Source organism: Hippichthys cyanospilos, chromosome 1 (assembly GCF_059441005.1).
Source record: "Hippichthys cyanospilos isolate Australia breed blue-spotted pipefish chromosome 1, RoL_Hcya_1.0, whole genome shotgun sequence".
Classification (NCBI taxonomy): domain Eukaryota; kingdom Metazoa; phylum Chordata; class Actinopteri; order Syngnathiformes; family Syngnathidae; genus Hippichthys; species Hippichthys cyanospilos.
The window spans coordinates 28,258,960-28,367,611 of record NC_142369.1 but is presented as its reverse complement, the minus strand read 5'-3'; the positions used below and the strand labels follow the sequence as shown (position 1 = coordinate 28,367,611).

Genomic DNA, 108,652 nt, shown 5'->3' with positions numbered 1-108,652 from the left:
ACGAAAAGGCTCTGCTCACCCGTGACAGATATCTAATGCACCTGCACGCTTGTTTCATTAGAAAACTGATTTATTTATTTTTTATGATTCTGTTTTTGAATTCGATTTTTTTAAATGCAAGTTTCAAGCCATGGATTTTTGTGCAAGAAACGTGCACAAGATTCGTCAGTGCTTGAACATTAGTTTAAAAAGTCGCTAAATTGGAATTGAAAAGAATAATTTACACAAAACAAAACTATTAGTATCTACGTGTCTGCGGAGAGTGTTGCACTCACTGCACAGAAATCAAAACATACTAACGTGAATAAAAAAAAATAAAGTAAATGAAAAACGTGAACTATAAGGTGACATTTTTTGAAAAAAGATTTTGTCTTAAATCATGAGCCAATTCCTAAAATTAAATACGGTTAAGGAAACTATTTGGAGTACACAACGAAGCAAAGCAGACATTGTGGAATTTAAATCGCAGGGGAAATTGATACTTTGATTTTTAAGACAACTTTGTTTGAGATTGTGACACGCAAACATGCTTCAGTTGGTTTTGATATGTTTTTCTAAAGACAGAAATGATTACAATGTATATAGGCAGATATTTTGATTATATTTACTGAATATTCATTTTAAAAAAAATAGGTCCTTTCAGCTGTTTTCTAAGTCGTTTTGAGTCATTCCTCGAACTGTGGAGGCTCCCACTTTTCTTATCTGGTACTCTATCAGCGCTAATGCCTATTGGACGATTGCAAGGGGGTCATTTTTGACGAATCAGCTGTAATTGGATCAGTCTTTCATTGAACAACTCGGAAGGAACACAATTTCAGCCAGACGCAAAAAGCGGTTCTTCCAAACTGGGCCCATGTAGGCCACACGGATCCTCGGTTCTCTTAGCTGCGGTTTTGATCGGCGGAGGAAAATTTTTTGGATAGAGTTGATCAAAAACCATGTAGACATTTTTTAATATTATAAATAACCAACCCGTCAAGAGGCAAGAAAAAAGATGCAGCTTGTGTCCCCTTTTAAATCATGCAGTTCTGTCTTTCTTTCTCCATCATGGTTCTCAATAATGACCCCTGCCCGCGGATTAGGCAAAATCACCGCCAACCAACAATTCTATTGATGATCAACTGGATTTTCAAAACAAGTACACCTGCACCGTGTTTCTGACAGATGCCGCGACTAGAATCCTGAATTGAAGTGAGCTTGCCTTGCAATTCCGACATTTTTTTAACCAGTTTGTCGTCAAGTGGGCTGATATTAAAACGCGTAATGGGATGTTGTCATCATTTTCGTTCACAAACGGCTATTAAAATGTTAAAGCCAGACATGCCAACATGCATTTAAATTGAAATGGATGCTTGTAACCACATTTGTGTTGGTATCGTTATAAGGAATACAAGTATAATCTAAAGTATGAACTAAAAAAATACACTACATTAGGCGTAATTAGTATGTGTTCTTTTTTTTTTTTTACGGGGAACGCGGTGAATCTGATTTCTGGAGAGAGATGACAGTAACTGCCTCAACTACTTTGATTTGACAACATTATCTAGCCATCCATATTCGTATTGGCTTACATTTGAAGCCGATAACCTTCTGTGTGAACTACAACATTGCCTTCTGCTGGGCCACAACGAATACTACAACACTTTGTGCTTGTGAAACATGGAAAAGGCTGCGCTAGTTTAATATTGTCAAAACTAAAGATGGACTATAAAACAATGGAAAAACCTACGTCAGGTACATATTATGAACATTTTAAAATTTAGTTTGCATTAGTTTGCATTTAGTTTGCATTCCCTTGTCACTCGCTCGTGCAGTTTATTAGGACACAACGTTGGTGATTTCTAAAGGGCAATTGAAAAATAAACTTGAAAAATGAGACCAATAAAGGTCTGAAAATAATAAATCCCTTGCATTTCAAAATGTTCTGAGTTGACATGACAATATGGTGCATGCAAAAGTTGAAATGCTTATCAAATGTCTTCATGTTCACTATATGTTGCATGCACACATTAAGATAATGTTCAACTCACTTATCAAAGTAAGCGGTCATTGCTTTCAAAACGTATTAATGATAAGTAATTTCATTTTGTTGTTATGCAGCAAAACATATTTGACGTTGTCATTTAAATCAATTAAAAACAGTCAAGACACGTCCTAAAAAAATCTAATAAAGCAATTATTTTGCCGTTTGAGTGTTATTTATGTAAACAATTTCCCATGCCGAAATTTAAGGCTAGATTATTCTCTTCTTTTTGGCCGTGATAGTAAACACGGTCCAAATATAGATACATTGCATTCCACTCTAAATGTATGGCGTCTTGAACTTGTACCGTAAGTTAAAAAAAAAAAAAAAAACATTCACAAACAACGCCTATCGGCTGAAAAGTTTCCACAATATTGTTCATCGAAACAAAAGCATAGGAATTGATAGTGTCATGTATTCCTCTTAAAGATGAAAGTGACTATAGACATAAACAGATTCATAAGAACCATCTGAGTTCTACAATTTACATACTCTGCTGGTACGTGCATAAATAAGCCCAATTACTCATTTGAAATAATGAAACTAGAGTATAACTCCTGTCTATGTACATTTGTAAAAAGAATTAAAGTCATCTACTGTAATTGTTGTGACACTTTCACAAACTTAAACAAGCCTAAAAGGAAAACAAACAAACAAAAAACTCTAAAATTCGTGCTGTCTGCTATTCTGCGAGAGTAAAATGGCTGACACATTTTAACACGTCATACCACTTATTAGAGAAGTCTTTCAAGAGTATTGTAACAGCATAATGATGCTCCCTCCAGTGGCAATAAAGGTAAAGACAGCTTGAGAAACGCTCAAGAATCATTTCTCAAAGAAAGAATGAAAAAAAACGTTAAAGGCACTATAATGCATTAGTACTAATTTTCATGAAAAGGGCATATGGTGGAGATATTTTGCCATCAAAAGATTAAAACACATTATTTTGGTAATTATTGCCTTTTGGATCATAACAACTGACAATCATTGATATAACTTTCACATTATTGCATGTAAAATGTCATTCATGAAATTATAGAAAGCTGAACAAATTATGGAAATTATTTATATACTGTACATACAGTAAGTTGTCTCAAAAGCAGCTAATCATTTTGTTGGTTATTGCAAAGGGAACATATCAGTGATGAAAACCTAAATTAGCATATTTTAGATTTCTAAAGTAACATATTTAACTTATCTTTTGTGGCAATCAAGGCACAGTTTTACGCATGCCTGAACCAACATTTGACAACATTTTGGGAGTTGATGAAGCTTTCGTGTCTCGCATGACTTCTTCAAGCATTAACTTCATGTAAGCCCCATATATATATATATATATATATATATATATATATATATATATATATATATATATATATATATATATATATATATATATATATATATATATATATATATATATATATATATATAATAAAACATAAAAACACAATGTACATTGTGTGACATCAAGTGAACTGGGAGCCCATTCCACTGGACCACATCAAACTATTCACCAATTTGGGAACCAACCATCCATTAATCGGGCCCCAAGCTGTCAGCTGCAGCTTTGAGGCAGAAAATCATTTTCCAACAAAATGACACCCCGAAACAATCGCACGCACAATATCCGAACAAGCCTATATCTGGACACACAAAGAAATACTTGCAGTTGGATAATTTCTGATAAAATGGACCCAGGGGCTCCAAATGTCTCCAAGATACACACACCCACATGTAATTTGACTTTCTCTGACTGTTGATGAGTGCCTTAAGAATCTTAAATCTCTCTATAACAATATGCACCACTGAGGTGTTAAGTGGAAAGGCCACACTGGAACATGGCAAGACAGTTCAATGCTCATAGGAAAGTACTAAACAAAGACCATAACACAGCCTTCTGTGAGAAAATTAGCACACATTAGTCCACAACCGGTGGCAAAATAATTAATTATACACGAAGAATCGTTTAATTCTCAAAATAGGTTTACTGCTAAAATGCCAAAAGAAGTCTGGCATCCCTTGAACAAAAATGCTCATTGGCAAGACATATACTGCATTCTTTTGGCAAATTATAACTGAATGCAAAGGCCACAACAGCTCTAAAATGTATCGAGCTCCAATGTCAAATCTCTTTGAAAAAATTGAGTGCTGTTTTGTTGCCAAGAGTACTTTAAAATGAAGAATGTTACTTTTCTAAATACATGTTTAAGTGTGAGAGGGGTGTAGTTCCAGACACGCTCTATATGTTCTTGTAGAAACACAGAGCCTTAAGACACATTTTGCTTGGATATGGCACTATTTAAATGAAACCAAAGTTAAGTAAGTACCCCAAATATGAATTCACCATGCTACATGACTAGATACGCAACCCATAACAATACACAAATACTTTTGATACAACCTTTGAATTGTATGTCAGGAGATAACGTTATCTCTCATGTTGTGGCAGTGTGGAATGGAATGCAAAGTTGATTCTATGACAAACACATAATGTGTTTGGAAAAGGAATTATTGCCATATATGGATTAAAATAGTCAAAAATCTTTTATGGATTTTTTTTGCGGGGACAAAAGAGGACATTCACAATAGTTAGCGTCAATCGACAGGGTAGATGTTGTGCATGGAAGGGGACATAAGCATTGCTATGAATGCGCGTCTGTCTTAAGAAGTTTGAAATCTTCCAGATGTTTTGCAGCTGCATGTATCTGATTGTGAAGATCTAGACAGCGTCTGTCACAAGCTCAGACCATTTCTTATCTGTCCGGAACATTAGGCAGAGAGTACTAAAAACCCATCACGGGCTGAGAGTGCCGCTCAGCTCGCAATGTGCTCGCCACCGGCTCGGCTGGCTTCGAGTGCAAAATTAAAGGCGAACGAGAGAAGAGAAGTATCGAGCCGCGCCTTCCAGATAGGATTATTTTAAACACACATTTTCTCTCTTAAACCCTTACGAGCGGCGTGAGGGTGATGGCTTTAAGAGAGAGAGAGAGAGAGAGAGAGGCGGAAAACAAAGGCGAAGTGAAGTTATGAGGGCAGGGCGCCTCAGGCAAAAGACTGCAGCTTTGAACTAGAGGTCCAACACAGCTTATTGAGGTCAAGAGCTGGCAAACGCCAAACAGAACTAACATCACTATAATCTGGACACAAACAACATTTAGAGCCTTGAGTATTTTATGAAATGACTTCTCCTTTCTATGAAATATTGCCATTGTATGTATCTAAATGTGGTCTCCAGAGAAATTGGTAGAAATAAACAGTGTGCGAAGGTTAGCATGACATAGCATTAGAGTCGGAACTGGAATGTTCTCCAGAGTAAGTATCGCGTTCATGCACAGTAACTAAGGTTGCAAAAACAAGCAACGATTCACACAATTTTCAAAGCACATTGTAACAAATAGGACATACATTTTGGGAGCTTTTATAAGTAGCGTCCCTCCCTACATAGAACGCTACTAGCAATGAGATCATTATCATTAAATAACATGCATTGAAATGCATGTTTTAAGAGCAAAATGCCATAGAGGGGAAAAAACAAATCTCAGATCCCTATTTTGCCATGGCTGCTGCCAAAATTCGCAAATTTCAATTAACACAGCGGTGACACGGCCGCATCTCCGAGATGTGTTTAGCTAACGCTCTAAGTTTAGGAATGTCGCTGGAGTTTTCCCTTCCTGGGTTCATGCGCCTAGTTACCAGCCGGTCAACCTTGTGGCCTCGTGAACTGACCCTGTCCTCCCTGCGCGGTTTGGAAGGAAAAGAAAACCAACTCTCAGGGGAGAGTTCCGACTAACAAGAAAACCGCTGGCCCGAATCTCTCAGAAGTGCTGTGTTTTCCCACTGGACCACTTTCAGCTTAATAAACATCTTAACTAGCCAGAGGTCTCGCGGGAGCTGCTGGGAAATCCTCTGGGCAGCCAGAGCTCAGGAGCTGGGCCTTTATTGCATCCAGGTGGCCGTTAAAAAACGCCGGCCTGCCATTAATGTCAAATAAAATGCAAGTGGCACCTTTGAGGGTGGACAGGGTCAGCGCACCTGTCTATGGACGAAAGCTACACTGGCACCTCCGCCCCGCGTCCAAACAGATTGATGTCACACTCTTGCTATTGTTTGTCACGGCAAGTCCAGTGCCGAATGCAAGTAAATGTACTCGTTGTCCTTGGCGCATTTTGTTCTGCCTCTGCCTAGCACCTGGCAGTTTAATCAAGGGACGTTACTCGAAACAGTCCTACATTAGAGAACTTCCTGTTTGTTTCTGCTCCTTCCTGTATGTGCACAGTGGCCGATCCAGACTGGTGCAAAGAAAGCTAATTGTCCCGCAGGTTGCGGATAGACCGGCGAGGTGATTTAGCGCTTTGATCAGACTTGAAAGGAGTTAATTGATTTCTGTGTTGGAGGCGGGTCAAAAGATGCTTGCCGGTCATTTGACAAATATCTTCGAGGGGGATGCAGGGAGGGATGAAGAGAGAGATCGCCTCACACCCGACTGCATCCCCACTCAATTATACTAATTTGACTCACATGTGGTGGCCGCAGCATGGCAGGGAGAGTGCGGAGGCCGTGTTGGGAGGAGGGGATCCGTCTGCTGGGAGATCACTCATGTAACCTCACATTTGATGTCCCGTTGGAGTGCAGCCAGGAGGCTTGCCGAGGTGGCGGCGGAGCGACGACCACACCGCTAACCTCTCACTTGAAGTCGCTGTGGGACAGGCTGACGGTGGATGATGTCAGAATGCGAATACGTCTCTGACACAAATGCCTTACGGGCTATTGGGCACATCACAACGTGTTCTACCATATTTGTTATGTGAATGCTGAGATTTTTTTGGAACATTTTCTCAGCCTAAACAATTTGATTTCTGAAATCTCTCTTTTTTTATTGACTGAAAAGCATCGACCCAGCAACATTTCCATCAAGTCATGTCAGAGCATTTGGATGCGTCCATTGAGCTTACGTGCCCTCAGCTACCACTAGGAGGCATAATTACGTGGAAGCTGGTGGCGGAACCTTTCAGTTTAATGCGTTCTGTGACAACACTTTTTGCTGAGTTTCTATTTTTCTGTCAGTTTCTGTTATTCTGCTTAATCTAGTTCAACATCCCTATAAAAACACAACATTTTTCCTTAGTTAAAAAAAAAAAGTTTGAGTAAAAACAAAACAAAAGAACTTTTTCTCACTATAAACTAAAACCATACATTGTGTATGTAACACACCTAACCAGTGGATTTTTTAACAAATTAGGCTAACTTTACCCGAGATTGGGTAAATCATTTTGATCCAGCAAATTAGGTTGAACAGCCAATGTTGTACTGAAGTTGAAACACCACAATTTTAAAGTTACGTTCTTTGAACATGCAAAAGGGGTGACACGTGGGACGCACCAACACAGTGATTGGGATTTAAATTCTGGACAGGGTGAATGGCTCAAACGTGGAAAATCATTGCATCGGGAAGCATTCGGTGGAAAAACTGTGTCAGCGCAGGTCTAAACATTTCGGGTTGGCAAATTCATTTGAACGTACTTGCAAGTATGTTCAAGTGCACTTAAACACAATCAAACATATTTCCAAGTATGTTTCAAAGCATTTACAAGTATATTCGAATGTATTTACACGTAAGTTTGGACATATTTTCAAATATGTTGTGTTGTATTTTCAAATACATACAAACATATATGTAGGCTAAATACTATAAAGATAGCATTTGCTATCACAAAAACACAAAACATTAACTCAATTAATAATAATTGTTTGTCCACAAAAACATCAACATAAAGTGTCAGACTTGTTCTCAAAAAGAGCTCATCTATAAAAAAATATATTTTTCCAAAGAAAAGTATTAAACATAAAGCATCCTGTTTTGGAATTACAGACGAGATCTGTTCACAAAAATATATCATTACCTTAATTATTAATAAATGTTTGTCCACAAAACAATAATCTGAAAAGTGTCTGACCTGTTATCGAAAAGAAATAGTTATAAATAAATAGTTGTCCACAGAAAAATATTACACATAAAGCGCCCTGTTTTAGAATTACAGTAGAGATCTGTTCACAAAACAAGATCATTAACTTAATTATTAATAAATATTTTTCCACCAAAAAATCAATACTGTGTAAAGTGTCAGTCATATCCTCAAAAAGAAAAAATGTATATATTAATATTTATCCACAGAGAAATATTCAACCTAATGTCTGCCCTTTTGGGATTACAGGTACAGTAGAGATCTGTTTGCAAAAAATAAAACATGAACTTGAAGGATTTTTGCGTGTTTGTTTGTTTTCTTCAAAATCTCTAGTACCCCCTGGAGTTCTTTCAAGGACCCCCAAGGGTACCAGTACCCCCCTTTGAGAACCACTGTTTGAATCTATTAAAATACATGTTCAAACATATACCAAACATATCACACGAGTGAATGTCAGCGGTGATTGTTGACAGGGGAATTTTGCTTCTTTTCATAAACATTTGTATTACAATTTAAATTTGTTTAAAACCACAGCTATACTGATAGCAAAGTAACCCGTTTTTTTTTAACTGATCCATATGAGTAATCGTTTACCCCATTTTGGATTGAAATCTTGACAAAGTGCTGTAGATCAAGTGGTTTAATTGCTTTTTGGACCCAAGGCTGGGTGAGCTAATTCAACCAATTTGGGCTATTTTTGACCTAGTTTTGTTTGCATGATAATATTAGGATAAAAAGATTTATAGTATAAAGTATGAAGTAATCAAGCAATCTGAAAGTCACACTCATGCTTGCCTCTAAGGGGAATGGGCTCAGCTTCGACAAACGGTCAACCACGTCTTTGACATCCATGTGATTTTCTGCGTCACCTGCTTGCGAGTTTGTCAGTTGTGGGTCCAGGTCTGGTAAGACCCTGTTTTGACAGGCGTTCTGCCTTTCCTCCTTTCCCTCTATCTGTCTCCGGTCACCCGTGCGCAGGGGGAAACAGGGCCGTCATAGGGTGAGTGGCAGGCTAAGCCCGTCTTAACACGGTATCGCAAACCACCTCATAAATACGGGCTTCCTTTTCCAATTTCCAAGCAGCCCATCCACCCTTGTCTACAGGCTTGCACACCGCTCCGTGTCATGCACTCGGGTGTGAGTGTAAAAATGACCATGGGACATCTGGCAAGCTCACAGAGGGTGGAGCTTTGATGTGCTGCACACCAGTTCAGCTCGGCTTCAATGAGCCACACCCTGTAAATAAAACACTCTAGCCAATTGAGCCACCAGTAGGCTTATAGGCCAGAAGTTGCAAAAAACCTTTGTGGTACATGTGAGACTTCAGTGGGGGCTAAACCCGATGTAAAAAACGCACGCCTGTGCCATTTACCTCATAACGCGCAGGTCAGACAAAAATATGATCAAATAACATCTTGTTAGATATAATTCTACAATTGTTTCTATGCTTTTGTAGTGACACATATTTGACATGACAAGACAAAGAGACTGGAGTCTGAAAAATTCTTACTTCCATTTATAACATGCCAACTTTGGTGACACGACGGTTTAGGGACAAAGTCGATTGCTCAACGTTGTGGTGTAGGTGGAGTATGATGATTTTGGTTTTGGTGTTTTCCAATGAACTTGCCTGCTACTTTGTTCTGACAATTCACATCTTTATGCAAATTATTACTTTTAACGGCTGCTTACTAAATAGCTAAATGGGCTGTCCTAGCTAGTTCATATGTTGTTTTATTTTAAGGTATATTTAGTATGACGGTAGTCAAGTTGTCTCTATGGCAGAGATGCGTCCCACCAATTTAGCACTGTGCTCAATAAACTATATAAACTGGTGAATCACGTTTTTTCAGGATACTTATTGCATTTTAATTACACATATTTCCAATATCTCTTATCTGTTATGATTTGCTGTTTTTCCAGTTTACACAAGGGAGGAAAGGAAGGAAATGGCTGAGTAAATATTGACATTATAAATCTGTTTAAAGCTCTTCACTTTTAATATACACCAGTGGTGGAATAGACTGCATGCAACTCTCCCAGTCTTTAATATGCACTGTATGCACATCGGGAAAGAAGGCTTTAGTAGCCTGTCATTTTACTTTAGGGAATCATGACACGAACTTCATCTCAATACAGATGCGTGAAAACTGTTCCCTCTGCCGAAGAAGAATCCTACTGTCATGGCTACTCCAGCAGCAGAACTGGACATGTAATGCAAAACTTTGTCAAGTGGGTCACAAAAGTTGAATGGAGGCAGCTGAACTCTTCTTACTTAACCCAGTTGTTGATTCAACTTGTGTGAATTACTATGGCCAGGATGACTGAAACACAACACAGACACTTATCAAGGGCTGACATCATCAAGCGTCACCAGGGAATCTGTCAGGAAAGCCAGATCAAGTCCAACTTCTCATCTTCTCATCAAGGAGGTCAAGTGAAAAACTACCATAATATGATCTAAGTAGCAGTAGTGGTCGATAGACAACATTCTGATTACTATTGATTTTGTGGAATAGAGGACCAAAATCCAAAGTTTCATATGTCTAATCCATGCACTAATCTGCCTTATCACCTGTCACTTTACCACATGCATGCATGCACCTTAAAAATCCTGCACTGTGCAGGAAAGCTGCTGAATACATCATATTTTGCACTCCCATCCTCTTATCTATACAGTTTCTGCCACTCCATCTACTCCATAATATGCTCAGAATGTAAGTCTTTTAATATATTAGTGGTTCATTACTACTGCCCTGATTGCTCTATTACTGTTTTATTTATTGCCTACTTTATTATTTGCTCAATTGTGGAAAATAGTAACAGTGAACAGAATAAGAATTTTATTGTGTAGCGCTACTATGCATATGACAATAAAATTCTTGAACCTTGAATGTCAGTGGGCTGCCATTTTGCCACTTGCCGTTGACTGTAAATGACCTCACCGTTGCTCAGGTAACGGCCGATCATGACTCATCTTACAAATGTCTCATGACTAACCCATGAAAAAGGGCCATGTACATATTGTTAAGAAAATGCAGGACTTGACGTCCCTATTAAACTAGATTCAAGGTTGTAGTGCGATGCTGTAATTAAAATAAAAGCAACCAAGTAAAGCCTTCTCAAACACATTTGCTTAATATGCTCCTAACTATTACACCCTTCTTCAGAATTTATCTCATATATGAACTTTTTGCTTCACGATTGAAGGTGTAAACGTGATACCTGTGCAGCTTCAGGGAGAAGCTTAAAAGCACTGTAGCCACATAAAATGAAATCTGCACTGTGCAGTTATTACATATCGTCAGTTTAATGAGATAAATGGGACACAGCTGGTAAGTAAGGAGCACAGTAACCGACAAAAGAAGCCAATGAAATGCAACAAGGAACACAAATACACAAATGAAGGCAATCTATTGATACTCGTCATCCTTAGTGTTGTCGGTGAGCTAAAGCCAAGAGGTGCTGAACAGCCTGGACTGATAGACAGCCATTTGCAGGGCTTATACAGTATTGCCCCCCCAAAATTCTAATCGTAATTCATTATCATAGTGAATAGTTTTGATGTTGCATTTTTCCACAATGAGTATGTCACATAACACAATTCATTTAGAGGAAAGTGCTAAGAAATCAGGTGACTCATTTGTAACCACTGGCTCAGGACAAATAATTTGTCATTATATTAGAAAAGGTTTTGTTGCAAATGCCAAATACTTTCTCCATTTCAAAACATATAATAGTAATGCATTATAGTAGCGCATAATAACATAATAGTGATACATTAATTAACGCGTTTAAGAAAAAAAATGAATGGATACGCCACTTACCATCTGTATGTAGGTGGTTAGCACATCTGCCTCACAATTCAGAACACGAGTTCAAATCCACTCCGCTCCGGCCTTTCAGTGTGGAGTTTGCACGTTCTCCCCGAGCCTGTGTGGGTTCTCTCCAACACTCCCACACCCCAAAAAACATGCATGCCAAGTGTATTGGACGTACTTAATTGTCCTTAAGCGTGAATGGGTATGTGAATAGGTGTTGATCTCTGTGTGTTCTGCGATTGGCTGGCAACCAGTTCAGGGTGTCCCTTGCGTACTGCCCAAAGTCAGTTGGGATAGGCACCAGCAAGCCCGTGATGATAAGCGGCTATAGAAAATGGACGGATTGTTGTTCCATACTCTAAGTTAGAACACAAACGCAACAATGGAAACGAGCTGCTGGGACAGATCTCATAAACGGTTCCACCTCTTTTTGTTACATTACTTAGATGTGCTTACACTTTTAAAATCACAGTAGCAAGGGTTCAAAACCAGTCATGACATTGCAAGCATATTTATGTGTTATCTTACCCACTTGTGGGTTTTGCATTGATGGATTATTTCAAATGCACAATAGTAACTTGTAGTTGTTGTTTTGAAACTTGGAGCCACAAACCATGCATTTGGGCTGTGCTCTTTTTGCGAACTTCATTAACATACTCAAATTAGGGTGCCTTCATTGCTTTTTATACTCAGCGTAGCCACTTCACAAAAACAAGTGCACGGCAATGCTGACTGAGCTGCCAAATTGGCACGGAACAAACCCTAATTTGAATCAACTAATTTTTTCTTTTTATTCCCTAAAAGGGCAATATGTTAAAATGAAGATTCCAAACAAGGTGATTTGTCAAGTCATGTCATTGTTATGAGTTAAGACAAGTCAGTTAGGTACCAATTACGTATTGATTCAAGCTGAGTCATGACCAAATTTTTGCCAAGCAAGTGTCAAGTCACCCATATCTGCACCTAACATGCATATTCTTGGAAAGTGTGAGGAAACCCAAGCACAGGGAAATGCTAGCTCTGCACATTTTGAAAACCAACCTCAAAATTTTGAGGATGATTAATCATAAATTGAAAATATCATAAATCATCATGAATTGAAAATATTAAATGATATGCTACCCATTTAATCCAAGTTTTTTAAAGCATTGGTGCAAAGATAAAATTCTATAAAAACAAACATACCAATTCAGTCCCAACATTTTGTCAGATTAAAAAACAAACAAACAAACAGAAGCTATACCATTTCCATTCACATTTGTTTGTGATTCGGAGCTTTACATGCGATGAAAAAGATTTTTTTATATGACTCAGGGTGTTCTGTAAATTATGATAACTGTCATTGGTGGCCTTTTTTTTATTAAGAGCTTAACACTTTCTGTGTGATTGTAGGAAAAGACATGCTATGCATCAGAACTGACATGTTATAATATTTGAATGATTTGCTTTAAGAGCTGACTCAGTTGACGTGTCATTGCAGTGAAGTATGGGTGTCTTGGGTAAAGGCTCAGTGGCTCAGCTCTGCTTACTCGTTCTGCACACTGCATGATGAACTTTGTGATGGAAATATATTTCTGCTTGAACATGCAGATCCGCAAGATCAGTTTGTCATGAAATTTCGTCCCACTGAGACAACCACATGTTGTTAAACATCAAAGGCACTGCCAACTTCAAAATACACATATTAATTGGATTTATTTTTAGCATTTCATTTTTACACTGCATTCAAAGTGTTTCACAAAGTCCCTTTGTCAATTCTAATTGAATTTGGACATCTTGGACGCTGTACAAACTCTCCATGCTTCCTCTCTCATGTTTTGTTTTGTATCATTCGGTATACAGTAGATCACTTATGTCCATCCATGTAGTCCATCACGTTGAAGGAGTTCCGTGGGATGTTAGACAATGATGCTTCGTTCTGTGCTGAAGTTGTAGTTAAACTGAATGAGGGGGACAAATGCGCTATTAGTGAACACGTTGCTGCAAAGAGAACAGCTTGAATGTGCATTTGACGCAAAAAAAAAACAAAAAACAAAAAAACAAACAAAAAAAAAACAACAACAAGATATTGTGGTAGAAACATATCTGGGCTATTTTCATTATTTCCTTTTCTTTTTTTATGTTTCAATTGGGACGAACAAAGTTCGTACCAATGCAGATTTTTTGTACTGCACATTTAAAAATGCAGTATTCCGGATAGCATTGGTGTGGAAAAAAACGATATACTGCCTCCCTCTGGTGACTGCATGACCTTACTGAGATAAGGCCCATACTACAGCATCGGATTTCCATAGGAAAAATATCACGAAAGACTAAAAGAGGGTTAAGGCTCTCTTCTCGATTTACTTCCAATTTATCCACTCAAAGCTAACGGCAGGCTAGAGTGGCCAGAAGTCACTCATAGTATCATTGCACAGCAACAGTAACACAAATGGAAGATCATTTACTTGTTCTGCCAGTCACTGTGAGGCATTTTCGTAGATAACTGAAAAAAACATACATTATTTACAGTAAATACCGAATAATGGAGGCCCAATCGAATATTTTCCAAATGCATGCAAAAATGTATCTCATGTCACAACACAATGGCTGTGGCGCTCATAGTTGACATAAGTGTAGTACTTCAAGTCAATTTAGGACTACTTTAAATAAATGCCACGTTGTTTCTATATTCCAAGCCAAAACTACTGAGAAAAAATATATGCACGTTGCTGTGTTGCTGATTGAACGTTGCTGTGCTCCGGTTGTTGTCTAAACAGTTGTACTACTGCAACAAAACACTGGAGGGGGCTGTAAGATCACTGGAATAAATTTTCCTGCTCACTAACAAAAGCAAATTTGCACATTATGTCAGTGAATAGCTGGGTCTCTCAGTCTAAACACCTTGCATACATAGTTTTTTTTATCGACTTGACGGAATACCGAAACCTGTCACATGTCACAATCCTGTTAGTGGGGTCACTCGGGTCCTCACCACATGAGAATTCAGTTTCAACGGTTGGCACACAACAGAAATAAAGCCAGTAAGTATATATGTGCATGTATATACGTATGTATGTAAGTATGTATGAATGCATGCATGTAGCCCGTGCATTCAGATGTGGGTGAGTGTGTGGATGATGGATGGGGGAATGGGGTGTTATCGGGGCGAGCATGTATCAATGTCTGCCAGTTTTACACACGGGCTGACAGGACAGTGACACACTAGAACATGGGCGGCAGTCGCCCAGACGAGCCCAGCTTCATTTCCTGTTCCTGCTCCAATGCCAAAAATATGTGACATGTTGTCTTCATTAATTCAACCTCTATTTGGAGCTCTCCTTCTCACACCATGCACACACTGTGTTCCTCAGTGCCTCTTCTATGCAACCGCACTGGAAGAAAAGTACACAAACACGAACGCATATACCCAAAGCTATGCTGAAAGGCCATCATGCATAGGTGCTAATGAAAACCCTGTCATGTGTGCACACACACTTGTCCATCTCCACGCACTCCCTAAACTAAAAATCATTAAGCCACCCTCAAACATCTTTCAGCGGAGCAAACCACATAAAGACGTCACTTTAAATTGTGTACTAATTAACACTTAAAAAGACACAAATTAGATATGCGTGGCTAAAAGCAATTATAATATCCGCAAGTTTTGCGAGTCATTTGGGAAATGAAAAGAATGCCTAATTGCTGGAACCAGCATCATAGCTGAAGTGATGCCTGTTAGAAAATGGTCTTATTTAGAACTGAGGCTACAATTTCCCATATGAAGTCAGAAAGCACATCACTTTCAAGCATCCATTTTTTCAATGGGTTTGAAATCTGGGAGATAGAGGCACTTGTTTTAAGGGGCATCATGCACAGTTTACCAGTGGATGAAAAAAGAGGACTGGACATTCTGAACCTGTCGCAGTGGTTTGCTTAGTCAAAAAATGTTATTTTCTTCAAGAGTCATGACAAACTGTAAAATGTACTTTAGTGGAAATGAAGAAAATGCACATGACCATTTGATAGTTAACACAATTAACTCCACCTAGAGGTTTGGCTCAGTGTTCTTTGCCGAGACGCAGGATTAATATGCAGAGAAATAGTTTGCCAATTTTCATGATATTTGTTGGCGAGAAAGAGAATTGGTCAAGGGATGTACAGCAACATTTTGATCTATCTCCCATTGTTCCAACTAGGGAATTTTGAAATAATTTATTAAATGTTATTGTGAATAATGGATGCATGTTATTAAAACATATCACATTTGAATTTTGAAAGCGCTTATCGAAAGAAACATTGTTTGGCCTTGGTGGAGGTCCACCCCCCTCTGATGTTATTCCAGTTGCCTATGAAAAGCACCACTTGTATTATATTCCGTAAAAGTCTCCCTAATTATATTCCTCTCCTGCTTCTGTAGATATCATCCTGGGATAATAACAAGAGCGAGAAGTAAAAATAACACAATTGTGAGGGATGCTTCCACTTGCAAACTAATTATCAAGCTAAGCTGCGACTTCATCCTCATCAGGCAGGCCCCGCCATTAATCTTGTGCTGTCGTCCACTTCACTAAATCCAGCATGTTACACTATCTCACATTTACTTCATCAGCTCCAGTGCGGCTGTAATTAATGATTTCTCATGCCCTTCCCTTCCCCAGCTCAGCTCACCATGTGTCCGCCTGCTAATCACACCCGCTGAATAGAAAAGAAGGAGGTGAGGGAACGATGAGCAGTGGAGGTAGAGGGGAGAGCGGATAGGATGAGCAGCCAGGTTGGGCACGCACGCACGCACGCACGGCACGCACGCACGGTTAATGCCTGCTTTGACAGTGAGCTTCAATCAGATGACCGTCTGACAGCACGGCGACTGTGTGATTTGGATAGTTTGTGACAGAAGACAGAGGCAGAGTGCAGAACAGACACCTGCTTTGATGAGGGAGCGTTTGCTCCGTAACACATCTCAAACCCAACAGCACCTGTTCTTTTACAGTGGTCTGTCACTTTCTGGCACTTCAGACACCATGGTACCGTGCTAATGAGAAAGAAAGGGGAGGGGGGCGGTGTTCCTCAATTTAAAGCATGACCATATACTGCGCAATAGGGACTTAATTCCTGCTGGCTACAGTGTGGGGAAGAAATTGAGCATGATCTCCGTGCGAGCTGATGGGTGCCGAAGAGGAACTAAATAAAGATCAAAACATCAAGAACCCGCAACATTCCGAGAGATGTCTGATTGAACTGTTTGGGAGAGGAATTGGGGAATAAAAGTCAAGGGCTTTGGAACAGCAGACAAAGCTTTTAAGAGGGAACGGCTGCCTAGCCAGGGCATGCTTTTATTCAATTGGGGCTTAGTGGAGCCAACAGGGTCTCGCTGTCTCAGACACTTAATTACAAGCCCAAGACTGTTTGCTTTGCATTCTGGGCCAGCGGCGGCAGCTGCAGCCGAGCGTTGCAGCCTCTACTCACTTCCTCCTCGATCTCTGCCAGGGATTTGATCGTAATGCCCATTAAATTGACTTGCTGCATCTGAAATCAAAAGCATGGAGAGGAGGGAGAAGGGAAGAAGAAAAAAAACACAAGGAACATGGCGGTTAGGCTCATGGCTAAGTAAGCATGCTTAAAATCTTTAATCCTCTCCCTCTGTGTCAATACGAACCGGCTATGGTGACAACCGCCGCCAGCCAGCCAAATGGACTGCATTGAGCCAGCGCTGCCTGAGTGCATGCATTCATCACTCAGAGTGAGGGAAAGGAAAGGATGGCAGATAAAGGGATAAGCAGATGAAGAAAGGAATGGGAAAAGGGGGTATGGAAGAGAAGAATTGAAAGGTCCGCGGAGAAACGAGGGAGGAGAAGAAAAAGCAAAGAGAAAAGTCACGTCAAAATTTCGTGGCAAAGAAAGCTGAGGCAAGTACAAAGCAGGAATGGAAAGGCTGGCGAGTCCACTGGAAAATTGAGGGAGTTCAGTAAAAGAGATTAAAGAAATAAAACAAACGTGTTGTAAATTCAGTTGGATTGCATGGAAAGAGGTCCATTCGTTTTGAAAAAAAATTCTAGTCCAACATGACCGCTGTTGCTATAAGTTCTCCAAGGAATTGAGAGTTGGGTGTATACTGTATGTATACTGTATGTAATATGAATAGACAGAGAGTTGCGGGCGGCTGTGCCGCGGCGTGAAGAGTACTTTCAACCTGTATCAATATTACCATGACATGCCACCTGGCTCCTACTGATAGATCCAAGAAATAAATGTATGGATTTCAAGATAAATAAAGTTGCAGTCAAACTTTATTTCTGCTTCAATCACTTCAATTCCTGATCATTGCAAATAAAAGGGCCGGTTAATTAAAAAATCTCAATGCTATTACAATTATACATGCTCCTGGGACTTAAGACCTCGCCTTGGCGATGGCTGCTGTTATGATATCCTTAATAATCCGTATAAAAATGCTTTCCACCAAAGTTTCGAGTGTGGTTTTACCTCTTTTGATGTTTCATAGAATCGCTGCGCGATCCCAAAGGGCACATCATCCATGGCTGTAAGAAAAAAAGGAAGAAAATCATGTTTAAAACGTGACTGGCGGTAACAAAAATGACCATTTCTCCCACCCTTTATTTTCAAATTGAACAAAAATACATGTGGCATAATGAAACAACAAAGCTATCACCGTCTCCACCCCCCACCCCTGGCCCCACACACACCTCCCCTCCCACCCATCTATGGAGACAAGATGAAAGCCTTTTCTTATTCTTCGCTTCTCTCCTCCAAGCCAGCCCTCCCCAAACCTCTTCCACTTTAATTACTCTTGATTATTCCTGATTTTGTCTTGTCAGAGATGTTCACCTCACAAACAAAGACACACTTACGCTCAACACGGAAGAAAAAAAACGAAAGAAGAAAGACAAAACGCCGGATATCAAATTTGCATGAAAATAAGCCACGGCGTTCAGCCCACAAAAAAGGTAGATTGAAATGAGGACTTGCCAAAAGCGCGGTGGTATAATTAGCATTTGACCAAACAAACGAGCTTCAACAGAGCTATAATTAAGCAGGTCCGTAATTAAGTGTATGCCCTTTATCATAATGATCGTGGTTAAAATGGTGTGATGGCTGCCAGTTGATTATTAATGGTGTAACCCAGTACTGCCTCGATCCTGCACTGGAATCAAGGTGTCACCACTGTCAGGCTAGAGTGCAGGTCTTTGTTTATCGAAAACATTAGGGCACAAATTAACACAAGTTGACGAGAGAAACAAAGCTTCTAGGTTCTGGCTGAAAGAAAAACTGCAGCTGCTTGGACTCATTAAAAAAAAAAAAATCTGGAGCTCTGACACTTGCCACAAAGTGCTTTGACAGGCCCAAAATATCAGGGGGCTGAGCTCCCAACTAGTGTTCTTCAGGCGCCGGGCACAGGAAAATACATTTAGAAGTGTAAACCCAACCCGCTTCTGATTTATGGTTTTGGAGGAAATTCATAATTCTGACACTCTTTGAAACTTAAATCATTTGCATTGCTTCTTGGGTCATGGAACTTTGTCATCTTTGTCATCTAAGAATGACTCCAGGCTGCCTGGGCATGGGTAAGATTGTTTTTATTTTTGACGCCGCAATAGTACTGAAAAAAATATCTAGAATGGCAAGCAGCGCTTAAACCTGATAGTGGTAATAATTGGTAGATTACAGTTATATAATGTAGTAGGAATATTGGTGAGCTGTTTTTTCCACAACTGTTAAAAGTTGATTGAATTTGTTGACTGCTAATGTCCCACATTGTAGACTGTTATTTTAATGACTATAATTGACATATTTTTTTTTTTTTTATTATTAAAAAAGGGAAATAAAACTACCAGTGGAGTATTTGCTTTTTGGGAATCACTTGTTTGCTTCTCTGACAATTCTTCTCATCAGTTTCTTTCATATCGCACATGTGTAATGACGTTATGTGCAAAAATGGGATATTTCCTCTGAAATGTTCCAAAACGGTGCTAATTTAAATTGCTATTCTGTTGTAAAGGGTTTCGTCATAACTCTTTCCAGGCATGACCAATCGACCCAAAATGAATCTGTCCTAAGAGTTGGATTGAGAGTGAATCAATTAGTCATGCCTGGAGTGTAGAGTGAGGGAATGACATGCTAAAAAGATGACTGTTTACTGTTACGCTTGCCACTTGTGAGCTTAATTGATGAAAGTACATTGTTTTTGCGTAAGAGAAGCCAGCTTGTGCTGTGCAAAAGTACGTTGGCCAGACCTCACTCCTAAAGAGTACGGTAGTCAGCACTATCACACATGTACTTGAATATAGAATGAGGATTTGTATAATGAGTGACTTTAGACAGGCTACACTAACACTGTAGGTTGAATCTTTTTGTAACTGCAGCGAGGCAACATTGTTCCTATTTTTTATTTTTATGGCACTGCAGCATGAAGCATTTTACTAAACGCTTCACTACAATGTACAAAACAACATTCCATAAAAACTGGTTGTCCAGTTGGTTTTGTAAAGGAAATTTTCATTGGCTGTTTGTGTTTTATTTATTTTACCGTTTAATTCGGGGGTCACCAATGTAGTGCCCTCGGACACCAGGTAGCCCTCAAAGATCACATGAGTAACCTGCAGGCCTGCTCTGCAAATAGCATACACGAGATAGAACATTGGTGATTTTCTATGAATTTTACAAACAATTATACATGGATTACATTATCATTACTTATTATACTTGATTTGCATATTCACTACAGTTGTTCCTTAATTATTGTGAACAATGGTAAACATAATCTGTGTCTTCACATACGGCAAACTAGTAGCCCTTCGTATTACTCAGTACCAAAGAAGTAGCCCTCAGTTTCAAAAAGGTTGGTGACCCCTGGTTTAATTGTTTTACTTTTTGAAATATAGCCGAATACATTTTTTTAAAATATATTTTTGTCAATACCACACAGTACTATATGATAATATTTACTTTATTAGTATCATCTACTCTAATCCAATAGGATGTGTATGTGTACATACATATATATATATATATATATATATATATATATATATATATATATATATATATATATATATATATATATATATATATATATATATATATATATATACCTATTTGTGTGAATACACATATAATTCCAGAGGTATATTATGTTCACTTTACTGAAATCATTTTGTTGTGTTTTTATGTATTACAGTGTGTCATAGATTGAACAATAATGTCCAGTAGTTGTCATGCTATTTATGGGTAACCATGAAATATCTGAAGGAGAAAAAAAAAAATCTCAGGAAATGATCAGTATCAGTGTTGATGTCAAAATCGCAAAAGTACATGTATGTACGGTATCTGATGCAAAAGTTGTGGGATCTGTGTATGTGGCGCACGATGACTTGTTTAAATTGTTTAAAAAAAACAAAAAAAGTAGAGAAAGAGAATGTACTTGCACCACTTCTACTGGGAGCAGAGAGAGGTTGAGAATACATTTGAATCAATAGGTGGCCATGGAGTACTGAGATTGCAGTGGCTGATGGATCTGTGTGGCGTGGACAGATGGCTGCGCAGCACTGAAGGCCAGGGACTTTCCTTATTGCATTTAAACCGGGCCTCACTTTGTATTCTACCACCATCCATACTAGAGGGGCTATCTTACATCCAGATGAATGGAAAGGTGCTGAAGATGACTTGGTGTTAAGAAATGGATATCTGCACGACGGTAGAGTCTAACACAAAGGGCAAAAGTAATGTAAATACAATCTTCTGGCCAGGAACTCCATTATAAAGCATGTTGGAGGCGCTGGAATGGCCGGGCTACGCTCCATTACCCCACGTGTACGGCGGCGTGGAGGCTTGGGGTAGTTACCTGACATGTGGAGTATGCGGGAGCAGTCAATAGGAAAACGTCAGCTCAGATTTTTGGTGCGGTGACTGTGATGATGGTGATGATCATGGCGGTGAGCACAGAGGTTGCGTTAAGTAAGGGGGACCCCGTGGCTTGAGTGATTGTAGTGTAAAGAACGGAGTCAGCACAGGCCCCGTGTGGATCATTGCCTTATTAATGGCTCCGTCAGGTGCGATGAGCAATGGCTGCATTGTCATCTCCAATCCCTGGGCACAGATGAATGGCTGTTTCAGGGCGGGAAGGGCTCCCTCGTATGCCGGCTTGAGCACCAATCCCTCACCCTTCCGTTGTTGGATGCGCTGTCGCCCAGGACTTAAGCAGCGCCATACATTGCCTCTCCAATAAACGCGACCGTGCGCACTCACACGCGCGCGCGCGCACTTCGTAGTGTTATAGCCGGACACTGACTGATGGGAAAATATGTGTGCTTGATCGAGCATGACCCATATTACCTGCACCGCATCTTACCCGCAAAGCTTTAGGAACGTTGATGAACTTTCTTTTTACGCTTTACTAATCTAGCACAGCTGCATTGATCTCTGTCTCGTCATGTTTCTGGGGTGATTCTGACTTGATTAGATAAAAAAGTAAGTGAAAGTTGCGGGTTTTTTTTTGTTTGTTTTTATACTGCACAACTCGAGTTTGCCCGTTGTTGTGCAACACATGGAAGTGTGCTCCCGAAACGTATGTTTTTTTCTTCAATTCAAAACCAAAAACAAAAATATAACATTTCTGTTTATTTGCAGGTTATACTTGTTCTCACGCCCAATTTTTGAGGTTAGCTTGTATTTACTGTTTTTCATTGATTTTTTTTTAAAATTATTTTTAAAAATGTTTACTAAAAATACATATAAGATAAATAAAATAAAATCCCAAATGCATTTCAGTGGTCGTCAGCTAGATGTGGCCTTTCATTATTTGTGGGCCTTTGAGCCTTGCATATTCTGCTACTTGCTGTTTGTTGTGAAATGATTTGGGTCACCTGCCACCACATAGCACTACCATAAGTGATGGGCATAACAGTTCCTGTGCACGTTATTAGGATCAGTAAAAAGAACAAATAAATAATAATTCTACAGATTTGTCTGCCATGGTGGACATTGGACACAGATGTCACATATGCTCACCACATTTTTATTCAATTTCTTCATTCATTTATTCAATTTATTCAAATGTATTATTATTATTATTATTCAAAATCATCCCTTACATTGTTTATGAGATCACGTTTACTATACCGTATTTTTCGGACTATAAGCCACGACTTTTTCCTCATGATTTGAGACCTGCGGCTAATAGTCCTGTGTGGCTTATCTGTAGTTGTTGTTGTTGTTGTTGTTTTTCTTTTTTTTGCTAGCCACCAGCAAGCAAATGTGTGTATCCGTTCGAGGTTTCACTTTACGGCACAACTATGAAATAGATACTGAAAAGATGTGAATAAATTGTTGTGCTCAAAGAATTTTGAAAATATAGTATTAAAAAATATACATGTCTAAATTGAATAATTGAATGTATACAATTTTGGGTAAATTTGTGATAAATACATTTTATATACTGTACACAGTATATATGATTTTATTTATGTATTTATGATTGTATATATGAAGGATGTGCAATGTGTTTTTATGTTCACTAAAATAATCCATCAAACAAAGGGAATAAAAAAAAAACATACTATTGAAGTATTGATTTCGATTTTGAACTGGTATTTAACAAACAGTATTCTGTTAGTGTTGAAAATATCCATCTATTCATTTTCTATAAATATGTTGGGACTAAACATGCAGGCATGTTCAGTCTGTTAAAGAGAGGATGTTGTTGTTGGCAGACAATTACAAAATAATTAATAACAAAAAAAACAAAAAAAAAACTTCCATGTACCATCTTTTTGCATGAATATCTTATGTTATTAGCTTCGGTTTATAGTCCAGTGCGGCTTATCCATGACAAAAATATATATATTTTTGCTCATATTTTATTGCTGCATCTTATGTACCGGTGCGGCTTATAGTCTAGAAAATACGGTAAATCTTTATCAAAATATCCAGGATGTGCTTATTTTAATGTGTTTTCCATCAACTCTTAGCTTAGATAAACAGAGGCCACTGAAAGGGCATCCCATCCTTTCAAGTGTTGATTCTCTTATTGATAACATTGTGGTACCTTCCTTGACGAGACAAAAACGACTCACGTTCATTACTGAACCGGTAATGGCAGTACGTTCACGCACTGATTTGTTCGCAAGATGCAAACGTATCAAAAAACAGCAGTAAATTCACTCCTTGATTCGTTCTGAACAAGAAAAAACGTACATTCTCTCAACGATTCGTCCATGAACACCAATCGAACGGGAGTACATTCAGTAATGCCTCTCCCCTGCCTGACGATGGCAGTTGATTGGTCGTAACTGAGGGAAGGACAAATCTCTTCGGGGAGTGGCCCGTTCGCTCAGGTTCACTTCCGGCACAACACTAGCTAGCATGACAATCGACAACCTGTATTTTGGTCAACTGGAAAATTGGGTCATTCATATCACAAAGCATTCATCAGAATGAAAACAGAATGAAACAGAAAATATTGTTGGCCTACTAGTTATAGTACTGTGTTATACATAGGCCTGTAAGTTTGGAGAAAAGTCTCACAAGTAAAAGAAAAAAGTTTCAAAGTCCAAAGGAGAGTCCTATAAAATGTTAGGTTGACATGCATGTTACATGAGAGGAATTTACAAGTAAAGCTACTCAGAAAATACACTATTTTATTCAAACAATCTCTCAGCCTGCTCCGTGTGTAGCCCGGCTAGACAATGCACTACCTCTCATGTCACTGTGACTCTCAAGTTGAGGGGGATTCTTTATGCAGACCATGAAAATGCTATTCTAGTTGCAGAGCCAGCTCTCTGTCACCTCTGCAGATAATGGTGAGTAGAAGCAAAGTAAGCTGGAAGAGGACCCCCTATGCCCACTCACAGCCCTTAGCCGCACTCTGACATGAGAAATAGTGCCCAGGCCTGACAGCATCTCGGAGACATATTGTAGTTTATTTTGTCGCCCGGGCATGCCATCTGTGCCATTCCAATGGAGGGTGTGGGCACAGCCTGCTGAGAGAGGGAGAGGGTGCCAGGCTGCGGGTCCCCTCAGTAGCTCCGCAGCCACAGCAGGTCATTAGTCAAATTGCCTAATGAGAGAGAATACAAATGGCCCTCTCCTCTGACAGGAGGAATTTTGGAGGTGTCAGAGCTCCTGACCCAAACTACGAGAACAGATGATAGCCGGTTGCTATTTTCAGATTCTTTTAATGACTCTATGGGGCTCCATGCAATCCATTCTTTTTTATTGTATCCTTCCGCTGTTTTATTCTCGACAAAAAAGTGGGATATTTCAATGAATAAAAACTTTCTTTCAAAATTGGCGTTTGAGCGACTGAACAGATTATTCATTCATTTTAATCATGATACTTAATATAGTAACTGTCCAAATACTGTTTTTTTTAAGATTTTTTAATGAAAAGTCATGTGTGAAAATGACGTCTTCAGGACGCCTGCCTCACAGTTCAGAGGTCCTGGGTTCAATTCCAGCTCACTCCGGCCTTTCCTTTCCTTTCACTAGGGCCACATTCCAAAAAGATGCATGCAAGGTATATTGGACACTCTGAACTCTCCTTTGGTTTGATTGTGGGTGCAAACGGTTGTTTGTCTTTGTGTGCTCTGCAATCGCCTGGCTACTTCTTCAGGGTGTGCCCCTCCAACTGCCTGAAGACGGCTGGGATAGGCACCAGCATGGCAGCGACCCTAGTGAGGATAAGCGTTTGTAGAAAATGGATCCATGAATGTTTTTAAGAGGCTATAGGTTTCTAGTCTTGTCTTCACACAATGCTACACTTGAAGTGTTGATGAAGAGAAACATTTTTTTTGGCATAAACCGTATTGTATAACATTACCCACTGCTATACTATAAATCACATTTATTCAATTATTTGAACGTACTATTATATTTAGGAGTATGTGTTGTGAGGCATAAAGGCACATGTGCATGCACACAGCACTTAAGTTCCACATTCAAATTCCTAAATTAAAATTCAACTTGCTACTTGAGAAACACCAAGAGAAATCCTATGTAGAATGACCCACTTACCTCTCCATCTGAGACACACATATCTAAAAATCGGGATGTAGGAAGGGAGCCAGGAGGCAGTCCCGGTTGGACTCTATCCCATCAATCTTCCAGAAAGTGGGCAGAGCCAGTAATACCTATGGTGAGTTTAATGCTCAAGGCTCAGAGGAAATAGTAAGTTGGGAAACTCAAAAACTGTAGCACTAATTAAGCTTCAATGACCAGAAGAGCGGAAAAAAATCAAAAGTAAACCTTTTTAACCATTTTCCAATATGGGTCATCCCCTGTCCCTTGCTCGATGTTGCAAAATTAAACGGACTACCAGACTTTAATCAGCAATCAGCAGCACTGTGTCTTTTCCGACACTACCGTGGCACCGCACCGATCTCCAGCTGTGGCTGCTGGTAAATGTGCAGCTGAATGTCTGTATAAATGGGCAGCGCCTCTCTGGACAAGTGTAAAAGCTGGCAGAGGGCTGACAGTAAATTGCACGTACCGGATGGGACACAGCAGAAGGCACAATTACACAAATCCCCTCTTAATTAGCAGTTCCGGGGGCAAACTAACAAGTAATGTTGCAAGGAATGTGGCAAGCTCCAGAAAGCCCAACAAGAAAGGCCTACCTAAGCTGAACGCTTGCTCGTGTGGGTTCTGGCTCCCCTGAATTAGTGACTGATGTGTGAGCCCTTCTGATCGGTGCAGAAGCCTTCCTTGGCCTGGTCTCCATAACCCTGAGCCCTCAGTAAGCAACTCGCCCTCTGTACTGTGGAACAGCGGGACCCGCATGCTTGTGGTTGGCATTATTAAGTTCTCCATGCTCATAGTACCAGGCAATGTAAAGTGGCATCTCATGCAGTGAGTAATGAACGGTGCCAGAGTGGAAGCGGGAGTGATGACAGCTAAAGAGGCCTCCTTGGCAGCCACTAACCTGGGCACGCACCAATTTATCTTCCATTACAACCGATCCACCAACGCAGTGCTGCCATTTGTCATTAATTGTGCGAATAGGAACATGATTTTTCTCCAGAATAGACCGTTAAGACAAAATGCAACAGTATACACGTACAGGCATTGCGGTGCCTTTTGAGTATGAATGGAAACGTGTTCTTCCGTGGATTTCTGAACAACATACTTTGATACCAGCTAAAGAACTTTTCACTCTCAGTTGCCAATTTTTTTCTTGAGCGACTTATTCCTTTTATGCTCTCATTGTGCTTCCGAAATCGCACCCAAGTATGTAGTAGAAAGGCATTCATTACAAACTTAACAAGTCAGCAGAGCCATTAAAAGATCTTTAAGGCATATTTGATCATAAATCTCCTTAAACTATATTTAATGACTGGACTTTGTGAAATATTTTTATCAAGTTCTAATTAGACGTATGTTAACAAACCCTGCTGTACATGAGCCAAATGAGAGAGCCGTGACAGGCCCATCCATTGAGGCTGTCCACATATGGACACCGGAACTAATGGAGCTCTGCTTCTATCTCGGGGATGGATAGAAAGCAATGAGGGATGAGGCTCTGGAGTCCAGTAAGGTCTGCAAACCTTGAAGGTTTTTAAAAGTCTGCAATTTGACTATAAAACAGAACCAAAATTCTTGAACCCATAATCCATTACAAACGAATGACAAAAAACAAATACGGACGTATAGAAATCAATCAGGTTTCGCGCATGATTGGCACACTAATTCTTATCGGCACCATCAAACTCGCATCGGTCAGGTTGTTCATTAAACAAAGTTGAAACTCATTTTGAGATTTTATTTCAGTGTTGTTCACACATTTTCAAGAATTCCAATTGTTTAAGCTATGAGGTACTAAAGTATTTGGTAATAATATAAATGTTATAATATACTAGGCAAAAATGCAAAATAGTAAAACACAAAACAGCTATTAATTACAAAGTAATTCATGCACATATTTTGCTTTCATACTTACATGTAAATGAATGAAAATATTGATAATATTGATAATGCTCCCGATATGCTCATATGGATGGATGGATGAACAATCTGGCACAGGTTTCCTACTTTGTACATACTCTCAATTTAAATGCTCCATAGAAAAAGTTTATTTTCATTTCTCATTTGTCAAACATGAAATATCAGTATTTTTTATTTTGGGCAACAGTTTTTCCACATAATATTTTGGTACTGCAATTTAATAGGAAATGAGAATGTATCTTGTTCTACCTTTGTTTAAATTTTCATTTAATATTGTTTGCTATTATAAAAGCTATACAATTTATAGCTGGATTCAAAGAATAGCAGTTGTTCATGTTTTTTATTTTTTTGGCCGGTTTCTTAAGTAAAAAAAAAAAAAAAGGCAGTTTCCCTTTGTTATTCTGTCTTGCAAAGAATGCTGAAGTTGTATGATAATTCTTTGCACATCTGTAGATTGAAGGAAAAATCAGTTTGGATTGAATCGGACCAAGTAAACAGTATATAAGTAGTATATAAGTAAATAGTATTGAGTTACCTTTTTAACACTTGATAATACACACACACACACACACACACACATGCACACAAACACCTACTTGGAGTTGAAGTTGTGATGATGAAATAAAGTTGAGTAATAGAGACTCATTAAAACGAATGCTTCAAGCAACCAAAAATTAGACACTTTAATAATAATCTATGATTCTATCAATGTTGTGTGTAAATATCCATTAGATGCAATTCCTATCGTCCTACTGAACGTCTCTGTTTTGCCTTTTGCTAACCAGGGAAATTAAGAGGCAAAACTAGGATTTTAAGAGTGTTCTTTTCATGTCTTGATGTTAGCTCTGGCATGACTTCAGACATGAAGATTGGTTTCATCGAAATTCCATTCCATCCAAATGAAAAGCGTAGCAGTAAATCTGCCTATACCTCCCCCATAACACTTCCATAAATGATTCATTCAGTTCAGTTTAACTGATGCAAAACAGAATGTCAGTGAACTGTGGCTGCCTGAGTCCTACTACAAGTGGAGAAGAATCCCGTGCAGAGAAAAGAATGACCAAAGACACCCCAAAAAAAATGACTTTACTAATTTACTAATAAGTGGTTTGTGGCATTAGCCAGGAGTTGTATTTTTTAACCCCTAAGATTTCATAACTACATATATTCTATACTCTATACATTCTAGTATATATGAAGTTATTGGCTAGGCAGTAGAGAAACTGTTGAAATCCATCACAGACTGAGAAAAGGCTAAAAATGACCCCAGCCCCCATAACGCTTGGCTTAGAAACACACTGCAAAAAATAAGATGGAACTTTTGTTTGAAACCTGATGAGAAACCTCTTAGTGAAAGTACGACGCCAAACATAATCTTTTTTTTTCTCCTCTCAATCAAGCAATGATGTAGTTTGGGGGAAAAGGAGAGAAAGGAAGTAATTTTGTGTAATCAGTGAACACCATCTGGAACAATTAACCAAATTCCACAGAACTCAGAGGATCAGTCATATTGACTTATTAAAGATCCAGAATTATGCAAGTTATAAATCCTTGGAAAAACTAAGCGTACGCCTGCCTGTCATGACTATTTTAACTTCAAATACAGTGGAATGCTAGATAAGGCTGAAAAGAGGAGATTAATATATGCAAATTATGTTGAGCATTTAAAAGCCCCCCCAACAACTGTCTTGCTTTTTTCCCGTCTCTTATTACAGGGCTTTATGTTTTATTCATACACCAACTTACCTGTCATTTCATAAGCTGTAATATTACGAGGGTATTATTAAACGGCATAAAGTGGGACTTTAATTGGAAAGCGCCATTGCATTTTCCAATTATTTGCTGCAAAGTCAATGAAGATGCACACAGTTTAATAAGGACTCTAATATGGTTTCTTGAGAATCAAAAATCACTGTCATCCTGTCAAGATATTTTGCAAACCCAAGTTAATTTTGAGATTTCTATTTTTTCTCCTCCTCATGATGTGAAGGATGAATTGTCTTATGTCTGTTAATTGAACTTCCTCTAATGGATTGGGAAATAATTGCACTCCATATTACTCTAGATGAGGGCCAATGTCAGGATTTTTTTTTTTTTTTTTTTATTAATGGGACAGATATGCAAATGTATGACTTTTCACTTCATTCACGTTTTTATCCGGTGGATGTTTGCTGAATAATTTGCAGGGGACATTCTATTATTATCTGTTATTCAAACGTTCTACTTTTTTTTTGGCTGTATGAATATTTGTCATTTCTCGAGCATGCTGGTTGGATTGGTTTATTATATATAATTTTCCATCATAGCAGACTTAATTGAAAAGGCAGGGATCAAAGTGATGCCTGCACAGAAAAGCATACGATGGCTATGAAAACTTGATAACTCCTCAAATGAACTTCAACTGTCAAGTGAAAGGAGGTAAAAAAAAAAAATGTGAATAGGTTTTAATATTTTGGTAATAAATGTCAACGTGCCTGCACATCACATCTCTGTACATAATGTGACTGCTGATGACACATTTCCCAGACATGTTCCCTCTCCTCCCCTCAGCTTGCTTTTCTTTCTTGTGCAGGGTTTTTTGTTTAGTTGGGAAGTGACGGAGGGTTTAATCAAGAAAGCAGGCAATTCATCAATCCTAAAGAAGGCGCTTGTTCGAGCCTGACAGAGCGCACATGGTTTTAGAGCAACTCGAACCTGGCCAGCTGTCAGCCTGCACACGCAGACTCCCACGTGCGTGCATACGCACACACACGCGCGCTCACACAGGCGCGTAGCAGAGCTACCATCACACTAACATTTAACAATTAAATAGGTTGTTGTCTCGAAGGTCACACAAGGCAAGGCAGCCAATCACATAGTTAATGAAGGAAAGTTTATTTCAGTCACATTTTGATGCTATGAGACAAGCACAAGATGTACTTCTTTTTTGTCGGAAAAATGATGATTGTTGTAAAGAGTATGTACAATTTATGCTTCTTCTTCACTGTCACGCATATATCCCTTTACAGTTCAATCTTTTTTAAAATCATTCTGGAGCCTCAATTTTATTTTATTTTTTAGACGTGCATATACATATCATGACTTTGTTCTGAAGTAATTTTATACTCAATTAAAACATGTTTTTCAGCCTCTCCATGAAGCGCAAAACAACGGTTTTAAAACTGATAAATGTGTGGTACTGAATTAATCAATTTAACTTTTGCATGCCAGTATGTTATTTATTAAAATATTTGAATGAAGTTTGCTATAGCCACCTCTAGCACGGGTGTGTCTTTGCTTGAGCAGCAGCAGGAGGAATCCTCACCACATGGTGTCTCTCTCCAGCTAGATAACAAACCTGCCTGTTCCTTTCACTCGTGCTCAACACAAACTTACAAGTTAGTGCTCTGATTCCATTCGAGGTATTCGTATAGCCATAGGTAAAACTCTGCATCTAAAATGTAATAGCTTCACCTTGGTTTCAGTCCAGGTGTCTATTTGCCAAATAACCAAAAGCAAGAATACGAAAAAGATAATATATAAAGTGACAATAAGTAAGGTTTAGACCGTTTTCCATTAAAAATGAATGAATTCAATTATTATAAATGTCAAAAACATGCAAAAAATGTGTGCTTAATGCCCAATAATATGTTTTAAATTTAAGCTTAGGACTATTTATCATTAAATTATATTACATGGGGGGTGGCACTCCTCCAGAGGTTGCCATGTCTGTTATAGCTACCACAGCCTGTGGGGGAGTGTGTATTTCTGCACTTACCGTAATGCGCCTAAAGCTCCCATAGGTCCATGTGAAAAATTACACATACTCCCTTTAAAAGAGGGATATGTGCCAGCAGCACTTTTTATAGCGGTACATGCAAATTTTGGATTCTTTTTCTACTATATATATATATATATATATATATATATATATATATATATATATATATATATATATATATATATATATATATATATATATATATATATGGCTTCTGTTTGATGTCGTACCGTAGTGTCACGTTTTGGGGTTTAATAGTTGCTTCATTCACATTTATAACTCATTGGTGAAATGATGTTTCAGACAAGGGAATTCGGTTTGTTTGTTGAAAGGTCCACATTTATAACTCATTGGTGAAATGACATTTGAGACAAGGGAATCCGGTTTGTTTGTTGAAAGGTTCACTGAAATGTCCATAGCGAGGCTATGGCACGTTTACTAATCTCCATATATACTGTATAAGGTAATATTGGATCCCCAAGACTCGCGATACTAAAAAACGATAGGTCCCAACCAAAATGTTTGGGGTCCCAAAAATTGCACAGTAAAAAGGACAAAGTAATTTCAAGATTCAAACTCTACAAGCCGTGAGCAAAACCATTAACATATATTAACAAATGTCACTGTAAAGTTTTTTTTTGTTTTACTTAGAATGAACTTACATGTAGCATTCGTCATGATCTTCTTCATATCCCAACAACAGATATAACATTCCATTCTGGTAGAAAAGTCAGCTTTTTACTGTGAGTGTTTGTTTGTTTAGTTTCAACATACTGTTTTTTTTCTATTCTTGAACTTCTGAAGCATTTTGTTTTCGCTTCTTTACTTTCTGGCTCATTGTTACCTGATTGTGAATTTGACTTGTCACTGATACAATAAATACATACAAATTCCGAATTTACTTTGATTTGGGCCCACAGATAGCACTATTTTAGAAGGGGGTGTACAAAAAAAAAAAATATATATATATATATATATATATATATATATATATATATATATATCCTGGAATCTTTGTAAGGACAAACAAGGAGACGGTGTAAATTTGGTTAACTTGACACAAGGAATAACGTTAGCAAACTTAGCATGAACTTCAGACCGACATACATTAACTAGCTAGCTAGGACTTCATTTAGCTATATGATATTCATTCCTGCTGCAGGCAAATAATTTTCTGATATCCAACTTGGAGTTACACTTTAAGTCAATTCAAAATAATATTTTTAATACGTTGCTGTCAGCTGAACTTACTGACGTGTTGCAGTGATTCTCGTCACCTGCTTCTTTCTCGCACGTTCACAGAAGTGATATCAGCTACACGTGAATAAATTGCCATATAATTAGCCATGTGCGCATTGTTCATGTGGAGTGAATAAAGTAGCAATAAATTACTGTACTAACTAGTATGTGGTATGGGCACTCTGAAGTGAATTCGTTTTTACCAGTGAAATTATTACTAGAGCACTGCAGATCAGTACTTTAGCTTGTGGCCCAGTGAAATCTGTCCGCTAAAGCGGCTGGTTGTAATGGAAGCCAGGCACTGGTTCAAAATAAAATGTCAATTATCAAGTAATGTAGGAAAAAAAAAAAAAAACAATATGAGCAGAGTGTGTGAGTATATATATATATATATATATATATATATATATATATATATATATATATATATATATATATATATATATATATATATATATATATATTTATTTATTTTTTTTCTTCTTCTTCTTAAGAAATGTTTGTCGCCTGCACTATCATAATGAAACTGTTAGAAACATGCTTGTGCGCAAAGGTAACATGGTAAAGCCTAGGTAGGTTGTGAACATGTACAGTATTACATTAAAAACATCTGGTCCTGTTTCTTTTTTGCACCGGTAAGATATTCCCATACCTGCTACAAAACACAATTTGCAATTGTTTTCCCTTTGTAACCCTTAAAATCATTAAGTGTTGTTTGCTGCTAGTTCAAGTCTCCATAAAAAATTCATTGTTGACTACAGTGACAGTCAAATAACTTATGCGTTTCGGTCTGAAGTGTGAGAGAGGCTATACCTGTCACGGTATAGCTGCCACTGCTCCGGTGCTCACAGTCCGGCCTGCTGATCATCCTGCTGCTGTCAGACAGGAAGAAATAATACAACGTCAGTCCATCAAACACTACTTCAATGAGTGCCATATTAAATGGAAGGTTGGCATGTGAGTGAAATTTATATTCCTATGTCGTTTATCGGCACATGTTTTATATGTAGCAAAGGCGCATAGTGTCTGCAGAAACATGAAAGTGTCTCCCTCTTCAAGACAGACCAAAGCTGCAAAATCAAAGTTTGAGTCTAAACGGAGAAAATAAGGCAAAAGTTAAACCCGCACCAGTCGCCTGCGGGCTAGAGCAGACCTTCAGCAGGGCTTTAGAGCAGGATCTTGTTAAGTTTGTAGGAGCCATGGGATTCCATTATTCAAGGGAAGTCTGCTTTTACCATTTCATGGCCTTGTATTACAGAAAACAGCACTGAATGCACTTTGTGGGCAGTTGAAGTTAACAAACCATATAAGATTGAAATCCTCATCAATCACGCTATCACAAATTACACCCCCTGCTTTGCCCCTACGGATCGATAAATCCACAGCTAGTGAGGAGGGGAAAAACTGCTTCAAGAGAGCTGCAAAACATGACGTGCCCGGGAGGTAGCTAAAGAATACAGCAGCCGTAAAATAAACAATCTCTTAATGATGACGCAAAGTAGTCAGTAATATCATTAAAATGGGGAATGCTATGATTAGAACGCACAGACATTACACCTTATACAAGATGGGGTAAGCCAGATTCCGGAGGAGTCACTGTTGTGCTATAAAAAAAGGCAGATTGTCAAGGCAAATGAGAAGCGATGGTTTGATTCTTTATTAATCTTCTATATATGTTAAGTGTGTATAGTGCATATTTTCTATTTGTGGATAGAAATCTTATGATGGTTGGGAGGGATATAAAATTTTAATTTGTTGAAACGTAGAGGTTATACACAAATTACACCTTTGGAAGACTTTTCCGAGGAGAAAAGTAAATAGAATAATTTTACCAAGGGCAATAAAACAAGATTTCTTTTCAATGAAAGGGTGGACTTTTCCCCTTCTGCATTTACATTAACATTTGGCCATGTTGAATGCAGACCAACAGTGAATTTTTAAAAGGTTGGCATCAATCTTGTGTCGTTGATCGCCATCTTCCTTGCAGATTTCTTTACCTTGCAAAGGTTGATTCCGCAGCCGAGACGAAAGCTGCAATCTGTCAAATCGCACAGACATCCAGCACCCTGATGAAGTAAGTGTTGGTGAAAGGTATAAATGTCTTTTTTAAGTGTCACCGTTTGATTTGATCAATACCCAGACGCCATCAGACATAAAAAAAGGAGTGGGAAAAAGTCGGCAGTTCTAGGTTTGCATTTGGAAAGAAAGACATTATGCTCACCGTGGACACATTCATGTGTTCACATGGAGCTTTTCGGAAACAGTCCTCGAGGGTTGCTTTTGCCATCTGCTCGCGTCGTACGCCCGTCTCACTCCAAATTGGGATTTTCTAAATACAATTTCAGGTGCATTGGAGAGGCCGACATATGGCAAATCAATTAGACAACTAATGCCCAAAACAAAAACATGGCAAGTGCATTTGCTAATCAACAGCAGTGTCGGGACTTGTATTATGCTAGTCCCTGGGATTTTGACAACGGCCATATTGACACATATTCCCAATTAATTTGAACATTGAATTATAGTTTACTTCCTCATCAAATTACGGTAAAACTGGGAACACAGCCTGGAAGATTTACACAATTACAGCGCCGATCAGGAGACTACAGCTCCCACCAAATATGTCCAAGTTCAAATCAGATTAGCCCTACAAAGCATACCGCAGCTGTTATGTTCACTTCGGTGTTTTTGCCTTTCACATCTTTTGGTCACTGTTCTTTGCCGTGCTGAATTGTCGATGTCAGATGCAAAAGGAAGTAACTATGAGATAGTGGTCAGAGTAGTCGCAGTGGGCACAAAGGCAAGACGATGAGGAAAGTGGTATCAGTGAAAACCCGGAGTTATCACACAGAAAGCGGGAAGCTCTTGTTTTGACACACATCCAGCCTCTGCCGTGACAACACGTCTACACCTTCCACTATGTGCTGACAGTGCTGCTTCATAGACGCCACTGTCTTAGCCATCATTATCCTCCTTTAAGCTCAGTGTCAAAGACTGAAAAGAGGCACTCTCAAAACCTGGTGGCAAACCGGTAAATAGTATGAGATCATCAGATCTCCGCCCATTATTCAATCGTCCCTGGCACCATTCAGTCATCACGGCATTGAGCCGAGCCATTTCTCGCAACTTTACTGAATTTAAAAAAGTAAAGTGAAAAATTAAATAGGACTGGATTTCAACACCTTTGATAGAAAGTCTGTCAGGAAGGAACCACACACAGACACACGGTCAGTGTGTCTTTCTCTCTCAACAGTGAGGTGTATTGTAACCAGCATGCAACACATTCTGATAGAATCTCCTGCGAGGTGCTTCAGCGTGAGTGTCACAGCCAGGCGGCAGTTAGATCCACAATGTACAGTATTGAAATGCCAATTCTGACATGGACGACTCTTTAGGTGTCATGCGTAACAAAGTCAGCTTCGCGATGGAAAGAAAGGAATATCCAGCCTTGACAACTTGATCACACTAAAATTTGATTTAAAACATGCCTCTGTGTACATTGGGCTAAAATTATAATAGAAATGTCAAAACTGTGATCCGAGTGAAGCGGAATCAATGGTAATATTAGGACAGGGCTAATTTACGCTAGCAGTCACTTGAGGGGTCAGATACCAGCTTTACCAATGACAGTTTTATCAGGATAACAAGTTGGAATGTGGCCATAAGAAAGGGGATGGAGGGTGTCTTTACTGGACGGTTTTCAAGGTTGCTTGCATAGTGCTGACAGTGGTTGAAGGTCATGATTTTTACAACAGTTGCTAAATTTGTGGCAGAAAAAATATGAATGTGAGACAATATTTCAAGTCCTCGCCGTATACCGATCACACTCAGGATGGTTATGGGGCAATAAGAGAATCATTTTTAAGCCTAGAGACACCAGTCTTTATTGTTAAATAAAGACTTGATTTTATTTAATTTTGCTTTTATTTCAGTCATTCGGTCCACAAGTGTTATTTTGTTTTTGTCTTTTTTTGTCTTACAAAAACCTGTTTTTACATTTTATTTAACTGTTCTCACGTTAAGAAGTTTGATCAATTACAATAAGTGATTACTAGGCCTACGATTAAATCTAAAACATGTAAATGTGATGGAATACATTTATTTGCATATTATTCAAATTCATCATGTTTTTTTTTTGTTTTTTAATGAACAACTCACTAAATTGTACATACTGCACCTTAAAAGATAAACTTACATTGCATTGTTGCCAACAATAGAATCCTGGTTATGTTTTTTAACCAGTCTGCCGTGGCACAGTGGTTGGCAATATAAATATAATCAAAGTCACGGTTCCTTAAAACTCTCCAAATCTAAATCAGAACCAGTAAGTTTTTTTGCCGTTAAGACTATGGTTTAAGGCCACCTTTGCTGATTGAAAGCAACTGCAGTGTGCAGCAGGAGCATCCTCTCTTTGTGTATCATATATGAGTCCTCTTCTGCTGTCACAGCAAATCGCATTGTCCATTTCCTGCTTTTCTTGCTTTAATATTAAAAAAAATAACGAAAAGAATATTTAATATCTGTAATTAATGAATTAATTAATTAATTAATCTCAACTAAAAGCATTCTGAATAAATAAATAATTCTGAAAAATACCCTCAACCAGTGTTATGATGGAAGAGTCACAAACTGTTGTTGAGACGAAGGAGATGATGCATGCTATTTGGACAAAACAACTTTCAAACCAGATGCACAAATCAATCAATCTGTCATATTTAAAATTACAGAAATCCATTGATTTAAGTTACAAAATATATTATATATAAGGTTACCAGATTTTATTTTTTTCCCAACCAGCCAGTGTTAAACTATTGTCTGACCTTTTACTTAAAAACAATTAATTATTTAAACTACTTATATTTTAGTTGCTGTATTATAGAAAATGTTTGCCAATAATTTATCATATTGTCCATTAGTCTTGAAGAGAAAAGTGCAATCAATTTTGTTAATAGGCAACAATATACATGGGAATAATCAGACTGGTTTGGAAGTTTAATGTCTTCAGTAGAAATAAATAACTTCATCAATTCATTTTAGATTAACTCAATACTTATTCAACAAATATGCAATTTATCAAGATTGATGTACAAGCACTGAAAAAAAGCACTGAAAAAAAGCATGAAAAAAAATAACATTTTAACTCACTTGTGAATCCTACGAAAAATTATATTGCTCCTGCATTTATACAGCAATACGCTCAACATCTTTGCATCCTAAACATTTTAGTGGCTCAATATGGTGTAACAGCCTGCGCCAATAAGAACTAACTGTTGCAGTTTATCCTTCATTTTACTCCAGCTTCCTGTACCAATTAGTGTGATATAAAATATCACTACAAATGGAATAATCCAGCAGTGGTGCATACAACGTCCTGGCAAAGCTTTGCGCTACTAAAACATAATTGATAGCTTACATCCAGACAAAGATCCCAGGCTGGAGCAGATTAATATTTGAGGGGCATGATCGCACCATATATACACACACATACACACGCATGCACACACACCCACACCGTATTTTCCGGACTATAAGGCTCACCGGTATATAAGCCGCAGCAGCAAAAAAACATCTTTTGCATATTTAGTCCAAACATTTTATTTATAGAAAATGGATGGATGGATTACCAGCAGAATACTGCAGAGTTAAATAGCAGTTCAAACTTAAAATCAATACTTTGATAGCATTGTGTCTTCCGCTGTTTGTTTTGTTTGTCTGGTCCTATATAGAAGGACAAAAACTATCAAGAAAAATAGTGAGGTAAGCCTGCAATAGAAATGACCCTAAATAAATATCCATGAAGTAGAAAGTTATTTTAACAAATAACATTGCTATTGTTTGGGCTGATTTAACTTAAAAAGAAGAAAGGAATGCAAGAAAAATAATGTAAACCTGCAATCGAGAAATATATGATCATAAATGAAAATCCTGAATAGAGTCAAGCCAAAATAACCAAACCACAGTGTAGCAAAGTAAGGAAGGGATTTTGGATAGAATCGCTCTCAAAAGAAGACCAGGAAGTGCGGTATGAATTTGAATGTTAATCCAAAACCAACAGCCTGTGATCTCAGCAGGCGTCGGCAGGGGTGCGAGTTGCCTCGACGTTGAATTCATCCCAACCAACTTGAAAGTGTTCTTCAAAAGAACAGAAAATCACAGGTAAGCGTTGTAAAGGCGCACACATCCCTGCTCATGGGCTCTGAATTTGTGGCCTTTTATTCAACGTATTTATTTCTTCTCATCTAAATATATGAGCATGTGCACAGTCTCTGACGCGTGAAGCTTTTATGTGGCTTTTACTCGGCTCAGCAAATGACGGCAAAGCGAAAAGCCCCGTTTTTTGGCAAATGTTCCAGGATTCTCTGCCAAGCTCAGTGTGACAATGTCTCAGCTGTTTATTTACAATTTGCAGTGGAAATCCCCAGGTCTTCATTGCCATAAATAATTGAGCTCATCTGCCTTGGAGCTGACTGTGAGGCCTGAGGCATAGGATGCTGCAGAAGCAGAGAGCGGACACGCACACTCCAGCGTGCCAAAGATCTCGGAGCGCTCCTCCCTTCCTCTGCAGCTGTTGCTTCTTCTCCAGGCTACTTCTCCTGCTGTTTGTGTGCAGAGCCCTGCTTTTGTCCAAGTCAGAAAGTGCCATGTGTCTGCCTTAAACACTTGGTGCTGAGCCTCATTGAACTAGTGTTACCCTTCTTTAAGATGCCTCTCACGACAATTGTATCCAGCCACCTTTCCAATGAATTGCTCAGGTGAGATTATCCAACTGTGTATGTACGGTACGGTGCAATGTATCGTAATGTGATGACAACTACAACAATAATGAACATGAAATGAGAACTTAACGGGACTACATGGAGCCTTTAAGAAAGTTTTACCTCTCAGTGTCAGTGGGAGTATAACTGGTAATTCTGACGGATCGCTGTTGAGATGACTGCAGGCGAGAAAGCTCTCCCATTCGATACCATATCCCCATGTTATTAATCTCACTGTAAAACAAAAAGGAAACTATGTTCAGAGCCTGTTCACAAATCACAAAGGTACAGTGTGATAAGATGAGCGCAAGCCACAAAATACATTCATTCGTGACGTGGACGAACGTTTATGTTGTAAATGTAGCACTATTGCATTTTCAGGATGCACCCGTGTCAAGTTTCTATCATAGTGACAGTAAGAACGAATTTAGAATGGACAACAGTGGTGTTGAATTTGGGAAAAAAGAAACACAATCAAATTTGTGGTTATAGAAATAGTTTAATAGACCACCTTGAGGTTATTCATCTTCAACCAGTTAACATGACCACAGCACTGCTTTTCTGTGAATATAGCAGCTATGACTTCATGAACATGTTGATATTCAAATGATTCCATTGTGTATTCCTTTAGAGATCATAGAAGCAAGAGGCAGACACTGTGAGATTAAATCTACAGTATGCGTAATATCTGTTATCTCTGGTCGCACAATGGTTTCATCCTTCATCATTTCTCCTGTTTCACTGTCACATGTACGACCACCATTTTCAAGCTAAAGTACCTTGGTCAAATTTTCCCATGACATGGACAGCTAAGTTGAGCAGACTTGATTCATTTCTTCTGCACACAAGGCGTGCTGAGATGAGGGCGGCCAACATAGTGACAAACAACAAATCTTGCAGTTAAATTCATTTTGAACTCACTACAGCCCCAAACAGGAGAAAGTGCTGGCATTGGACCAAAACCTTGTAACTTAAAAATAGGCACTTTTCTGGTAACCCCCAAAACAGCATATTTGTCCAACCATTATCTTTGCATCATCAGAGCAAGTGATTTTCACCCCATTAAATTGGTCAATAATTTGTTAAAAAAAAGACTGACGCGTGTGAACCAACTGATTTTTGAAACAAATATGAAATTTACCAAAGCATATCATGTCATATCATATATGAGGTTTTGGCTCAACCCGAGCAAAAAAATAAACTGCAGGGCCTTTTAGTCAATGAATAAGAAAACTAAAATAAAGTCATCAACGCTCCCCTTGCAGGCATTTAACATTTTCATGCTGGTCATTAGCCATGATGCTTTCATGCATGCTGTTTTTTTGTTGTTTATTTTTTAGTCGTGAGGACTTCATTTTGTAAACTGTGACGCTTTATTTATTTTACCTCTTTTTATTGCGGTCAGCAACTTACCCCATGCTGGTGTAATGAACAAGATGATGCTTGGATTTGGCAATAATCTGAAAGTCAAATATAGCCCTCTCCGCAGCTTCACGTGGGCACATTTTCACACAAAGCCTCCGCTTTCTCATGGCAGGCTCCTCTGTTCAGAGGGAGGAAGGTATCAGGCAGCAGTTGTCACCATGTTTTTTTTTTCCGATACAAAAATCTACTTTGCCTCAAAACTCCATTTGTGCTAAATAGCTTACGTTTGGCCATTTGTCGTTGAATGACAAAGGCGTGAAATAAGAAATTTCACAATCAAGCCGATGTAAGTGGACTTTACTATCAGTTTGTGTTGAGAAAACAAACAAAACAAACGGAAAGCGTCATATCCATATGTGCTGCGATCGTATGTGTTGTATCGGAGGCGAGATCTCCTTTAACATGTTTGCACAAAAGGGTTTAATCCCATTTTGTTTGATTGGAAACTTATACGTTATGCCATGCGTATAGTACATTAAACGTAGATCCACATGAAGTAATTACATATTAAATTATACTGTAGACAAAAAGAACATAACGTCTTCTTTCTCACAAAAAGCGGCATCCTTCCGTATATTGAGTTTGTGCTTTTTCTCATTTATTTCCCCAGCAAAACTGTGAGTGCAGCATAAATGGAATGATAATAAAAATAATATACAAGCTGTCCTAGCACCACACACCAAAATATTATTACATTTCCAAGGCATGGATGGTGAAGGGGAAATACATAGCACTCAAAAAGCACTAAAGCATTGGGGAATGCATTTCATTAATATTAGATAACCCCCATCCACTCGTCCTCTTCCCAAATAAATACATAAATAAATAAGACCCTCATAAAGAAAAGAACAGCTCCGGCTTAGATAAACAATGACTCATGATTCTCTTGTGCTATACCTCTGGGGCAAAATGTTTATTTTATTCCCACAGTCCTCTATAAACTAAGCTAACCTGCACCCATAAAACATTCACAATCTCAAGCAAAGCTGCCCCCTCCCTTTTAACTGGTCAGGGAGTAAAAAAAGGGCAAACCAAGCTGGAGTTTTGTCAGAGCGTTGCCTGTTTTCCTACTTGTGTCCATTGTTTCTTGTAGTGCAATGAAGCCCTCTGGCAGTGCATCTTTACCGTCAGTCAACTTAACATCCACGACAACATCAGGGCCCTATAATAGAAGAAGCAGAAGTTACTGATGCAAAGTCGGCTTGCAGGACAATGAATTGAAAAGGTTGCTTTATTACAGACAGAAAGTGTCAGATAGAATCAATGGTATTTTAAGAAAAAAAATCCCTCATAGCTTTGAGGTGAGTACTGACAATATACAGTAGTTGAAATAATTACTACGGGTTTAACAATAAATATTTACAGTTGCTTAGCATTCTTTTCACATCAAGGACCCGCCACCCCCCATTAAAAAAAAAAAAAAAAAAAACTAAACCAAACCAATGTGAATGCGTGAAAGGAATACCGTACCTAGGATAATAGGCAGTTCAGATTAAGCTTTTTTTTTTTTTTTTTTGCGAGAGAATCAGGGAGTCATTTATTATTAATGTGTAGTGATAAATGTCAAACACATTCATTTCCTCTGTTCTCGTTCCTTCTATTGTTTCATCTTTAAGGGGGAGAAGCACTCCCCCGCCACGGTTGAACGGTAGCATTTTATTTATGTATTTTTTTTTCATTTTTAATACATTTTTGTAGTTTTATTTCGTTCATATTTAAATAATGGTAAATTATTAAAATGATGTTCTTATATTAAACTGTATTTGCCTTCTCTTGGTGGACTCAAAACTTTGTTGACAAATAAATTTAAATTCCCTTTTATTTTACATTTTTGACAGTATCACATTTCGTGATAAGTTTTAAATGCTGATGTGGGGTATTTGTGTTCAAATGCTCAGGAAAATAGCCTCACTCATTTCAAAAAGGCGGAATGTCAACGCTTTGTTCTATCGTGAGTGGTTACAAAACCGTATTTATAGTCCATTTTACTGCTTAATTTAAAGTTGAAAGGGTTACCCATGGGTCCCAAGATTGCTAGTTATGTTAAAGCGAGAACTAAGAAAATGATTTACATGGAAACGACGCTGGAGATAATCAAGAAATACGAAGCTAGCCTGGGTTACCCTTACTAGGGAATATGGGCATTAAAAGCACCGCTCAAAGGTAAATAAATCCTTTCTATATTTTTTATTTATGATGTTTTCTGATTGAATACATGTATATTATATATACATAGCACTTAGTATACTTTTTTGGTACCACCTTTTAATATGCATGCACAATGTTTTACCTGGGGTTCTAAACACATTCGCTATTTAACATAGGTTTGCATTGCCCGCCGCGGAACGGATTAATCTCGTAACACGGGTCCCACTGTGTGTGTACATACATATATTTATATATATATATATATATATATATATATATATATATATATATATATATATATATATATATATATATAGGTTGAGCACAGCAGTCTATGAAAAGGTGCTGACTCTTGCATGACTCTTTAACATTTTCATTTTGGGGCATAATAAATTGCAATAATACAACATCTCAGAAAAGGAAGGTGGGCTGAACCAGGCGTGACGAGATGCTGGATTCCTCTGGTGTAGTTGCCTGACAGTCATCGCCATTAGAGATATTTTTATTCATAGATTTTACACAGGCTTAAGAAGGAATATGGATGAATGTTATTACTATGCATGGGAGCTTTTTTTTTTCTTTTTTTGTATTTGCCTTTTTTGCCATGATCCACCCCCCAATCAGGATGTTACGAAGGGGCTTCATCTTGTTTGAAACAGAGTATGATAAATCACAAACTATTTACTTCCCACTCATATAATTCAAGGGATAATTTTACAGAATCTGTTTTTGTCTTAGACAATTACAGTGGGGGCTCCTTTGACTGGCAGACAAAATAGCCTTGTTGATAACTCTGTCGTGTTTTATTTGTGTCAAAGTCTTTAAAACAACGGAGACACACATTTTACGATAATAAACGGGAACAAGGGTAGGGCCATTTGTATGCTATCCACTATCCAGCAGTCCAGATTGAACTTGGGCATGTGGCAGCTGTTGCAACGTAGTCTCGATGGTAGAGGACATTGTGTCAATAAAACAATCCCGTCCAAACAGTACATATGCAGATTTTGCAGAAAGTGTGTCATACTTTGGAAATTCAACACAACAATACCCAATAGCAGTGACCTCTCAAGTTACCAAATAAAACATTTTTTAGGTCGTGTTCAGCAAAAACATGAATATAAAAGTAATCTATGTCAAATGGGTTTGTGCCTGCAAAAATAAAAAAATAAAAAAAGATATAATGGACGGACTACAGAACATCGACTACACCATAGAAGTCGAACAACATTGAAATAATAAAAAATGAAATACTTTAAGCATGTATTATTTATTTTTGGATTATTAGTCTTACTTCACTGATGTCTAATTTTCCTATATTAAAACAAAAAGTGCGTTCAGTAATTACACGTGCCATTTTGTCTCCTTTGTACATCTTCAAATGAATACTGATGGATGAATACAATATCATTGTTGTGTCATCAATAAGCAAAAAAACTCAGGATGACCAATAGCAAGAAAAATATTGCAATGAGATATTGCACTCTTTGAATGTGCATACCATCCATTTTATGTTAACAAAACAAAAAAAAACCTCAAAAATGGACTGCCTGCATTGGGCTTTTAAAAATATTACGAATAAGAAGGCGGTGTTATCAAATCATCTGCATAGTGAACTCTCCTGAAGAAACAGACAAACAAAATGTAGGAGGAAAGTGATACTTTACATTGCAACACTTACAGGTTTTCTGGTGAAACAGAGGTAGCGTGTGACCTTGGATTTGAATAAGCCGTCCTTCCACAGGTCGGCATCAGAGCCATCTGTTGTTTGTGCTACCTACATAGAAAAAAAAAAACAAAAAAAAAAACAAAGCGAGAGAAAAAAATCAGGAGGTGGGATAAAGTTAATGTATGTATGCCATGAGCATGTTGCCATTGTCTCTTCCTTGCATATGCTCCTTAATTAATGCTTGCCTACGCTAGCGCTCCATCTCATTAGAGCTCTGCATGGGTAAAGGAGTCTTAGCCTCCAAAAAGCAAGCTAAAAATATCATCCCTTGGGAGATGGCTGATTAAAGATGCCCTGACAACAATCCGCACTAACAAGGAAACCATACTTCTGTGTGCTTCCATGGCAAAATAAAAAAAAAAAATATAATCTCCATATACATACATATATATACATATATACATACAGTATATGTATGTAGACGTTGTAGGATGAGCAAACTGCACCTTGAAGTTTGACTGCTCTGCATCCTAGTATTTAATGAGACAAATATTCGAACAGTAAACTGCTGAGGATGGAATGCAGTTTAACAAGCGTGCAGAAATGAGGCTACACCCCAATAAAGGAGCATCTTGTCCTTGTATAATAGGCTCATTCATAGTTATAAAAAGATTGACGCATGCAGTAAGAATAATAGATTGCATCATATTGACAGCATTTGGGTTCCACAAGTCAAGCTCAAGGTCCTAAATAACATTGCTGCATGTTGTGCAGAATAAAATATAAGCTGCAGACTCCTCTATCGGTGTAGCAAATATGCTTGGTTGAGGCGTCATGTTCCATTGGTTACAATGTGAGAATCACCTAAATAACTGCCAGGGTTATTTTCTAAAGGGATCCTTTACAAAGAAGAGTCAATCTAATGAGGTTCATTCAAATGAAGAAGTCATAGATCTCTGCACCCACCCACTCGCATTACCCCCCTTGACAATAATGATGAATGACCCCGGTGACTGGGTGGGGGAAACATGGCACAGGGAGATTCATGCAAAACCACCACAGACAAGATGGGATGGGGGTGGGGGGGCGACTTGATGCAGGGGGGTGAGAAAGACAGAGCAAGCATTAGATGAGCAGCAAGCTCTTCCCTGGCTGAGCGTCACCAACAGCACTTCAACTAAAAGTCCCAGAAGGAGCCTATACATCACAGACCCTTCCTCTTCTTTACAAGACAAGCCGCCTCGGCCGCTTTTTCCAGGTCAGTAGTCACAGCGTTCTGTCAGCATAAGCAAAGGTCTAGTTTTGTGAAACCCAAAGTCAAGTTGAAGAGTAATGAGGGCATGGTCCTCTTAGGAGACACCTCAGGCATCATCCTGCCAAAGGCGGGGGCAGCTCCAAAACCACGCAGCTTGAATGTGAAAGGCCAAATGCTTAGCAATGGCGCAAACAATGCGTAGTGGTTTTCCGACGCTTTCCTCCAACTGCTTCTTGTACTTACAAAGAGCCCAGTCAAAGTGAGAGCGTCAAAAAATGGCAAAGCTCTGTCATCGAAGTTTCTTGATTGAAAAGGAAATGATAGTTTCAAATGCTATATCCCCAAAATGTCGAGACCTCAGATGAGACATGTAAACAGGTGTTGAATTTTCTAATGAAAGATCTCAGGAGACTGACAGAGACAGCACATATATGCACAGCTGTATATAAATGGTACTCAGGAGACAGTTACCACACAGGGGGATACGCAGAAGAAACAACGTCAAAACTTATTCAAGTCTTGATTCTTTTTAAAGTTGAGAACAGAAGCCATGACAAAAAAAAAATCGAATTTGGAACATTGGCAAATTGCATACCTGAATAGACTCACATTGTATCAGTCTGTTTTCTATCATGCTTGATGCGACTCACACATCCCATTAGGCCGTTTTTTTTCAAATAGTGGGGTGCGCCCCCTGGGGGGTGCGATGCGATGCCAGGGGGGCGCCAGGGAGCAGGCTTTGCTTTTGCCGAGTGAAAATGTAACTGCACATCCATCCGACCAAGTTGTGCAGTGACAATTATAAAAAAGTCTGTGTGGGAGTTACAAACTTTTTAAAATGTTAACTTTTTTTTTTTTTTTTTTTTTTTACCCAACCCAAATCATATTTTATGATGAATAATGTGATTCTGAAAAAAAAACCACACATTGTTGCATATTTTTTTCCCTCCAGGTTAATATATTTAAGATAATCATGTTCTGTGTTAACATTCCAGATCATTCCGGATTTATTATTAATTATTATTATTTTTTTTTTAACATCCAGTGGTTAAGTTGGTTAAAAAAAGTACCTAGTTTAAATATGGGTTGACATACTTTTTTATAATTTCAGGGACTTGAATGCACTAAATATATATTTTTTTCTGTTTCAGACTAACCTGTAACTTGTTTAAATCATATAAAAAGTAAAGTCAACATTTGTTGAAATTTGATTTATGTATCCATTTTCTTTTGTTAGTCTTAAAAAGGATGCATATTTAAGTATACTTATTCAACTCTTCTCCACGATGATCTTATTTATAGGGACCGCGGGGGGTGATCACACAATGATTTCTCTTTCCTGGGGGGAATTGAGAAGCACTATCCAGTGTGCATCCTGCTAACTTTGGCTGCTTGGCAGGTAGAGTAGATTGACCAGATGTCCCATTTAACCGGGACAGTCACGATTTTGAGTTTTGTGTCCTGCATCAAGAGAATCTGCACAATCCTGATTTTATGAGTCACATCCATATGCTCCATTTTCTTTTTCGTCCAGCTTGCAAAATGTTTGGGCCAAGTCTATGTCAATCACAAGCCAAGATCCAACCTGGGACCTCTGAACCATGAGGCGGACATGTTCGCTCAGCCTTGATGTCCCAGCAAATGCAATACTAATCTTCTGGCTCTTGAAATAAATAATGAGTCAATTTTAAAAATGAATATATGAGAGTAACAAGTCACACGTTTGCAAATTTGAGACACGCCTCTATCCGTTTTACAACCCTTGCAGAGTCAGAGTATGCCCAAGTGTGCACATGGTGTTTGATGTTGGGTGGCTGAACGTACTGAGCACAGCTGCGGATCCCAGTGGAACAGTGTTTGATCTGGGCTTGTGCTCTCTTGTGTTGGAATGATCTGATGAAGTTCAGAGATAAGAACAAAGTGCAGCACAGCATCAGAGGGCAAAAGAGTTAATCAGCCCTTTGATTTGCTGCATAAATAGTAAGGTACGGGTAAGCAGTCGGGGTTTTAGAGAAGCGTTGTATGGAGGGTGAAAAATCAATGCTGTTCTTTGTAATATTCCTAATGATTCCAACTCTCAGGACATACTAAATTGTCCTTAGGTGTGATTGAATGTGTGGATGGTCGTTTGTCTCTGTGTGTCCAGCAATTGGCCGGCAACCAGTTCTGGGTGTCCCCCCGGCCTAGTGCCTTGAGGGTGCATGGGAGTTCGCCCAACCAGTCTACATGTGAGAAGGTGTTCGACCGTGTCCCTCGGGGAACTTTGTGGGAGGTGCTCCAGGAGTACTGGGTACCAGGCGCCCTAGTACGGGCTGTTCGATCGAAGTCAGAGTTTTATGCACATTTCCGGCACTAAGTCAAATTCGTTTCCGGGGAGGGTTGGACTCTACCAAGGCTGCCCTTTGTCACAGATTCTGTTCATTACTTTTATGGACAGAATTTCAGGTGCAGCCAACGTATTGAGGGGATCCGTTTTGAGGGTCTGAGCATTTCATCCCTGCTTTTTACAGCTGATGTGGTGGCTTCCTCAGACCATAACCTCCAACTCCCACTTGAGCGGTTCGCAGCCGAGTGTGAAGCGGCTGGGATGAAGATCAGCACCTCCAATTTCAAGACCATGGTCCTCAGTCGGTAAAGGGTGGACTGCCCCCTCTGGTTCGGGGATGAGGTCCTGCCCCAAGTGGAGGAGTTTAAGTATCTTGGGGTATTGTTCATGAATGAAGGTAGGATGGAAAGGGAGATCGACGGTCAGATTGGTGCAACGTCAGCTGTGTTGCGGACGCAGTACCGGTCTGTAATGGCGAAGAAAGAGCTGAGCCAAAAGACAAAGTTCTCTATTAACCAGTTGATCCACGTTCCTGCCCTCACCTATTGTCACGAGCTGTGGGTCGTGACCGAAAGAACGAGATCCTGGATACAAGTGGCTGAAATGAGTTTCCTCCACAGAGTTCTCAGGGCTCTCCCTTAGAGTTAGGGTGGGAAGCTCTATCGTCCAGGAGGGGCTCAGCATCAAGCCCCTGTTCCTCCACGTTGAGAGAAGCCCGTTGGGATGCCTCCCGGACGCCTCCCTGGTGAGGTCTTCCGGGCATGTCCCACAGGAAGGAGGCCCCAGGAATGACCCAGAACAAATTGGAGGGACTATGTCTCTCGGCTGGCCTGGGAACACCTGTAGGAGCTGGACGAAGTGGCTGGGGAGAGGGAAGTCTGGGCTTCCCTGCTCAAGCTCCTGCTCCTGCAACCTGACCCTGGAATACAGCGGTCAAAGAAGGATGGATGGATGCACAATTTTTAGAATGACATTTAGAAAGTGAAAGACATCTACAGCAGCACAGAGGCAATAAAGAATGCTCCTAGGAAGCTTTGTTTGATATTCAAAGGTCAGGTGCAAGCTGAGGCCTGATCAACCTCAGCTTACATCACCTGAGTCAGTGTCTCTGATGTCGAACGGCCACCTGGTGGCCAGTTTAGGTTCGGTCCCACTAAAGATATGCCATAGCATATTACAAACAAACATGTGAATAGGTACCCACTTAGCTCTGAGATAAAACTGCTAACAGCTTAAATCTTTTGGAGTGTACAAATAAAAGCAAACATATACATAGCACTAGGAAAATCACTTGTGTCATTTACATTTCTTTTCCACAGTTCATAAAGCAAGGTCCGTAAAGATATGTTTGGATGTGTTTGGTATCAGAGAATTTGACTTGAGCAGAGGTAATTACTTACAACATAGTAGTCATCTGGAGCCTTGCTGTGTGAGCAAAGGATCCCGACTGCAGTGATAGGCTCTGCTGGCATCTGGTCGCTTGCCCCAGACATGATAATATTCTGATTTCTGACCAAAAAAGAGGGAAATCAGACACTGGCATTGTTTTCTCTATCCATTTGTACTTGAAAAAATTACTAAACATTTGAATGTACAATTTGATACGAAAACAAACTCAAAAAGATTGTAGCAGAAATAGGGGTTTGCGTCATTCTCCTTAGTTAAAGTGAATGGACTCTAATACTCTTACTGGCTGAAAGGTCCAGAATGTCAAAGTATTGACTTCTGAATGAGGCTTATTAGGATGTGAAAGAAAAAGTGTCCTTCTAACAGAGGATCAAATGGCAACTCGGTCCAAAATCACATTTGGAGACCACACAATTACTTCAACAAGTAACAAATTAGACAGAGCAATCACATATTTTCATGGAAGTCCCCATCAATTGCTATTTATCCCTGTCTATGGGAATTTTGGCCTAATGGGTGGGCAAGTCTTTTTCAGGGTAAGTGGTTTTGCAAAGGTTTCTGATGCAACTTTATTCAATTAGGTTTAAAGCATTGTTGTACTAACTGACAAAGTTAGTGCATTCAATCTTGATGTTTACAGAATCCATCCCAATTACGCTGATCAAATTAAATGATTCACTCCAGAAACAGCTGTCCCCTAACAAATGCTAGATTGCCACCGTTATTCAAATGCAACAGGATGGTGAATTGACTAATTGAAGGACAGATCTCTTTGCAACATTCATTTAAGTCTGGGACTCAGAAGCTTGACTCGTTAGATTGGTTGAGCTAACCTAGCCTCCTGCAAAACAAGGATACATTTCTATAGTGAAATTAATTTCAAAGAATAGTGAGAGGAGGTATTGACCACCAAGAATATTATCTAACTAGGACAGGCAGAGATACTAGTCAATTAGTACAAATGACTGTTGAATAATTGTAAGGCAAAATGTAATGCATTTCAACAGCCTTTCAAGGCTTTGCCTGACCAAACCAGTAGAAACACTTTGTGTTAAACTAAATAGAAGACAGTGTTGCAATTTCCTCACAGATTTAGGCTATTATGATTTACTGTACCCTTAAAGTATTCATTTCATTTTAGTATAAAACCATCATTCTCTTGTCAATTTTCTCCATTTGCTGCAGCACACCCAGAATGTGAACTGAACTGTCATTCTTAAAAATCATCCATCCATCTATCCGTTTTCTAGAGCTGCTTATCTTTACAAGGGTCGCAGGCTTGCTGGTGCCTATCCCAAGACTTCAGGTAGTAGGCGGGGGACACCCTGGACTGGTTGCCAGCTAAATGCAGAGCACACAGGGACGTACAACCAATCACACCCCCTGTCAGACCTTAAGGACAATTTAGTATGTCCAATACACCTGCCATGCATGTTATGGAGTGTGGGTGGAAGTCGGAGTGCCCGGAGAGCACTCACACGGGCTTGAGGAGAACATGCAAACTCCACACAGAAAGGCCGGAGCCAGGTGAATTTGAACTCGGGTCACTTAACTGTGAGGCGGACGCGCTATTCCCTCCCTCACCGACCCGAGCCTTTAAAATGCGAACGCTTAAAATCAAAGACTTACAAAACAGGCACCTTACCTAACCAAAAAAATGAATGGGTCAATTCTTTTCATAGCATTCATTTTCTGTATGTCAAGAGTTACACTTATCGTTATGGTATTACAGATGACTTCAGGTTAAAAAAAAAAAAGCACATCACCGCTGAACTGGTGTTAGTCAATCACAGGACGCGCGCTGGCACTTAGTAAGAACTGAATCAATACTTTCAGCAACAAAGCATCAGCTACTGTATCATAATAACATCAGTGACTTCCGCAAAGACTTATTTAGATACAGCACTTAAATAAATCTCAAACAGCTATTTCTGCATGAACTGTTGGCATGCCAAGAAAGGGTTGTTAATAACCTCCGGAGGTATTTTTTGTTTACCTGACTGAAGCTTCTTTGTTCCCTCAGCTGTGTCTTTTTGGACTTTGTGCCTTCAACCTGCAGGAATTCAGAGCCTACAGGGTTGACTAAGAAATCATTAACTAATCCAAGCCTGGTTATTCTTTTATGTAGTTCCTTCAAGTCTCTTTAGAAAAAAAAACAAAAAACAGATGTAGATATTGAGGGAAATTCATACAAATAACGTAAATGACACACTTACTTGGATATGAAGAATTTGTTTGTCTTCACATAGTGGTTATACAGCTGCACCAAATCGAGAAATGCCTCTCAAGAAACACAGAACTTGGGACCACCATTATGCAAGATGTAATGTAAAAGGAAAGATGAGATGAGAGGAACCTCATTTTGAAAACAAGAACATGCCAGAATATTCATATGTGTAATGTATTTTTTCTGTCCGCCCAGCATCCATCCATTTTCTTCTGCTCTAGTTCAATAGGCAGCAACCCGCATTGACCTGGACCTTTGGTCACGGCTTACGACCTGCAGCTTTGTGATGTGATAATAGGCAGAAGGGATAATGCAGATCCATCTGTAAATCAAGAGTTTTGCCTTTTAGCTCAGCTCAAGCCCACTGCAAAGTACTTTATACACCAGTGCAGGGCTTATTGATCTTTCTGTTCAGTTCTTCCTCATTTTTGAAAGATCTTCAGATAGCTGGATTTCGTGCCAGGTCTGTAGGAGGACACTCCACTGTTTTTCAACTCAGGGTTTCTCAAAAGTTGGTGGAAGAGTGGTTAGCGAAATCCCTCTCACAGTTCAGAGTCCCTCTGTTCAATTCTTGCTGGCTCTGGCCTTCCTGTGTGGAGTTTGCATATTCTCCCCGTGCCCACATGGGTTCTCTACAGGCACTCCGGCACACTCCAAAGAGATGCCTTAAGATCCCCCCGAAGGAGCCGGATAAAGTGGCTAGAGAGAGTAAATCCGGAATTCTCTGATGAGGAAAGGATGGATTGATGGAAGGATGGAATCTAATCACCATAGGCACAATTCAGTTTTGTAAATGTGACATCCTGAAATTAATCAATTTTCGAACTATTATAATGAGGCAGATGTCATTTATTTATTTATTTATTTAATCCCTGGTTGACCAGTGTCAAAGAACAGAATATCCTTGATGTTACAGTTTCCACTATGTGTCATATTGCAAACAAGCAAGTACTATTTTGCCTTACAACATAATAAGATCACATCGGGGAGCAGAGTTTACCATAATACCTAGCTTGAAAGCCTCTGTGTGTCACTCAGGGACAAAATTCCAGTTTAAGTGTTATCATATGTGACCTGATCATACAAAATAAATTATTTCGTTTTGCAATTATGATCCTATTTTATTCAACTTTAACAACACTGTTTTCTAGTGTGTTGTCTCTTGTAATGTATTGGTTTTTTGTGTTGCACTTGATGTAATCACTTTCACTATATTGTTCTTCATAAGAAACTAATCTATAATTGTAGGGAAAATGTTCCACGGAAAACTGCCTAGTCCTGTGACTAAATTTTACACCTACAATGTCTGCTTACATGGGTTCTTGGGAGTTTTTTCATATTAAACAGACAAGACAAGACATGCTGGCTAACTTTTGTTATTCAAAAAAAAAAACCACACATTTTGGCCATTTTGTCTTTTAATATAACCTCTTGCAAGGATATGAATAAATGTGTTTAGGTGTAAGGTTCATTGTCATGGTAATGTTCAGAGTCAAAAAAGATTTAGTAAGCTTAAAAAAAAAATAGTAAGGATTTATTTATTTTCTCAATTCAAGACTATGGCTGTGGGCTAAACAAACCGGTTTATAAAATAGTCCCCATCAGAGCATTAGAACGTGTCAATGTTCTTTTTAACATTCTAAACAAAAATGGACCCAACTTATGTGTGTATATAGTTTTTGTCAGGATATTTTTTAATCAAAGTTGTAACACAGGTCGAAAGATTCTATTTCTTGTATTGGTTCAGTGAAGACAAAAATAATGTGAATATGAGTTACATTGGCAAGTTTGGTAAAACAGAATACTCAGGTTCATTAGCATCTTCCTCCTCCTCATCAGTATGCCACACTTCTCAAACGTTCACAAACTTCACAGCCTTTTCTTTCACATCAAGGTGTTGACATTCTTCTAAAATAAGTGCGTTCGCATAGAAACTGTTGTGGCAATGCTGATGTTGTTATCATTAATGTCAGGTGTCGAAACAAGCGGACAAACATGCTGAGAAAAGCTGCACCTGGTAAAAAAATGTGTCTAAATATAAAATTAAAAAAAAAAGGTGATTGAAAAAAAAAAGTCTTGTGATACCAAAGAAAATACTTTGTGCTGGCATAGCCATCAACTATAAATGTAGATGTGTCAGGGGTCCGTGAGGAGCTGGTATTCGCAGGCTACTCTAGATCAACAATGATTCAAAACCCACCGACTTTTTTGGAGTGCAAAATCCCACGCGTTTGGTAATATGTTGAGTAAGAGATATAGTGGGTGAAACTGTATCATTCTCAACAAATGACTCGATAAGTTTTAAACAGTGATGGTTTCCTTTTCCTGTTTAAAAGGTCATCTGCTGTGTTTGGTAATTTGCTGACACTCATCCTGCAACTGAAGATGGAGATTTTTGTGTTGCCACCTCACACGTAGCAGTAATAATATCCTTATATCAACTTGGGAAATCTACTGCTCCCCCAATGTCGCTGTCACCTGTATGAACCCATTATGGACTGTGTAGAAAGTGGAGGGCTCATTTCAGATATGACCCCCACTCCCTTCTCCCCTCTTTTCTGTCCACGCATATAAAACCCCGTGTCTCCTGAATAGCTTATAATAACATGTTTTAAGAAGCCTTCCCGAGAGCCCCCATAGGACAGAACCTTGCCAGGCTTTATAATACCTGGCTTTTCTCTAATTAAAGGTCAGTTTGGTCTCATTTTTGCCTTTTGCTGAGGAATCTGCGATTGCAAAATAATCCTTGAATGCGGAGGTCCAATCACAAAAAGTCATATTATTTATGATCTCTGTAAGGGCAGGAAGAACTAGTAATAACATTGACCAGAAACAGGTGTTTGCTGAGTGTAGATAATACGTATATCTACTGGGTGACTGAAGAGTAAAGGGGCATTTATATTGAATTAAAGATGGCCTGTATTGCTTAAGTATAATTTTTTGTCTAATCATAAACTTCTCATATCTCTTCTAATACTTGCGTATCCCATATTATACTCACACATGCATTCACACCACCCGTATTCTTCGACACATGCATACTTTTCCCCGTCTGGTGGGGAGTCTGGACTGCTTCGACTGAGTGCGCCTCACTGCCCTTGTGCAGTGGTGTGCCAGTTGTGCCTTCCCCCATTGCTGTGAATGCCACCATCTGGCGTGCCACGTGGACATCATAATCTCCCCTTAATTACATTAGCAGTGCAATCAGTTACTGCATTACAAGGCCGGGCAAAGAGCTTTTAAATCTTGGAGGAAATCATAAATAATTGCACTAACTACCCAGCGCCAGATGTGTGTGCCAACTTGGCTTCCATGAGATCAATAGTAACCTCAACAAACGGTGTTTCAAATGGACAAAAACGCAAAGATTTCTGGGCACGTTGGTTTCGACCACTCACCTTTGTCCTGACACGTTATCTTTTTAATCATGTCTATTTTCTCACTCATAGAGTTTCTTGGCCACACATTGCATCTACCTGTTACAGCAGCTTTCCTGCACAGGTGACATCCAGGAAACACTGTGTACATAGTATTCCTTATCATTCTGTCCATTATTTCACCTCTCAATCATGTTGCCGCTGTGTAATTATATGTCAAAATTTGCAATCTAACTATTTTCCGTATTTGGACTGAAGTGTGTGATTGCATGTGTGCAGTGTATGTTAGTAAGACATTGCACATTATGTGATACTATCACTGTCTTTCCTTGGAGGGCATGTCGTCTTGTATTGCTTGCTACTTTTCACTCATCTTCCTGTCATGTTCTCAGCTCCCAGGGCTTCTCGAACTGACACATGTCTCAGTCAGATCCTTGCCGGCTTGGAGCACTTCTTCGAGCAACTAGAAGTGGCGCAGATCTTTAATATCACCGAGCTTCAGTAATACACACAAAGCACATTTAAAAAGAAACCGCAAGAAGATCTCTACTTAGGTATCATGGAAAGCGGAACGATATGGACCCCCTTCAACCCCTCATCGTTCGTCCATGTGTGACACACTTCCAACACACTGCCACCCTCACCCAGAGTTGTGCCAAATGGTCAAAGGGGTATTAATAAAAGATGTGTTCAATATGATAATCAGAATTATTTGTTTAATTAATTGATTTTTAAAAAGATTCAGAGGTATCATCCCACAGTGTTGTCAAATTTTTTTAAATAATGATCATGATGTGCTACACATTTTGCTCAAAATTTCTTTGCGAGCAAAATCTCATTACGCCACATGCGACACAACTTAGGCCTCCTTTTAGCTGGTCTAAAAGCTGGACAATTTGAGGCCACCAGATTTTCCAGATGCACAAAAGCCATGCAAAACTAGACTTACTTGTCTCAGCATGAAAATGATGATGCACCTGTTTTTGCTGAACACCAAATATGCGATTATCTGACAAAATAAGGCTAATGGTCTGCACAGATCTTCGTATTTGGTATTTTCAAGGTTCAGATGGTTTTTCGAGAAGTTTTGCACAAAAGCATGATGAAAAGCTAAAGAAGTGCAGTACTGTCTTTGAAAGTCAGACTGAAACTCTTCCCTGAGTGGCACCCATTATTCTTCTCACAGGATGTACAGAAATAAGATACGACTTCACAAAACAGCACTTGGACAATTTATCTCAAAGAGGGAGATATTGATATTAACATGTGCAATGCCCATTTCAATTTGATCACAATCTGGCCTTCCAAGTACTATCTAAATGAGTGGGTGTCATTCCAGCTCCACAGTGTGAGGCAACAAACAGCAAAGTGATGAAAGAGAACTGCGATATTGACTAAATATGTCTTATCATTTATCATAATTTATCCATCCACTTTGTCACAGCTTCAACATTTAAGGAAGACAAACGATACAAGATGGTGTCCCCTCTTTCATACATCCGTGCTCTGGGAAGTGTGTCTAATATGGACTCACTTTTTTCTTTCCAACCGATGTTGGCCTGCATTTGTCATGTTTGTCTGCTGACGGTTTTCACCGACGCTATTATGAAACATTTGGTATTTTAACATTCAATCTGTGTAACAAAATACTGGTATGTAGTCAGTGATCAGCAATATGGCTTACCAATAAAATATACAGGACCTGAACGACTTAACAGAAATAACAAGTACATTTTTTTTGTTGATGTGTGACCATTTATTTTTTTCAGGAGGTTTCACAAGTGCATGATGTTGAGTAGCTTATCTGGGGCAAGTATTACCTATGAGGAAATATTCTTATCGCAAGGAGACAGGGTGGAAGATGTCCAGCTCCATCACAGACACCTAACACTCAATTAAAAACAATTAAAAATGCTGACTTCTTCATGAGTTCGCTAGTCCACCATCTGCTCCCTTGTCCACTAATGCAAAATAACAAGACTGAACAAATCTTCTACAGGGATGTGATCTACTGTCCAATTTTTACATCCAAAATTAATGAAATCACACAAATGTGTCACAATTGTGAAAATAAACCCAGGACTTGCAAAGAGTTATTAGTTTAATAAGATCCAGTTATCTGGGTAACCTATAACAATATGTCTCACTTTTTTTTCCTCCCCTTTACATCTATTACTCACACAGGACTTTGTCACTCAACTCTCTCATGTGCGGTATTTGAATGTGCTGTTTGTCTGTTGTTGTGATTTACAGGCAACATTTTATCAATGCTAGCCAAGCAAGCCCAATCTACCAGGGAGACAGGCATTTTATAAGGGTATAAATAATCAATGACGCTGCATCCGTAATGGTCTGTAATGCAGTTTGGTAACATCACCCCGCCCCCCACCTGCTATAGTGTATTTGTTAGTTCAGAGAATGGAAGACGATTTTTGTGGTTAAGTGATATGACAGGGGAATTGTTCAGGCACCATTTATATTTCTGCTTATTGTCCAATAAATATAGGATGCTGGTATTTAACTATTAGCCAAAACAAACATTCGGCAAACCCACATATCTATCTATCTATCTATCTATCTATCTATCTATCTATCTATCTATCTATCTATCTATCTATCTATCTATCTATCTATCTATCTATCTATCTATCTATCTATCTATCTATCTATCTATCTATCTCTCTCTCTCTCTCTCTCTCTCTCTCTCTCTCTATCTATCTATCTATCTATCTATCTATCTATCTATCTATCTATCTATCTATCTATCTATCTATCTATCTAAGGTGACCATGCCAAACAACTTTAAATGCCTTTTTATCTCAAAACTAGAGCATTTCAACTTCAAACATTCAAATGCAGCAAATACTTGGTCATTTATGAGCTACCGCCATGTATTATTATTCATCATTTTAAAAGGAATTAAGTGGAGAATTAGAGTGTATCTCTTTTCAATTTCCGAGGCATAAGTCTGGGTTTGTGAAAATGCATTACATATACTGTATATAACAATGTAAACAAACAAATATACCATATAAAAACATACAACACTGCATTAAAATATTGATACTATATATTGTGATAACAAATTTGTCTCTAAATTCATGCACAACCATAAAATACTGATTTTTGACAAAGCTCTTCAGAACATTAGTTAATGGGGATGTTCCTTGACCCAGGCTTAAAGGAAGTCGGGCTATGATGGACCCCTCTTCAAAAACTGCATGACGGGGCGCTTGTTTTGATATGTCCTACAATTGGCTGCTGTCCAGGGTGTACTCCACATCTCAGCCAATGGTCAGCTGAAACTAGCTCCCTTGAACTCGTGACCCTATAAGCGCTATAAAATATGGATGTATTGGCTATTTCCATATAACATTTTTGCCTCAACTTGTTTGTTAGTGGGTCTGCTGTTTAACTAACATTAGCGAGTAATGTGCAGTAAATCTTTTTGGTGCTTGTTGGGTCTGCAGCAAACTGGCACCACTACTTTTCACAGCCTGTAACAGCCTGTTACAAATGACTACATTTGTATCTTTTTCTATTTTTTTCATCATCTTGTTCATTGTGTTGTATATTTTGTGTAAATTATCAACAAGCCTGCTGGCTAAGAAATCCTCTGGGGCGCTTACAAAATGCCAACGTGACATTGCAGTTGTGTCATTAATATGGGCTTTAATGTCTAAAGTGTCAAGCAACGGTTGGCTGTGCTTGGGTTGGAGCACATTGGCTCCTATTCTGTTTGGTTGGTTTAGTTAGGTTGTTCCACAAAAAAACAAACAATAAATCAACCAGGCATCAAGCCATTCACAGTAGCGGATTCTGGTATGGGTTATATATGCAGTCACACAGGGTGACCGTTTAAATAAAAATAAAAGTATGTCAATGTTTTTCTATTGGTGTTATGAAATATAAATCATCAGTGCTTGTATGGGAAATTTACATGGGTCCTATGGGAGAGGGGGGGGTGGGTTCCTGACAGCAAATGATTGTTGCAGTGCTTTGACATTGATACGGGGCAATGTCAACCATTTTCAAGACCCTTTCCTATTCGGGCCCCTAGGCGAATGTTTGGTTTGCCTGCCCTGTTGCGCTCCTCTGCAAACAGCATACAGTACATATTTTAAGTTTCGCCCATCCCTTTTTCCCTCCCATGAGCCTGTGTTTCCATTATTATTAATATCTGCCTGTTTAATTTTCAGTTCTGTCATAACGTGTCAGCCTAAACTACAAGAGACAATCTCTTATTGATTACTTCTTTCCCAACAGCCCTGGCTCACGCCCCAACTGATCATGCTTCTCATGCACAGACATTTCATGCATTTCAGATAATAAGCCTCTGCTCTGGAGTTGAAACAAATTGGATGTGCAGTCAGTCACTGTCCAAGTGAATCATGTAGCAGCCTGTCTGCGGACTAGACTTTTTGGATTATCACCTTACCCAAGCGAAGCCCAAGGTGAAGGAAAAGAGCCATGAGCCCAGAGTAGCACAGCACCGTATGGGAACATGATAGTTACATTTTGGCTTTGTATCAGCATGCACCATGTTATGCACCAGTTCAGATTTTTTTACATACAAAAACTGAAATAAAAAAAAAAATCATTATTAAGAAGCTGAACAATATTAATTCAAGATTTGGTCCAAATCAATTGAATACCAATTAGCATTCTCCCTCTCTCTCTCCTCTCTCGCTTTCTCTCCCTCTCCAAGAGCAAATGCCGAAACTCCACGCACATGCTATACTGTTGCTTGACAAGGCAGACAGAGAGCCATAACTACTGAATGTCCAACTACGAACAATACAGCCATTGTTGTTTTCCCACCTGGGAATGTGTAACAGGAAGAAAAATAAAGCATCCTGTCATGCAGGACTAGGCTCCGTTTCAAATTGTGTGCATTCTCACAAATCTAAAATGGACATTTTTGGGAGTTGCATGGGAGGACATGATTAATAATACATCAGGATTATAGAGCGCAGAATGCGCTGCACCGACTTTAATGAGTCCATGGAGGGAAAACAAACCCAGACAGAAAACAACTGCACACATCCTTAAAAACATCTGCATTTAAACCCTACTAAATCTGTCCGCTTCTGCCCAACAGCTTGAAGTATTAAGTTAGTTCCTTTTGCATGGGCAAGGCGGAGGAATTTCCTATTTGACGATCTAATATTGAAGCAAGTTGTACAAGATATGTAATTGTTTCGTTTGAAAAGTACACCTGAGGTGGTTTGCGGCAAATTCCGGGAAGTGCAATAATTGGCACCCTAGTGGAAGCCGACCCCTGTTTGGCGCCAGCTGTTTAAAATATGGATGATATTGTTTTCATTGTTTGGTTTATATTGAGTTTCACTCGGGCCTGTGGTATAATCCTCAGACCCTGACCTTTTCTGCCGTGCGGAAAAGAACATAAACAAGGCGCTGATGTATTCCCTTGTTTACTTGTTCAGATGAGCAGCATGTTTGGATTTGAACATATTCGGGTGTCTGGAATGAGGTCTGGTTGCCTAAGTAGGAGGCAAGGAGAGAGCCTTTTTGGAGTTATGCTGTGGAAATATTGTTGTCAACTTAGTTATGGTGCGCAATGCATTTAATTTCATTGTTTAGATAAATTAGTATTGAAAAAACAGAAACACACACTTAGGATTTATAACATTTCTACAATATTTCTCTTTCTGAGATCAAATACTTGATGTCACTAACAGAAGTGTGAGCGCATTTTCTTCTTCTTGTTCTTCTTCGTCTTCTCTTATTCTTTTACTGTTAATTGTAATACAATTTGATGTAGTACAAAAAATCAAAAAGAAAATGGCCAGAAAAAAAAAAATCCCATCCCAAACTAGCAAGTCCGACTTGTTCTATTCATCAAGAATCATGAAATACAATAAAATACAATACTGGGAATTAAAGTGCCACATTACTTTTACGCTGTATACTATTTTTTCACATATGGCCGCCCATTGTTAAATACACAAATAAGCAAATGATTCAATTTGAGTTAAGTCTTTCTCAGTGTCGACTGTCATCTTAAATCATGCAGAAATGTGATAATTACCCACCCAAGGCCAAAAGGGCCCATCACTGCCACTTTAAATCCAATAAACGCCATGACCTGATCACTGTAATTGACCATCTATCAGGGTCATTGAGGAGTCCGGTGCTGCTAACCGCCGCTTATAATTCCTCTTGATCATTGCTAATTACAGAAAGTGGGAGAAACCAATATCGCAGATACACAGAGACAGCTGCTGCCTGCATGTTCACTGAGGTAGGATAGCATCTTTTATTAATGATGAGCTGTGAGGCTACATACATTCACTGCAAGTGATATAATCATAATGAGATCACCTGTGCTCTTGTCAAATGAGGCTGATTTAAATGGTTGTTCCCGTATTATCAAGATTTTTTTTTCTTTAATTAGAAAAATATGAACATTTAACATAGGGAAACTCCAATAACAAGTGGATATAAGATTAGGCACATCTGCTTAAGCCAATGCAATTCAAGACAAGGTTTAATGTGAACCTACAATTATCGTGAGAGATTTGCTCCAGACCCAGCCGGAGAGATGAACATTCTCAGTGTGGGGTCCTGTGAAAAAAACAAACAAACATGTTTTTATGTATAGTTTTATCCCGCCTGCACACTTTAAACATGTAAACAGTTTGAAACGTGCTCAAACTTATTAACGCTTGTTTTCAAGCGCTCCTCAAGCCTCTGTCCCACCAAATGTTTGTGGATGTCAGCGAAGGTAGCAGATGTTGCTTTCTCATCCGGGTTTGTTCAAGGTTGCCCCTCGATGAGATGGGGGCTTGAGTGCCTCTTCTAACTCCCTTGCTGTCAGGTAATAGGGCACAATAATATAAGATGACTTTGAAGAAAAAAGACTTTCCAAGCACCACACCTTTTCTAATAAAGGCAAAGCGTGCTTGATTCAAGGTATTTACAGGTGGAGGCCAAGCATTTTGAATACTAAGGGAAAGTCCGTTTATTTTGAAAATTTGTTTCAAATAGTGAAACTTTTTTTTTAATAAATTATGGCACGGTGTGAGAATGGTTAGCATGTCAGCCTCACAGTTCAGAGGTTGCGGGATCGATTCCTGCCTTCCTGTCTGGAGCTTGCATGTTCCGGGTATTCCGGTTTCTTCCCACATTTCCCAAAAACATGCATGGTAGGTTTATTTATGAGTGTGATTTGTTGTTCAGCTATATGTGCCCTTTGACTTGGTTCCAACAAGTTCAGAGTGTAACCTGCCTACTGCACAGAAACATGCTGAAAAAGGCTCCATCACACACACTTTCCCTGTGGTATATGTTGTAATAGTCATGACATTAAAATACAAATATTATAACTGGTCACATTACAATTACATAACATTTAATCAGCATTTACACAAAAATAACCCAATGTTACACAGTGCTGAGGTTTCTACTATTGCCGCACAAAACCAACAACAAAAACAACAAAAAAACGTCTAAATATGAAATGTGGCATTTGTTTTATAGTAGTAGATTATGCAAGCGAACCTAATTGTATGCCAGTTAGTTGTTGTACCGTTGGCTAGTGTCTCCAGTTTCAATAATTGTTACGGCGGGACGAGAGAGGACCCAAGAGCACGCACGCACTGGTAAGGGCAATGGCAGAGTGTTTATTGAATAGAAGGTGCGGGTAGTCGTGGGAGCTGACGGGAGCGTGGCACAGACGTCTGGGGGGTTCTGGAGTCGGGAGAGCTGGGGTTTGGCTGGGAGTCGGGCAAAGGGAGCGAGACGGGAGGGGGGCTCGGGCATACAGGTAAAGACGGCAGGCTAGCGGGTGGTCAGAGGCAGGCAAGGTCGAAATACCAAGGATCCAGTCAATTCGGCAGGCAATCGGGAGGTCAAGGGCGAACAGGGTCGGACAACAGGCAGGCTGGCAGGAGGAATTGCTGGAAAGCTCGGCGTAGCGCATAGAGACGATCTGGCGGGTTGTGGAGGGAAGTGACCGGGCTTTATACTGAGCGGGTAAATGGTTGCAGGTGTTGGTGTTCGAGGCTGATTAGAAGGAGGGCTGAGCGGGTGTGGTGAAGCTGGAAGTGAGGTGGCTGAAATGGTGGACTGTGACAGAACCCCCCCATCAAGGGACGGCTCCCGACGTCCCAAGGCCACCACTGGGCGGGAGGGAAAGGCCAACGGCCGGGGAAACCCCATGGGCGGGGGGGCGGGCAACACGCCGGGGCGCGCCACGACGCCCAGACGGTCCAGATGGCTGATCAGGATGAAGGCGGTGAAAGTCAGAGACCAAGGAGGCATCCACAACCTGGCGGGCTGGGATCCAAGACCGCTCTTCCGGGCCATACCCCTCCCAGTCCACTAGGTACTGGAGACCCCTGCCGCGGCGACGGGAGCGGAGCAACCGCCGGACTGTGTACACCGGGCCCCCATCAACGAACCGAGGAGGCGGAGGAGGCGGAAGCGTGGGAACCAGGGGGCTATCTATTGCAGGCTTGATTCGGGAGACATGGAAACTTGGGTGAACACGCATCGAGCGAGGTAGGGCAAGACGCACAGCTGACGGGTTCAGTACCTTCTGGATGGGGAAGGGACCAATGAAACGGGGAGCGAGTTTGTTGGATTCCACTCGAAGGGGCAAATCCTTAGTGGACAACCAGACCTTCTGACCCACCTGGTACGTTGGGGCCGAAGTACGCCGCCTGTTGGCCGTCCGAGTGTAGCGTTTACTGGCCTGCAGCAAGGCCGAGCGGGCTCGGGCCCATGTCCGGCGGCACCGCCGAGCAAAGGCAAGGGCAGACGGGCAGGTGGCGTCGTCGTCTAGAGCCGGAAACAACGGAGGTTGGTAGCCGTGAACGCATTCGAAGGGGGAAATTCCTGTGGCGGAGCTGGTCAGCGTGTTGTGGGCATACTCTGCCCACTGGAGCTGGGCCGACCAGGAGGCAGGGTCTCGGGATGCCAGACAGCGGAGGGCAGTTTCCATCTCCTGATTTACTCTCTCCGTTTGCCCGTTGGTCTGCGGATGGAACCCGGAGGACAGGCTGGCCGTAGCGCCAATGAGCCGGCAAAACTCCTTCCAAAAAGCCGCCCTGAACTGAGGACCCCTGTCTGACACCACATCAAGGGGAAGCCCATGTAGGCGGAAAACATGGTCAATCAGGAGTTGTGCCGTTTCCTTTGCGGAGGGAAGCTTCGGGAGGGGAACAAAGTGAGCCATTTTGCTGAATCTGTCAACTATGGACAGGATGGCTGTGTTACCGTTTGATGGAGGTAGACCGGTCACGAAGTCAAGTGAAACATGAGACCAAGGGCGATGCGGAACAGGAAGGGGGCGCAGCAGCCCGGAAGGAGCCTGATGTGACGATTTATTCTGACTACAAATGGGACAGGCCTGGATAAATTCACGCACGTCCCTCTCCATAGAGGGCCACCAGAACCGTCGTCTGAGGACAATCAGGGTCCGTTGAATGCCGGGATGGCAAGTCAATTTCGAAGAGTGAGCCCACTGTAGAACTTCGGAACGAAGATAGTCGGGGACAGGCAAACGGTTACTGGGACATTGGCTTGGTTTAGTCTGCCCCTTGGCAGCTGACTTCACCTTCTCCTCGATCTCCCAGGTGAGCAAGCCAATGACACATGACGGGGGAAGGATAGTCTCGGGGTCCCGGCATGAACTGTCCTCAAGTTCAAACTGCCTGGAGAGGGCGTCCGGCTTGATATTCTGGGATCCTGGGCGGTAGGAGAGGTTGAAGTTGAACCTGGTGAAGAACAATGCCCAACGAGCTTGGCGGGAGTTCAGCCTCTTAGCCTGACGGATATACTCGAGGTTTTTGTGATCTGTCCACACCACAAAGGGGATCTTCGTTCCCTCCAGCCAGTGCCGCCATTCCTCCAGGGCGGATTTTACGGCAAGTAGTTCGCGGTTTCCTATGTCATAATTTCTCTCTGCGGGAGAGAGGCGCTGAGAAAAGAATGCGCAGGGGTGGAGTTTCCCATCCTTCCGTGACCGCTGGGAGAGAACGGCCCCAACCCCAGTCTCCGATGCATCAACCTCGACCATGAATTGTTGACCAGGATCTGGCATTTGAAGGATTGGGGCCGATGTGAAGCGGTGCTTGAGTTCCTGGAAGGCCCTTTCGGCACCTGGGTTCCACCGGAAAGGGGTTTTGGGGCTGGTGAGGGCCGTAAGAGGAGCTGCCGTGGCGCTGTAATTCCTGATAAATCGCCTGTAAAAGTTAGCAAAGCCAAGAAAGCGCTGCAGTTGTTTTCTGGTTTCGGGCGTTGGCCAGGAAGTAACAGCCGAGACTTTTGCGGGATCCATACTGATGCTATCCTTAGCGATTATGTAGCCCAAGAAGGACACTGATGAGGCATGAAACTCACACTTTTCCGCTTTGACAAACAGAGAGTTTTCCAGCAGGCGTTGCAGAACTGCGCGAACGTGGAGAACATGCTCACCCTGCGTCTTGGAGAAGATGAGAATGTCATCCAGGTAAACGAATACAAATCTGTCGAGCATGTCCCGCAGGACATCGTTGAGTAGTGCCTGGAAGACCGCTGGGGCATTGGTGAGTCCAAAGGGCATGACTAGGTACTCATAGTGTCCGAGCGGGGTATTGAAGGCAGTCTTCCATTCATCGCCTTCCCTAATCCGCACGAGATGGTAGGCATTGCGTAGGTCGAGCTTTGTGAAGTAGGCAGCCCCCTGCAGTAGCTCAAACCCTGAGGTCATTAGTGGAAGAGGATATCTATTCTTAATCGTGATATCGTTCAGGCCCCGATAATCGATACAAGGGCGGAGAGTCTTGTCCTTCTTCTCGGAAAAGAAAAACCCTGCCCCCGCCGGAGAAGAGGAAGGACGTATGATGCCCGCCGCTAGCGACTCGTTGACATACCTCTCCATGGCCTGCCGTTCTGGACCCGACAGAGAGTATAGGCGACCCCTTGGAGGCGTTGTCCCGGGCAATAGGTCAATTGCACAATCATAAGGGCGGTGGGGAGGCAGGGAGGTTGCACGCGCTTTGCTGAAGACTTGGCTAAGGTCGTGATACTCAGGCGGCACACCAGCGATATCGGCATGCGCAGGCGGAGCGGCGAGGGGATCAGGAACAGATGCGCGCTTGAGGCAGGAGAGATGGCATGATGAGCCCCAAGCCAAAACGACTCCCTTCTCCCAATTGATGTGAGGGTTGTGGCGACAAAGCCAAGGCAGCCCCAAAATTAGCGGTATCTGCGGATGATCTAGGATGCAAAATTGTATTTTTTCCTCATGGTTGCCTGACAGGCGCATAGAGAGAGGTGCGGTTTGGTGAGTTATCACCCCCAGTGGGCGCCCGTCCAAGGCATGGGCAGGTGAGGGTTTGGGCAGAGGGAAGCTCTTGAGACCGAGTTGAATCATTAGCTGCCGGCTAATGACGTTAGCGTCAGCCCCAGAGTCCACCAGGGTGCCTACAGTGTGGGGGCCATCAGACAGCAGGAGTTGGGCTTGTAAGAGGGCTCTGTCACGGGACAGGGAAAGAGTCACTTGACCCATTTTTACGCTACTCGGGACCGGGATTGGTCTTTTCACTGGGCATGCGGAAATAAAGTGTCCTGGTTCCCCACAATAAAGGCAGAGCCGGGCGGAGCGGCGGCGTTGCCGCTCTTCAGGAGTCAGGGGCGCGCGAGCTGGCTGCGTTGGCGCACTCCCGCCACCGGGAGGAGCTGACGTCGCCAGATGGGAGCTCACTCTGGCCGGCGGAGAAGCCCTCTGGTGCGTCTCTTCCCGTTGCAGTTCGCGTAGCCGATGCTGCAAGCGGATATCTATCCGCGTCGCCAGGTTAATCACCCCGTCCAAGGTGACGGGGAGTTCATGAGAAACTAATTCGTCCTTAAGACGGCTGGACAGTCCATGAAGGAAGGCGTCTACGAGTGCGGGACCGTTCCACCTATTCTGACTGGCTCGCGTCCGGAAGTCAATGGCGTAATCCGCCACCGTTCCGTCGCCTTGACGCAACTCGAGCAGGCCCCGACCCAATTCCGCACTGGCGTAGCTGAGTCCAAAGACTTTTAAAATCTCCTCCTCGAGCGCCTGGAAGGAGGCACACGCGGGTGACCGTCTCCTCCATTCCGCCGTTCCCCACAAGCGGGCTCGGCCCGTAAGGTGGTTGATGACGAACGCTACTTTAGCGCGCTCGGAGGCAAATGTTCGGGGCTGCAGGGCGAACAAAAGTGAACAATTCGTTAGAAACGCCTCGCAAGTTTCGGGATCACCTTCGTAGCGTTCCGGGACGCCAATTTGGGGCTCGGGCCGGTCATGAGGCAGAAAATTGGGCGGATGATCGGGAGCGGATGACGGCTGGATGAGGGATCGGCGCGCTGGGTCCATTTGGACTGGCCAGATCGTACTGTTACGGCGGGACGAGAGAGGACCCAAGAGCACGCACGCACTGGTAAGGGCAATGGCAGAGTGTTTATTGAATAGAAGGTGCGGGTAGTCGTGGGAGCTGACGGGAGCGTGGCACAGACGTCTGGGGGGTTCTGGAGTCGGGAGAGCTGGGGTTTGGCTGGGAGTCGGGCAAAGGGAGCGAGACGGGAGGGGGGCTCGGGCATACAGGTAAAGACGGCAGGCTAGCGGGTGGTCAGAGGCAGGCAAGGTCGAAATACCAAGGATCCAGTCAATTCGGCAGGCAATCGGGAGGTCAAGGGCGAACAGGGTCGGACAACAGGCAGGCTGGCAGGAGGAATTGCTGGAAAGCTCGGCGTAGCGCATAGAGACGATCTGGCGGGTTGTGGAGGGAAGTGACCGGGCTTTATACTGAGCGGGTAAATGGTTGCAGGTGTTGGTGTTCGAGGCTGATTAGAAGGAGGGCTGAGCGGGTGTGGTGAAGCTGGAAGTGAGGTGGCTGAAATGGTGGACTGTGACAATAATATTCATAAGAAATGTAAGCTCTGCGATTAGCTCGTGTCCTTGTGTCTATCCTGTGAAAAGTGGTCCTTTCAATAGCAACAATAATTTATGGCAATCAAACACATTGTTTGGCCATGATTTAGTTGTCCTCGTTTTAAGCAGGCTTGTATGATAGGAAAGAAAGCAAAAAAGGCTGCTGCTGTTGAAAATATATATGTCATACATGTCAAAAGTTTGAAAATACATTTAAATTCAAATGGTAAAAAAAAATAAAGTCAAGAAAATCATGGTGAATCACACTAGATGCCCGAATACAGCTGGGATAGGCTCCAGCACACCCGCAACTCATGTGAGGATAAATAGTTAATATAACAAATAGATGAATGAAACATTAGATGTAAATTTGCAGTTTCAGGAATGTGCACCAAAATGGTAGCCTTCACGTTTATCAATGCCCAATAAGTAGCTCTGAGTTTCAGAGAGAGCCTTTTTTGAGAAAGCCAAAACATGCAAAACTAGGAAGAGTAGAATTCATCAAACGATGGATGATTACTTTTGCAATAATTGGCACTTCATATCTTGGGATTTAGTCACAGAGAAAACATATTCTTTATTGAACTTTTATGGTAAGACGTCTACCTCCTTTTCACCACTGTAATTTCATAAAAGCCATTGAGCCTTTGAGTAACCCTTTTTATAGTAATTCATTTATGACTCCGGTCACAGAGGGGCTGCATCTGCTGCCACAAACACTTCGACGTGTGTATGGCATGAGGATGAAATCCACAATCCAGGACCTCCACTTTTCCTTCATAAGCACATCATAAAATATTCCACCCGACTTTTACAATCGACTCCTTTCACCGCAGCTTTGCACATTTCTTTTTTCAGAAAATAAGAATGACATAACCTTGGATCATCGGGGGATTTCAAATTGATTCGGCTTTATACAAAACATACCATTCAGATGGCTTGTTTTACTGAGAGGATGGGCAGGAAAGGAAATGGAGGCATGACAATAACACCCCAGATGGAGAAATAAAAAGACAAAGCGAGTGAGTGACCGGTCAAGACTGAGATGACTGATACATGTTATCACATTCCGAAACAAATTTTAAACCCTTGGACGCCTTTGTAATGTGGAAACCTACTTCTTCTGTCTTTGTAGAAAAAAAAAAAACTAGTGTACCACTTTCCCCCACTCAGAACATTGCTCACATTGCCATTCCCTGAAGGTTGAAAGCAAAACATTTCTCAGATGGCTACTCCCACTGGGACGAGAGCTCTGAAGATGGAAATGCAAAGATAGTTTTATTGTGTGGTTGCAGACATATAAATCTTGAGGTTTTTTTTTTTTTTTTAAGTTATGTTCGTGTGCCAACAACAACCCGAGGGAGAGAACATGTCACACGTTACCGCACAATATTTTATTCACTGAAAATCTGAGAAGAAAAAAAAGAAAATACACATTCTCTAATTATGAAGTTTATATTATTTGGGAGTGTCCTTTTGGTGCTCAGATTTGGTCAAGAGTCTTGGTTCCTCCTCAAGTATGGAAATAAATTTGATATACTGTACTGTATATACTGTAAGTAAAGGTGGAAAGAGTGGAACAGCAGAAAATGGCTGCATGTAATCTAGGTATGGGAAATGGTTTTTGTTTTTTGTTTTTTTAAAGAATACATTGGTTGTAATTAATTCAGTGCATGTTTGGTTACAGTTTTATGTTCAGACACTTGAATGCAGAAAATATGAGCAAAGAGCGGTGATTAATAAAATAAAGTTATTAGGAATAATGCAAGTACCTGTTTTACATATTATACACTGATATATTTACTCAAATGTAGCATTTTTTTCTGAGGGAATAGAACACAAAGAAGTCTGGGAAGGTGGATATGAAAAGTATGGAACCCTGTGGTTTTGCTCAGGGCTGGTAGCAAGGTGCAAATCAACGTGTCCAGAGGTTGCAACGGTGGGAGGGCAATAGCTACCCTAAATGAAATACTTTAGGCTCTCTCATGTGCTTGAAAGAAAGTCAATGTGAGGGCATAAGTTCTGCGATGGATGTGGCACGACCTGGGTGCTTGTGAGGGATATTAACACTGAGCAGCTCCTTCATATGTTCTCATAGAAGCATTGTGATTTATGGCTACCATTGATTATGTGAACCCCCCCTCCCAACCCCACCCTCCCACAGGTTCTCTAATTTTTGTGCGGACCTGTTGTTGACTGCTCATTATTGCCCCAAATTGGATTAGGACTTCTGAAGGTTTGTGGTACTTTCCTTTAATGTACCATTATAACATTACATATCTATGTTTAAATATGTTTTGACAATTGCTATCTCTTTTGAAGGGCTGGCTTTGCGTTTTGAATTAGGAGATGATCTTTTACCAAAATTACCATTTTACAGTAAGGAGCTACAGCTGCAATATAAACATCAAGATCACCAATCTGCAAACTACTTAGGATTTATTTTTAAATCAAATTAAACACAAATGTCAAACAAATAATGACAGGATAAGGAAATTAAAATACAATCACACACACTCAGACAAGCTCAGCTTGCCAATGTTGTACCTCGCCTTCGGAGGCAGAACAAACTTGGGAAATAAAAAGTGGCAGCTCTGAGCAAACTGCACTTCAGAGATTCAATTTTTTTTCTTTCTTCCACACGTGACGAGTGAGCCATGCATCTTTGCAGAACAATACATCTGTGTGTCTAATTATTTCTTTTCAAGTCCATACAATGAAAAGATTTCATGTGTTCCTTTTACCAGGGCGGGGACAACAAGGGGAGTGCCCTCCAAAATATTCCATCTCAAGCCTCTGACATCCATCTTCAGTCTGCATGTCAACATTGCAACTCAGTAGACACATTTTGTTTTAATGAAAGCTATCCAGGAACTACACAATCAGGTGTGCTGACACATTTCAATTCCACAGCGTACAAGTACGCTCTCAAACTTGTATTTAAATTAAAAATTTGCATTTTAATTATTTTCTATTCAACAATTGGAACTGTGATTCCACAAAAAAAGTCCCAATAGGCTACACATTACCAATTATTTAATATGGCTAAGAAAAAAAAAAAAAGAAATGATAGATCCCATGAAATTTCTATACACATTTTGCATTTTACGTAAAGATGCAGGTCTTGTCTGGCGTTTTGAGCACAATAAAAAGCATCATTGCATTGAAATGTTTCTGCTGCACTGCGGTCACAAGGGGGTAGCATTGACACAGTTGTACAAGGGCTTTTGCTGGTAGCACAGCAGTGGGACAAACTGCCTTTGATGTAATTGAGGTCTTGGACCGCTTAGAAATAGCACAATATTGGTTTGTATGTGGAAATGCTCAAGGAACAATGGATTTCCATAAGTGGATGTAAAATCGTATTTGGAGCATCTCTGGCATGTTAACCGCTCTCTAAACATCAGGCAAAGAGCTTTTTCAGGATGGGACAGGTAATTTGAGGCGCTTGGCTTGAAATAATGGAATGCGGCGGTAGGATTAAATGTGTGACTATAACATTCAGACTGGACTAGTTTATGTCAGTCCAATTTTAGCTATTTCCAGCTTAAAAGACAAATGCAACCCACATCCTAATGCATGTCAGCAAGCGCCATAAAAACACATATTTGTCAACATTTTTTTTAATCATCATTTAGAATTACAAATAGAATGACATTATGCATGTAGCAGGGAAAAAAAAGATGTCAGGTAAAAAAGATAATTATGACCTTCAGCCAGCATATATTGAGCAGCTAATTATCAATCATTCCAGTGCCACCCAAGTATTCCCCGAATTAATATTTTTGTCTATCCATCTTATCATGGAAAGAAATACTTAAGAGTACGAGTCTGGCAGGGATCCATAAATAAAGGTTACCTATTTACATATTCAGTTCATCATGAATATTGCATACTCTGTACATAAAAATTCAAATGCAGCATTTATGAAATATGATCATGCTGCAAATGTGAGAAGACATAGAGCACAACCCATTCATGCACAGGCGGATTTAGAGCTTCCCTTGGTGATTAATAACGCACACACGCACAAAAAAAAAAATAATACCGGACCAGCAAAGAGTAACTCTTATTTAAAGACCTTTTTGTTTTCGTGTCAGCTCCAGGAAATTTATCTCATCATTTGCTTTCCGCTGGAAAAATATTTTCCAAAGACGACATTTAACTTGAGATCAAAATGGACAAAAACTTGGAAAAAAAAGCTGTATTGTTACTGGTTCCCGATTGGTCAGTCATTTTTTTTCGAGTGTGGCCACATAGAATAAAAAATCAATCCATATTATGCTTCTTTATGTTTTATAGCAGGCAGTAGATGTATGCATGTGCAACAAGAACATTGACCAATGCAGCGTCGACACAGATACCTGCGTGCATGCCTGACAACGGCTTATTTTGTGTGTAAGTATTTCAAGTAGCTGAGAGGAATAATGCCATAAAAGGTGCTAACACCGCAGCAAGTGTCTCATCTCCTCTTGTGAACTAGTTAACCTGAAAGAATAGCGCCGACGAACGTGCTTCAGCAAAAGCAAATTACCTGGGTTTTGTGGAGGGGAACTAATCTCTCCAAGCATGACAGTGGACAGGAAAGGCCTCTTACTGTTATTATGATGTGTCGGCTTGTGTTAGATAGAGGGCCTTGATGGCCGCATCAGGAAGGAGCATCGAAGCCCTTCCACCATGACAGGACTCTGATGGATGCATGGGTGGCGGATGGAGGTAGGAAGACTGGAGATGAGGAAAAGGAGGAAGATGATGTGAGGTGCAGCGGGGGTTAAATGCAGCATACACATGCTCAAAATGGTCGAACGCTCCAAATGTATTCAATTGATTCTTAGTCAACTCTTTTGGTGTTAGACAAAAAACAAATGCGCACATTTTTAATGTATATTTGGGCAAATGCATTTTTTTTTCCATTTGTGAAAGGACAGCAGCAGATTTCAACATTGGATTTGCAGATGTTTTTTTTTTCTTTATAAATACTAAAACAGTAATGCTAATTTACTTGTGTGAAAACGCAGAGACACTTGTTGGTGTGACATCTGAGAATTGGCACTGCTGAGCTATCTTACACAGTCTCCATACTAAAATATTAAGAGCCTGTATTTCTTCCATGTCAGCAGATTGTAATTTGGTTTCCGGTGAATAAATGCAGCTTTAGATGGCAGAATTTCATGCAAACACCAAGCCCGAACATTGCTCCTTAGTCCCAGGGGTAAATCAGTCGGGGGAAGTGTTACGGAGAGAGATGGTGCTCCTCTTTGGCCTGGTAAAGATTGGGTGCGGGGTGGGGACGGGGGTGGCGCACGCACGGCAGGACAGGTGCTGTGAGCTTAACACTGGGGAGCCTCACCAGGCTGCAGCGGCTGGCCTACATCCATCTCTGTACCAGGGGAGATAAATAGAAAAATGTGACCCAACCAGTCTAACATCCCGACTAGGGCAGCGATGTGTTCCAACAACGGCGGGGTGAGGAGGGCTCCCCATATCATCACTAAAAACGAGGCCCACTGCAATTAATCCCAGCTCTAAATGAATGTCTTCTGCATGCAGAATAGCTCTCTGTGGCCGCTGGAATCCATTAATGGTGCAGAATAGAGAAAATAATGGAATTCACAACACGCCGCTGATAAAATGGAGCTCAAAATGGGCTCATTTCCAGATCAACATTTTTTGTCATTTTGCAAACCTTAATTTTTCTGCCTTTATTGTACAAAATGGTGTGTGATCTTTCAACTGCCCTTTGTCTTGGAAGAAAAATTAATTCTCATTTGCATTACCACGTCTAAATGTCAGCCACCGATATTTTGTTAGACATTAGTAAAGCTGGCAGCCAGCGTCACAGGATAATTGCACTCAGCCTGGCAGAGGGATTTACATAATTTCAGATAGCAATTAAAGAATCCTTGGGAATTTTCTTCCCAACCGCTCGCGCTCGCTCTCTCTGTGGCTCACTTCAACAAAAGAAGCATTCGTTTACATTAAGCTCCATGCTCCTAGCTGTTCATTTGCATGCAATTAAAGGTTTTCATGATCTTGAACAGTGGGGTAACATTTAAAGTGCTGCTTTAAAGCAACTACTTCTGAATAATGAATCATTTCAATTTTTTAGAAGTCAGTGGGAGTTTATTGACTGCCCGTCCACAGCAAAAGTTTCTTTTCCCTCCAATTCTGTCAACGAAACGTGGAGGCTTAATTGCCTTAAATAAATAAAAAAAACACCGCACTTTTGCATTTTTTATACTCGAAAAAGATGTACTGTATACGAAACATTGGCCGGACGACAACCTGACTGGCATGATACATCTATAAATATAGAAATAACAATATGGGAATAAAATGTGCGCTGAAAACCCTCCCCTTTTCCAGAATAAACCGTTGAGAAGATATTTGCCAGTACTGAGGAGATAAACTTCCTATGTACTGTATCTTTAATTAGGTCCCTGTGGGTCCTAGTGTTATCTGCCATGCTGATTAAAATAAACATTAACTTGCCTGAGAACTGACTGTGATAATATTCATTGGTGTGTGTGGGTGGGGGGGGTGCATGTGTGTGTGTGTGGTAAAACCAAGCATATGGTTTCCTGCTTAAAACACACACACACAAAAAAAAGTGGGATTTTTCAGTTATCAGAAATACCCGTTTCAAAGCAAAAGCAAATCCACACTGGTTTAAATCCAATGTGCCTATGGTGGTCTGTCTGACACATTTGATACGAGTCTGGATCATCAGGATTAGTAAAACCAAGCCCTTCTCATGGGAGGTCTGTGTAGCTCAGCAGTCCAATGCGCATAATATATCGACTGTACTTTGGAGTTCACGTCTCGCTCTCTTATATCATGTTAGTTCCCTCCTTTGTATTTAATCAGTCTACTTTGCACAAACCAATCAGACAGAAATGCGGCCCAATTATTGGGAAGAGAAAATTGTGATTAATAGCGCGGCTTTGTGATAAGACAATAAAGCTTTGTCACAAAGCTGAGAAACAAATAAAAAGCCTCAGCAGAGCAATACCCTTCACACTTCTTCCTTGATTCCCTCTCCTTCCTTAACGGCATCACAGAACATTTTCACACTAGTCGTCCCACCGCTGTAAAATAAATTGTGACAGTAACTCAATATGAAGTGAAATAGCTGAGAAAGCCTTGAGTTCACTTGCGCTGACAGTGCTGTTTAATTCCATCTTGTGCCAGCCTGACATTTCTGCTGCCACTAAATATTAAACATGTGTACCCGTTTCATTTGCATCTGGTAATGAGGTGGGAGACAGCGCCCAACTGGTCAAGCCTCTCCCTCCGTCTCTCCCTCTCCCACGTCTATATGCTGTTTTGCTGCCTCCAACACAGTCCCATGGATGAGTGTAAACAGCCGCATAAGTCTGAGAGGAAGCGATCTTATAGACAAAATGGAAGGAAAAGGTGGAGGGAGGGGGAAGGCGCTTTCAATTCTTCCTGGACTGACTTGCCTTCTGAGCAGTAATTAGGATGAACGTGGCTTGCATGTAGGCGACATAGTCGTGTTAGCAGAGTTCATAGAAGCAGACTGAAAAAATCTCAGCTCACGAGTGATGTCCGCTTAGGATGACATTTCTTACGGAATCTTTTAAGATGCATTCCTTGCTGCAAAATGCATTAGTGGAAAGAGCAGGAACACAGGCACAAAAAGGGAGGGCCGAAGGTGATTGCTCTAAATGTCATCACATCTTCATAATGCAATATATATTCATGCCGTAGCGGTCCGAGTGGGCAGACAACACAGTTGTGTTCTGAGTTGTGTTCTGTAATCCGAATGTGTGATGCCTATTTTGATTTCCCATGCACTCCTGGATTAACATTTTTGAACGTTAGAGTCAAGTTTTTTTGGACATTACAGTCCGAGGGATTTCCAAAAGTACTGCTTTCCATGAAATAAGTACACTTGCACAAGTCAACGTAATAAAGATTGGCTTGAGAAAATGCAATTCCTGTATACTCAGCATAACTAATTATAACCCGTAACTCGCTCCAGTAACAAAACCCATTGTAACGAATCAAACTGACAGTCGGAAGTTGAAAACCGGAAGTCCTCCACTTTATAATTTTCCCATGAACGCCCTCAGGAATTAGGTGGTTATGGATGCATATCGCCATTAGCGATGCGGACGAGCATCTATATTCGGTATACCGAATACCACTGTAATAAATGCGGGTTCAAATAAGCATGAAACTGTTGTAAGTCTTGTTTGGTTTATGTTTTATTCTCCATCCAAAAATGCCTTGTGCTGGCTAGGTAGGTGGGTTTAAAAATATTTCACAGCGGGGACATCATTGAAAAAATGTTGAGAACCACTGTAATTGGGCATTAGAAGAAATCAAACCAGGATTGAGATGGATGTTAATGTCAAAATATGAGCAGAACACAGTGTTAAGACTGATGATTGATAGCAAGTGGCTGTTTGCAAAAAAAAAAAAAAAAAATCCATAGCTAAGCAAATTCTTCAGTCATTAACAATTGTGTCCGTTACCGTGCCTCCGGTGGGACTGCGTGTCCTGAGGTTTACTGTTGCTAGCTTGTCATGTCCACGTCAACAGCACTTATCGCCTTCTGTCTGAGAGCTGAGGCATTTCCCAGGCATTTAGCTGCTTGTTTGTCTTCTCCTGATTTCCCCTCCAAATCTGTCACATATAGTCTTCACCTGACACCTCACAGACTGTTCTTCTCTCAAACGCTGTCAAAACATGAAGATCCAAGAGCAAAAGATAGCAGCAGGGAGCCACATATTGCCACATGTTATACTCACCTCAACCGCCAGTGCACATAAGACAAAGCGGTCTCGCACTGTTGGCTACTTTTGTTAACATGCTAACATATCCAAATGAGAGAAAATGAACAGTTTGTGTGTACAGTTTTCGGATTTGCAGTTAATTTGCACTCAGCTTTTTCATTGCTCACAGTGTAAATACGTTTGTACATCACTCAGATGTTCGCCCCCCCCCCCCCCCCCCGTTTTTTTTTCGGGGGAGCGGCTCTAACATGAAAACATTGCATTTCTCACAAGATGTCTGGCACGGAATCGCATACTTTAGTCTGTGCATTTTTCTCTTTTTGACTCTCTTCCTCCTACTATTTCAATAAGCTCTTGAGTTTAATACATTATTGATCTCAAGGTTGAACTACAGGCCACTGCATTACAAGGATGCTAAAGCCCATCATGGCATGACACTTATGTACATCTGAAAGATTATACCAATTATGAAGTCAACCAACAGCAACCTCAAAAAGCAATCAATTGTCACATTGGAAAGAATTTTGTCCCGCAATGCTATTGGTTTTGTGGTTAGACCTAAGGAGTGGGCGTGCGATGTTAAATGACCTGCAAAGGCTGAATATTATCTTTTTTTTTTCCTCTGTGCTTGTTACCATTCCCTCCGATGGTTTTGCACGTCATCCTACAATTGTTCTCACTTTGGGTAATTGGTGCATTTTCCGCTCTCTTCTACAAAGCATTGGTTTCCAAAAGCAAAATCATGGGTAAGTAGGTAAGTGCACCCCCCCACACACCACAAAAACATATTCATGTCAGTGAAAATTAAATGAGGTACTGGGTTATTCTAATTCTACACATAATACAGTTTAAAGGGACAGTGTGTACGATTTAGACCGTTTTCCAAAAAAAAGAATAAATTAAATGATTATAAATTTCAAAACTTGCAAATAAAGGTGTTCTTAACAACCAACAGTATGTTTTAAATATAATCATAGGTCTAGTTATCATTAAATTATATTACATGGGGGGTGGCACTCCACCGGAGGTCGCCATGTCTGTTACAGCTACGGACAGCAGGAGAAGTGTTTATTGCTGCATTTACCATAATGGCCATAAATTACACATATTCCCTGGGAGTATGAAAGAGATAGAGACACAAAATATACCTCGCTCTCCCGTCATTGAACTGTCATCACTCGTTTTAATTTTTACTTGCTCAGTAACTAACAAGTAAGTATTGGAGGAATTCTCTCCACATACGCTGCATGCACATAGAGACTGGATTTACAATGAAATACGCAATTGTCTTTACATTTCATATTTAATTCCTTATATTTAATTTACATACTATCGGTCACCTATGTCTCCATGACGTGTCATCAGTAGTAGGTAAATGTCACAAGTGATGACATTGAGGAGCAATCATAACATTATTTAACATATTACAATGCATTATTAGAGTGCATGATACCTCAAAAGTTTGAACTATTTTTGTTTTAAAAAAATGTTTATATGAATGACTGGCTGTGGGTGGGGCTGCATTTATTTTAAAGAAACATGATGTGACACAAATTGCTTCGAATTAATCCAATTACACATTAAAGGTGCGATATCATGAAAAATTCACTTTTTGGGGCTTTTAACCATGTTACAATGTTGATTTCTCACCCTAAACTTCCCCAAATTGTTAGCTTCCTTCATTGATGCATTACTAAACATTCTTTGCTCATTCGGTGCTCTCACACCCTCCCACCTGAGCAGACAAAAACGACTTGAAGAAAACTCATTACGAAAAAAGAATTTCGTACTTTCCTGACACCAGCCCGCCTGTACAAGAGTAAAGACACAATGACCTTTATCACGTCTGTTAGTCTTGTTTCGTTTTCGGAGTTGAGGTAGATTTTAGATTTTTGTGAATGAATGCGGGGTAGCAGAATTACTTTTGGGGTGGGGATACATATAGAGTATGCCCCCGATGAATACAGACTTTGTGAATAACTGTAAAGTCAAACACATTTTCAAGTTTGGCACATACTTGGGTTGTTTTGAGAACAGAGGTCAGTAAAAACTGTTCAAAACAGATATCGGGAACAAAAAAAAACAAAAAAAAAAACATTTAAAAGTTGAAGACAACTTTAAAGTTTGGTATGTTATCCATAAATTTAAAGTCAAATCTGCATTTTGCAGGCCACATAAAATGATGTGGCGGTCGGGATCTAGCCCGGGCCTTGAGTTTGACAACTGTGTTCTAAACTGTAAAATAACTTTTCACTTATTTTGCACTTTTCGACCTGAGGTACTCAAAACGCTTTACTAGCGCTGACTACTCATTCAACTACTGACGACACAGCATCAGGAGCAACTGAGGGTTCTATGTATTGCTCAAGGACACTACAACATGGCCACAACGGATAAAAACCATAACCTCTCTATTGAGAGACGACTACCACTGAGCAATAATGTGCTCATATATGAAGTGTGCATTTTGATTTTGGAATTTGCATTTTTTACTTGTGTGAATGGTTGATTGTTTCAATAATATGCTGGCTGATGTCCATCCCACATCTTGCCCAAAGACAGGCGCATATTGTCCAGCTCACTCAAGACCCCATTGAGGAAGCGATTTTGAGGAATATTTAATCATGAATTAGGCTTGTGCACATGACATCTTTTACAATTCGATCACAATACTATAATACGGTTAAAAAAAATAGTTACACACTAAAATGTTCTAATAGTACTACCAAATAGTACAACCTACATCTTCTGGAGAAAAGATATGTTTGAAATTATAAACAACAAATCGGTTTTTAAAATTCATCAGCATTGCAGAGTGCATAAATCAACTGTTCTCCCTTATTTATTCTCTTCAGTTGTATTATTTTCCCTTGACTAAAAAAAAATGGTAAACATGTTGAGAATTGAACCCACCGCAGCTATCGCAGATAATGTCTCATGAAAAAGTAGAATAAGGTCACCTTTATTGTTTCCGCTTTAAATAAACCGAGTGACATATAAATGACATTTTAATGAAAATTCTTGACAGGCTATTTTGAATGGTTTTGTAAAAGATGCAGAAGGTAGAGCTGCAGTCAATCGCAAGTGTCTTTTGGGGACAGGTGGCGCGCGATGGGTGTATAGAATCCAAGTCAAATAAATGAAGTGAAGATGGTAATACAGTGTGTTCCAGTGAAGAGTGACAAGCCTGTTCCTCCCATGAAGCAGCTGAGCTGGCATTAAACAGACAAGACATCCGGTTCAGTCAGTTATCGGCCCAGGAATAATGAAGGAAGAAGCCGGCAGACCAGGACCAGTCACCCTAGCCAGCCGAGTGGAGAATTTAATTTCTTGCAGGTATCTCTGCAGCCAAGCATTATCCCCATTGGAGGATTTGGGTGAGCATGGACAACCCGGTGCGCCCGAATCGGAGTCTCTCCGCCATTGACATAGACATGTGCTTTATGATTTCCAGAGTGGATGGGAGCGCAAGAGTGGTTTCAGTTCGGTAGTGATCTTGAAGAAAAAAATAGAAACCATGACATATTCTACTAACTTTAGAAAATAGTAAGAAAACCATCACCAGACTTCTCTTAGTTCAGGTGCAAATGTAAAAATCTAAGGTCAGCACGAGTCCTCACAAAAGGAAGGAAATAACACATTTAAAAAATGATTTTTGGTTAAAAGGATTCCATTTAAAAATATGTCTACTTTGATCTATTGATATGCAAAGAATCAACTACATGCTTCAGACAGAATAACAAAGGACGAGAATGTGTCTTTTTTTTTTATTCATGAAGTTTGGATTTGTAAGGAACTTGCCTTTTTCCACAAACACAGCATGCTACTCTTTGAAGAGAGCTATACATTGTATAGATTCGATTGTATAAAAAAAAGATGACAAAAAAATAAAAACAGGTAGAACAGTAAATTCTGTAAATTCACAGGAAATTGCAGTACCAAATGATTATGTGAAAAACTGTTGACCAAATGAGACATTTTTTTACAAGAAGATCATACCATCTCTCTGGTCTTGCATGGGTAGACGTCTCAGGACCACAACCATTCATTTGGAAGAAATTCAAATGCCTGTGGCTCTAAAGACCTGCCCATGGTTCAGGGTTCTAAAGCAGAAATAATTGCAGAGGTGCACGCTCCATTAAAGCAACTATTTAATACAATCATCATTCAATTAAAAAGCCCTTGTAGCAGCTGCCATACAGGATTTGAATCAAATGACTGTCATTTGTGTTACGGAATTGTACTACTGTATGTGTTTATATATATATATATATATATATATATATATATATATATATATATATATATATATATATATATATATATATATATATATATATATATATATATATATATATATATATATATATTAGTTGAAGATTACAGTACATCATTAACAATTGTTTTGTCTTGTCCTTTTTATGTTATCAACAGTTTTATTGTTTAAATTCACACTGGGTTATAGAAAACTCCTTCTAGATGAGAAAGAAAGCTAAACTGTTAAAGAAATACTCACAATAAAGATATTATCTTCTGTTTTTCTTCACATCTAGGGACTATATGGACATTTCAGAGCAGTGCTAAAAATGTTCTCTGGTGGATCTAGGGTGTCACAAAACCTTAGTCAGGAGGGTCCATGGTTGGCATGCACAGACAGGATTTGATGAAATAAAGTTATTTTTATGTTACTATGTACATCTAGATATGCAGTCAATATAAATGACCAACATTCATCAATCCATCCATCCATGATCTACAGCTCATCCAGGGTTTGGTCAAGGGGCCAGCTGTTTCAAATCATAACATAGTCACTCAAACGGTAACTTCCATAACTTACTGTAGAATACGTAAGAAATATAAACACGTAGAAATGAAAGACAGGTAAAGTAAAAATCATATGTAGCCTGTTATATTTTCAGTGAAACGTTCCAAAGAAATCATAGGTATATAATGCTCATGGTATTATGTTCTTGACTAGTTTTGACACTTGATTTATTTGCATCGGATGACTTGACTTACACAAAGAAATCATGTGTGAGCGATCAGAGATTAGACGGATAAACCATTACTAAATTTATAATCAGCATAACCTATTAATTTGGATGTTCTTGTATGGGCTGCATGTGCTATATGTAGCCTTCTTGTAAATAATCTCAAGCAAAGATGCACTTTGGAATCAAGGAGCAATGACCATTCTATTCAAGGTGGTTTCGGCATTTATCCATGGTATTTAGATCAAAACCAATGGCGAAAATCTATAATAGAAATTTTAGTGCTGTGACAGTTTGTGTTGTATAAAACAATATCACACTGTGAAAACCCATACATGCTTGCATATAAGCCAAAAGAAAAAGTTGATGATGATGGTGATCGTGTGACATATTACATATTAACATGCCATTTTAGTGAAGTTTTTATTCTAAAACCTGCATCCTGAAAATGGCAGTGTTTGACCAGGAATTTTGGCTGTATGCGATATATATGTGCAGCGGCAGTTTTTAAAATGTGCAATGTGTGCGGCTGCGGTAAGCGATGTGAAACGGCTGGTGACGTATCATGACAACAAAAGAAGGGGAGTGAAAGGTTCAACATCCAGAAAAAAGCATGAAGTTACTGTATTCGGGGGATAAGATAAGGAATCCTCTATACCACGAATTTTTGCAAATTCATCAAGGTTTTGAACACGTTCAAAATTTCCTTGTGAAACAAAATAATTTCAAAATGTTTCAGAATGCCATAGCGCAAGTTAAGAACAATCGGGCCTACGATTGAAACCTACATGAAAAAAGCTGTTAGCGCATGCTGATGTCTGGGGTGTGTGCTTGTGCGTGTGCGTGTGTGTGTGTGTGTGTGTGTGTGTGTGTGAGGGGAGGCAACCTAAAGCTAGGACTGCCATTGTCTAAATTAAAATTAAAATGTGAAAATAAATGGTGTATCAAAAACAGTGTAGTCTACATTATAGATTAATTGAACAGTTAAATCATGATCATTAATATTTAATCTGAATGTATCCTTGTTTATTTTAAGACGCACTCAGATTGCATTTAGACTCAGAGCGCAAACGAACACTCGAACGGGGTGATAAACAAAATGAATTAAAAAACGCAGGGAGGTACATTGCCTTTTACAATTCAAAAGCAAATTGCCTTTCAAACTGAAAACGTCAGGCTTTATGTCGCTGGTTTGCATGCAAGACCATTCTTCATTACATGAGAGATGGCTTTGTATTTTTATCTTGTTGGCTGCTTTTTGAGCCAAGGAGCACATTACGACGAGCCTTTGTTTTATTGTGTTCAGCAAATTAATAAATGGGAATCACAGGGGGGGGAAATAGATATGAAAATGTGTACTTTGCATTATTGAAAAGCACATCCACTAAAGGTTACCAGCAGCTATTGTAGCACAATCTGTGAAATGTAATTAGAGTCTCTGTGAGAGAGCAGTGCAGATAAAGCTGCCTTTGCCATTATGGACTCCCTCATAACATTTGGCTTCCCCCTGAAACTTATTCTCTCCGAACTAATTTTGCATGACATATTGCGTTTCTGCTTCAGCTATCATGAGGTTACCTGTGGAATAAAATGGGGATGCAATACAGCAAATTTCCAGGTTACATTTTGGACATGCAGCCAACTCATATTTGCAGATTTCACGGCATATAACATACCATTTTCTTTAAAGGGCTTTTTGCTTTGCGCTACATGCTGCATAATATTACAAATATACATTTTTGATATTGATACTGTAAGTATCTAGGTGCCTGCACAAAACCGCCAGCACACGTGTGAACATTGTTTTATTGTATTGTAATAATTTGTGTGCGTGTGTGTATTGTACCTAGTTTTTATGACTCATTTTTGCACTATAAGATAAGTGAGTGTTCCTTTTGAGTTTGTGTTCTTTGCTCGCTGTATTAAACAGATGGTGAGTGTGTGAAGCTTGCCCCCCCAAAAAAAAGAAATTACGCTAATTCTTAGTGCAATATAATTTAATTACAGTCTTTTATAGGTCATAGTGGGAGCAGTTTCAAAATACTGTACATCCTAATTGGTTTGGTCCACTTTCAATATCCAAAATGAGGCAATAGGCCGCCCTTTCTGATGCAGTCATGGTCTCGATACAATATACGTATCACGGACGTTATCATTGAATATATATTGATTATGTATCATTGTTGTGCCATTCAGCTATCAATATTATTGTCCATATCCAACCAAAATAATATCTTAAATCTCAATTTCCACCTTTAATAATTTTAGTAGGAAAAACACAGTAGACTAAGCCAAAAATAGCTGTGCAGTCAATAAACAAAATATTACACATAATATAATTAACTGTCTACAAGTCTACCCTTGGTCTTAATTCTCTATCAACAGATAAAATGCTTGATTAAAAAAAGAAAAAATGATGTGGTGCATCATCATGTGTCATAAACCCAAGCTGTCCACCAGAGACAAGTGTCTCGTGATTTTGAAAGGCAACCATGCCAAACAATGCTCATTTCCCATTGGTAGGATGAGCACGATTGTTTACTGTCGTGAATCTTATTTTCCAATGCCTCCATCCACATAAATGGAACCTTAACAAATAAAACGATGTTATGCGCGGTGCCGTTTATAAATAGAAAGCAAGATGTCTTTGCTCAAGCTTCGTACCGCAGACAAGGCCGCTACCGTTTTAATGATACCTTCTCATGAAAGCAGAGATAATAGAAGCTAGCTCGGCCAAAAGTTGAACAAAAAGGAGAAATGATTAAGGAACCTTATTAAAAGCAACCTTGTAGATTCAGACGCATGATGGAGAGCACATTATGAGGCCTGATCCTTTTCAAATGACACCACAGTTTCCCGTACCCGCCGAAAAATCTGATTAGGGTGACAAGCACTGAGTGATACTGCAAACCTGTTAATAACATGAAAATTAGAAGGGGCTCATGCAAAGAAAGGAGATTAATTTAGCTGGAGTCCATCTTGTGCAAATTGCGAAGTTGTGAATATGTTTTCAGATAATGAGCCTTCCTACTTGTCAGCTCACTTGTCATTTTCTGTAATTAATGTTAAGGAAGACTCCTTCCTGATGGTTCATATTACTCATGTACCATGAAAATTTCTCCCCAGAAATAATTTACATTTATTATCATCAGTCTGTTTGTGTGGTTTATTTCACACTGGAGTAATTTATTGCAGCAGCATTTTCCTTGCCTTGATTAGTCAGACTGAGATGTAATTTTTTTTCTTGCTCCTTGGAAATTGAATGTGTGTGTGTTGATTTTTTTTTTTTTTTTTTTTTTTGGCACAGTGAGGTGTCATCCCAGCTTAATCCTCTACTATTTTTTTCCTCCAGTGTCTTTAAATTTGCAATCGACTTACAGTCATTCATTATGTACCATGAATGAATACATAACGTAGACAATAATGAAATTACACATTTATTTTTGCCCTACACAGTGCGCTTTATTCCCACGTGTAGCTGCAGATATCACCGAAACAGATTTGGTCCGCAGCAATGTGACCATAGCTCAAAGAAATTTTCGTTTAAGACAGATTTTTAAATAAGCCTTTCTGAGCATCTGAGCTTTGCTTTTCTTTGTGCCGGCAGATTTATAAGCCCACTTCTTAAATGTATTATTCATCCAAGCATGTAAATAATGCATACCCGGGTTCCACTGTAAATTAACCCTTTACCTTACTGAGGGGATTAGAGTCCTTGTTTTGAAAGGCAATTATGTCATTTAATTAATGTTGTAATTAATACTGTAATTAGCTTAAACACCTTGCAACTGGGTGCCACTACAAAGATGTCTCAATTGAATGGATTGAGCATTTTTTTTATTTTGTGTTTTGCAATGTCATGTCTGAGTTTATAGCAACATGTAGCATTACATTTAAACACAGTTAAATATATGTAATGTTTAAACGGCACATCTAACTGATTGACAGAAAAGACAAAGCTTGCTGTAGTCATAAAACATGATTTTATATGACAAATTACCCTCAGATTTGTAACCTTGCTCTATTTACTTGTCAGGCGATAAAACTGAAAAATGGGTATAAAATGGGAAGTATGGTTTATTTCTTTGACACATTTGCATTGTCTCATGTTGTTTCTCAATGTGGCTATGTAAAAAGATGAATCCAAACTATTTAAGTGGGTGATTCAACTTTAAAATTTAATGTAACAAGAAATAATACATGTTAAAGTATTGATGAAGAATTTCCAGTCCACTGTAAACACCAAAGGCTCCAGGTCCAGCTTTGTATACATACACTGTGAGCATCCACGCTGCTTATATTGTGCACGTGTATATCGGAATCCTTTCAGCGACGAGCTTTTTGAATTTAGCGGGCAGCAATGGGGCGAAAAATGCCATACTTTTCAAATTGATCCCTTCAGTATGTCAGACAGTGACTGGGGCCTGGAAGTCAAAATCTGTGTCAATGCACAGGGGAAGGTCTCTTCAGACTGTGTGTACATCTCCCCCAAGATGGAAATAGCGCTTGAATTTGAGTTGCATGAAAAATTGTTAATACCATAAGTGAATTTGTTCCCAGTGCTACATACATGTGTGTCTGTGGAATACTCCGGCTTTCTATTTGTTCGCATGTGATTCTATCATTGTCATTAGACCATTCATTGAACTAAGTGAGGAATCCATCAAAAACTGACAGCGAGCTGTAGACTAATGGCTGTTAGGCTGTAATATTCTTTAATTTGATTTTTATTTGCCCTAATTTCATCTTCTTTTGCACCAGTCCCAAATCGGCAGAGAGCTGCTGAGCACGGGCCCATTTGTAGAGCTTATCGAGATCACTTTTATACAAGCTTCAGTCACCTTGTGGCTCGAGCGTCTCGATCACCGAACCAAAAGAATTATTCTTTGTCTCTTACAATGGGGACATTTTCAAAAAAGCCATACATGATTGCTACAGCGGTGCACCACCTGATTTCAGTTTCCCCATCAGAAAATACTTCAACAACCACAATCAAAAATAGCACAGTGGGTTTCAATTCTGCACTGGCACCGAACTAATTTTAAACATCCTTTCGGTAGTTTGCCTTGTCCTTATACTTCACGTCCTCCAAAACAATCAACGGGGGTTGAATTGCCTGAAACAACAAAACAAGTCAAATGGAAATTAATTTATTGCAACAAGATCATCAGGCCGTGTGACTATTATCTTTCCCTGCTGTTTATTTGAAGTAAAAGGAGAGGATGGTTTTACAATTAATTGTACCCTATTGCAATCACGAGTTGACACGTCTTGAAGAAATGGTCCTTCACATTGCCTTAGCCTGAGCTTCAATAATCTTGACCCTGGGTATTAATGGATGAGTTAATGGCCTGCAGAAATCCTTTAATTTATGCCAGGGTGAATTAAGAATAAGTAATGGATTCGGCTTTTCAAAATGCCCAGACAAGGCATTTCCTTTCGGCCTATCTGAAAAATCAAATTATCACATTATCTCTCTGAATGGGTCCTCTGAACTCATATTTCATAATATCTGATGGAAATAGTTTTGACATTCATTACACGGCTCCTTCTTTATTGTGGCTTCCTAGGACGTACATGCTATGACAAAAAGAACAAATGGTTTTCCAAGAAGAGCATATTTGAAATGCAATGAAGTAAAAGGGGGGTGGAGGTGGAGGGGTGTAAAGGAACAGTTCAATGATGATAGCCCATTTTTCACTTCAAAGCTCTCCTGTTATGATCCGGGTTGTATTTGTTTTGGTTTTGTTTTCCCTTTGGTTTTGTATCTTTTCTTGTGTCCTTGTTTTTCAGTGGCTTTTGTTTAGTTTGAGCGCGTCCACCTGTCCTAGTTAAGTTGATTCCTTGTGTCAACTAATCTAATTGTTATGTTCTGGGTGGTGTTTGTTGTGTTTAGGTTCGTGTCAGGGTTTTTGTTGGGTTTGGATTCTGGATTTGTTCATGTTGTCTTGCCCTTTGTGTTGGTGTCTTGTTTAGGTTGCCTGGCCTTGTCAACCCAGCCCCTTGTGTTGATCTGCCTGGCCTTGTCAACCCAGTCCCTTGTGTTGATCAATCAGCTCCCTGCTCCAATTGACCCTTGTCCAGGTGTTCCTTGTTGCCCATTCAGTTTGAGTGTTTTTAGTTTCCTTTGCAGTTTCACTTTTTGTCTGATCATTGTCATGTTTTCCCGCCCGACTGTCTTTTTGCAGTTATTGCTGTCCTGTTTTTTTTTTCCCCTCACTCTGATTCTGTTCACATTTTTCTTTAATCAAATAGCTTATTGCACTTACTCACGGCTTCTGAGCAGCAATAGGGTCCACATTTTCTACATCCACGGCGTCACCTGACAGAACGATCCGACCACAAATGGACCCGGTGATGAGCTCACAGACAGGGATGGATCAAGCAGTTGAAGCGGGTTGACCTGGAGCGTCTTGAATGGGTAGCAGCCACCCGCCGTCCTTTCAATGGCGGAACAGGACTGGCAGCCGCCCCCCGCTCCCACTACGGCCGCGCAAGCCTGCTAGCCGCCTCCTCCGTTCCCCGCAATTGTGACACAAGTCTGGCAGCCGCATTCGTTTCCGCTATGGTGGTGCAAGCCCGTGAGCTGCCCTCCATCCTTACATCTGTAGCGCAAGCCTGGCCGCCCCTCGTTTCCGCTACAGCAACGCAGGCCTGGCAGCTGCCCACCGTTTCCGCGCAAACCCTGTGGTCGCCTCCCATGCAAGCCCAAGTCCAGTGTCTTCAGTTTCCAGTCAGCATCCAGCATCCTGAGTCTCTATTTAGTGTCCGGCGCCATTCCGGCACTTAGTAATGTAAAATGCCCCTCTTTGACTTGTGACTTATGCTCACTTCAACCTCAGAAAATATCATGACAATGATACTTTTCTTGGCTCACTTGTGATGGACTGTACAGCTTACATACAGTTTCTTGACAAGTTGTATGAGGTAATTGATAGCTTTCATTATGTGTCTGTCGATGACATCAATGTATATTATTGTGTATGAAAACTATTTTCTGTTAAAACGGGGTAATTTATCGTAATCTATTATTTTACATCAGTGTGTATGAACAAATCGTAACATTGTATTTCAAGGATATATTGTCATGCCTTTGTAGAATTGTGCAAATTTTGCAATATAGTGGCTCTCCCTTAATTATTCTTCGCATTAGATTGTCATGGAGACGACAGAGTTCAGTCTACATTAATATGCTGTAACTTTTATAGTCGCTGACACCAGTGTCTGCAGACTGTGGCACTGAAAATTGAGGACCCTCTTGGGGCATCGTATGCACTTGTTTAAGGCCAGGACTGCATTTTTATCAGATGATGTCATGGACGTGTCACAGCGAGGGCATTTAATGTAGCAATTTCACTTTAAGGCAGTTGTAATGATGAAGTCATCCTTTTCGTTCACATATCACTTGACTTCTCAGGTTGTAGAACATCTTGAAAGCCAACCAGGGGCCCGTGGATCCCCAAACTGGTGCATCCTCTGCTGTCAAGCAACGGCACAACACTGGCAGTTATTTGGGGTTTGTTTGTAATCTTTTTGGGCGCTTTGTCAGACGGGCACTGTGATATTAGTGTGAGTGCACCAAAGCCCCCAAGTCGTGTCACGCACAATTAATGTCCCCAGGTAGCAACTCCATTAGTCTTATGAACTCAAGTCGCAGTGGGGAATGCTAATGGTGGAGGTGCCGCAGGGCATTACGAATGAGTGCCGCCCTAGCTAGCACTTTATCCTTCGATTTGACCAGTCTGTACCTTCATCTCGCTTTAGAGGCCTACAACCAACACCCCCCACCTTGCCACTTAAGCGAGACATAGTCGAGTAGCAGGCAGCCTCTGAGAATCTGGAAATGTCCCTCTGGCAGGTGATTGAGCCACAAGGTCACAAAAAAAAAAAAAAAAACTTTTATCAATGCTCCATGTTCAATTAACAATGATTCCAAGGGTTGTTTTGATTTACATGACCTTGCCCTATGCCCTTAATCAGAATTGGTAAAGGATGGAAGCATCCCTTTTTGGCAGCAACCAGCTGTAAATCTTGTGCCAACGATGCAGAGAGATGCACTGCTGTCCAAGTTGTCAAAGTAGAAAAATATCCTCTCGTTTGTATCCTTAACTTACAATGTTGCCAAAAAGAGATTGAAATATACATAAGATCCAGACTAAGGTTGAGACCGAGTTTAACTGTAGCACTTGAAAATGTTGCTTTTACTTTTTAAGTCAATTTACGTTTCATATGTATGAAACTACTTGTGTGGTCTTGCCATTGTCAGGTTTCATAAACACCGCCTTCTATCTGAAGAGATTCAAATCCCACATGGTCACGTGACCTCAAACACTCTAGATCTCAAGCCTGACCTTGCTGTTGTAGAAGCATGTCGTGGTTCATTTACCCCAACAGGCCTGCGGCTGAGTTAAAAAACCCAACAGTGAGGCTTGCCTGCTCCGCTGCTCCATGCCAATTCTTGCATGGATGCAGTTAGGAAGCCTGGTAGCTACTTTTACTTCACAGCTCAATACCATCACGTTGCCTTCAAACCTACATGTCAATTGTGCGTCACATGGTTCACGAAGCGAAAAAAGAGATCAAGGTGGTCCGTGATAAAGAGCGAGCTGACAGCAAGCAGAGCGATAGAGGGAGTAACGCTGGTAATTTTGGTAGAATGAGCCCACATCACCGAGCAACCTCCACCCAGGCATGAAAAACACAAGGCTGTCATGATAGTGACTACAAACAGGCAGATGTTACTTTTCACAACCTTTATTACATTATCAATTACACATTATAAAACTATTCCACCCGATCTGGTTCTCTATGCATTGCTCAATCATGTTGAACCATCATCACTCAAACTGAAGCCCACACGGGAAGGTCAGGGAAGCTCTCATTTTGCCAACACAAACAATCTCGCCCTCGCAATGGATCATTGTTTTCTTCTTGTGGCAATCTTGCATTTACATGTGGTGGTTACGTTTTAGATAAACACCACAACTATATATTAACCGCTGGCAAATTATAACAAATTATAACATGTAACATCTCACTTACCACAAAATACATATAGTACATGTAGTAGGGCATTTTTGTCGTGAGAGGTTTTGTTTGAGCTTCTCTTGAGATGTATGTTTGATTTTAACACTCTCCTATTAACGACAATTGTTCATATTGATTAACACATTAAATATATTGGCAATAGGAAAATGTCTTGTAGCAATAGAATTGTAAAATCAATAGTAATTGGAATCAAACTATTATGAGTTTTGGAACTGTAGCCTTATCCTTGAAGATGTGTGATAAATGTGAAAAATATTGATGTGAACCTCAGATGGCCATAAGGCTGCATATATATTGCATCAACTCTACGTGGCCTGTGTTGGACAAAGGAGTTAAAAAAATGCAGATAAAATTAAGCACAATCATACAGGATATTGATTTGCACAAAACATGATCCTTCAAAGCTCCCAAAGAGTTTTAAAGTTATTTTTTCCCGTGTAGCATGCTACCCATGGTTAGCGCAAGATACATTACTATAAAGTTGTAAATGACTTGGCTTATATTTGTATCGTGAAAAAAATCATGTTAGAAAATGATCCTGTCAGAGTAGTATATGAAGCATCCATATTCCTGTACTTTTCTCCATGTTAATGACTGTACTCAAATAGACATACAAGTGTCTTTTATACCCTGGCTCCACTTAGGAAAGGAAGCCACCGAGGAGCAAGAAAACAAAGCATGAGGGGTGTCTTACTCTCAGCGCAGTGCCCCAGGGCCGAGGAGTGAGCTCGCTGCCATCCTGGAGGCTTTGAGTGCTTTATAACAGCGCACACAAAGGAGTAGCTTCCCATAGCCGGGTCATTAACAAGTGGGCAACAGTGGCGGGGAGGCACCTCCACGGTCCTGCCAACACACCTGCTTCTACATCCTCGGAGCCAGACTGGCCTAACATGAAGGATGACTTCTGTGCCGAGCTCTCGGGAAAGCTCTCTAACCACTCTTTTCTTGTTTGTTTGACAATTCAGGAGTGATAGACAAGAGTCTCCAGCAGAATATTACAATACTGCGCACGCCCCTCCAGTTTTAGAGAGCAGACTTTTAATTTAATCAAAGGTCTTACGTGTGCACAGCATTTATGTAGCTTACCATTACTGTTGCACAGAAACTTTGCATCTCTAAAATTGTCACTAAAACAATCTGTAAGAAATAAATACATGTTTTTTGAGTTGTCAAAAAAGAGACAATTTCTACACTTTAGATTTTGCTGGCTTGTTAAAAAGCCCTACCCCTTCTACACACTTTACTTTTCTCTTCCAATGGAGTAACAGTACTTTAGCTTCTGTGGCTCACTTTTACATGTTGTTTAAAAGACACGTCCTACTCTCTTTCTTCACTGTTCAAGTTGGAGTTCACTTAGAAAATAAAAAGATCAATTTGTGTATGTTTGAACATCTTCGCCCGACTTAAAAAGTTCATCCAAGGAAAGTCCCTTAATGTAATGCTAACATGGAATGGGGCAACTCACTTAAAATTTGCATGGTCCCCCCCCCAAAAAAAAAAAAAAAACCTGCTACTTAAATCACACAGGGCAGTAACACAACATATCATACACCCAGAAATACAACCGTCACATATGTATTCTGCTCAGAAAGAACAATGACTATTTTAACAGCAAACATGGTACTGTAAAGGTATTACAACGAGGGATCATTCTCATCTTGCGCTGAATTAAACTACAGCTCTTCCAGTAGACCGCAGTACTGCCTGACAAATGTGTAATTCACACTTGCCTATCGAATGTAAAAAAAAAAAAAAAAGCAACTCTGAAAAGTAAGAGATAATGTATAGCTGGGGCATGAAAAAATCCCCGTGGTACAGCAAGGCTTACCTTTATTTAGGTATACAGTACACACCAAACAGGAACATTTCCCCAAGGAATGGGTTATAGTAGTCTAACTGTTTATATTCGTTTAAGTTCCTCAGTAAAAATAATCTCAGAAAAAAAACAAGTAACCAGCTAAACATTTCTCCATCTGACCCCCCACCCCCCACCCACACACTCACACACACATGCCCTCACATATTGTAAAATTTGATTTCAGGCAAAATGATGTCAAAGAATATAAGAGGAAACGTTACCTTTGGACCACTTTGGATCACATTTCAAAGCTGTACTGTACCGAGTGAACAATGTCGACAAAGCCCTGGCTGGACGAACAAATTTTGATGGATGTCAGTTGGGACTGCTCGACTTGAGGACAAGACAAGTGAAAGCTGATATGTGACATTTATTTGCAGGGACGGCTTGGCGCCAGTCAAGTCACAGTGTTATGTAAATAGCACACCTGTCCTCTCATTGACATGCCAGTTTTTATGGGAAAATTTTCTAGCCGGGCGTTGGAACATGTTGTGTGACAAGTTGGTGTGGAGTATTTCTGAATATATTTAAAAATAAATTCCCTTCAGTACCAAACAAAACTGAAGCTAATAATTTCTAAAAGCAGGATTTGTAATGCAGCTCGTGTATTGGCTTGTTTAAACGTTGTGCAATTGTATCTGATGATTTGGTCAGTGAATGTACGACTGAATAAAAACAAATTCTGCCATTATTGGTGTCTTCAAAAGTTTTGATTCAGACAGAGTTCACTGTAATGGTATTCTGCGTGTTATTCTTGGCTTTGTGCAACAAGAAAAATAAATAAATAAAGAGAAAAAAAATGACAAGATGATGATGATGGATTGCAACACCATCAATTTCACAAGTTCCCTCACAAACGCACCAGCCAGTGCGTTGTACATTGTTAATATCTTGTAATAATTTACAGCGCGGGCCACACCTATACACACAGAGATGTAGCAGCCTTGCTCCATGAACAAAGAAGTCTCTCGGCTGTAATGACTTTGAGGTGATCCACTTGTGTCTCTCAAATTACTTTCATCAGCCTCAACAGAATTCTGGCGAAGAGGAAAATCCACACTCGATAACAATGAAAAATTCATATTGTTGTTTTCTCCCTCCAATCTCTCTCTCTCTCTCTCTCTCTCTCTCTTTTGGCTCATCTCTCACCCGCACACCCCTTTCTCTCCTATTCGGTGATATATTTAAATGTTAATAGCCATTCATTCCTGACACCCGATCTATGAGGCCACGAGTTTAACAGGAAATCTATTTAATCTGAAGAATCTCATTACATGATCATTGCAGCAGCTAAAGTCTTGACTAGCAATACTGGAGATGGAAGGTTTCAGGAAGGAAGTCCTGATGCCCCCCCCCCCTCAGAAAAAAAAGAACAAAAAATGTATGAGGGAAATATGAAATTCGATATTATTTAATTCAATTGCATCGGCACACAAAAGAAGCATACAGGGCTCTCTTGGCTCTGCTTTTATTTGAGAAGATAATAGCAGAATGTTTCTAATTGCACTGCGCGGCTAAAAGGTTCAATCCTTCATGGTACCATAAGAAAAAAAGAAAGACAAACAGCACACCCTTTTGTGCATTTTATACTAATTCATACACAAAGTTCTTTGAAGGCCGTTAAACGATTATCACTGATTTAACAAAATGCCTTCTCCGAACATTAGCTACAGATGGTTCCCAAACCCCTCCGAACACCGTTCTCTGAGCTTCTATTATCTCATCCACCCAGCACTATTTAATTTCATTTCCATGAATATGCAATGAATTTAATTTTGAACACTATTTTCCTCTGCTCCTGTAATCACAAAAAATGCCAGTGTAATTAGTTTCTAATTACTTGGTGTAATTGTTGTAGTAATCATTTTAATTACCCAAATGCACAGACATTAGATGCTAAAAGGGAAGTAATCTGCTTGTACCTCCTACCGCGTCTCTCCTTTTCCATAGTGCGATATCTCCATCCCGACATGGAACACTTCCCAGCCGTGAATGCGGTTTTACAGGCATGATGGAGCATGTATGGCGGGGCGGGGGTTAAGGCGAGACGGAGACAGACTGATGCGGGCCAGACTTACACCGTAGCACCTCTGCAATCTGCTCAGTGTAAATTTGCATGCTCCGGAAAGCCATTAAGTTAAAATATACAGTTATTGTACCTTTCTGGGACTGGTGCCATACAAATACTTATTGCATGTGCTTATAGCTCAGTCTACCAGATGGTAAATCATGAAATTTTATGAAATTATTGCACCAGTGAGGTGTTTTGAAAAGGAGCAGCTGTGAGGGAGATGGGACATTATAAACACTCACAGGTGTTCTGTCTTTCTCCTCCGCCAGCCACAGCATAAAAAATTAAATTATAAATAAACGAGCAAATGTTGCAATCTCTTTCGCGAATACACTACTTACAGGAGACGTTGCTTAAACCAGCCAAAGAATTGAATTTTAATTTGCATAAAATATTTATCCAGACGAGGAAATGTCTTGGCCGAGTCGGCTCATCTGCCAAATTTGGAAAGTGCTGCGATGTGGGTCCCGCTAGCATCTCAGGGCCTCAGCTGAGCATCCATTAGGGAGAACTGTAATGTGCACTTCACTCAAGCACATATGGGCAAGAACACCTAATAAGAGAGAGCTGGCCAGTGCCAAACACCACGCCAGGCTTGTGTTTCTCATTAAGATTTTATTCCTTCCTTAGTATTTAATTAGCTAGCCTAGCGCTGGGACCGAGGATGATGGCTGTGCGTTCACTTCTTTGCCACCTTCCAAGAGTTAGGATGCAAAGTGGCGGTCTCCAGCTCCCTGGTCTACAAGTCGAGGATCACATAAGTACTTGTTGCTTGGAGTGGAATCAGATTGTTTATTTTGCGTGTGCAAATCTGGGGCCGTGTCTACATCCAGGGCCTGATATGGGATTCGATGCTGATTTGATTTGTTAAGGCCTAACCGCTACAAAATTAATAAACCTGATTTTGAGACCTTATTATTCTAATTCAACCCACTTGAATCTCAGCGCCTTACTTATGCGCCAGCGCAAGTCTAGCTGAAAGTACTACCTAAATCAGCGCACGTGTGGAATTTTCTTTATGGAAATTTCCCAAACTTTGCATCTGCACAATTGGCACTAAGAAGGTGTTTATTCCGTTGTGGGTTGTAATGCGGCCAATTCCCGGCTAGTTGAAGTGGCTTCCCTCAACTCCAATGAAATGAGGGCGGTTGAAGCCCATACATGCTTAACATAGTGTGCACAAATTGCATTTATATAAGGTAAAATACATGATATTCTGCAACAGATGATAAGGTTGCCTGCACTTGCAATAGAAGGAATCCCACTCAAGTTCTGGTTTTTTGACTGACATAGCTGCATCACAACTTTTACCAAGAGATTGAAAAAAAAGTCGCCTGGCACGTATTTCATACTTTCCCCATACTCTCAACTTAGCTGCTCTCTTGAATTTTTTTTTCTTAATATATTGTTTTCCATAAACATATTGAGGCATATTAATCTTCAAGGTGTTCACATAATATTTGGGTACTGCTCTTTCCTTGTTCTGCCTTTTTTTTTATACAGATGCACTTTATTGTTGTTTCTTCTTATTCCACACTTTAAAAACTATACAATTAATATTTAGCTTCAATGAGTAGGAGTTGTCTACATGCTGTTTTTCCTATGACATCACAGAAGCCTTGTGAATAAGTATTTCATGGCTGTTACACAATGTGTTAGCACCCACTGTTGAAGTAAATTTGGTGCACATGTCAGGTGCTTTATGTGAAACTATTCTCTCAAGAACATATCGTTTGCCAATGAGTACTCCACATAGCAGACATGGAATTTTGCTGTATGTCTACTGTGTAGCCTGTTTCCTGGCTCCAATAGCATCACTACCAGTGCCCCTTGTGGTGGACAGCATAACTACAGCTGCAATACCACATGCTTTGGTTGTTTTGGAAACAATTACAAATATAACTATTGTAATTATAATGCATTCTAATAGTCTAGTTTATAAAGCAAACTATGGTTTACAACATCCTTGAATGGACATACATGTAACACAAAACATATTCATCTGTCACTCGGCTTGCTTCTGTGTCATTCTGTCTCCTCAATTGGATTTCTGGTGTTAGGTAAGCATATGTAAACCAAGGGGTGAGAACCTTGGTAGTTCCAAACAGATACAGTAAATGATATGAGCACAATGAATTGAGTCCCCATCTCTGAACATAAACTTCTTCCTGTTTCCACCCCTGTGACCAGTGAGACAACAGAGCCCTCATACGGTTGTGTGAAAACAAACTGTGAACTGGGAAGAAAATGAATCAAGCCTGAAACCTAACAAATTTAACTAATTATAATCACTGAAAACAATAGGTATTAATGCTTTCTAAAACTAAGGTAAGACTAAAATAGCAGTTCTTGTGATACTCACACGACTGTTCTCCGGGGTAACTTTAACTACATATGTGCACGTGTATGTTTGTTTGGGGGGAGGGGGTGGGGTTCATCATCGTCTGCTACATAAATATTATTTCATGGCCATGTTCTCATGGTGTGTGACAGGGCTTTTAACATATTCAAATGAGATGCATGTGTATTCTTTTGCTGAAAAGGCTGGTGCCTGGACACAGAGAAGTGCTGCAAGGATGGCTGGTATAGTCATGCATATTCAAACCTACTGCTGGACATGGCTGCCCTAAATAGTTGAAGAGCGTGCAGCACTCAAGGGGGGTGTTTTTTCATGCGCTGTTTTATTTTCTTCACCACTCCACTACTTTATTTCAAATGAGCATACTTTGCTTATTTATATGTATGCAGTACAGTATAAAAATCATTAAGCATACAGTATGCTAGTCCATATATATATATATATATATATATATATATATATATATATATATATATATATATATATATATATATATATATATATATATATATATATATACACACACACACACACACACACACACACACGCACACACGTGACATGCCAGATGGACTGTATGCAAAGACAAGCCACCGCATGGCAAATACCACCGTCAGATTGAAGGAGTAACTGACCAAGAAAACATACTTGTGGATGCAAAAGGCTGAGCTGAAAGTCACTACTAATCATGGAAGCACAAGAGAAAGCTCTAAACACAATTTCAATAGATGCTGGGGTCTACCATAGAGAGACCATCAGAGAGGATCCCAGGTAGAGGCTGTGCAAAGAATGGTGCATGCCCCTACGGAATTTCCATGTCTAGACTGATTAACTGGTGATAGCCAACCAGCCTGACATAGTGGTGGTCAAACAACTGAAAACACAAGTTGTAAAAGATGTCAAATGTTCTTATCCCGAGTTATAGAAACAAGTAGAAAGGGAACACAAAAACCTGGGCAGAAGGAAGACCTAGACAAAAAGGTGAGGGTGAAAAGAGGGAAATAACAAAAATGGTGCCACTAGTGGTCAGGGTATTGAGGCGGTTACTCCCAAGATGGATGAATTGCTTGCCCCCACAAAAATAACACCTGCATTTTCCCAAGATAAAGCCTTTGTTTTGCATACTTACTGCACTTGCTAGTCTTTCAAATGAAACATGGAAAGAAGCTCAACAATTTAAAAGATTAATCAGTTTGAATGTTGCCATTTTGCCAATTTGAAAAAAAAAATAACACCTTTAAAGTTTTGGCACATCAGTCATACAGTGGTGAACGTCGTCTGCTAATCCCTTCTTTTCATACGCTTGAATTACAATTTGAACTTCTTGATTGCTGGGAAATGAAAATTGAGACCTTAAGGAGGTTGCTTTTGTAGAAATCCCCAAATTACACAAAACAACCTGCAACACAAGCATAGCCAATAACTAAACATTGTTCATTTAATTCATGTTTTTTCAACTTTGAGTATAAACATGGCACAAATTATTCTCCAAATATAAAATGAAATACAGAATGAAAGAGTGAGCTCGGACTAATGCTGTACATTGTGACACTTACTTTTATGAGGCATTAAAATGAAGCTACTTCTCACACCACCAAACAAAGCCTCTCTGGAAGAGAATCTCATTATGAGTCGTAATGACAAATTCAGCCTTTGCAATTATTTGCTGCCATTTCCAGGCTATATCTTGCACAGAGAGTATTCAGTTAGTGCATGGTGGGCCATAAACTCAGTGAGGTAGTGGCCCAGCATGGACAGTGATATACTTGCTTAGGGCTATATTACTGATGAAATGCAATGACGTAAATAGGACATTGGTCCTGTTTTCCCATTAAAAAACAACAACATTTTAGCACATGACTGCAATTCTTTGCATTTTTTTCAACCACACACATCCATTTGCACGCGCACCCCCCCCCCCCACACACACACACACACACACACACACACAGTATATACACATATGAAAAATATTGCTGGAGAAGTGAAAAATGTTTTGCAGCAAATGCAGCATGCTTTATGGTAATCAACTGCATATGCAAAAATCTCATGCTCATCAACTAAAGCTAAAACTTATTGACGTTAAAATTGCTTTTTTGGCTAGTTGGAATTTTGAATTTCACTCGAATACAGTTAAATTAAGCACTTTTAGGAGTAAATTTAAATCTCAGGATGGTATCTGTTGGTAGACACATTAAATAAGATAGATAGAGATGGATGCAGGTATATGTAACAAAAAACACAAACTCTCACACACCCATTTGAAGACTATAACTACTGATGTATTGGCTTTATCTATGTTTATGCCCTCAATATTTCGGAAAAAGAGTATGAACATGAATTTCCATTCATTTTTGAATGTTCTTCATATTGCTGAAAATGACTCATGCAACTGGATGATTTAAGCGGACATTAGTTCCAGACCTATGACACTATTGTTGCAATGCAGACACTGGTATTACGCAGTTAAACCTAAAGGTCTACTTACTACATGATGAATCAGCTGAATATTTGAACTCAGGTCTTGTGTATTTCGAGACTATGGCTCACATAAATTGAAGGACTTTATTGTTTTGATTTTGAACATCTTAAAGTATACATCTCCCAAATGAATCCTTTTTTTTCAGTCAACCTTATTTTATATCCACACCACCAAAATCATTCCTGTGCATGTGGTGGAATTCAAAGTTTATTATTGTAGTAATTTCACTGAATTGAACATGGCTTAACATATTATCGGTCTTTGACCTATATGTGTACAACCCATAAAATCACTCTATGTTCAATAAAACTTTACTTTGAAAGCTATTACGAAAATTCATCTTGAACTAATATCTTTAATGATCTTTTTCAATAAAAGACCCACAGTGAAGGAGCCCATCTATATGAAATAACTACTTCCAGATCGCAGAGGCCATCAGCGTGACAGGCGGGTCAAGAGGTCGTCAGACTGCCGAGCTTGTGCAGTGGGCTGTGTGAAATAAAGGACACGGGGGACAAGTGAGCACGCTTCGTCTGGCCACCCTCAAAATATTGGCTGTTCTTTACTCGCTGCGTAGAAAACTGAGAACAAAAGAAGTATACATTGTCTTTCACGAGGTATACGCAAATGGAGATCCTGTTGGCGTGTGATGAATGTGGAATGGGAAACCATTTTTAAAAATCTGATTCCAGTGCATCCTGTACTGACATCAATTAAATAAATAAAGCTACAAAAACAACTTACTTCAAGAACGGCTTTGGTTAGGTGAAATTTTACAGGAGATCTACAGTCGGAACTGAACACAGTCGAGTGTGCTGAGGAAAAATGTTTTGTTGAAACGTGGCTGTGCTGTTTCATATATCATTGATTAGACAAAATAAAAAAGCCATAACATTGGGTCAGGGAACACAGGGTGCTGACATTCTATCACAGCAGACACGTATTGACTGGTGCTCTGAAAGTAGTCACTCACTCATCAGTGTGAGGCAGCCTGATTGAGTTGCCAGCAGCCACTAAATGAGGCCTCCATCCAGCGTGGGCCGAAATGAACTGCAATCTTTTTAGACCTTGTTGCAGCCCAGGGACCAAGTGAGTGTCTGAGTGCGTGTGTGTGCGTGCGTCTGTGTCAACAATACTGCTTGTGTGAGCATGTGGGAGAGAGAAAGAGAGGTTTAAATCACGGGAGGATTTAGAATGAGTTTACTGACAAACATTGAAGAAAGCCATGAAAATAGAACAATTGTTTATGTTTGTTTGTTTGTTCCCCGTGTCTTCTCCACAAGAAGAAAATATTTCTTTACTCAGCTTGCCCCTAATGTAAGCAGTAAGCAGGGCACCTTTAGCACACGCTACCCTGCATCCTCACATCTTGGACTCTCTTAGTAATGCAAAGAGAGAAAAGCATGCAGTTAATTATGGCTAATGAAGGCGTGTTTGACCAGAGGAGGAGAGGTGCACATTAGGCGAGAGAGTTTCAAGCGGCTTGAACCAGGGGGTTCCACGCACAATTTGTTTGAACCTGCGTCCTCCTCACTCTCCGCATGCTAATTTACCTTGGGGCTGCACCGCCTGTTTTTAAATATCGTTAATTGACTTAAGAGCTCATCAACGCGCTTCGTCTTCATTAGGTTAATGAAAAGGCCCAGTGTTTATTTTTCGTAACAGATTGTGGCAATGACATAATCTAATCGGTTACTTCCACTTCCTGAAGGATTGAATCTTTCTGATGTGAGCTGTTGGAGCCATTCAGATGTTATGCATTTGTGAGGGCGTCCTACAAAGCAGAGATGGCGTAGGAATTAAAAGAAACACATCTTGCCTTTGGCATCGGTCAATTTTGCCCCTCACTTATCGCCAGTGTGAACTAATAAGTACTAATGGTAATTTTGGACGTGTGGTTTGTCGGAGTCGGTGGCTGGGGAAAAAAAAAATGGAAAGAAAAATCCCAATGACAATGTGAGGCGTGCACATTTGTCTTTGTATTACTAATGGTGAGAAATAATTAAGAAAAACTGAAATGTCCTGTGTCGTCAAGTTGTACCCCATGGCTGTGCTCATTTCTTTACTAGTAAAGTATCATGTTTATTTTACATGACAAAAAGATGCATGCACTAATTGATGTGCTCGGTGGGAGTACTGCATGCCATTGCAACCAAGCCACAGCTTTTAAGCCAGCTTGTGGTAAAATAAGTATGTACTAAATTTAGAACGTGACAACTTTTGATTTTGCCATTATAAGAAGAAGAAAAACATCTGTCAATTGTTTTTTCTTGTTTTTGCAGAAAACAGTCTATAAAGCCCCAACTGTGATGGCAATAAAAACTGGGATAAGACAAGCAAACATTTTGAGAAGCCAGAGCACTTTTCTATATAAATTTATAACACTATTTTAAAAGGCTACAAGAATAATGGTTAGAGATAAAGGAATACTGTGTAAATGCTGCTTGGTGCAATTTTGCTGCTTTGGTGCTCAAAGGTTAGGCTAGCCGCTAACAGCCACATCACATGCACTGTGCTTGAAAATAGAAAGCTTCTAAGGCGATTTCATTTGTGTCATTGTATGGGCAGCTTCATTTTCAAGTTAGCCTTTTCGTAGGAAACTCGTTCCATTGTGTTCATGCTGCCTCTTGATGTCCATAGGATGGCACACAATCCAAACAAACTCTTAGCCCCCTCAAAATTCTGTGCATTATTTTATTTTGAGATACCCGAATTGCTCAGTCTCATTTCTCACCCAGTTGCTAAATGCTCCCATATATGTTGTTATAAATGCCATGTTTTATTATGGTTTGCCTCTCTAAAGATCTGTACAATCTTGATTAAGTGAATGATGCACATTTTTAAACTCATAGCGGTGCTTGTATTGTTTGTGTAAGTCACTCTGATTTGTTTTAACATTTAGGCAAGGTGCGTTTATCTTCCTCTTGAGGCCAGTAACACTGGGGCAAATCTACCTAGTGGTTAGGCTCATAAAGAGTGGCGTGGTGGTAAAATAAATCAAATCCCAAGCCTGGACCAGGCCTCATGCCCTTCACCATATGGACTATGTGGCCATCAGAGGGCTGCAAAAGCTCATCAGTGAGAACTTGCGAAACCTCTCAGGAGCTGTTCTGGGGTCAGCTTAGCCTCTTATTGCCATAAACAGCTCTCATTGCAGCCAGGTCCTCCCTAACCATTTTCCGCTCACAGTCCACCCTCGCACTCCCTTTCCAGCACCCAAAAGCAGACGTTTCCAATAAATCACTTGTCCCCCCCCCTCTTCTTCTTTGGCAGTTGTCTAGAAGCCCCCCTGTCTGTCCCCAACTTGGCCTGAGATGATACGTTCAGCTGAAGTCACTTAAATAAAAAGATCGCAGTGGGAGACATAATGTGTTAAAGTAATAAGATGGTCTCTGGCAGGTCATGGCCCCTTTTCCTGCTCCGGTGCTCCTGCGGAGGCTCTTTGAGTTAATGGGCTGTGGTCAGTGCACTGGTGAGCCATAAAGGCCGCCCTCCGAAACTACAGCCCCATTCAGAACACGGGCTTCTCCAAAAGCCACTAACTGGCCCATCTTGATAACAGCACACCCAGCACTATTTTCCACAGTACATCTGACACTCCCAGGACCTGTAAATCTTTTGTATTTATAATCTCCACTTGGGCCTTTCTCCCCTGGCGGTCATCTTTATACAACTGTCCTTGCTTGTCAACCAGTTTTCTGATGAAATACAATTTGGAAATGCTGGAAGAAGCAAGCAATCCTTGTTTCCAATCCATATCCAGCAAGTCACTGTGTTGGCTAATGAATAAAGTTGTTTGCGTGACAATGGTAGGCAAATCATCCAGTGAACGTTCAGCGGCTGGTTGCTTTCTTGCGCTTACTTCGAGCACCTAGAACCGTGTGTGTAATCTTGCTGAACGGAGGGAGTGACTGCTAATGAATGTAGCTTCAGGGATTAATGAGAAGAAGCAGGGGATGTGTCATGGAGAAGTGTTCTGGCATGGCAGCGATGGCACCTCAGCCCCCATCCATGCCTCCACTTACATTGATTACATGTGAACCCCTGTCATCTTCTATAAGTGGTTTTATGAAATTGTATTAAACACCATTGTTTATGCCTCACTTTTCCCTTCCTCATTGGTCTTCCACCATTGTTTTTTACCCACCCTTAACACGCTTCATTTAGATTTCGCTTTCGCTTTCATCAATGAGGTGCTATCATGTTTAGTCAAATTAACCAATTACTCTTCTTGCCAGATTCACAGAACCTTGTGTTTCTGAGCTCACATTCATCATTTTGGTTGTGAATGATTAATTTTTCATGGTTCATGAGGAGATCAGTAACAACACCAGACTTTTAGTGAAACAGCAGATGCTAAAGTAGGACAATTTGCCAGAGCCAAGACTCCTACTGATAACATTTCCGTTTATTTAAGCCTGCAGAGCAATCCAATTGACGGCATGTTGGTGACAGCATTAGAAAGGAGGCCCGCGCCAGCATTTTTTTTTTTATGTGGCACAGAGCAGCAGAGGTGGTCCAATAAAAGTTCAGTCAAATCCTTCTAGCAATCAGATCGAGAAAAGATTTAAAGCTACACCCTACTACTGTACGGGGGAAATTGTTTTGGTTTCAAAATTCACACCATATGCAATGTTGGGAGTAATGCATTCCAAATGTAATGTCATTACTGTAATGAGTTACTTTTTGCTGTAACGTGGTAGTGTAATATATTACACACACAAAAATAGTAATATTGTACTCGGTACAAATGAGAGTAACATAATGCATTACCATGCATTTTTAGCCTGAAGGTGATATTTTTTTCCCCCCAAATTCACCAAAAGAAAGATCCGGGGTAAAATGTTCGCTTGCTGTTGTTAGTATCTACTACAGCAGAGATGAATGAGGGAGCAGCAAACAGCAGGTTGACTATAGACAATAAGTACGCAAGGTGAACATAGGGCCAATACTTTCAGTTTAGGAGATTTGTGGTATTGAAGTACGTACGTACGTAGAAGATATGCTGCCGCTTCCCACGGTGAATTGACCAGCATTTGGAAACCGAGTCGGCAAGATCCCTGTCGCAACTAGCAATAATGACAAGGTTAAGGAATGCAAATTTTTCTCGTACAAGTGCTATTGATAATAGTTTATAAATAGGTCTGGTCAATGTGTATCAAGATGAAGCAAACAAAAACTCCTTTTAAAGAGTACCGGTACATTAAACACAACAATGATGTAGGCTTGCTGCTAACATTAGCCCCACCAAAACCATCTATTTTTTTGAAACATCTGTCCCTAACCTAGACTGTTTTTGCCTCCAGCAAAAAACAGTGCATTACTACGCTGTGAAGATAAGTAATAATGGGATTAATATACAAAAATGATTTTGCAACTTTTCTTTAGAGGGTTACGATACAGATGAAATTATTTGTACAGGTTTTAGGCTTAAGCCAACCTTTCACTGGATCTGAAATAAATGTAATGAGCTAAATTTAGAATGGCAAATCTATATTTCTTCTTATGGTGGTGAGAGTAATATAACATTAATGCAGTAGTAGTGTAATGCATTACATTTCAAATAGCCTATTGTGGACGATGTCCGTGCCTTACGTTTTTTTCCACTTTACGACATGGCCCGCGACAATTTTCTGTCCCCTCTGAATGTCATTTCTTTCGCCTTACAACACATCCAACGTGGCGGCCAGTCTATAGGTCTATACACGCGCCACTGTTTATGTCATTACAATGCTACTCTGCTATGGGTTGGCGTCACAACTCCCAAAGATACTGGTCTACTATTGGTCGGCGTCACGGAGTCATGAAGATGCTTGCCTGCTATCGGTCGGCGGTTTGCCCACTTTACAGTTATATTGTAATGTAACTAATTACTTTATGTAACTAATTACTTTGAAATGATAGCAATAAGTAATTGCAATGCATTACAGTTTTGAAGTAACTTACCCTGCATTGACCATACTGTATGTCATCAGTGGCTGATGTTTATCTTTGAAAATATGTTATTAGCTGCTAAATATTTGTTATTATGCTTAAACTTCAACTAAATTGTTTAGCCATCGTGTGCAACCCTTGGCAAAATTAATAGGCCACTCATAAAAACAAGTAAAACAGATGTCGCAGCAGAAAATGCCTTGCGTTTGCCTGGCAAATTCCTTTGTCTTTTTTTTTAACTCTCTACTTTTTCTGCAACTTTGTATTCCACTGGTGTTTAATTTTTAGAACAGTATCTCACTATCTTTGTAAAATACTGACATATGCGAGGGGGGTGGGGGGCTGTTATTGCCCCCGCTTCCCCCCTCCACGGCTGTAATAACCTCCTGGCTTTGGAGCAGACTCTTTGAGAGATATCCTTGAGCCTCACCTCCATCTCTTCTAACAGGTCACACAGAGATCCAGGAGATAGTGGGCCATAGTTAAGGTCCAGATCTGCTATCTAGGACTTGAATGATGGAGGAAACCATGTGGCGACATGTTTATTGTCGCCCAGATGGTGCACAATGCAGAGGTTTGGTGAGCTCCATCCGGCCCTAATATAATTCATTGGGTGGCACTATTGTGGAGTGACTGATAAGACCTTCACTTTGCCTTGCACTGGTCACTTGTCTCAAGGAGACTCCAGAGAAACTTCACTCTTTACAAATGGTGGCTAAAATATCTAATCCCACCACTTTGTACTAGCTAAAACTTAGTGCTGAGAGGCCATCTATAAAAAGAGAATTCTCTTTTTGGTCATTTGGCTCTTGTATGAAGTGGAGAAAAGCAATCCCTTGAAAGAAAAATAATGGCAGGCAGACATGGGGGACTAGAAATACTTAAGTGAGGCCACCCAAAGTGGGACTTGAGGTTTCTCGGTCCATGACTTAGTTGTGGCTATTCACACAAAATTACCACAGGCTTTGTGCTTTGGCATGTCAAAATATTTTGTCAACTTCAAGTTCAAGAGAAGAAAGCTGTGAAAATATTATTCTCACAAATGATTTAATTGTGGTAGGTTTTTTTGACACTTGGATAGTGAAGGGCAACTTTTGATATGGTGGTGACTGCACAGATCTGTTTCCCATCCAACCATTTTACAGCCCCTGACAAGGTAAGTGTGCATAATTGCACTCAGTTATCTAGAAATCTGTTCACCATTATTCATTGGCTGATGTCATCTGTGACAACACTTTATGCATTATTTCAAGTGATCATGACCGCTGACCAAATGGCTTATCATTAGTGTACCTGTTAAGTATGAGCGTCACAGTGCAAATCTATTGATAGTACCCCAAACAAAACCAATTGAATGCGCTTTTACAAATCATAATGCTTAAATTTGCAAAGACTTTTCCAACATGTGTTCCTAGTATACTGAATGGTAGATGTTTGGTGATTTCTACATACAGTGAATAAGTAGTACTTTTTTTCCAACCTTTAGAGAGTTCAATTCAATGACTGTATTTTGTTTTCTTTTTTCGGTCCATACACATTTAGAATTACATTTGATATTTTATGATGTCATTACGTAGTACCCCAGTCGTTACATGAAACTATATGTAAACCTGCAATGGCAATAAATGGCATTAAATCCTGCCATCTCTTTTCTATATACTCGCCTCATCAGGTTCTCGGGTGTCAGAACTTATCCTAAAAGGAGGGGTACATTATGCCCTCGGTGCCAGTCAGCTGTAGGCCACAAATAGGCAAGCAACCATTCACACGACTTTTGAACAATTTGGAGTCTTTAATAAACCTAGCATGCATGTTTTGGGACTGCATGAGTAAACTAGAGTATCCGCAGAAAACACATGAGCAAGGAAAGAAAGTGCAAATCACACACAAGAAGAACAGAGCCCTCATGTGTGTCAAACACAAGAAAAGACAAAACAAACAAAAAAACAATGCTGGCTCATTGTGCTGTATACAGGTTTGACAAGAGTATTAAAAACGAATGAAAATATAAAAGAACACATGTAAATAAAAATGTGTTCTCTGTTGTTAGTATGTGTACAAATCTCATAAACCAGTTGAGAAGTGAGTTAACTTGTGTCTTATTTTCAATACTAACATTGCCCCCCTTGCCAAAATTGCTGAAACATAGGTGAGTTAGTTTGCTAGAATGATATAGCAGGCTGGCATATTTTGGCTTCACATTATTGATTATTGACAACACAAAATTCATGGCTTTGGAAAAAAAATCCATATTTTATAATGACACATATATCATGAGGTATAAAAGTGCTGCTAATAGTTACATTTATGTTGTTGTTGGCTTACCATAACCTTTACCGCTGTCACCTGATAGTCACAATTAAAATCAAAGGATTGCAGTTAACCTTTGAAATTTGTTGACCCCACTTAAGGAGAAGTGTGATACCAATACAAACATTTTAATAATGTGCAAACTCTAACAATTGGATACAAATCCAAATGGCCTCATGTCAAAGCAACATATGTGTGAATACATGAATAATAATAAAATAATATGATAAAAACAAAAAAAAAAAACGACAAACATATTGCAAAAAAAAAGAACAAAACAACAAAACAATTTTGACCAGATTTTAGCCCTGTAGGGTTAATCTAATTGCTAAACAAGTAAACTGTTTTGTTTACATTTTGCGTGTCAATCTGTTATGCATACTGTATTTATAGGGCTGCATTCGTCACGTGTATACAATTAGTCTTGGAAAAAGAACCACTTTAGCATTTTAAAAAAGTGTTTTAGTACCGTTAACGTAAGTTTAAGTAAAGTTTAGAAACTCTAAATTGCATTTTTTTTCCGACACACAAAAAAGGTTCATTTTGTGTGAGTGTAGTAGGGCCACAAGTGCGTGTGCGTGTGTGTGTTTGAGAGAGAA

The 108,652-nt window shown here is 40.0% G+C and overlaps 1 protein-coding gene across 12 annotated transcripts; it reads right to left on the bottom strand.

Annotated features, from left to right (window-relative positions):
- Nucleotides 1-13,115: 13,115 nt before the first annotated feature.
- LOC148429994 (multivesicular body subunit 12B-like) lies at nt 13,116-93,237 on the bottom strand. 12 transcript variants are annotated; one of them, XM_088407504.1, is made up of 15 exons: nt 93,119-93,237; nt 72,773-72,963; nt 62,055-62,165; nt 61,858-61,919; nt 51,944-52,026; nt 51,724-51,868; nt 49,721-49,829; nt 44,752-44,847; nt 41,994-42,084; nt 40,911-41,040; nt 39,621-39,731; nt 33,556-33,617; nt 18,273-18,328; nt 17,259-17,318; nt 13,116-13,750 (listed from the first exon to the last, which is right to left on the bottom strand). In XM_088407504.1, exons 7-15 carry the CDS (start codon nt 49,811-49,813, stop codon nt 13,709-13,711), a joined length of 741 nt encoding a protein of 246 aa, XP_088263630.1. In that variant the 5' UTR covers nt 49,814-49,829; nt 51,724-51,868; nt 51,944-52,026; nt 61,858-61,919; nt 62,055-62,165; nt 72,773-72,963; nt 93,119-93,237; the 3' UTR covers nt 13,116-13,708. The 12 variants fall into 12 exon arrangements, with proteins under 12 accessions (XP_088263630.1, XP_088263545.1, XP_088262055.1 ...); XM_088407419.1 differs by lacking the exon at nt 13,116-13,750 and having other exon boundaries at nt 16,942-17,318; nt 33,556-33,614; XM_088401912.1 differs by lacking the exon at nt 13,116-13,750 and having other exon boundaries at nt 16,947-17,318.
- Nucleotides 93,238-108,652: the final 15,415 nt, after the last annotated feature.

Excerpts from the sequence above, each read along its gene's own strand:
- LOC148429994 (XM_088405929.1), bottom strand. The coding sequence starts at position 49,813 with ATGTCTGGGGCAAGCGACCAGATGCCAGCAGAGCCTATCACTGCAGTC. Across the intron at positions 42,085-44,751 it reads TCTGTTTCACCAGAAAACCT|GGCCCTGATGTTGTCGTGGA; the intron begins GTAAGTGTTGCA and ends CTTCTATTATAG. Across the intron at positions 39,732-40,910 it reads GTTCATTACACCAGCATGGG|TGAGATTAATAACATGGGGA; the intron begins GTAAGTTGCTGA and ends TTTGTTTTACAG.